General features: G+C 46.9%; 1 protein-coding gene across 4 annotated transcripts; it reads right to left on the bottom strand.

Annotated features, from left to right (window-relative positions):
• Nucleotides 1-11,732: 11,732 nt before the first annotated feature.
• On the bottom strand, nt 11,733-103,542 carry GNG2 (G protein subunit gamma 2). Of its 4 annotated transcripts, XM_054026670.1 has the most exons (5): nt 103,339-103,542; nt 41,623-41,667; nt 22,800-22,864; nt 19,872-19,987; nt 11,733-15,446 (listed from the first exon to the last, which is right to left on the bottom strand). In XM_054026670.1, exons 4-5 carry the CDS (start codon nt 19,956-19,958, stop codon nt 15,318-15,320), a joined length of 216 nt encoding a protein of 71 aa, XP_053882645.1. In that variant the 5' UTR covers nt 19,959-19,987; nt 22,800-22,864; nt 41,623-41,667; nt 103,339-103,542; the 3' UTR covers nt 11,733-15,317. The 4 variants fall into 4 exon arrangements, with proteins under 4 accessions (XP_053882645.1, XP_053882644.1, XP_053882646.1 ...); XM_054026669.1 differs by lacking the exon at nt 41,623-41,667; XM_054026671.1 differs by lacking the exons at nt 41,623-41,667; nt 103,339-103,542 and adding an exon at nt 102,889-103,043.
• Between the last annotated feature and the right edge of the window lie 18,910 nt (nt 103,543-122,452).

The following is a 122,452-nucleotide window of genomic DNA, read 5'->3' on the forward strand; positions in this document are numbered from 1 at the left end:
AGAGAGAATGGGGGGGCTGTGGGCGGGGCTTAGGGAGGGAGAAGGGCAATTAGGTCCTAGGGAGAGGCACAGATAGAGGGGGAGTAGGGTGACCAGACAGCAAGTGTGAAAAATCCGAATGGGGGTGTGGGGGGTAATAGGAGCCTATATAAGAAAAAGACCCAAAAAGCGGAACTGTCCCTATAAAATCGGGACATCTGGTCACCCTAAGGGGGAGGGAGAAGGAGGGTTGTGTGAGAGAAACAGATGGGGAGGGGCACAGATAGGGGAGGAAGTTGGGGGAGGGGCACAGAGGGGGAGGTGGCTGCGGGAGGGGCACAGATAGGGGAGGAAGTTGGGGGAGGGGCACAGATAGAGGAGGAGGGGAGGAAGTTGGGGGGGGTGTACAGATAGAGGGGGAGGAGAGGTGGCTGGGGAAGAGGTATAGAGTGGGGGCTGGCTGCTGTGGGAAGGATTTAGGGAGGGGAAGGAGGATGTGTGAGAGGCACAGAGCAGGGGGGTGGGGAAGGGGGAGCCCCAGGTTGTTCCCAGCACCAACAGCTTGAACACTCCCCAGCCGTCTCTCAGCTGGTCTCAGCTCCTGTTTTGGAATGGGGTGTCAGAGAAAATCTTAGCCATATGGACACACAAGGTCATGAAATCTTAGCATTCAGTCACAGGAGAGTCTGACCAATTTAGATTTGGACCATTTCAACTGGGAGGGAAGACAGAGGCAAAATATTTCTTTTAAACATATTAGCACAAGGGCTGGTTATCAAATGGGGCCTCCAAAGAGAGGATGGAAATGTCAAGGGGGCAGCCCCTTCTGGCTCATCAGGGCACAGCTGCCCCACTGCAGATCCCAACAGTTGGGTGTTACCCCCCACCAATCTAGTGCTATGGGGCCTTTGCCTTCCGCAGTGTTAGATTCCAAAACAAAAATGAAAACAGTGAACTAAAAATCAGGGTCGTCTGAGGATTTGTCAACAGGACCCGGCCTTTCTGCTCTGTGTTTGTCTCCATCTGGGTAGTCCCTTCTTCTCCATCTGCCTGGGCTTAGTCATCCCATCTACCAAATGACTCTACAGATCTTGTGTACACCCTATTACTCTCTTTTTCCATTCAATCAGCCAGCAACTTCTCTACACCCTGTCAGTGAGTATAGATGCTTCAAGCCAGCCCATCTGCTTTTTCTCCTGCCATAACTGGACCAAGTGCATTTGCTTCTAATGTGGTGGAAGGCCAGAAGACTGCTAGGCATGCATATGCAGTCAATGAAATATGAATGAAAAGTTAAAGAGGCAAAATTAAGACTCCTTTTAAAACAAAAGGAGAGGCAAGTCTCTGTTTTTTACATGGTTGTAGAAAAATCCATTTAATGAACTAGAAGGCAATGGCAGAGCTTTCCCATAGATGGCAACTGAGTAACCAAGCCCAATGTCACCTTAAGATGACAATTGTTATAAAGTCAGATTTCACTTCCTGTTTTAGGCTCGTTGGGATCACCTCTGTGCTACTGAAGATAATGGAACCTGGCACCGTGCAGGGTTTGTGGCAGCTTATTCCACTGCAATATTGAAGCTTTATTTAGCCCACTCTCTTTAAAACAAGACCGTATTCTAAATATTCATTTTAGGAGGACTGCTTCCATCAGACATTGATGGACTTCCTACTCAAATATGAAGTCTAACTTACAGTAATTTAACATTCAAGGCAGCAACTGTGTCGGAGTCAAATATCACTCATTTAATATTAAGAAAGTTACCTAGTCCGATATTTACACTCACACTTTGGATTTAAGCTAAAACTATAGTTCTTACCCACGAAAGCTTATGCTCCCAATACTTCTGTTAGTCTTAAAGGTGCCACAGGACCCTCTGTTACTTTTTGTATGAGTTTTGTTCTTATTGTTTCCTTGTGCTCCCTCATCACCGGTTGTCTATCATTTTGTACTTAGATTGTAAACTAGTTGGGGTAGGACCTGTGATGTTTTGGGGTTCATCCCAGACTAGTGAGGGGTTGTGTCACCACTTGCCCTGCAGTCCTAGGTGCTCACAGCCCAGACACCAACAGCTGGCATACATGCGTGCAGATCACACCCTGGCTTCCACCGTCTAGTTACTATTTCCAGAGTGACTCCAACACCACCCAGTCCTGAATTTCCCCAAAATTGTTTCCCTGCAGCATCCAGCCCTCGGACACTCACAGAAGTAATGAAATACCCTGCTCCTTTAAAGAGACCGAAAGAGCAACTTGTTATCTTGACTGGAGCTAAAAATCAATTCAATTGAAACCTTGGCTTGGTTCAGATAAAAAGTAAAACCGGTTTGAAGGGAGTTCAAGTGGATAGAGATAGAAAGGGTTACAGACTAACAAAAGTAAAACTACTCTTGCTAATGGCTATGACCTAACTTAAGCTGCTGTCTTTGTTCAAGGTGTCAAGTATCAGAGGGGTAGCCGTGTTAGTCTGAATCTGTAAAAAGCACTTCTGTTAGTCTTAAAGGTGCCACAGGACCCTCTGTTGCTTTGTTCAAGGTGGTTTCCTCACCAATTTTCCTTTTCCAGCAGTGGCTGACTAGCTCTTAGTCTCTCCACAGTGTTCAAGGTGCTGCTTTTCCTTGTCTCCTTAGGTGAAGGATAATGTAGGGGTTCGCTCCCCCTCTCTTTGAAATGTATTCTTCTGAAATGTATCCCCAGCTAAAGTTCCTTTCCCCTGCTGGGTGCGAACACCATGCTGTCTTCTTCCCACTGGTGAGTTTCACAATGAAATGATCTCTTCCTGCAACCTCCAATACAAAGGAATAGCCCACTGAATTTGGCCACACTTGGTTTCAGGTGTTGGCCTCTTTCCTTTGGAGAAAACCTGTTTATCAACTCCCCCTGACATGCCTGGTTTAAACATAATTTAATCACCTATTTCTGGCATATATCTATAGAGTCCGTTGTGGGTTTGCCATGCATACATCATGCAAGAATATTAATGATCGGTGAGTTATTAGTTTTCCAATGATACATTACATGCCACGTTTTGGTTAAAGATTATGACAACACTATGTTAGGTGTCGTGCATATGTCTGGCCTGACAAAAGTTACTGACTCAGCGTAGTGAACCGCCACTGGGCCTATGTCACAGGACCATCTTTTTGTTACATGATTCTGCAATGCCCAACATGGTGGGGCTGGAGTCTCTAGGCAACACCACAATACAAATAATAAATAGAATAGTTTTGCAATACTTCAATGGGCATCTACAATAAATCAATATGAATTTCATGTTAATGTTTATGAGCTCTCAAGAGTAAAACCAAAAAAGAACTTACGTGCATGTATCAGATGTTTGGCTGCATGTGTGTGTGTTCTCCCTGTGTGCCATCCCAGTTCTGCGCAGACAGCTGGCCCAGCAGACCTCGAGCGAACCGCCCAATGACCACAAGATCCATTAAGGTACGAAGGCACCTGGCCAGGTTTATTGTCGGCAAAGCACGGTCCTAGCTCCCCGGATCAATGTCTACATTTATACTAGCACATGTATGCCCCTGACAATGGACGCAGCTCAGTGAATGGCGGGACTTTCCATTCCCCCCTCGGCTGGCCAAAGACACTCCCTCTGAGATACGTCTTTATACTCCGATACAAACAAGTTACATATTGTCACTCTGACCTGGCTAAATGCCACCCATTATCTTGTACATGTTGGTTTAATCAAAACATTTTTATTCATTATGTTGTTATCCCGACCTTATCTTTAAGATGGTCAGCGTGTTCCTGTTCTCTTTGGGGAATGCGTTGGTATCGAGGTGTTCTGGTACCACCCTTCTGGAATGTGTTTGAGGGTGTATTCTGTGCCTAGCACTTCTTAGGAATGAGTATTTCTGCAATATTAGCCCCATTCTTGCCAGATTCTGTGAGCAGGGCCTACCTCTTGCTCACAACCTAACTTTGCTTTATACCACCAAAGCTTTGACCACTACTTTAGCTCAGGCCTCATACCAGGCCTCTGATACAAGGTCTTAGTTTCAGGCCCTCTTCCTACTACAGCGTGATGAGCAACAACTAACATTATCCTTGTTGAAAAATAAACAATATATGGAGAAAAAAACATGAATGGATCAACCCAGAAGTCTGCTGACAGCATTACATGTTGTTATGCACGGCCCCAAATTTAGTGAGGGAGGAAATGACCATCAGGGAAGGAAAAGCGGCAGAGACAAATGCACTCAGCCTTGTAAACACCTTGTTGTGCTCTGTATCACCCTTCCTGGGTCACTTCTAGAGAGGCCTCCAAATACTCACTGTTAGCAGCATGGTGGGTGAGCATCAGTGCCTCAAGCATGAGAAGGAGGAGAACTACAATGTGTGGTTGCTTAGGACTCAGAGGAGCTGTGAGGTGTGGAAGGCAAAATTCTAACGATCAATTGACAAGGTGGGAAATTAGTTAAAGAACTTCCCAGGCTCATCATAAAGATGAGTGCGGTCACTTCCCCTCCATTCCCAACTATGCCACCCTAGTAGTCTCTCAACTTGAACTCTATAACCTCCTTCTCGCTGGCCACCCTCATTCTCAGCCTTGACCTCTCTGTAATCCATCCAAATGCTGCTGCAAAACACAGCTTGCCCACGTCCCTGATTCATATCCAGCTTCTCTTTATCTTCCATTACGGATGTCCCCAAACCCTTGCATTGAAGGTCTTTCTCCCTGACTTCAAGGTCCCGCTTTACTTAGCTCCTTCCTACATTTCTGCTCTCATAGTTTTGCTTGTGCCCATTTTGCTCTGTCGAAACTGCATGTCTAACTGCCCCTCTTGTGCCCTTTCTTATTCTCTTTTCCCTGCTTTCTTCCAGGAGATCCTGTGGGTTTAGAGCAGTGGTTCTCAACCGGGGGGTACACGTACCCCTGGGGGTACGCAGGGGGTCTTCCAGGAAGTACATCAACTCCTCATGTAGATATTTGCCTAGTTTTACATCAGGCTCCATAAAAAGCACTAACCAAGTCAGTACAAACTAAAATGTCATACAGACAATGACTTGTTTATCCTGCTCTATAGACTATACCCTGAAATGTAAGTGCAGTATTTATATTCCAATTGATTGATTGAAGAATTATATGGTAAAAATGAGAAAGTCAGCAATTTTTCAGTAACAGTGTGCTGTGACACTTCTGTATTTTTATGTCTGATTTTGTAAGCAAGTAGTTTTTAAGTGAGGAGAAACTTGGGGTACGCAAGACAAAGACTCCCGAAAAGGGTAGAGTAGTCTAGAAAAGTTGAGAGAGACCTTTTTTGAGCCCTTTCCCAAGCTGATCTGACTGCACATTCTCCTTGCAAACACTTTCTTCTGAGACGTCTACATGCCCGAATTATCCTCTCAAAGTATTTACAAATTATAACTATTTTAATAAATCCTGGGAGAAAAAGATGCATGCTTAACACCACTATTCATTCGTCTGCTTTTGGTACATCCTATTTCTTGTCCCTTGTCTAGTCACGGGCTGTTTAGACTGTGAAACCTCCAGGGCGAGGACCATGTTAACTTAGTCATATGGACAGTGCCAAGCACAGTTTGGGTGGGTTTTTTATAAATAAGAAAATATATGTACATTCATGGAGCTCTGGCTTTCATCACCTATTGAATTTGAGTTCAAAGAAGAATAGAACAAGTGTTATCTTTCATATTTCAAAGGCTACAGCATTCTCCACCGAACTTGGTAAGTACTGCGTAAGTTAGGCTGTGTATGTAGGAGTCTCAGAGATAGACGGGTAATGAGGCTGTTGTGCCAGGGAACAAGAGAAAGAATTGAGTTTCCCTTACCTGCCCACTTTAGGGGGATGAAGAATTTGCCTGCAGAAGTCCAAACTGGCCAGCAGAGGGCTTATGAGAAATGTAATAATTCCTGATTCTTTACAGGTTTCAAGGTAGCAGCCGTGTTAGTCTGTATCCTCAAAAAGAACAGGAGTACTTGTGGCACCTTAGAGACTAACAAATTTATTAGAGCATAAGCTTTTGTGGGCTACAGCCCACTTCTTTGGATGCATATAGAGTGAAACATATATTGAGGAGATATACATACACACATACAGAGAGCATGAACAGGTGGGAGTTGTCTTACCAACTCTGAGAGGCCAATTAAGTAAGAGGGAAAAAAAAAAACCTTTTGAAGTGATAATCAAGATAGCTCAGTACAGACAGTTTGATAAGAAGCAAGTGTGAGAATACTTACACTTTCTTTACAGTGCATTTGTAAGAAAAGTGTGATACATTTATAGTAACATTTTTCATAGCATTTTAATTAGATAAGATCTGCATCTTTTAGGAGCTGAACTTAAACACTGCTTTCTGTCTAAATAAGGAGTTTTATGACCAAAATTAAAGAAGGGAGGATGAGGATGAAAGTTAGATTTCTACCTGGCATTTAAAAAATAAATATTAAAAGGGCTACACACAGTATGATTTTGCACACCTTTTTCTTCTCTTCATACCTTTCCTGTTATTGCTACAATCCACTTCCTACTGTCACTGTCTCTATCTTTTAGGAGAAATATGGCCATTGAGCAATTCTGTTAAGACACTCACCAATCCAGTCTTCTTCCTATAATAAACTCGCAAGGCCCACGGATATGAAATAAGAATTTTCCTTTTATTGGCTTTAGCCTTGACCATCTTTTCCTTTACATTTATTTTCCTAAATAGTTCAACTCCAGTTCAGCATCCACTGTTCAGGGAGGTCCTATTTTTCCAGCTGGGCAGATTAAGGTGCCTGGAAGCTAAGCTACCAGATAAGGAAAATGCCATGATAACACGGCTTCTAACCAAGTTTTCACTGTGAGCAAAAAATGCCTTTTTATTTGGCCATTGTTGCGCCAGAGTGAATTTAAAGTAACTTCATCTGAGTTAAAGTCTCTGCACCAAATTGTATTACAAAAATTGTTTAACTCATATCGCTCCTGACTTATAAGGTAGTCTCCAGGGCATAGAGTTCAGAAATGGCCCATACAGCTTTGGAAATGCCTATATTTTGCTGCCTGGTGACTACTGAAGATAACAGATCCTACTGTGTAGTTTACATCATACCATAAATATTATTGCTACGTTTGCACTCCATGCCACTCTGTTAGCAGAAGCACCAAATAACAGTGATGTCGTTCTCAGAATGGTGCCAGTACAATTTGTAAACAAGAGACTTGGAAACTGACACCTCCTTCTTAGAGCTCATCCATTCAGGAAACTGAACCATATTGTATATCCAAGCAAAATTAACCAACACAACTTGTATTTCAAATGCTGACTACACACTGCAGCCTAAAACCTTCCTGGGTCACTTCTAAGAGTTCTTTATAAAATCATTCACCAAGTAATTTCTAATAAATGCATTCAATAAAACAGTGAAAAATCATGACCCTTATAGAATTCAGTTGGAATTCTGGAGTCTTCTTGATCCTGTTAAGTTTTTCTAGAGGTTTTTGGTACTGGCATAGAATTTAAAAGAGAATTATATCCCTGCTATAGCATTCTATAGGAAGGTGCAAAGCACCAATGAAAGGGTATCCTTCTCTATAAAAGCCTACAGAATTCAAAAGTGTGACGGGATCCCCGGGGTGCAACCTGCAGCCGTGAGACCGCTGTGCCCCCTTAACTCTCCAGCCTGGGCTGTCTCTCCCAATGCTTTGCTAGTGACAAGCAGCAAACCCCTCCAGGCCCTGTTATCACTCAGCATGTGGAGCCCCACACCCAGCTAGATTGCATGAATGCTCCCAGAGCTACTCACAAATCATGCAGAGAAAGGCACCAGCCTAATCCCCCCAGCTCCCAGCCTTGTACCTCAGGAATATAACATCGTGCACTGCTCATCTTGAATTTATTAATTGGTTCACCACTTCATTGATGGAATGTGGATATACACTGGCCTTTGCAAACCTGAGCGAACACCCTTACCAAACAGTTCAGGCAAACTCACTGGTAAAGATAAGGAGTTAAACACATTTATTGACTACAAAAGATAGATTTTAAGTGATAGGCAAAATGTCAGAGTTACTTATCAAAAGAAAAATAAAATAGAAGCACTCAGTCTAAACCAGGGGTCGGCAACCTTTGAGAAGTGGTGGGCCAAGTCTTCATTTATTGACTGTAATTTCGCATGCCAGTAATACATTTTACATTTACAGGAGCTGGCGGACAGAACCTCAGACTGGCAGCGGACTGAGCGGGGCTGGCGGCCGGGACCCCAGCTGGCAGGGGTCAGCAGCTGGGACCCCAGACCGGCAGCGCGGGCAGCAGACGGAACCCCAGATCAGCAGCAGGCTGAGACACTCAGCCCGCTGCCGGTTTGGGGTTCCATCCACCAGCCCCGCTCAGCCTGCTGCCAGCCTAGGGTTCCGTCCATCCAGGCCAGCAGTGGGCTAAGCGGGGCCAGCGGCTGGGACCCCGGCTGGCAGCAGAGTGCCACTAACAATCAGCTCACGTGCTGCAGATTGCCGAACCCGGTCTAAATTCTCAACCCTATTAGACTGGGCAATATCTACATTAAGCAGTTTTTCTCGCCCCACTGTATATTGTAGTTCATAGTACACAGGTTTCACCCTTGAAACCTGGGCCAGTCCCCTCTGTTGGAGTCTTCAGTCTTCTCAGTGTCCTTGTTACTGGCAGAATAGGTGGGGGAAGGAGAAAGGCCAAGCATGGGGCCCCTGTGTTCTGTTTTATAACCTTAGTCCACGTGCTTGGAGAATACAAGTCCAGGGCCAGGCAAGTCTGGTGGGCATTGCTGAGTCCCCAGGCAAGATTGATCAACTCCCCTGGTGTAGCCTTATGCAGGTGAGTCATTGAATTGTAGCTCCTTTGCTGGACAATGGCTGTTGATGGTTGTTTGACACCTGCCCAGGTGTTGGTTACTTTCCTTGCTGTTGTCTCTGGGGCGATAATATCTGGCCGATTCCCCAATTTACAGCATGTGTTACTGACAAGCATACAACACAATCTCATAACTTCATGTGCACTAATGATATACATATTTAGATAGAACAGTGACTTTCAGCAGATCATAACCTTTCCCCTGATACCACACATGGCAGGCTTTATATGCACGATCACAGTTATATAGAAATGAGGAATATGGAGGTTACAGGGCGCTCCCCCAAGGTATAGAATGTCACATAGAGTTCCTTATATAGAACCCCGAATAGTTCTCTGAAAACATCCTCTCAATGTGCAGCAGCAGTCCAAAAAGGTAACAGAAACCATTAGGAAAGGGATAGATAATAAAACAGTGAATATCATAATGCCACTATATAAGTCCATAGGATGCCCACCCCTTGAATACTGTGTGCAGGTCTGGTCGCTCCATCTCAAAAAAGATATATTAGTATATATCTTGGAAAAGACAGAGAAGGGCAACAACATTGATTAGGGGTATGGAACAGCTTCCAGACAAGGAGAGGTTAAAAAGACTGGGGTTGCTCAGCTTAGAAAAGAGACGCCTAAAGGGGGGATCTGATCGCGCTCTATAAACTCATGAATGGTGTGGAGAAAATGATTATCTGCCCCTCCACATAGCCCAGGGACCAGGGGTCACCCAATGGAATTAATAAGCAGCAGATTTAAAACAAACAAAAGGAAGTACTTGTTCACACAACACAAAGTCAACCTGTAGAAGTCGTTGCCAGGGGATGTTGTGAAGGCCAAAATCATACCTGGGTTCAAAAAAGAATTAGATACCTTCATGGAGGACAGGTCCGTCAATGGCTATTAGCCAAGATTGTCAGGGACAGAACCCCATGCTCTGGCTGTCCCTAAACCTCTGATTCCAGAAGCTGGGACTGGACCACAGGGGATGGACCACTTGATATTTGTTCTGTTCTATTCATTCCCTCTGAAGTGTCTGGCACTGGCCACTGTCGGAAAACAGGATATTGGGCTAGATGGACCATTGGCCTGACCCAGTATGGTCGTTCTTACGTTCATTTCTGTGGAACTCTGTTGGTATCTTCCCAGTGAAATTCTACCGTTCTTTTCCATATGGGGAACAAAGACACTAAATTAACCGGAAACAAATCATTCACTACAAGTTAATTACTCAGCTTTTGTGAGGTGGACACATCCCCTAGGAACAACTGAGCTGAGACCAGCTAAATTTCTGTACATACATCTTCTGTATAGTAAAGACTGTTCGTTACTATTGTACTGTCCTAGATCTGAGCCTATGACCAAAAGGTGAAAGCTTCTGTATCCTGGGCCATTACTGATCCCCTGAGCAAACATTCCATTTCCAGTTTGTGCTTCAATAGAGAGAGCCCCAGGGGAATGCAGCACCCTTCAAGATAGATGTTGATTTAATTCCTCTTGCTATGGAGAGAGGCTAATAGTTATGTTAAATGCCAGCATGCTCGGCACTGTACAGGACGCAAAGACAGTACAAGGAGCTTACATTGACCTGCTGGAAGATCATTGCAACAGGGAGCAGGAGCCTTTCCTTTGGACTGGGAAAGAGTGCACGCATGTTGTCCACCCAGGGGAAGTAAAGCAGCCACTCACCCTGTGAAGATGTTAGGAGAAGAGGGTGGGAAAACAAAGTGCACCATCTTTCCCAGGAAGAAGGCAGCTGCACACACGGGGTGGCTGTCTGCTTGCATGGAAGGGGAGGCAGTTCATTGGTGAAAAAGAATGGAATCTGGACTATTTCCACAGGGGCATGGTCACATGCTGGGCCAGTTTAAGTGAGTGAAACTAAGCTGGTGTTTCACACAGAGCTCCCATGCAGCAGCTGGGAATTTGGAGTCTCGTCCTGGAAAGGTTGAACGTGTGCCCCCACAAGAGCAGAGATCTGCCTTTTTCTGGAAAACAAAAGCATTTGCCTGAGATGGGGAGGTGAACTTGGGACCCCCTTTGCTTCCCGGTATCTTTTACTTATGGCAGACTGGTCATTTCCTCCTGTGCGGGGCTTTCTACTTTAGTTCCATTACGGGTCCCAGGGATTTTGGAACGGGGGAAGGCAACTCATATAGCCAAGAATTTATCCTCCATTTCCAAAGCCTTCGACAGTGTCGAGTAGCTGAGTCAAGTCATCAGCTTCTTCCAGAGGCAGGTGCTAGGATCCGTCTGGCAATACCCTCTCACCCCCAGGATTAAGTAGCTGCTGCTTCTCGCATTTGACTTCATTTTTACTTTTAGGAGGGCTGGGGGAGAAACAAGGCAGGAATAAGGATGACAACTGGCCTTCCCTGCAGTGGGATAGAGTCACCATTCTCTATAGGAGGTAGGTTCTAAACATTTACCACCCACTGTGCCTTGCCTACCAGCAATTTGCACTACCTCTGGGTAGTCACACCTGTACAGATGTGCTGCACTGGCAAAAAGACAGGTTTACACCTGTGCCGCTTAAGCTGGTAACACCCCAAAGTAAACTGTGTCAGCGTAAGCTCTGGGGCAGCATGTCCACATCAGGGGGTTGCAGTAGCGTAATTACATCAGTGGAAATTTCCTTAAAGCAAACAGCGTCTTAGAGAGGGTCCTGGGAAAGCTGAGGTTCTGAAAGGCCTCTTTCCCTTTCACACCATCACAAAAGCGGCTATTGAAACCGAGGGAGCGGGGGGGGGGGGGGGGGGGGGGAGGAGGATGTGGTTTATGGTTAGTTTGGAAAGCTCCCTAAACCAACATCATATCCTAAACACATTTGGTTCGGTCATTTGGAGCAGGAGAGTTAACTTGTGAAAAAGAAGAAAAACCCACCAACCCTGACTGCTACTTTAAAAAGCAAACAGACAATATTTGAAACGAATCCAAAATTTTATTTCATACACATACATTGATCACATGGGATGAGCGTGTGCACTACATCACAACTTCAAGTTTCCCTGTTTGAAAAACAAAAAAGAAAACACCCACTGACATTTACGCTGATCCTCTTCCTGCAAACAGATAGCTTCTTGGGTAGGAAGATGCATCCACCTCTCTGGCTGATATGACATAATGTACATGTAGCAACTCACCACTGCTATGAACAAAGTTTGTAGCGGGGGGGGGGGGGGGGAGAGAGAAGAGAAATCACATTCCCGTACATAGGATATTTTTATTGAAAAGACCTTCAGTATATCAAACAAATTTATACCATGTTGAATATACAGAATCAATATATTTTCAATATTGAAATATTTTACTTTTTTCTAGGGGAAAATTTTCTTGGTAGGTAAAATTTCTACTTTGCTAGTGAAAGTGGGTCTGTGTAAATATAAATACTAGGGTGAGATTTTCTGGTTGCGTCCCCAATTAAAAAGAATTTTAAAAAATCCGAAATAGTAACTGTAACAAAAGAGATACTGAATGAATGTTTTGGTGTAATTTAAAATGTCATGGAGCATTCTTTTAAAGAACTTAAGTTGTAAAATATGTAAGTCATTAACAAGTTATGACAAAACTTCCTGCCAGGATTGGAGTACTGTTCCGGGATTAGTGAGATTTAGGGTCTTGACTAATTAAGCTATGCTTCATTGTCAGTTATAGTAGATCTTATTAAAAAAGTACAGTTGCAATATATTTACATTGTTTTTACCAACACAAGTGAAAACAGCTGTAGAGTTACTCATTGGTCAAATGAAACCCAAGCTAGTCAAACATAGAGTATAAAGATTGAAATACAGGATCTTGTATTTGAAAGCTAGCAAGGCAAGTAGTACACCATTGAGCTACTGGTTGTATTGTATAAACATTCCCAGATGCCAAGAATCAGCGAGAGAATATCCACTGTTACAATAAGTGGTTTTCGCTACAGAAACCCTTCTGCCTGTACACAAGGATGCAAGAGTAGAAAAGAGTTAGTCAAAAACAATTTCCACTTTGTTATGGGCTATAAAGATTTTCTGACAGGTACCTTAAGACTCGGTTGTCCTTTTAAATACAAAAATTTGAACTCATCCCTGATTTGGAACTTCATATTAACAGGGTTGCCATGGATCCGGAATTATCCTGAATGTATAGCTGCTGGGTTTTTGAGCCAAAAAATGGAAGTGTTCTAAGGGTTCAGAATAGCCTGGAAAGCTGGAGCCGTTCTCACTCCTGCACCAGTGGCATATGACAGCTCCTCTCTCAATGCTGTTTAGATGTGAGGCGTATGGGTGTCTTTGCAATCGCAGCAGTCCCGCTTCAGGCCAAAGGCCAGAACCCAATTTAAACATCAGTAGAATCTCCTCACGGTATGTTTGGAGTTGCATACTGTACCTGATACTGTAACCTGCCTCTCTGAGCTCTTTATGGGGCCATTTCAGACGGCCTCAGCCTCCACCTGAAATATTAGGTGTTTATGGTGTTCAAATTGATGTTTGTAGCCTCTGGGCTTATCTTCTCGCTCTACATCTGGTTAGGACAAGTTTCCTAAAGCGGATTAAACAAATTTGTCAATTTCAGGCTATAGGTAAGCAAAGCACTGGGTGCGTCCACCAGGACACCATTCTGATGGTTTGGCTTTGCCCTGATTAGCAGGGCTCAGCCGATCGATTAGAGAGCCACCTCGCCATCTTTCTTAATGCCTCATGATCCAGCTTGGAGGCTTTAATGGAGGCCCACCTGGAACAGCAACTCAAAGCATGATATTTACAAAGCGAGGAAGTTGCAAGCTTCCACCTTAAGCTGTTCGAGGTATGTCGTGTCAATATACCACCCTATAATTGGGTGCTCTATTTAAAGATGCACCCAATTTTCTTGACTCATTTTGTTTCGTGATGGGAGGTTAAAGCAGTAAGAAATACATGGTGAAAGCACACAAAGGGCTGGATGGTTAGTGACCGGCTAACGGGAGTCCAACACATTAACAAAAACGTCAGTGGTTGATAGATCACCCTTAGTCCTTCAGTATGGAGTCCTCTCGCTATTCTAACCATATGCACATTTGCGATCTGCATGTGGCCATTGTTTGGCTAGAGTGCTATGGCCCTTCTGTTAGTAAAAGCCTGTTCTGAATGAGTGGGGGAAGAGGGGATTGAAAATAGCAGTCAGATTCGATGGCAGAGGGAGTTTTGTAAACACTGTGGTTTAGAGCCAATAGATTTGGGAAAAGATACCCATTGAGGGCAATATAGTGGAAGCAGAGAATTGCACAGGGGTGGACAAATTTGCACTGCCTTCCATCTGAGGTCCCCTCTGAATCAAGCCATGCTTGGATCAGCCACTTAGCACAGTACAGCAGCAGGCCTGCTGTAGGCTGGCTCTGTCATGCTGCTTAAGGGACATGGTTCAGATAAGACGTGCTGCTGTGAAACATTAATATAGATCAGGTGATATTAAAATCGAGAAACATGGGTAAAGAGAAGAGGCACAGAAGGGTAGGGGAGGACCAGAGACAATTTAGTCAAAATAACCTATATCATTTTTCTTCTTGGTTTTACCCTATGACCTCCATGGATCTGAGTGACCCTAAACTCCCCATATAAACTGTTCTGATTTCAGGAATAGGCTTCTCAGTAGCTGGCAACCCTACAGAAGATGAGAGGTATTTCAGGCACATCTAAGGCATTAGAGTAATTTTCTCTCTGCTGTCAGAACATCTTTTGTTTTTTCTCTACAGCGTCTTCCACCAGCATGTGGCTCCAAACAATAGAAGTTTCTAAATGGATTGAACACAGGGATCTTTTCATGCACTATTACTTAAAAGTAGTCACAAAAATATGAAGCACCAATCACAACACCCGATTTACTTTTACAACTGAAGCTATCATATACAAGTGTTAGAAGTCGTGGTAAGAGGTTGCGAGAAACACACAGACAGACAGTGTTCACACTGCAGATGTGAAGTATACTGACTAAGCCCTTGCTAAACGGTTTAGTTTGTTATCTTTTGAGGAATCCCATCCATCTCTGTGCTACTCTAATGCAAAAACAAAACAAAACAAAAAAAGCACGAGACCAAACATTAAGTAATATAATAGTAATCTAGCCTGTTGTGATATTTGACAATTCAACTTAAATAAGTATTATTTGGAAAAACCCAACGATAATCATTCCAAGGAGGTTATACACAGCCTCAACCTTTACCTTGCTCAGCACAAGTGTCTTTTTTAAATATGGAACAATCAAACAAGGGTTTGTTTTTTGTTGGTTTTTTTTTGTGAGCAGAAAAGTGACACACATTTAATCTTTACATATTTTTCTATCTCGGTAACTCTGCAGACCTCAGATCTTCTGCCTCACGATGTAGATCTTATTCCCCAAAAAGGTGACCAGTTTCTTTAAACATGCACATCTCCGGATCTTCCAGGCCTTGTTATTTTTTAAATTCTGTGGACTAGAAAGTTGTCCACATTGCTAAAAATGCTACATCAGTGTTCAGAGCGGGCCGAGTGCATGTCAGGCTCATGGAGGGCTTACAGAATCGCACAGAAGAACTTCTTCTCTCTAAAGGGGTTTTCTGAAGCTGGCACCGGGGTCAGGAGAGGGTCTTCCTTGGCATGGGCTTCGCAGTACGCCATCAAGTCTGCCGCTGCTTTTGACACCTGAAAATAAATGCACACTCTGTATAAGCCTTGAACTACGTTGTCTGGAGCTCCTCCACTTCAGAGCACACAAAGGAGGGAGCACCTAAAGTAGGGTGACCAGATGTCCCGATTTTATAGGGACAGTCCTGATTTTTGGGTCTTTTTCTTATATAGGCTCCTATTACCCCCCACCCCAATTTTTCACATTTGCTGTCTGGTCCCCCTAAATTAAAGCATCTTATTTAGGTGAATGGAAGATAGAGAAGTTGCCTGAAGTTCCCACTTGCTCCTTCACTGTACTCACTACCAATCGATGGACTTTCTAACTCGGCATTACAACAATCACAGCCCTGTCCTTGTTCACTACTTGGCATTCATATCATCCCTTAGGTAAGAGTGACTGTAGAATGTAACTGGCTAGGAATCTGAAGTGCTCCTGAACTCTAAGATCCATTTTAAAGTGGTACACCAACAGGGGAAATTCCCCTTTAAACTGCACGACTCTTCTACTTTGAAAAGGGATTGTTCTCTAGCGGCTGTAATCACCGCCAAACTTTAGTGCCAAAGTGTTGTCCCAACTGCACCGGTCACTTAGGGCATGTCTACACGGCCATTAAACCACCTGCAGCTGGCCCACGCCTGCTGACTTGGACTCACGGGGCTCAGGGGCTGTTTAATTGCAGTGTAGACATTCCGGCTCAGGTTGCAGCCAAGCTCTGGGACCCTTCCACCCCCCAGGGCCCTAGAGCCGGGGCTCTAGCCCGAACTGGACGTCTACACTGCAATTAAACAGACCCAGCTCAAGTCAGCTGGCATGGGCCAGCTGTGGGTGTCTAAGTGCAGTGTAGAGGTACCCTTAGGACCAAAGTGGAGATCCTTGCTCGGGTTTTATTCAGTCCTTACTCATGCAAGTGGAATTTGCCTAACTAAAGACTGAGGGAAGACCTGCAAGCAGGAAATAGAAGGTAAACTGAACTTTCACCCTTCCTAGATAGCCTGTGGTGTAACAACTGGAACCTCCATTGTTTTTCTTCCTCATCTGGAGTATTTGCATTTACACTGTGTGTGCGCGCCCAGTGAATAGAAGGACATGGCTTCTTTCCAAGTGTAAAGAATGCCCTTACCAGGAAGGCAAGGAAGCAGGATTTGTTGCTTCAAATGCTCTCTATTTTCTAAATGCAGACCTCAGCTGGAGTGCCCCGCCCAGCTGAAGGCACATAATGACTTTACTCAACTTCTGCTATAAGGCAACAAGTCCACAAACCACTCTGAATGTGGAAGATCCTCTCTAGGGCTTATAAATGGGTTGGTTACCCCCTCATCACTGACACAGGTTCAGCGTCCCAAACTTTCATCCGCTCCCTGGAGATTTCCCAATTTAGTCTAAACTTAAGAACAATCGATGTAAATCTTTGCACAAGTCTCCTTGTGGACGGGTTGTTGCTATGGTTATTTTACCCTGCAAGACCTCCTGTCTCATCGCCTAGCTCTTAGATTCCACCTGTTATCTTCCAGAGTTGGAGGCTAGGGGACCCTCCACCTGATCTGATTGCCAGCTGAGTAGGCCTCCAACTCCGAGAACCTGAAAACCTACTCTCCACCCAACCCTCTACTGCTAGGAGCAGACAGATTTTTGCACATGTAATCAATTCTGAAGCCCAGTTTATTTTTTGGGGTTTCAGGAGCCTGATGATGTCAATAAGAGGGCAGGGCAGGCCAGGCCAGCTGGGAGATTGGACAGAGTAAAGAAGATCACCTGATCAAATGGTAACTTGCAGGTCTCTGTTTTATTCTTCAGCTTTATACTGAAAGTACATTTTTGCTGTAGCATCTTTGATGTCCCGTGTGTGCAAATCCCAAACAACTTCCACACAATAAAAGGCATTTATACATCAGCTATCCAAAACATGGTGTTCATTTCTTTTGATGCTAAAATGGTTTTCATTTGCATCTCTTTCAGGCAATCCAGCCTTCTAGTTCTTTTTCCCCCAACAAAGCAGCCTCTTTTCGAGGCATTTAACAGCTAACACAAATCTATTAGCAAAGACTTTTAAGAGAAAACCTATGCGGTCTGCAAATCTATTTTTATCTCCCTTTAGTTACAGGCAGGTTTTTGATCCATCAACACCTTTTACCTGATTTGATCTTACAAACACACTCAGTGCAGGACACACTCAACTGCAAATAGCTTGCAAGAATACATGCGACAATATTTATTCACGATTAAAGAAAGGAAAGTGGCATGTCATTTTTATACCATGTTGAACCCGTCCAGTGGAGGGCTGCGGTTGCTATGGTAACAAATATCAGTGGAGTCACTGACTGTATATGGTTATTCATAGATTCTAGGACTGGAAGGGACCTTGAGAGGTCATCGAGTCCAGTCCCCTAAATTAATGGAGATATCCTATCTCCTAGAGCTGGAAGGGACCTTGAAAGGTCATCAAGTCCAGCCCCCTGCCTTCACTAGCAGGACCAAGTACTGATTTTACCCCAGATCCTTAAGTGGCCCCCTCAAGGATTAAACTCACAACCCTGGGTTTAGCAGGCCAATGCTCAAACCACTGAGCTATCCCTCCCTCTTATCTATTAAGAACATGAACCTGGCTCAGTGGAAGCTCTTGAGCAGTGAGGGGACATTACCAAATGCTGAAGTTCAGATATTGGTATTTCACACTTTGGAATCAGCTACGTTTCCCTTTAACAAAACTGGAATGCTCCAAGACTCTGCTCCCAAAAGGTTCAGGTTACTGGAGGCAACTTTCTGAGCCAACACAGAACACAGTCTAAGCAGCAGAGATACATTACGCCTTTCAAAGCCTGCACATATTTGGGAGACAAGACTCTTAATATATACCTGAGCTGAGCATGAAAAACATGCAGTTGCATGCATCAGAATGGTGCTTAAGCAGCACACACACAAAAATAAAATAAAATAAAAAGGCCATAGCTGCATAATTACCCTTTTGTGCAGGCAGCTGTTTATTTGGCATGCACCATGACGTGTCTGTGCCCACACATTCAATACAGGCACCCAGTTTGGAATGTTGGCCTTTAAAAACGGAATCTGTCCATGATCACAATTGTAATTGTTGTTTATGGTAGCATTCATCATGTGCTAGGGGCTTTCTGGACAAATCAGGAAGGGACAGCCCAATCCCGGAGGAGCTCACAGTTTAAGGACAGAACTTAGTAAATATTGGAAGGGTAGAGGCAGAATTGTGCCCACACTACAACTCAGATGGACAATATAGGGGCTCATTATTCCAGCGTAACAACGTACTGACCAGCACCAAAAGACCTATATGCAGCCGACGCAGAGGAATCCCTCCCCAAAGGGATCACTCTTCTGTCCATTGAAAAAGAGAGACTTGAAAGGATAACTTTGCTTTTTGTTTTGTTGCGTTTCTCTAAGCAAGTCTGGGTACACCACTGAGCCCAATTTCATGCATTAACAATGTTATCCAAAGAACAAAAGTGTCTGAAATATATTAAATGAGACGCTCAACTGCAGTCATCTTCAAACAGAACCAATTCATCATGAAAGAGCATCTTCCTGTTTCCCAAAAGGCCATATAATTAGGACTAGTTTAACGGAGTTTCCCAAACCTTCTAGTTTTCCCATTGTACAGTTCATGGTCACACCAGCAAAGTATCCATCACCGAATAAGAAAGCTAGAGAACTTTGTTAACATCACAGACTTGAAGACAGAAGGACTTGATGATCATAATGATCTGTGCTCCTATAGAACACAGGCCCCAGATTTTATCCAGTGAGATTCCTGGATCTAACCTGACGGGGGGAGGGATAGCTCAGTGGTTTGAGCATTGGCCTGCTAAACCCAGGGTTGTGAGTTCAATCCTTGAGGGGGCCACTTGGGAATCTGGGGCAAAATCAGTACTTGGTCCTGCTAGTGAAGGCAGGGGGCTGGACTCGATGACCTTTCAAGGTCCCTTCCAGTTCTAGGAGATGGGATATCTCCATTTAGAAAAACCATTCAGTCTAGATTTAAAGACTCAGTGATGGAGGATTTACCACACCCCTGGCTACTCCATTCCAGTGGTTAATTACCCTCACTGTTAAAAATAAAAATTTCCAGTGTGAACTTGCCTACTTCAACTTCCAGCCATTGGATCATGCCTTTTGTCTGCCAGATTAAAGAGCTCTCCAATATCAGATCTCTTCTCCCCGTGTAGGTAATTGTAGGCCATGATCAATTCGACTCAATGTTTTGTTCAATAAGCTAAATACACAGAGCTCTAGGACTTGAGGGACACTAGATCTCGAGTCTATAGCTTGTGTTTTATAGGAAGTCTGACTACATGGCTCCAGTAGTCTTATCTGGCCTTAAAATCTACGACTTGGAGTCTTAGCTGCAGAAGACTCCTCATGGAACCACAAAGAACATGCTAATTACCCAGTTGCCTTCAATCACGCTTTACCTTTATTCTGTCAATGTTGGCCTCCATTTTCAGCTGTTCCACCAGCTTCCTGGCTTGTGCTATGCTGGCGGTGTTGTTGCTGGCCATCTGAGTGCCGGTTGCGCTTTTCAGATATGCTGTGGAAACAAAGTGAAGTAAGGCAATACATCAGAGAACTAAAACTGGATTTGCTGCAAGTACCATGGAATCTAATAAAGGGCATCTGTGATTAACAGAGATGTGGCTGTGTGTGTTAAGTTTAATGCGGTCCCAATCCATTTTTATATAGGTAAATGGCCTCAAAAGATGTAAATCCTGGCTGTAGTGACATTGCTAGAACCATGACAATGTTCCTCCTCTTTGCAGTGTCTACAGTGGTGAGGAGTCAAAAATTATAAGGGTCCCAGAGCTAGAAGCGCTATTCCAGCATCGGGCACTGTTCCCTCATCACATCAGGTATCTAAAAGGAGGAGGGAGAAAACTTGTTCATCTTAGCCTCTAAGGATAGAACAAGAAGCAATGAGCTTAAACTGCAGCAAGGCAGGTTTAGGTTGGACATTAGGAAAAAAGGTTCCTAACTGTCAGGGGGCTTAAAAACTGGAATAAATTGCCTAGGGAGGTTGTGGAATCTCCATCTCTGGAGATATTTAAGAGTAGGTTAAATAAATGTCTATCAGGAATGGTCTAGACAGTATTTGGTCCTGCCATGAGGGCAGGAGACTGGACTATGACCTCTCAAGGTCCCTTCCAGTCCCAGAATCTTGGAATCTATGAAAACCACTATGACACCAAATGAAGTTAAATCTGGATTTGCCAGTTGGCATTAAGTGAGAGAAGCAGGCCCATTGCTTATATCCTTACTTGGACAGTGACTGGAAAGGGAAGGAGATCTGGGGTTGGAGGCAGGCGGGAACATACTTTAGTTTTACAGCTCTGATGGGGCTGTCTCTTCAGTGCTGTAACCATCAATCACTTTGTTGTTCCCCAGGGTAGATTCTTAAACTGCACTGAGCAGTAAGTTGTGCTGTTAACCCTGCTCTTTTGGCTAGTGCTGTTGCGCTGATGCAGTGTTTTCACTGTTCGTGTATTGCAGCAAGCTTTCTAGAGAGCAGATCAGTATTAGGATTTTCACTTCCAGGTGGGTAGGAGAGAGAAGTATCATCACTAATGGAGAAACTTTTCCCCACTACCTTCCCAATCAAAACAACAACTCTATAATTATGTGCGGAATGCAAGCAAGCATTTCCTCCAGTCTTGGAACAAAATAGCACCTACTATAAAAGCCCCTCTCAGTTTCAACTTCACATGACAGCAAACGGATGTTTTCAACAAGTTCTCTAGTCGACAGCTTGAAGTGTCTTTCAAGTTGCCCGTAGCAGTAATATCAGTCATTATGGTTCATTATACTGTATTGAAATACCAAGCTTTACTATAAAATAATTAGGAAATATACATCCGTGCATTTAAGTAGCTTACTATAATATACTGATTTCTAGAGACCGACATGGTGCATTGGTCTAGCATTGCATTGTCCGCACAACAAGTGAGCATTTAGATGCAAAACAGGATATTGTCACTTCCTGTTTCTTTAGGGTTTCCTACAAAAGGATAACTGCAATCGTTCATTATGTTGCCAAGTCTACACGGTCTCTATAAAGCATGCTTTTCTAAGTTGGCTCTGCTTACACTGGGCAGAAAAACAGTGTCTGCGTCTTTCCAGCAAGGGCCCCATTTAAGCATGATTAGTATTTTTCAAGCACAAACATGATCAATGTAAGAGATGGGACACAGCTGAAGTGCATTGGGCTATCCCAGGCGGTGCTAGGAGAATAAACTGACTTTTCAGATTTCTGGCAGTTCCGGGAAAAGAAAAAAAAAACTCCACACAATCAGTTTGTCTCCAACTGAAACTTTTAGAGAATTGAAAGATTTCATTTCAGGTATTTTAGTAAAATGAAGGGCTCAATTCACAAAAGCTGAGGGAGGAGGAGGAAGAGGTAACGCCACCCTTATAGCCTTTAGTCCAGTGGTGAGAGCACCCACCTGGGATGTGAGAAAGCCAAGTTCAAATCTCTGCTTCTGCCCCTTCTGAGGGGCGTGCCCAAACCACCAGGCTATTGGCTATTCGGGTTTGTCTCTCTCAATCTCGCAGGCTGAAGATGTTCCACTTGGTCTAAACAAACAGTCACTGGAGCAGGGATTGGAACCCAGATGTCCCCCAGCTAGAGAGAGTGAGAATGTCTGACTTTCTCCCAGCCAATGACTATCCAGATATTTTATCCTCTCCATGGACACACTCACCAAGAGTCTAGGACAGCATTCTCTTTTATGAATTTCTGGGCTAGAAAGACCAACCTAGAGTCAGCTCTGTATTCTCTACGGGCCATATTTTTCTTCGGAGTGATAACGAGTAAGGGGTCAAAGAGGCATTTCTTCAAAACATCACCCCTCAAGGGGGTCTCCCGCTGGCTTTGAAAACTCTCGGCAGGTCTAGTTTTGGCCATTTAGCCTGAGCCAGCTTAAAGGGAAGGATTCAAGGGTGCTCACGCTACAGTGCTTGTGTTAAATCCTTCAACTCAGGAACTCATCTTCAGGCCTGCTCAGAGAAAACCAGAGCCTGACATGAAGCCACTGCAGTGCCGTTCCCGTTCAGGCCTGTCCGGCTAGGGGTATGCTGGGGGTAGCAACAAGGAGCAAGCAGCAAAGAACGCTCATACTGGGTTTGGGAACCGGGCGGGCACAAGCCTGCCCACGGCTAAATGACCCTCCCGCAACTTATGGGGAGGATCCACCGAGTCCAGGACTTGGGCTGGTAGGTAGGATGCATGTTTCAAGGAGACCTTGAACTGCGAGGAAGAGCTCTCGCCACAAACACACCTCATGATCCCCAGGCCTTCTCCACACCCAATCTACCCTTTTCACTTAGAATTAAGTAACAAAGTGTTTTACCAAAACGGTCTTTTCCGTGAGTTGCTTCTCTAGTGGAAGGTCTGCCAATCGTCAATAGTCAATACCTTTAAGGGGGACAAAGAGAGAGAAACAATTGATTAGACTGACACTTTACATTAGATCCATGTTATGGACTCACTGTTATGGTACAGACGTTACTTGGAAACCAAGACATGACAAAATATCATTCAGAGGATCAGCAAGCTTGAAAACTCAGTTCAGAAAGGCAGAATGTACTGGGGGGGGGGAGGTTATTCCAAGACACTTGGCGAGATGACATATTGATTTTTATCCTAGTCACTTTTCCATACTGCAACAGGGGTGAGCCTAGGAGGGCTGAGTTTCAGGATTTCTGACAGAAATTCCTTCCACTTGTCTCATTCCTCACATAAATATGCCCGGTCTAGTCATAAGCATCAGAGGATGACTGATAGGTACACTGACCAATCAAATACAGATTCCAATTCACTAGACTAGGAAGAAAGTTACACTACATTTACCTTATTTACAAGGCTTTTGAATTCACGTGGGTCAGGAACGGACTGAGAAACATTGCAAGAGGGGAAAAAAATATTTTAAAATGAAGGAGATCTATTACACGTACATTCAATTTCTATTACATTGAATACGTGAGTGTGGTCTGGTATAACCTGGTCAGTGGCCCTCAGTTGGCAAAGCCTGCATAGTTCAATTATGCAACCACTCCACACTCCTGCTATTAGAACTGTAAAATCATGCTACGGCACCCCAGCATGTATTCTATTTTATCTATAGTGTGTGATATGCACACAGATTATAGAGCCATACACACACACACACACACACACAGCTGTATAAGGAAATTATAAGACGACATTTTAAGACGCAAGCTAGCGTTCTGAGATTTAATAGAAGTTAAGCCCCTTTAGACAATACTTTATACAGAGCTACAACAGGAGTTGGACTCTTCCTCACTGAATTGCAGAGTGCATTCAATTCGATTAGATTTGTAGCTGAAGGATGGTTTGTTGGAGACCTGCTTGGAGAAGTGAGCCCTTTAAGGACCAGTGCACCCCCAGTTTCCCCATTTCACTGCGTCCTGCCACGCCCCGGAGCAAGCCCGGCTTACAGTTTACCTCCTCTGTTGATTTAGGAGCCTGGATGCTGGAAGGAGTTCGCTGGGTTACAGAGTCTGCCTTTCGTACAGCAGTCAGCGTTTACACTAGCTAATCTATGTGTAAACTGACAAACATTGTTGCTTTGCGGTTAGCAGTGAACCGCTGTGACAGAGAAATACAGACAAGAGATGGGAGGAAACAAGATCGCTTTCCTGTGGAGCTCTTTGCTGTTCAGAGTACAGGGCAAGTTCATTTAAACTTTAGACTTGCTCCTCCTTAGACACCTGGAGTTCTTTCAGAGAAGAAAAAGTTTGGCCAAGGTAGATAAATGGATGATAAAATGAACTCATTGGCTACCGATGCGTTCCTACGTGACATGCTACACAGTGCAGTAGACTGTACAGGGCAGGCTTTTTTAAGCCAATGAACATTGGCTGGGATCTATTTTGGGTAAGTTTGCCCCGTTTCATTGTGAAAAGCTTGTCATCAGCGGCTAACATTCCCTAGCGGAACCCGCAGTACAGTGGTGGGAGGAGCCATTCCTGTCTAGCCACAGGGAAGACCAAGTCATTTCTACTGCAGTTGCATCTAGAAGTCCCAACCAAGCTCAGGTTCCCCTTGTCCCCAAGGCCCCACTCGCACCTCTCCCCATGAACCCCTCCCCCCCAACTCCAGCGTGAGTAGCCCCAAGGGACGTGCGAACCCCAGCTCCAGCAGGCTGCCTGGGAGTAAAGGTCAGAAGAGCGCTGCAGCCCCATAGGAGTAGCCCAGCAGCCCCCTTCCCCGCCCCCCTCTGCGCTGTCTGCCCCAGAGCAGTCTGAGAGCACAACAGGAAAAAAAGCACTGGGCGGGGCAGGGCAGCTCACCTCCCTCCCTCCTGGGGAACGTTCCCAGCCCGCTGAGAGCTCCTTACCCCACTCGCCATTGGCCCCCGCACTCTGTCCTCCGCTGCAGTCCTGCAAACCGTGCTCCTCAAAGGGGCTGCCTGCGGCCCGAGCTGGTGCACGCATCCTGCCGTAGGAGCTGCCACTTCAGGACTGGGCAACAGACCGCCCCTATTCCCCCGCCCGCAGTAACCAGACTTAGTGTCCGGTCAATACAGCTGACCGGACACTGCTAGGTTCTCTTTTCAAGCGGACTTTCTGGTCAAAAACCGGACACCAGGCAACTCTAAGCAGGAGGCACTTCCTAGCCCAGTGAATTTACTATCTTAAGACACAAGGGTAGGAGCAAAAAACCACCAGAGGCACAGAGAAAGTGACTTGCCCAAGGTCATACAGCAGGTCAGGGCAGAGTTTAAGTCAGGTCTGACTCCCAGTCCCGTGATCTATCCACTACCTCCCAAGCACCCCGCACGCCTCAGATGAGGAGTGTTCCTGTATATACATGCAGAACATTATTACAGCATTTCCTTCACAGCGAAACAGGCCCGAGAGGGTTGCAAAACAGTTTCAGTTACAACCCAGCTGGCTCATAGACTCATAGCTCTGCTAAGAATTCACCGGACAGGGTGATGTTCTCTACAGACTCTTGGTTTTTCTAAGAGAATCCCTTTGAGCAAAGTCCTTTTTCACCGTTTTTGAGTTGGGAATATGAAATATTTACTTTCCACACCATGAAAGACTAGACACCCCACCCCTCCATTTAAAGAGGGGGGAAAGGAGATTTGGAACTTGGCATATAAATAGTCTTCTGAGACACAAGCCCACGGGCAGAGGTCACATCAGGTGGGCCATAAAAGGAAGGCAGGTTTGTTAAATCAGGCAAATAAAACAAGCAGCAAAGTGCCCTTGCCTGTGTTGTCTACAGGCTAGGGACAGAACTAGAGGGAAAAATACTTATGTCTACGCCATTCCCTAGGGAGACCTAGATAGTCTCCCCTACTCACAGGGTGATCACTCTGTGATGTCATCAATTCCCTCCCAAGCTGCAGCTTCCCCTCACTAGGGCAGCCTCCTCCCTTTATATCCAGGTCCCCTTTGATTATTTACTGCAGCTGGAGGACCCTCCATCCAGGGCTGATGCTTCTGGCAGGTGTTCCTGATTTAACTCCTTGTCTCCAGGCCAGATCATTAACCCTTTGCTGCCCTCACCCAAGGCAGAGCTTGTGCACCTCATCACAGTCCATAGCTAGGTCTGGGGTGGGGGAAGAAAGGAATGAACAGTTGCATGAACATTTAAAGACTGCAGAGCGTGCATAGACAGCAGAAAACATTAGCTTGCACTTTGAGATACACACCCTGGAAAGTGCAAACTGCTGAGAATGTGCAATAGCTACTGACTGGTGCCGGCTTGCTCTATCTTTGAAAGTCTTTTCTCCTTATTTTTTTCCTTTCCACTTTGGGGGTTGCTCCTGGCAGTAGAGTCCAGGGGGTGCAGAAGTGCATGATAGCAAAGTTAAAGTACCTTTGTAAGTGTTTGCAAGATTGACTTTGCAACAGCAGCCCCCAAGCAGAAAAAAATTAAGGGACCGTGTTAGTTCAAATTTCCACAGCCGTGCTCATTTAGCTGTCCTGCATTTTCATTCTTCCCTCCCCCCTTCTGAAATATGTAGGTGAGCATATTACTGTTTATGTTGGTAAAGTGAAGAGCCTGACTTTGCAATGCTACGACTGGTTTCCCTAAGAAAACAGCAATGTTAGAGGGCCCAACCTTGCTGGCCCTACTCCCTGAATAGCCCCATTGGATTCAGAGCGGTTACACATGCGAAGGTGAGTAGGATCTGCTGTAGAAGAAGGTTTTTAGCTCTGTTATCTGAAGAAGCTCATAGCTCAGTGATCAAGGAGGCATCAGAAGTAAAAAAGAGTGACGGAAAATCAATGCCTTTTGTACACTATTCAAGAGCCGTTCACCATGCGTGAATGCCATTTCTCATTTGATGGCACATAAAAAGGCTTTGCCGTTGAGCTAAAGCTCTCACCTGCGCCTTCATCATCCCACCCTGATCCTTCCATTTAAAATGCAGGCGGACCCCAGCTGCAGGGAGAGGCTGCGAGGAATCCCAGGAGATGATGGCCAACCAGAGAGTGGGGGCTCATGGGGAGAATGGGGGTAGGAAATGTCCAGAACTACAACCTGTATAAGGGATGGTGACATCTCAGGCAGAAACAGGGATTAACGTTGACTGGAAACTAAACAACACAGTTCATTAGGAGGGAGGGATAGCTCAGTGGTTTGCGCATTGGCCTACTGAACCCAGGGTTGTGAGTTCAATCCTTGAGGGGGCCATTTAGGGATTGGGGGCAAAAAAATCTGTCTGGGGATTAGCCCTGCTCTGAGCAGGGGGTTGGAGTAGATGACCTCCTGAGATTCCTTCCAACCCTGATGTTCTATGAATGTAACAATTTTGATTTTCCTGGCTGAAAATTCCAGACATCAAGTTTTTCCCATAGAAAACTTTTATTTCAACGAAACCTCATTTCCCAGTGAGAAACTGTTCAGTTTGACATTTTTCTTCCAGCCCCAATTGTAAATTGCAGGATTGGGGCTTCAGATAGGACACTACCATGAGCATTTTTTCTTTGAGACCATTACTGACATGCCTTTCAAAGTTTCAGAGTAACAGCCGTGTTAGTCTGTATCCGCAAAAAGAAGAACAGGAGTACTTGTGGCACCTTAGAGACTAACAAATTTATTAGAGCATAAGCTTTCGTGGACTACAGCCCACTTCTTCGGATGCATATAGAATGGAACATATAATGAGGAGATATATATACACACATGCAGAGCTAGAATTGATATGCAAACTAGACACAATCAACTCCGGTTTGAATAAGGACTGGGAATGGCTGAGCCATTACAAACGTTGACTATCTCCCCTTGTAAGTACTCTCACACTTCTTATCACACTGTCTGTACTCGGCTAGCTTGATTATCACTTCAAAAGTTTTTTTTTTTTTTTTTTTTTTTTTTTTTCCCTCTTAATTAATTGGCCTCTCAGAGTTGGTAAGACAACTCCCACCTGTTTATGCTCTCTGTATGTGTGTATATATATCTCCTCATTATATGTTCCATTCTATATGCATCCGAAGAAGTGGGCTGTAGTCCACGAAAGCTTATGCTCTAATGCCTTTCAAAGTGTATGACTAGAGATGAAATTAAAAATGTAGCAGTTGGTAGAAATGTACTTCTGCGCAGAGGCTATAAATCAGAGACTGGGGCGGAAAGGGAGAATTGCAAAGAAGTTATGTGAAAGAGCTCTTTGTAGCAGGGAGCAAAATTGTGATCTGAATTAAAAGCAAACAGAAAAACCCACTATCTACATTCCCGGGATCTCCCAAAGCTAGCAGTGACCCTATTCCTCAATAAGGAAAACTTACACATTTTGCAGTGAACGATGCTTTCATTCACTTTTTTCTTATCAAGTATGAGCGTGTGAAAGCAGGGTGTTCTATGCAATTCCCAGCTTTCGCTCTCATCAAAGCTTCCTTAATGCTTAGATAGAGATTTACAGTTTGAAACAACACCATCCGTGGTCATGGGGAGAGGGAGAGCTCAGTGGTTTGAGCGTTAGCCTGCTAAATCCAGGGTTGTGAGTTCAATCCTTGAGGGGACCATTTAGGGAATCTAGGAGCAAAATCTGTCAGGGATGGTACTTGGTCCTGCTGTGAAGGCAGGGGACTGGACTTGATGACCTTATCAAGGTCCCTTCCAGCTCTATGAGATAGGTATATCTCCATATACATGGAAGATTCTGAATGTAGCTGAAACGATGTTGCTCTGACCCTCAGGGAGGCACTCAGAAAGTCCACAGCCATCATGTGCTATGTAGCAGGGGCTGCTCCTGCTGGGGAGGTGCTGCCCAAAGCATTCTCCAAGGCTTTGTGGTATGTGGACTGCAGGCTAAGTAAGGAAGAGGTGTAAACTATTTCCTTGCAATATTGTCATTTGGCCACTAGATGTCTCTGTATGCTGTGCCAGGGTGCAGTCCCTGGTAAACAGAGGAGACAGAACTAGAGCTCAACCTGTGTGGAAGCCCGTGTGTGTGGCTGTAGTTTGCAGTTGCTTTGCTCAATAAATGCATCATGTTGAAGATGGACTATGACTCTGTGTATCTTGCCCAGAAGAATTTGGGATGGTGTAGCAGCTTAGAAAGATACCTCAGCACCAATTACTTCCCTCTGTGAAACTCCATCAAACACAGCACATTTACTGAAGTTGGGCACTGGGTCTGGGATTTTGCCCTCAGAAATTCATCTTCACAGCAAATTTTTGACATTACAAGTTTGTAAGTGCTAATCATATACGGCCCAACATGTTTAAATACCCATCTTTTCAACCACAATTTGAAATGTACAGTTTTCATTGTATACTACTTGGATTTAAAGTGCTATTTTGACAATACCAACTGTACTTTTGCAAAGCTTTTAATTCTTATCAGTTCAGGTTCACTTGGGAGCTTTTCCGAATGTAAGTTTGTACATTATTTTCAAACCAACCAACCACACAACTATGCACGAGCATAGACCTCCAGGAAACCGTGGACACTCCTTGGTCAATAATAGGTTCAGATGCAAGAGCGCTCAATGAAATTAAAAGGCAACAAAGTACAGCTGAAGAAAAGAAATACCTTTTTAAACAATGCTTAATTACCCGGTGGAATTCATTAGTGCTAGATACGGAGAGCAAGAACTTAGTTGATTAGAAAAGGATAGACATTTATACAGATAAGAGCCTGTACAGTCACATTAGACAAAGGAAAAGATGTAAGGGCTATAAACCCTCAGGTTCCAAAGAATTTCCAAACACTCGAGTGGTTGGCATGAAACTTCTCCTATTATCAGGTTATTTCATAATTATCCACTTAAGATTTTTGGCATCTTCCTCTGAAACATCTGGTGCTGGCCACTTTCAGAGACAGGATGTTGAACTACCTGGACTATTGGTTCGATCCAAAGATGGTCCAAATACAGTGGTATGTCAGCTGCCATTGGGTGGATTTGCAAGTAGATTTGTGCAGAAACAACAACACAGAGATTATTACTGCAGAATGTGTGTGCATGCGTGTGTAGTCAGGTATCCTATTTGTGTTACTGGGATTTGCCAATATCACGTCCCTGCTTGTTGTTAGACAATACACACAACCCATTATCTCTAATAAGATTCTCATAGCACAAATGGAGTAATTATGCAGGACAGCATTTTCCAGTGGTTAATTGGGACCAATTTAATCAGAGCCAAAGGGAAGACAAGAGAAAATCCAAGACCAATAGTCTACCTGAATCTCAAGAAAACATTAAGAAGCAACTTAACTTTACCGCAGTTCCTGCATCCCAATGTGGAATGAACTTTGTTACATCTAATATAAATAATAAAACCACATTAGAATATAGTAATATCTACTATAGAACAAAGAAAGGAATTTTTCTTCTTTGCAGGGAAAAGAAACCTTTTAGTGAAATTCACAATGGAATACAGACAGTCTCTCATAGTTGCAGTTTAATGATGCACACACATTTCGGATAATGGGGTTCTTGCCTTGGAGACCGCAGGCTAATGAGTGAGGATACTGTTTATTTCCATGATAATGATGTTTATAAAGTATAGTATATAGGTACTATGTCCCTGTGGTATTACGCTTTAATTACAGCTGTGTATTTCTCAGGATTGTTTTGTTCCTTTTTGTAATGGGCTGGATTCATCTGACAAGCAAAACACAAAAAACTCAGACACTTCTCCAGGCCCCAGAACTTTCCAGCTGGGTTAGTCTCCCCAGTGCCTCCACTCAGAAGAGCTAACCGCTTCATCGGAATTTTCCAGTTTTTAAAAAATGAATAAGAGAGCTTTGTATACTTGAGCAATCTTTTCCTCTTTGATGCTTTTTTGGCTCCAGAACTGCAGACTGGCCACTTGTGTTCAGGGGGAAAATACTTCCATTTGAACAGAAAAACTAAGACTTTCCCCCCCAAACTACAGTAGCTGGAGATCTTAGGCCAGGCTTTATTTATCTGAATCCCACGTTTCGGAATTTATTTCATGCCATACTTTAGAGTTCGAAAATACACGGTACTTAAAATGGAGCTGTCTACTCACACCTTTCACGTTGTTCATTATCCTCTGGGGAACACCCTTATTTGGCCATTTACATTTGTTGCCTTCAAATTTAAAAATTGCATTAACACTTTGTCATTGCCCTTTAAAGCCCCGATCCTGCAAATAAGCCATGTGGAGCCCTACAGGAGTCAGTGGGCCTTAGCCCAGGTGAAGGGGTCCACCCGCATGGATTCCATAGGCGCTGACTTCCTCTCTACCCGGGGGGGTGCTCAACCCCTCCCACCTTCGCCCCAGGCCCACCCCCACTTCACCCTTTCCTCCAAGTCCCACCCCTGCCTTGCCTCTTCCTGCCCTGCCCCAGACCCTGCCCCAGGCCCACCCTTGCCCCACCTCTTCTGTCCCCACTCTGCCCTCTCCCTGCCTCTTCCCCTGAGCACACCCCGTCCCTGTTCCAGTCCTCCCTCTCCCTCCCAGCAGGGCCGGCTTTAGCAGGTGCAGGGCCCCACGCCAGGACGTGAATTGTCTCACGCCCTCCCCCGCCCCCTCACTGCCCCATTGGATCCCTCCCCAAATCCCCGCCCTGGCCCCGCGTCTTCCCCAAGCACGCCGCATTCCTCCTCCTTCCCCCTCCCTCCCAGGCTTGCGCTGATCAGCTGTATGGTGGCGCAAGCGCTGGAGGGAGGGGGGAGAAGCAAGATGCGGCTTTTTTTTTTCCCCCCTCTGCCGGCAGCCCCGGACGTTGAGGGGCCCTCTTAGGCGCGGGGCCCCATTCCGGGGAATCGGCCGAATCGGCTTAAAGCTGGCCCTGCCTCCCAGCACCTCCTGCATGCCACAGAACAGCTGATCACAGCGGGTGGGAGGCGCTGGGAGGGAGGGAGAGAGAGGAGTTGACCAGCGGGGCGCCGGTGGGTGGGAGGCACTGGGAGGGAAGGGGAGGCGTTGACCAGCGGGGCGCCGGCTGGCAGGGAAGAGGGGAGCTTGCTGCTGGTGGGTGCTAAGCACCCACTAATTTTTTTCCATAGTCGGTGCCTATGATGGCTCCTATTTCAGGATCATGACCCAATGCTTCAATTCAGCAAGGCACTTAAGCCCATGATGTCATTGGCAATAGTCACATGTTTAGAGTTACGTACGTACTTAAACTTGGACTCTGATTCAGTAAGTTCTTAGAACTTGGATAGCATTTTACCTACGGGACATGAGGATTAGGGCAGCCCTCACAGTGAGCATTAAACACAGGGCCCATCACTTACTCTATTCATCCATCTTTGCTATGTAACCGTTCAGCAGATCAAGCTGTTGTCCTTTTGGAAGTGCCTTGGCTTGATTCTCCCTTCCTCAGAAGATATTTGTACTCAGTCCATCATTTTAGGACTAATGCAGAAAACCTATTTCCCCCCACAATTATTGTGAATGGTTTGTTTGCGCCTTTGTTTTGTAGTGCACTGACGCCCCGTATCTTCACTCAGCTGAATGGTGGTTGTAGCCTAATGTGTCTTTTCTGAATGTTAATCAACACTACATTCTGTCACGTACATGCGGCTTCTTTCCAGTCCTGCAGCAGTCATTTAACGTCTGCTAAATTTGGAAAATACCTTTTTCTAGAGTGGCCCACGATGGTACCAACTAATGGGAACATACTGCAGGCGCAGAACAGAAAGTCTAATTTCATTTTGATCCCAAACCACTGGAGACTTTTTAAAATCAATGGTAGATTAATTTACGAAGTTGCCTGCAACTCCCTATCCAATACAAGTCTGCAGAGTGTTAAGATTCACTGAGCTACTCTAGCTAATAAGAACCGTGCCTTTCCCTGTATCTTCCCCTCTAGAAGAACTCAGAGATGGCAAAGAGAAATATAAATGGGTCATGAAGTCAATGGTGCTATGCTCATTTACATCAGTTGAGGATCAGGCCCCTGTGAGTCCACTGAGTTTGTAATCCGGTTTCACCAACTCCCCCACCTCCAAGGGATGGTGCCAGAGATACTCCAGAGTGGGCAAGGCCACCACAGCCCACACTAGGCAGAGACTCAAGGGAATACATGCGGAAGGCAGTCCCACAAGTGCCAAGATGCCATCTGCTTCTGTGCACCCTCCAGTCCCCCTGTAGCAATGGGGCCATGGCTAACAGTGCCATTAACCTGCCTCCCGCTCAGCTCCCACCCATCACTCCTCTACAGGCTCAGAGTTGCAGCGAGGGGACTTCGTGGTGCATTTTACAGCGCAAACCCTGCTGTTCTGAGAGGTGAACGTGCTACGTAGACCAGCTATTCCTTTGACTCCTGCCCTCTTCCCCGGCCCTGTAGAGCAGATGTGCCCCAAAGGAGGTGGGGGAGAGGCAGTTACCAGATGAAATGCTATCACACAGCTCCTTTTCCCTCTCCTAACCCTTCTCCTCACAGTCTGGGAGAGCAGGCTCCCTTCCGCACAGTGTGAATGGGTGGGACAACATGGATCACGTGACTTTGAAGTGTCTTGGAACTGGTGGGGTTCGGACCGCGCCATATCCTGGGTACAGCCCAGAAAGGACAGGTGGCTTGGTCTCTCCCACCAAGGGACAGTCACTCCAGATTGCCCTTCCTGCTCAGAACTTGGAGGGTGGTGAAGCACTGGAATGGGTTACCTAGGGAGGTGGTGGAATCTCCTTCCTTGGAGGTTTTTAAGGCCCGGCTGGACAAAGCCCTGGCTGGGATGATTTAGTTGGGGATTGGTCCTGCTTTGAGCAGGGGGTTGGATTAGATGACCTCCTGAGGTTTCTTCCCACCCTCATATTCTATTATTCTATACTCCGGGAGGATCTGTAGCTTCCTTCCAGGCAAGGCCCAAGGCGGTTTCCTTTCTAGCTCATTGTTGGCCATGGGCTTAGGTTTGTGGCTGTGGATAGTTACAAAGAGTCTTATTCATTGTATGCAGCGGTGGGTCCTGGACAAATTTTGGCTTTATGAGTCAGCCTTGCCACCCAGTTACCCTCTGGACTGACATCTGTATTTCCACTGCAACAAGTAGATACATTCCAGATTTACACCTACATAAATGAATTCAATACCTGGCCCATACTGTACAGAGAGTCCAATGGTAACTATGTGTGGAAGGTTTTCTCCCAGAATTCCAGGTTCCAGCCCCCATCGTCTAAGGACTGGCTCAGATTACCCAGAAACCACCTTACCCGTTGTGATCAGGTCTAGAGAGGAAGGAGAGCCCAATGGTTAGGGTGCCAGCGGCGTTCAATTTCCTACTCCTGTGTGATCCTGGCAAAGTTAATTAGGACCAGACCGATTTCAATGGGAGCAAGGAGCCTAGATGCTTTTAAAAATCTCACTAGGTCCCTGCCTGCAGCTTTCATACCTTGGCAAACCTGGCCCTGAGACGTTTCTGCACACGGACGTTTTCCATACACTAGTATACAGGTTTATAGCAGCGTAGTTTTATTCCTGCAAGGAGGGATCTATACTACGGGTCGTATGGGGATAACGATTTCGGTAATGGGAAAAAAACTCTCTCTCCTCCCCGAAATAGTTACATGTGTATAACTGGGTATAGACCAGGCCCTGATCTCTCTGTGCCTCAGTTCCCCCATCTGTAAAATGGGGATGATGCAACGTATTTAGCCTCCAGACAGCATTGACCGTGAGCTGCCTTAGTCACCTAGACAGCCATCCCACGACAGCCACATTCCGCAGAAATAACGGCACGGTTATCCTCAAGAGAGAGCTGCGTGAGAGAGAGAGAGAGAGCGCTTTCTCAGATACTGCCCCCACACCCCACGGGATCAGGCGTGACCATGAAACTCAGGAACCTCAGAGCAAAAAGCAAATCCCAGTTTCCACTATGACCACAACCACTGCCCAAAGTCCAGTCCCTGCAGACCAGAGATGCGACAGGTAAAGCTTCCCAGAGTACCCAGCCTAATTGTACGGGGAGCTCGGAAACTGTGGTGATGAGTCTAGTGCAAGAACACAGACCGACAGATTTGATAGGGCAGCTATAAATATGTAACTACTTTTCCCCCCATCTACATAATTTCCCCCACTATTATCTCTCTCAGCCGTGGAAATCCCTCACGCTAAGCTGTGACAGCTGGTTGGTTTTTTTTCAGTAAGATTGTTGCTTCTGAAAAGGTTCCCCTCTAAAATAAGCCGCTCGTAGTTTGAAAACAATTTTTATTAACCCTCCTTCCCCCCCAAAAAACCTACATTGACCAAAAAAATAAAGCAAGGGGCCAAATCTCCAGCCGGAGTAATTCGATGCAGTTCTATTGACTTCAACACAGCTGCCGATCTGGCCCAAGGTATGAAAGAGATTTGATGATGTCCACATTGCACACATTTCATTCTTTTCTGAACAACGGAAAATAAAATGAAAAATTAAAATTGTGCCTAGGGGTTTTCTTAACCGGAACAAAGGTTTTGATTCATAAATCATGGTTAAGTGTTCCCACACTTCAGCCTGCTTTCTTTTTAATGCATACCGGATTTGTGTGTGATTTATGAAGCGGTCTTTCAATATTGAAAAGCCGTTCACAAATTGGAGGGGAACCAGCAGAAAGGAGTGGTCATGAGGGAGTTTCCATAGAAACGGGTTCATTAGCATGCTAGCATCGGATACCTTCCGAGAGCAGGAAAGCAGGGTCTGAGACACTGCAGTTCAGCTACTCCCAGGAAAAGTCAGCTTGTCAGCATATAGGTCTGTAAAAATAAGAATGTTGTTTTGTTGCTGAGCCTCGTTCCTGGACAAGTCTCCCACTTGGGCTGGATTTTGGGGCATGGTGAGCGTGCAAACAATTGCTTAAAGCAGGCCCAAGGGCACCAGAGGGGACATTTTGGCCCCCTGCGACCACGGACAAGCCGGGATTTGTGACAGTGCGGTGAGCAGTCCCGGCCTCTCACTGAATGTCGCCGAAAAGGCAAACGCTCAAAGCGAGTCCAGGTGGATTGTTTTTAAAGGGCACCGAAAGCATTTGGGGGTACATCCCATGGTAGGGTTAATAAAGAATACTGACTAAACCTTCGGCCTTTCGCTTGAAAGTGTAGTTAGTACACAGTACAAAGAGAGATTTGCTTGTCCAGGTTGGGACTGGTATCATCCAAGTTAGAAAATGACGATTTACTGGTTTGGAAGAGACACAAACTCAGACAGCTGGGTTAACTTCAGCAATGGTGGTGCAGCCGATGCAGCCCGCTGGACCCCAGGAGAAACGCATCCCTAAGGAAGGCAGATGGTGTTTCTGTCTCTGCTCTACCTCAGGGATAGGCTGTGGGACTGGGCAGGTGAAGCAGCTATTCCTTTACACTGCAGCCACCCAGGGGGGGTCAGTGGCAGAGGAACTCTTTCACGGGGACAGCAACAGAAGTTTCTTCCACCCTGGCCATGCCCCTTTTTGCATCAGCGACCCCCACTTAGGTTGCTATCCATAAAGGGAGAGAGAGACACTTCCCCCGGATGCCCATGTCCTCAGATGACGTTCCTATTTGCAAGACCTCCATGGACGCTGGGTACGGGGGCATAACTCCTTCCAGGGGCAGTGTTTGTCTACACACAAAGGTTGCACCACTTTGACTATTGCTAAAGCAGTACAATCCCCATAGCATAGACACAGTTATATTGGTATAAAAGGGCTCATTCCCATATGGGAAGGGGAATAAACTATGCCAGCATATGCCACTTTCACGCTGGTATAATTGCGCCCATACTAGGGAGTGTACGGGTAGAACTATTTTGGTAAAAAATAATCACACCCCTAATTGATAGTCATACTGGTACAGGCCATGGGGCGGTTAACAGATAGAAGCAGCAGGCAGAGTCCTCAAGGGGTATTACAGAAATGATGGGTGGCTGGGAGTGGAAATAACCAAGGACAGTTTGATACTTTGTTCCAGAGACTAGAGCTGGTGTTTTTAAGAGAGTCTAAAGGAGTTAAGCACCTAAATCCCATTGAAACTCAATGGAAGTTGGGCACGAAGGGTATGTCTACACTGAGATAAAAGACCCATAGCATGGGCGTGGCTGATAGGTGCCAATTCCGTGGGGCCTCTGGGGCTGGAGCACCCATGGGCAAAAAATAGTGGGTGCTCCACACCCACCGGCAGCCCCACCAATCAGCTCCTTCCCCCCCAGCACCTCCCAGCCACCAGTGATCAGCTGTTCAGTGGCGTGCAGGAGGTGCTGGGGGTCGAGGGAGGAGCAGGGGCAGGAAGAGGCGGCGGAGGGGGAAGGAAGAGGTGGAGTGGAGGAAGAGGAGGGGGCGGATTAGGGGTCGAGTAACCCCTGGGAACTCAGGAATTCAATGCCTCTGCTGGCTGGCCCGGGTCAGCTGACTCAGGGTTGCAGGTTTGGGCTACTGGTTTTAGTATCGCAATGCAGACATACCCATGCCCAAGCATTTATTTTTTCAATTTGATCAATTAACATTTTCAGAGTTACATAAAATGATGGGTTTTAATTTTTTTTACTGATTTTAATTTTAATAGTTATGGGAAATTATGGGGGGGAGGTGTCAGACAAATTATTTAATTACCACAGATATTAAGATTCAAAAAGTGAAAGTGTTCTAACTGTTAACACATACAACTGTCGACATCACATGTCGACATGGACAAAGTAAATATCATTAAATCAAGCTCTACGACGTTCTCAAGCTGCATTTTTCTGATGTTGCTTATCATCTATGGAAATTTTTTTTTGTGGTTTGGGTGTGTGTAGGGTGAAACTGACGTTCACCAACATTTACTGGTAAAAATCTAATCCTTCCAAGCCTAGTCATATGTAGGTAACCAGTGTTGGAACAAACTACCGCTGAAACAGAGTTATTTTTATTTTAAGGAGTTCACATATTTTCCCTCAAGATCTGGCAAGCAGTGAAGATTTCAGCAAACACATCAGTAAAACATCCTTCCTGTTGCCATACGAGCAAAGGCATAGAAATGGCAATGGTATTAAAATAATGAAGGTAACAATGCATTTTTATTATTTACACTCAAGTTGCACCGACTGGCACCAATCAGGGCCCCATTGCAAGGTGTTAAATAAAAGACAGTCCCAGACCTGAATTATCAATGAGCATCAATATACAAGTCTATAGAATACTCCACTATCTTTCTACCTTTGAAAGTACCTTCACCAGCAGAAGATATCTGATTTTAGGAGGTTCTTAATCTAGCAGGCAAAGGCAGGAAAAGGTCCAATGGTTAGAAGTTGACGTTAGAAATATTCTAACAGGAAATAAAGATATACGTTTCAAATGATGAAGCAAAATAAAAGGTGCATTTGGAGTCTTTAAATCCAGATGGGATGAATATGCTCCCAGCTCCAGACATGCTCCAATTCAACCACAAGTTATTGGGCTTAATATTGTTCCTTTAGGTCATGGGGAAGAACAAATAATTCCTTCCCCTATAGTGATTGCTGGGTGAAATTCTGTAACCTGGGTTATTGCAGGAGGTCAGGTTAGATGATCAGCGTCGTCCCTTCTGGCTGAAAATATCTATGAATCTATATGGCTCAGAGAGGCAGAGTGGAAAAATTCTGAGGAAATAAAGGAGTTCTGAGAGCTCTCTCGTATGGCAGAAAAGAATATATGGAACACGGCTCCAGGAGGAGACTCATGCCAGTATGAAATATATCAACAAATCAGGTCAGAGGAATCAACACTATAAAGACCTGAAAAAGAATGAAAGAAAACAAAGCCTACAGATAGAACAAAAACCCAACCATCATTCTACTGTAGTTATATGGGGCCATAGGTGTGCATGGGAATTTGGAGATGAAATAGAAAGACAAGGCCTCTGAGGTGGAGAGTTTACAAATCCATGGTGCAAATGTCACTATTTTATTTTCTTAAAGCCCCAGCTCCTGGAGTCAGATGAATGTGAGAGAAAAAGCTTGTGTGACCTGAATCCTTCTGAAGGCAAAAAGAACCCACCATTTCTTTACTTTTTAAAATCCCACAATTTCTCAGCCAGTCTCATGATCCTGGGGCAGGCCTAACACATGATTATTTTAAACACTTAAGGTGGGCAACAGTCCAATCTCAAGTTAGACCAAAGACAGAAAACAAACTGATGACACACACAGGAAAGTAAAAACCTTAGAATCAGAGGACACAGTTAAGCCTTTGGAGACATACAGACCCACAGTGACGGAGACAGCGGATTACAGCTTGAATTTCAGTTATACTCAAACTGCCTTGGACCTCAGATTAAATGATCAAAAATGCCTAAGTGATTTAGGATCCCATTTTCAAAACAGATTTAGGCCCCTACAAGTCTATGTCTCATTGACGACGAATGGGATTTATGCTCCTCCATGCCTTTGTCTGCACACCGAAGTTTCACCAGTTTAACTTAATTTGGTTAGTTTGCACATTCTTATTTCAGTTTAGCTTAAACTGGTTCCCAATTGCCATAAGCTAAATACATATAGATCAGGTTTATATCAATGTAAAGGTGTGTGTGCCTTTCAGCAGAGTGTTGAGTACATACCCATGTAGGTGTATAAATAACAGTAGAGAGGGCGAGGCATGGTTTTACTCATCCAAGCCGTGCCGCCCCATCTACAGTGCTACAAGGAGCAGTTGTAGTGTCTCACTTCCTCTCGGCCTTTTCCCTCCTTGGGAAAACACTCCCCCAGTGAGGAAAGGCTCTGGCAGGAGGAGGCAGTTTTCCCCACTGCTTCCCCTGCCAGAGCCTTTCCCTGACACGTGTAGCTACACAACGCAGTTTGGATGCAGTGGGCTTTTCACAGCGGCGTGTAGCGACATGTACCCCACTGGCGTGTAATGTGGACGTAAGCCAAGAGTGTCCACACTGCCTTTTGCACCAGTTTGACTAAATCGATTTTAACGCGCACCTTTAGTTAAACCAGTGCAACTTTACATCTAGACAAGTCGCTAGACTCGCACCTACCTGCTCAGCTCCTCCAGATTTGGTCCAGGGAGCCATGTGCAAATGGTCACAAGACGAGCATAGCAGGAAAAGCCACGAACGAAATGGGAAAGTAAAAGGTAACAAAGCAGGGAGTGGAGAGAAAGAGTGGCTAATGGCACTAGCTTGGGACTTGGGAGTTCAATTCCCAGTCCCTCCCCAAACTCCGTGTGTGTCCTTGGGCAAGCCACTTAGTCTCTCTGTGCCTCAGTTCCCCATCTGTAGGTGGGGTACTTCCAGGGGCTTTTGAGAGTAGAAATACATTAAAAGACTGGAAGGTTACTATGGAAACAGGCCATATAAGTATGGTAGATAGACTTGGACTGGCTATCGAATAACTACATACACCACCACCATTAGGCTAATGGACGTTTGGGTGGCTAAAAGAATTAACAGCACAGATGATACAATAATGTTCGTAGAATCTTTGTTTGCCTTCTCCAAACGCAAGGTTATAAAAATACAGACACGGACCCAGTGGAGCTGTCAACTGTGATTGCACTCAGATGGAGCGGGGCTGACACATCTGCCTGCAGTCTGACTCTCAACTACATCTGAACTCACAGATGAGAGGAGAGCTTTCAGAATAGGGCAGTGCAGCCACCATGCACAAACAGCACCTACCGGGGTTTGCTCCAAGTCTGAGGTCAGTAGAGACATCTTAACGGGCAGGCCACTGTCACCACCCTGACAACAAACTTTTCCAGCTGTTTAGGAGAGTTCTAGAAACCACTTTATTCTAATTTCTAAATGACCCCTTTACTAAATGTATGCTGAAAAGAAAACCACCCCACAGAGAGAAAATATATATAGTAAATAATACCATCCCTTCCCTTCCCAAATATCTCCCATGGGGAATAAACTGGGTTAGAAGAGAACACATGCAGAATAGGTTGGGTGAAACTTTATTTGTTCTCAGCATTTTTAGGAATCTCATTCGGCAAAATACTTAAGCACATGCGCAACTTTTTAAGCCTGTGCATCATCCCATTGACATTCACACGGGCAGCAGTGAAGAGCACCGCTAAATCATTACCCAAAATGTTTAAAAGCCTGAGTCAATTCTTTTTTAGTTTTTGGAAAGGCGGGATGGAGCTTGAGAGAGGCGGGTGTGAAAGCACATAGATGGGATACCTCAGCCCCAAGTGTTAATTTAATCTACTTGGTATTAAATGAGGGGTGCACGAGGCCCCTTTGAATTTTAGGGAAATACAGATGCACAGGCAGACATCATGGTTTAGCTCCATTTCTGCTCTGTATGCGCCATATTTTGGATGTGGTACGTCTTGATTACAAACAGCTGCACTGTCTACAGTGGGAAACCAATCATTTGAGTTATACATCGGATAGGATGCTGCACATTTTAACATGATGCAATAGTTGCGGATGGCTTATTCTCACGGATACACATGCGTAACTCCTAGTGCGGAACATGTACTGGGGCAGACTGGACCTCCCCGCAGTGGTGGTGTTTTAGGACATGGACACATTTGTGAAATTAACTGAACTAAGCCAAACCTGATTCTAGTCTCCATTTTGTTTGATGGGCTGGACAGAGAATAAAAATAACCAGAATTTCTTAATCTCACTCTCCCTTAGTGTCTTTGCCCTCTAGTCTAAAGCTTTGGGAGCAAAGGAAACCCCTCCCCCCAATATCTCCCTCCCCCCACCCAAACACAAGGTCTTTGTGACAATGTCATTGAGGACACCATTGATTTAGGGGAGGAAAAGAAGCCACCCCGATCCTTTCTTAATGGAAAATGAAAATAACTGAAGGGACTGGTTTAAACCTAAATCAAATGTTAAAACTTACCCAGAGGCAAACCAGTAACTGAAGTGCTGAAATACCCACTTCATTCTGCGAGAAACAAACAGTAGAAAGAATTAAGCCTCCTGCCCCAGAGGTTCCCAAAGGGGAACGATGGCTCTTGTATTTAAATCAAAAGCTACGAGTACTTCTGAAAGTTAGCTGGTTGCAAAAATGAAAAGAAAAGAAAAGGCAAATGAATACAAGACTCATGAATGTTATCTGCTTGCTGGAAGCTTTCCGTTGTTACTTGGCGCTCTTTAAACAGTTACTCTGTGTGCTACAGTGGAGTACATCAGTGATTATCTCAAGGGAACAGGTCTTGGGTAAAACAGTATCTAACTCTCTGGTGACGGAAAACTCCCACTAAGGGATATCTACAAAGCTTACAGGACTAAGATTAAACCTCCTCCTCTGGGTTTTGGGTTTGCTATTAAGTACTTCCATTCCTCTGTCAGACTGCTCCATTCTTGTATGAAATAAACAAGGATTCTGATTTTAGGACATACAGCTAAGAAACCCAGCTCCCAGGTTTGTTGGTGGGTCATGCAACAAAGAAGGCAGTTGTCAGAGTGTTGCAACCTTTGCTTTGGGGAGCTTGGAAGACATTTCAGGATCAGGATGGGGTTGGATTTCTTTTCATTATTTTTGAGGCTTATTAAATTGCAGTAAGCTTAGCAACACCCCTTTAAAAAAGGGAGAAATGTCTGGTTTTAGGTCTGGTACGTGATTGATACAGACGTACAGAGGACGGTGAGACTAGCAAACCCATGTTCTCAGAATGGGCTGTCCCGCTTCATGCCTGAGTGAGCACCCACGATTCTCATTAAGATCAGAGATTGGAGGGAACTTTACAGCTTCCCAAAATACTCTAGTACCTTGCAGAACTGAGCTCCTGTGCAGTCACAGAATGGGCTTAACTTGTTCGTCCCTCATTGGGAACCACATGCGCCCAGTGACAGCAGAACAACGCCCCTCAGTATTCAAGCAGAATTTTCTTTTTCATAACAACCAAAAACATTCCTCAAAAAGTCCCCAGATTTAGTATTTGCTCTTAAGAGGAGAATTTTTTGGAGCATCAAACATACACTTAGATATTAATTACTGCCATCCTCCTGAAGAATTACACAAAAGGTAGGAAACGGACAAGAACTTTAGAATAGACACCAGTGTTCTCATCGGCACTGAAAACACCCCCAGACTGTCCACACTGCAAAGCTGCGTACTCAGCCTCAAAATGCAGTGGGGCATGTACAAACAGCTCCAGGGTTGCCCTCCTGGTTGATATCGTCCTCAGAATACTTGATAACACCACAGCCTTATAACTAGAGCATACTTTTAAAAAAAAAAGTTAGCCACTATTTAGAACTTAAAGGGGCCACTAAAACTTTGCTCAGCTGAAGGCCACGCTAACAGCTAGCCAAGATCGTGTGCGTGAGAGATGCTACTTTTTTGTTGGCGTAAGAGTAAGCGTCTCCTTCCTCACTGGCTACCCAATGCAAAATTTTGGCAAATCATTAAATAGTAAACAATAGGGAAGGTCACGTGGATTAAGTCCAAATAAGTGCATTGAACGTTTTCCTAACCCAGGGATAGCGGACATGTTCATTTCCTGCTCTGTGCCCTTCTACTACTTTACTAAAAGACCACACGCATGATACTGGGTTTAGCTTTCTACATCGACAAAAAACAAGTCATTTTATAGACAAGTCACTTAGGCCCCGGTCCCGCAATGAGTGTCACATGGGCAGCCCGCTGCCCATTGTGGGCTCTGTCGGTGCCTGCACAGATCTCATCGCCGGATTGAGACCTTCCGTCTAAACTGTCAAAAAAGTAGCAATTGATTTTGGGTGCCTCTCTTCTATTCTATAGACATTTTTATACCATGCCCATCCCCATTGTATCTGAGCATCTGACTGAAGTCACCTATGTCTATGTGATGGAAACAATGAAGGAAAGCCAGAGATCCAGATAGACGGATGACAGGAGAGGAAAATTCCCCTCCCTCCCCCCAGGATTTATCACCTTTTTAAGCTGGTGCCTTTAGATTAGGTCAAGACTAAAGCCCGTGGAAACTTTTCCATCAAACATATTTTTGATAAAAGGCAGCTTTTCAACAGTAATGGAAATTTCCTGTGGAGATTTTCATTTTGGTCAAAATGTTCTGGTTTTTCAGTGAAAGAATGAAAAATGTTCAGTTTTGAGTTCTCTCGCTCTTCTTTTCTCAGGGGGGAAAACAGCTGAAAACAGATTTCCGTTCTTTCATATTGTTTTCATTTAGGCAAAAAAGCAAAACTTCACGCTAAACCAATTTTTTTTTTTGGATTCATTTGAAACATTTGCAGAAAATATACGTGACCAGCTCCGGTCCTGACCCTCTTCCACGTGGCTATTTTTTTTTATGGCCTTTGTGCTGTTAAGGTAGTTCAGAAGACTCACAACTGAAGTTGCAGCCACCCTGGGTTCTGAAGATATTACAAAGAAAATGCAATGCTGGGGGATCCGGTTTGTACGACGTCTTGATTTAAAAATAAATCAATTTTCTATATCCAACTGTTTTAAGAAGTTAAAGCCCACAATTTCGTTAGCCATGACAGGAACACTTGTGCAAATAACCATCAGAATACTGAAAGAATGGGAATGTACATGGTGCATTCAGCACCTCACACAAGGAGTCCCTTGACTCAGGGCCGGCTCCAGGGTTTTTGCTGCCCCAAGCGGCGGGGGGTGGGAAGGGCCGTGATTGCGATTGGCGGCAACTCCACCGCGCCGCTTTCTTTTTCGGTGGCACTTCGGTGGCAGGTCCTTCCCTCCGAGAGGGACCGAGGGACCCGCCACCGAATTGCCACCGAAGATCCGGACGTGCCGCCCCTTCCCCTTGGCCGCCCCAAGCACCTGCTTGCTGCGCTGGTGCCTGGAGCCGGCCCTGCCCTGACTGGGGACTAACACTTTTCCAGTACAAAGCCACAACAGCATCTGAACGCTCTCCAGATCTTCCAGATGCAAAATTACACATGGAAATAAACACAGCGCTCTGGAATGTCTCTGTCATTTTTACAGTCCTTGAGCAGCGTGTCTGCTGATGTAGAACTGTGCTAAACAGAGTGGATGGAACGTGTCGAGCTTGCAAATCTAGGCGGGCGCCTGTTTCTGATGAAGTAGTCATTTTCCTTGCCCTGCTGGCTCCATTTTCATACCCAAGGGTATCCCGGCCAATATTCGTTTCATTCAATGTTTTCGCTCGTTTTGCTACATAATATGCAGTAGATGGTCAGGGAGATAGTCACCCTATTTTATTAGCCCTTGATAGAAAAATAGGTCGGGAAGGTGCTAAGTCCAGGACAAGGTTAAGTGTTGTACAGGGAAGGCCGGGATCCAATGATCAACCCCCCATTTTATTGGGGTTGGAAAAGCCTTCCACGGAGATGGGGTACCCTGTACGTATTGTACTCACCTAATGTGATCACACCATGAAATACAGTAGGACCCTTACTTCGTAACATGTTATAATTGGGTGAATAAAAAGAGCGTGTTCTCTCTTGGGCCCACTGGTCGAGCTGGAATGCTGAACTGGGCTTCCCCGCTCCCTCCTTTTAAAACAAACATTGGTAGTCAACACCCAGAGCCGCTCTGCCAACAAAAGGTTAGGACTTAACATTGGAATGTGTTCTTGAACACTGCCCATCAAAAAAAAGTGTTTTTGAGGCATTGCTCCCCCCTCAGTCCCGTATTTCCCCTGACTTATGATCAAACAGCTGCTGTTTTCCTTATTGTCCTGACGACTTTTCCATCTTGCTATGCCTGGCGTTTGGTTAGGAAATAGTTGGGTGGGGTGTGAGGGGGAAAAGGGCGCTTTCCTTCACGAGAAAACAAAACAAACCAACCAGCTTTGCTGAACCTCTGCGTATTGGTGGTGAAGTGACCTTGTTTTCCAGGGCTGGAGCGCAAACAAAGCCTTCTTCACTGATCTTTAATATTCACACTCCAGGGGAAATGCTATTTCAGCACATACGCCAGTGACCTGCATTAACAGCACAGTTATCACAGCAAAACTTGCCAGCGCCACGTCTGACGAGACATGAGAAGACTCGACAGGCTCCAGTGCGGAAGTTGTACAAGACCCTCCAGTGAGTAGCTAGCCCGAGTGGGTCACCCCAGCACTGGTAGTACAAGGGAATTTCAGCCAAGTAGGCTATTTACTTATGATTGTTTATTATGCGTATTACGGTAGCACCCAGGAGCCCCAGTCATGGCTCAAGGCTCCATTGTGCCAGGTGCTGTACAAACCTATGACAGAGCTTCCAGTCTGTGTGGAAGATGAGAGACAACAGGTGAACTCAACCAATTTACCTTCCCTTTCTCTCCTGAGCTGTTGGGTGAGGTTCCCAAGTGTTGTTAAACAACTGCCACAGGAGAGGTGCTGGAGTGACTCCTCCATACACAGTTCAGAATGCACTTCGGAATCCTTCAGAATAAGAGACGCTACAAAAATGTCAAATAGCAACAAAACCTCAGTGAACTGGTCCTCTGAGTGACAACACGCTGCAGCAGGCGTGTTCCACACTAGCAATCGTTTCGCTGAGTTGCTTTCCTGGTTGCTCCCTAGCATTTCTTCTAGAACCCTTTCCCGGGGAATTTGTAGCCTGCATGAAAGGGGCTTGCCTCACAGAACTGGAGACTGAAGTCTATTTATCTACAGTAAAGGCAGATCATGGGCAGTGCTCTGCCTCCTGTCAACCATACTCACCTGTTGTCTTTTATCTTGTACTGTAAGCTCTTTGGGGCAGGGAGCATCTTTTTGTTAGGTGTATGTACAGCACCTAGCACAACGGGGGCTTGATCTATGATTGGATGCTACCATTGTGCAGATAAGTCATAATAAACAATAATAATAAACATGGCAGTGCCAACCTCCCCGCACTACCCAGCCAGTGTGGTTCAGCCCTGCCCTCTGATACTAATGCTATAGGTGAAATAACTATTCAGTTCTCACACTCATTCAGACCCTAGTATCCATGTTGGAACCAACAAGACGTGTCAACTGTGGCAGGGCTTTTCCAAAGTGCCCATTTTCCCTTCTCTGCCCTGGCAGGAGGCCACCAACACGTTTTTAATTGGTGACCAAAGAGTTACCAAGTGGTAACATTTTTGAATCACTTCCAATCTGGGATGGATCTGAACAGCCAGCCAAGCAGCGAGAGACTTGGAGTGCCAATGACCACTCCCCTGAAGACTCCAGCCTCGATTTTCTTTACTGTGGTATATTATAACTAGGGCTGTCAAGCGATTAAGAAAATTAATCGCACTGTAAAAGAATACCATTTATTTAAATATTTTTGGATGTTTTCTACAATTTTCAAATATATTGATTTCAGTTACAACACAGAATACAAAGTGTGCCGTGCTCACTCTAGATTTATTTTTGATTACAAGTATTTGCACTGTAAAAAGCAAAAGAAATAGTATTTTTCAATTCACCTAATACAAGTACTGTAGTGCAATCTCTTTATCATGAAAATTGAACTTACAAATGTAGAATTATGTACAAAAAATAACTGCATTCAAAAATAAAGCAATGTAAAACTTTAGAGCCTGCAAGTCCGCTCAGTCCTACTTCAGCCAATCGCTCAGACAAAAAACTCTGGTTACAATTTGCAGGAGATAATTCTGCCAATGTCTTGTTTACAATGTCACCTGAAAGTGAGAACAAGTGTTCGCATGGCACTCTAGTAGCCAGTGTCACAAGATATTTATGTGCCAGATGCACTAAAGATTCATATGTCCCTTCATGCTTCAACCACCATTCCAGAGGACATGCATCCATGCTGATGACGGGTTTTGCTCGATAACGATCCAAAACAGAGCAGACTGACGCATGTTCATTTTCATCATCTGAGTCAGATGCCACCAGCAGAAGGTTGATTTTCTTTTTTGGTGGTTCGGGTTCTGTAGTTTCCGCATCTGAGGGTTGTTCTTTTAAGACTTTAAGACTGGAAAGCATGCACCACACCTCGTCCCTCTCAGATTTTGGAAGGCACTTCAGATTCTTAAACCTTGGGCTGAGTGCTGTAGCAATTTTTAGAAATCTCACATTGGTACCTTCTTGGCATTATGTCAAATCTGCTGTGAAAATGTTCTTAAAACAAACATGTGCTGGGTCATCATCCGAGACTGCTATAACCTGAAATATATGGCAGAATGTGTGTAAAACAGAACAAGAGAGGTACAAGTCTCTCCCCAAGGAGTTCAGTCACAAATTTAAATTAACACATTTTTTTAAATGAGCATCATCAGCCTGGAAGCATGTCCTCTGGAATGGTGGCTGAAGCATGAAGGGGCATACGAATGTTTAGCATATCTGGCACATAAATACCTTGCAATGCCAGCTACAAAAGTCCCATGCGAACACCTGTTCTCATTTTCAGGTGACGTAAATAAGAAGCAGGCAGCAGTATCTCCCATAAATGTAAACAAACTTGTTCATCTGAGCGATTGGCTGATCAAGAAGTAGGACTGAGTGGACCTGTAGGCGCTAAAGTTTTACATTGTTTTATTTTTGAGTGCAGTTATGTAACAAACAAACAAACAAACAACATTTGTAAGTTGCACTTTCACAATAAGGAGATTGCACTACAGTACTTGTCTGAGGTGAACTGAAAAATACTATTTCTTTTGTTTATCATTTTTACGGTGCAAATATTTGTAATAAGAAATAATATAAAGGGAGCACTGTATGCTTTGTATTCTGTGTTGTAATAGAAATCAATATATTTGAAAAAGTAGAAAAACATCCAAAATATTTAATAAATTTCAATTGGTAATCTATTGTTTAAAAGTGCGATTAATCGCAATTAATTTTTTAAAATCGAGATACATTTTTTGAGTTAATTGCGTGAGTTAACTGCGACTAATCGACAGCCCTATAAAAAGCAATACAGTACAGTACTGTACAGTTAAACGAAAACTACTAAAATAATAAAGGGGAAGTTTAAAAAAAGACTTGACAAGGTAAAAAAAACTGTTTCTGTGCTTGCTTCATTTATATTAAGATGGTTAAAAGCAACATTTTTTCTGCATAGTGAAGTTTCAAAGCTGTATTAAGTCAACGTTCAGTTGTAAACTTTTGAAAGACCAACCAGAATATTTTGTTCAGAGTTACGAACATTTCATAGTTAAACAATCTCCATTCCCGAGGTGTTCATAACTCTCAGGTTCTACTGTATATAAATCCATGGTATGCCCACACATTGTATACTGTGTGCAGTTCTGGTCACCCCATCTCAAAAAAGATATACACCTCTACCCCGATGTAACGCTGTCTTCAGGAGCCAAAAAAAAAAAAAAAAAAAAAAAAAAAAAAAAATCTTACCACGTTATAGGTGAAACCGCGTTATATCGAACTTGCTTTGATCTGCCGGAGTGTGCAGCCCCCCCCCCGCCTGGAGTGCTGCTTTACCGCATTGTATCCGAATTCGTGTTATATTGGGTTGCGTTATATGGAGTAGAGGTGTATTAGAATTGGAAAACGTACAGGCAAGGGCAACAAGGCTGATTAGGGGTATGGAACAGCTTCCATATGAGGAGAGATTAAAAAGACGAGACTGTTTATCTTGGAAAAGAGACACCCAAGGGGTGATATGATAGACGTTTATAAAATCATGAATGGTGAGGAGTAGGTGATTAAGAAAAAGTTATCTACCCCTTCACAGAACACAAGAACCAATGAAATTAAAAGGCAGCAGGTTTAAAACAAACAAAAGGAAGTACTTTTTCACACCATGAACAGTCAACCTGTGGAACTTGTTGCCAAGAGATGTTGTAAAGGCCAAAACTATAACTGGAGGATCTGTCCATCAATGGTTATTAGGGATGATCAGGGATGCAATCTGTGCTCTGTCTGAGGGCTTGGCTACACTTGCGAATTAGAGCGCAATAAAGCAGCCCCGGGCGCCCTAGCTCACTACCCGTCCACACTGGCAAGGCACGTAGAGCGCTCTGACTCCACGGCTACAGCGCTGCTGGTACTCCACCTCAGCAAGTGGAATAACGTTTGCTGGGCCTTGGCTACAACGCCCGGGCATCAGTGTGAACGAGGTGTTGAGTTACTGCGGTCTGATTGGCCTCCAGAAACATCCCATAATCCCCTTAAGTCAAGTGGCCACTCTTGTCTTTGGTTTGGAATCACTGCAGGAATGCGGATATGCCCTTTCGAAGCTCCGTTTCTGACAGCCGGCCGCTTATCTGCTCCGAGACAAAGCAACCATTACTGTGGAATGCTGTGTGTGAGAGAGAGAGGGGTAAGGGGAGGTCTGCTGCTGTCTGAACTTACAAGACAGCATGCTGACATGCGCTCAGCCCCCCAAAAACCCACTCCCCCCCCCCACATACACACAACACACTCCCTGTCACACTCCACCCCACCCCACCCCTTTGAAAAGAACGTTGCAGTCACTTGCATGCTGGGATAACTGCCCATAATGCACCGCTCCCAATGCCGCAAATGTGGCCACGCCAATGCACTTGCAGCTGTCAGTGTGGACACTCGGCAGCGTTTTCCCTGCTGCGCTCTCCAAAGGCTGGTTTAACTCAAAGCACTCTACATTTGCAAGTGTAGCCATGCCCTAAGCCTCTGAGTGCCAGAAGCCGGGACTGGACAATAGGGGATGATCACTCAATAATTGCCCTGCACTGTTCATTCCCCCTGGGGCACCTGGCACTTGCCACTGTCGAAGACAGGATACTGGGCGAGATGGACCAGTGGTCTGACCCAGTGTGGCCACTCTCGCCTCAGTTTCCCCATCCGTAAAATGGGGATAATGATACCGACTGTCTTTGTAAATGCTTTAATGAAAAGCGCTATAGGACAAATTGCTGCTGCTATTAGTCCAATGTGCCAAATACAGGGCAGAGAGAGAAATTCCCTCTCACTACTGGGAATCATAAAAGACTTGGCATCAAAAAGCCATCAGGGAAAACTGTGCCTGACCTTGGGAGAAAGGTGAGAGATGGCACCATGCTACACTGCAAACCTTGCACTGGCTCAGGAGTGGACCCTGCTGACAAACGCACACAGAGTCTGACACCCCGAACATCATGTGGCCCTTACCTATCACACAAACTTGCAAGGTCTGTCTCGCTCTCATTCTCGGGCAACACTAGCAGAGCCTGCCATGCCAACAACATTGTATTGCACTGGAGGTAGCTCTAATCCTTTTGAAAAGCAGCGCCTGAAAGACTCCATGCAAAAGCTTATTGTGCATGAGTTTAACTGTATATGCAAATACAAGGGTCTGTCGGCCTGGTTTGTGCGCACGATCTTGGCGCGTACTATTTAGAAATCTGCCCCCTTGAATCTCCTGGTAGGAGTGGTAAAGGGCATGGACACTGCCTCCTCCACTTGGTCTGGACACTACCCAATTAAGCTAGAAGCACGAGCTGCTGTGTTATCACAGGGTTTCCCAGTGCCGCCTTTCAAGGTTTCAATTTCTCCTTTTGCAACAGTGGTTTTATTAAGGGGCGACCGGGCATTTCATGTTCCAATGACGTTTTGTCTTTGTGGTTAATTAGACACAAGGCCAAAGGCAGCACGATCATCAGACCAAAACACAGCCTGGAACATCTCGTGATTCTGAGAAATGAATGGCTAAAAAATACACATGACACGAGAAGCAATGTCTAGGAGACCGATTTGGAAAAAGTTAGGTGTAAGATCACGCTGGAAAATGGTCACCATTAAGCCATTAATATCTAAGACAATGTTTGTCAGAGTACAGAGCACAGATCCTAGGGAAAACATGGAGGGCTTGCGGGCAGTGTGTGGAAGATGTTTAACTACATGTGTTCATCGTTAGCACCACATAGCAAGGTCGATGTGGGGGCGGGAGCAGGGGAGGAGAATTGGACACAATTGGTTTCATTTTTCTGAAGAGGGTTTAGCTGTCAGGAGTTTGGGAAATGCTGATTGTACACATAGGAGAGACTCATTTTTAAAGAGGAGCTTTACTACCAGGGGAAGGTGTCCGAACCTGAGTTCCTGAAGCTGTTCCTGCCTCTCAGCCTCCTTTCTCACGGCTGCCAGGCAGCAAGGCAGACCAGGGGGAACACAGCCACTTCTGCATCCCAGCTCAAATGTAGCCCGATCCCGCCTGCCTTCTCCATCCACTGGGATGCTTTTGATAGTCAATGGATGCCGTATAGAATAAGGAAAATGCAACACACAGTAAAAACTGTAAGCTTGAAACTCAAGATCAGCTGAGTGCAGGAGAGTGAGGGAAGGGTCAGGGGCAAGTTATACCTCCCTGATTCTCATGGTGCATTTGTGCCTGCCAGGCCCTCTGTCTGTAAATTAGAGCAGTTATGGGGCTGCTCTAACTTATGCCAACTGGTGACCAAACATCATTCATGAATTGGCCTAGTGCAGGCCTCTTCCACCTGGTACACCAGAGTGTGTGCGGCGAGAGGGGTGGGGTGGAGGAGGGACAACTGACATAGGAGCCAACTATGCCACTTTATACCAGATGGGAACTCCCGGGCCCAGGGACCTCTCAGCTGGACAGTTAGTCTGAAATTCTGGAACAGGAGGGGGGAATCTGGGCCACCTTTGGAAGCCAATTATCTCACAATGAAAGTCAAACACTGGAATCTTTCAACAGAATTAATAACTGTTGGCATGGTAACAGAACAGGAACGCACAGGGAAAAATAGCTTGGGAACCTAGAGTTGAAGAGAACCTCGGATCCCTGCTCAGCTGACAGCTTTGGACACAGAAATCAAACCCAAACTGCAATGCTCCTCACTCTTGTCCCATCACACTGGGATCGGTTAAGTTATATTCACAGCAGCTGAGAAAATGGCGGTAAAAAGAAGCAGGCAAAATCTGGAGGATAAATGGTTATTTTTTAGTTGATAATTTTCTTTCACTAGTAAACGGACAGATCTGCAAGGAGATAAACGCAGGCACGGCACATTCATGTCCTGACAATGTGCAATAGCCTTTCAGAAAGAAGTGAACAGTTCCTGGTAACAGGAGCAATAGCACGGATGCTAAAATGTCTAAATCACACCATATCGCCGTGACAAAAGCTACTTCCATAGGACACAGTGCATGAGAAATAAATGCAAAAACCACAAAAGGGAACATTTCCCAGCATCTAAATAGTACTGGGGGGACTATTAAACCACACTGCAGATGGAATTTTTCAGTATACAAGTTCTGCATACTTGGACTTCCATGTCCTGGGTATCTGAATGATGGACGTAAGTCCCCTCCCCTGGGACAGGCAGTGTTTGTGCCCAGTAGCTCCAGGGTTTGGCCTATCTATCTTAGCTACGTATATGGCCCCAGCACCAGAGCAGCTTGCAGTCTTTATGTATTTAGCGTCAAAACCCCCCAGAAAGGCTCAGTGACTTGCCCAAGGTCACGCGGGAAGCCTGTGGCAGAGTAAGGACTTGAACCCTGCTCTTCCAAGTCCTAGAGGAGTGCCCTAAGCACTGGACCAGCCCGCTCTGATAACCACATTTTGCTGCATCACAGTAAAGGCAAGTGGTGTTTCCGGCAATCTACCATCACCTGAGGGTCAGTTGCAAATGAAGGTCCAGATTGCGTCTCCTAACTGCATGAGTGTGAGAGTTGCATCTTTTGCAGGGAGGCGAGAAAGAGGGTGCAAGGAGCCTTCCTTTCCCTTCCAAGCGGGTAGAGGGGCAACACAACCTGTCCTGGAGGCTAGTATGCACAGGAGGGAAAGGGACAAAAACAAGGTCATGGCCCCACCCAACACAGCTGACCCATGGGGGGGGGGGGGGGTTGAGGCCACTGTAGCTTTTGCTTCCTCAGAGCTGCTGCAGGAGCTGTTCCTACTTCATGCACAACAGGAAAATGTATCTGCGTTTACCTGAGAATGTCCTTTCTTTGAGTAAAGATGTCCGCAGATCCGTTACAATGGGAAAGTCACTCGGCTTGCAGCGGGGGAGTAGGAGCAGACCTGGCAGATCCCCTGAAATTCCCTCCAGCTGAGATCAACCCACAGTGAGATTCAGGCCAGTGCGCTTTCCTACATTACAGATTGTGTTACTCAGGCTTTGAGGACAAAGCACAACAATTAGTCCTGCTGCAGAGCATGGGAAATTCCCCTGCAGTGACAACAAACCCAAACCCTGGGATATCCATTTCTATCTGTATTCTGGCTCATGCATGTGTTTTCAGGATGGGCTGGACCGGTGGATCTTATTACCCATAGAATGGACATTTTCAGGCGAGCCCAGGTCATTTTCCTATTCTTCCTTGCGCCTATGGCCACAGATCTATTACAACGGATGTTTGTAGCCGTGTGCCTCTGGGCACCGCAATCCTTTAAATATGGACATCCAAACCCAGGTATATTATATAGCCTTCATCTTCCCCTGAGCACCAAGGTGTGGAGAAGACTTCTGCCAAAAAACCAGCATCGGCTACATAAAACATTGGATGAACAATATGCAGAGTCTGGTGAGCTTCTTATCAATGATGACCTAGGAGATCCAGATCTTGGACCTGAGATTGTCAACGCTCCTTATAGACTCAGAGACTTTAAGGTCAGAAGGGACCATTATGATCATCTAGTCTGACCTCCTGCATGATGCAGGCCACAAAGCCGTCCCAACCCTTTCCCTTGACTCTGCTGTTGAAGTCCCCAAATCCTTAGGGCCAGACAGAGCTGCTAGCCTGCTTAGCAGATCTTTGGGAATGATTGTATGACAGTTGTGAGGATCACCTGTCTGCATTAAAATCCCGGGTCTCGTTAGAGAAAGCTCCCAACTTCAAAATGTGTCTGATTGTAGATGGTAGCTATCAAGAGGCTAACTTTCGTGCATGAACGCCTAGCACCCAAATAGACCCCTTGAAAAATCAGATTTTGATGACCGCTTTCATCATATACCTAATATCTAGAGGCCTTCATAGAAAGAACAAATGTTTTACTGTACAATAAATTCACAAGTACACAGCTGGATCAACCATCCCATTTTCCCCTCCCCCAGCGTCCCTGTGGTATACGCAAAAGTCTTGGCTTGCTACATTGGAAGCAATGAGTTCCTAGAATAGCAAGATGATTACAGCATCTCTTTGTACAACTCTGAACCTCTGACCCTTAATTAATGGGAGCAGCCCAGAGCACTTATTTCACGTTAATTAGCTGATCCTTTCTTGGGTTTTGTTTACAACATCGTGCTCTTAAATACTTGCTAGGCTCAAAGGCTAGAAGTTTGGGGAAGGTGTTCATGAAGAAAAATTAAAATGAATACGTTTGATGAAAAGAGCCATTTTGTTAGGAGTTGAAACCTGCGAAAGGAAACGGGTGTTCTTGATTATGTAAAGAGCCAGAGCTAGTTCTGTGACACTGACACGCAAAGTTGCACTGTTTTTAACTAAATCGGTGCGACATCACACCTTCGGGCCAGCCCAACCCGTGCAAGGCTTTGCCGGTGTCGTTCTACCAGCACAGCAGTCCTTGTGCGGACGCAGCTCATACCAGCAAAACTGCACTGGCAGAACACTGTGCTTTTGCCGGTCTAGCTCATTCCTCACCCACCCCCACAGCAAAAATCAGCGATACCAGCAAAGGTACAGTTCTGCTGGCATAACCAAGTCTACACTAGGGGCTTTCGCTGGCCCAGCTATGTCGGTCACAAGCCACGGCCCATCACACCCCTGACCGACAAAGTATGCCAGCAAAAGTCTGTAGCGTAAACCTGGCCGGAATTAAAATGGTGCAACTCTGTATGGGAACTAAGCCTAAGGCTTGTGTATCATCTTGGGGCATGGGGGCCGGCGTTTCCCCTCTCACAAGGATACAAATCACAAGTGCCTGCAGTCAAATTCTCTCTCAAATTCATTTCTCTTTTTCTTCCATTTTCTGCCCTGGTAAGTGATGCTTCAAGCAAAATGGAACCCCCTAGTGTAAGTATCATGAATTGCGCTAAACCACTGGTTCCCAAACGGGGGGGGGGGGGGGGGGGCGTGAAGAAATTCCAAGGGGGGCACAAAGCTGCCCAGCCCTTGAGTTAGCCCCCGGCCCCTCCCCTCCTGTCTATCCTCCCCCGCAGCCACGCAGGCAGCACGGCTTGCACCTGCCCACCTCCCAGGCTTTCCAATAAGCCAGTCCTGCTGCTCTGAGTAGCCTGGTAAGGGGGCGGGGAGCGGGGGGAGAGGGAGTTGGATAAGGGGCAGGAGGTCCCAGGGGGTAGTCAGGGGACAGGGAGCAGTTGGATGGGGTGGAGGTTCTGGGGGTCGTGGTCGGGAGATAGGGAGCAGGGGGGGGTTGGATAGGCGTGGAGCCCCGGGAGGCCTGTCAGGGGGTGGGGGTGTGGATGGGGTCAGGGCAGTCAGGAGAGATTGGATAGGGGGTGGGGTCCTGGGGGGGGGTCCCGGGAGGGGGCAGTCAGGAGACAGGGAGCGGTTGGATGGGGCTGAGGTTCGGGGGGGCGCAGTCAGGAGACAAGGAGCAAGGGGGGTTGGATAGGGGGTGGGGTCCCAGGAGGAGGGGTCAGGGGACAAGGAGCAGGGAGGGTTGGATAGGGAGTGGGGTCCTGAGGGAGCGGTTAGGGGTGGGGGGTCCCGGGAGAGGGCGGTCAGGGGACAAGGATCAGGGGGGTTTGGATGATGATAAAGGAGAGGTAGGGGGCGTGAGGGTTTCTCGAAAAGTAAAAAGGGGGCGTGATGCCGAAAAGTTTGGGAACCACTGCGCTAAACGTACAACTGTTAAGCAGACAGACACTCTTATGCCACTCAGATACCTCAGATCCTTTCCCTAGTGAGCAAAGGTTATTTTCCATATCTAACCGAGAACTGGCCACTTGATCATTAACCCTGTTTATCAAAGGCACATGCTCTTTGAAAGGGCTGTAAACATTTCCCTCCACAATCACCCACTGCTGGACTAATTTCTTCTGCTTCTGTGAGCATCTTTTCTTTTTCCAGATCAATGAAAATGAAAAACGTTCTCTTTCTGCTCACAGGTGAGGCTTTTTGCCTTTCCCTTTTACAGCACGTCAATTACACATCGTATCACATCTTTCTTTTTCCCTAATGGAGTTTTGTCGTCTTTCAAATGATACCACCCACCTCACACCTTCACCGGTGTCTCATTTTAAGTAACGTTCAAACAAAGCCTAATAAACCGGCCCAGCCTGTGGGAATCAATCCAACAAGTTACATCAGCAAAGAAACAACCCCCTTCGCAGTCCCATTAGTTGAAGGCCTCAGAGGAGTTCTCTTAGACTGTTTTAATTAGGTATCCATCATACAAATGAATTAATTAATTAGTGATAAGCACCTGAAGTACATTACTCATAAGAATCTATTTTAAGCTTCAAATACACCAAACAGGTCACACCCCATTACTACATCAAAGCAGAACAAAGCTTCAGCGTCTCAGGCCTGGTTTACACTAGAAAATTAAGGCGGCTTAACTACATTGCTCAGGTGCGTGAAAAATCCACGCTGCAGTTTGGCCACCCCTGCTCTGTACTATTCTGGTGTCTACATTTTAAAAAGGATACTGGAAAATTAGAGGCGAAAGAAAAGAGCCAGAAAAACAATATGAGGGTGCTGGAGAAAATCCCCTATAACCTGATGCCAATGCACACATACCTTGGGGGAAGGGATAGCTCAGTGGTTTGAGCATTGGCCTGCTAAACCCAGGGTTGTGAGTTCAATCCTTGAGGGGGCCATTTGGGAATCTGGGGCAAAATCAGTACTTGGTCCTGCTAGTGAAGGCAGGGGGCTGGACTCGATGACCTTTCAAGGTCCCTTCCAGTTCTAGGAGCTGGGATATCTTCATTAATTTTTTTTTTTTCTTCTGGGGAGAAAATATCATTACTAAAAGGCTCTTTAATCTAGCAGAGAAAGGCAGAAAAAGAACAATGGGCGGGAAGCTGCAGCCAAATTCAAATCAGAAACAAGGCCCATATATTTAATGGCCAATCACCTTCACCGCTGGAACAAACTCCCAAGGGAAGTGATGGATTCTCCATCTCTCCATGTCTTCAGATCACCCCTGGATGCCAAACACAGGTCACCAGGCTCAATCCAGGGGTAACTGGATGAAATGTAAACGCCTGTGATACATAGGAGGGGCTGCAACCTCCGTCTTTTTTTTTTTAAATATATGGAGATATACCTATCTCCTAGAACTGGAAGGGACCCTGAAAGGTCATCGAGTCCAGCCCCCTGCCTTCACTAGCAGGACCAAGTACTGATTTTGCCCCAGATCCCTAGGTGGCCCCCTCCAGGATTGAACTCACAACCCTGGGTTTAGCAGGCCAATGCTCAAACCACTGAGCTATCCGTCCCCAAGTCCCTTTTGGCCTTAGAATCTATGCCTAGACAGTCATACTATTTTATTCTACACAGGTTCTTATTCAGCTCTCATCACTGGAGTATCCAAGCACCTGGCAGACGTGCCTTAAGCGACGTGACTAACATCTGTCATGTGCGGTTTGTTCGTTTTCTCATCCATTATCCGATGATCATAATGGTCCCAGAGTTGGCCATAAAAATCACTGAGTTTATGAAACCAAGGGACTTCTGGCCACATTAGTTAAAAGAACATGCTTCCTGGGAATTAATCAGTACATTGTTTAATCAATACCTTGAGGTTACAATGCTTGGTGCACTAACGGAGACAGAGTGTTCCATGTTTTAATCTGAGGACAGGCTCTGTTAGGAGTGTGAGTTATCATAGCACTGATGCATAATGCAGTCTCTGGTCAGTGAAGAGGCAGAACAAAGCACAAAACAAAGCTATGGTTTCTCCCCCCCCCCTCCAATTCCTAATACAAACAGAAAGTGGCACATTCTCGTAACCACTTTCTGGTCAGTGTCTGAAGGCCCTTCCTCAAATGAGTTAGTCACTGTTACAATTTGCAAGACTGAGTCATCTCCGTCCACACTGAACATGATCCCGGCCCTCTAATTCAGAATCAACGCTCCGGGAGCAGCACACATGTGCTAACTCCAATTCGGAGGACAGCACTGCTGTGAAGAATAAATGGGGGCAGAGGGAAAGCAGCTTTTCCCCGCTTCTCACGCTGGCCTTGGATACAGAAGGCACAGCAATACTGAAAAGGGCTGCACCAAAGGCAGAAGGGGCAATTCCCCATCTATTTTAACTCTCTTCCCAACTGCAATTTCTCCTATGCATCACACAGATGCCTTGTTCCTGCATGGAGAAAGATCATTAGGGGCCACAACGGGATTGACTGGGAACCCCTACTGCAGCCATCCTGGAAAATGGGAAGGCCACCAATATACATGTTTTTCTGGTGGCCCCTGTGGGTCAGCACCACAGGCACCGACTTTCTTCTTTCTGGGTGGATGATCCACCCCCATTCTGCCTTGAGGCTCTGTCCCTTCTCCTAAGGCCCCACCCTCGCTCCGCCTCTTCCCGACCCCACTCTGCTCCCTCTCCCCAGTGCTTCTTGCTTGCCGAACAGCTGATCAGCAGGACCTGCTATTTTTTTCCCGTGGGTGCTCCAGCCCCAGAGCACCCACAGAGGCAGTGCCTATGATCAGCATGTGATGTTGCACTCCATAATGTTTTATGGAAATATGTTTATAAGTGTGAATATGATGTAACTGGGATATGCTTTATGCAAAAGGTCTCTTCTAAGGTATCATAACAAAGGTTATAACCTACTGAATATATTCCTCTTATTTGTATGCATGTATGAAGTATAACTCTGAGGTCCTATTGTAATTATGCAAAGTGTGGGCCATTAATGGTGGTGTAGAATCTTGATGGCTCCCACTGACTAGGACAATTGGTTGTAAATTATTTGTTTACCTGCCAGCCTTCCTGTGTACGTGTGTGCCAGCCCCTGGGTAATGAAGAATGAGGTCTCATAGAACATGGGACCAGTCACATGATATTGGAATCCATCTTAAATCTGGTACTTTTCCATTTAGAAGGAGGGGTGGGGACCCAGAGAGACAAAAGATTCCTGCCTTGTGCCAAAGCTATAAAAGGGGGTGGAGCAGGACAAAGAGGGTCCCAATCATGAGAAAGTCCCTGCTTTTCACCTAAGGTGCCTGCTGGAACTAACAAGGACTGTACCAGGGGAAAGGATTGGGCCCAGACTAGGAAGGAGTCTAGTCTGTGAAAGAAGCTTATTGGAACATCTCTGAGGATGAGATTTAACTGTAATCCGTTTCTTAATGTATTAGGCTTAGGACTTTCGTGTTTTGTTTTATTTTGCTTGGTAACTTACTTTGTTCTGTCTGTTATTACTTGGAACCACTTAAATCCTACTTTTTATACTTAATAAAATTACTTTTGTTTAAGTGATTAATTTGGGGGGAGCAAACAGCTATGCATATCTATCAGTGTTATAAAGGGCAGACAATTTATGAGTTTACGTAAGCTTTATACCGAGTAAAATGGATTTATTTGGGGTTTGGATCCCATTGGGAACTGGGTGCTGGAGATAGGTGACCTGATGAGTGGTTTTCACTTAAGGCCTGCAGCTTTGGGGGGGTGGTCTAGACCCTGAGGCTAGGGTGCAGCAGGCTCGAGTGTCTGGCTCAACAAGACAGGGTTCTGGAGTCCCAAGCTGGCAGGGAAAACGGGCTCAGAGACAATCTCAGCACATCAGGTGACGGGGGGAGCCTCTGTGACCGAACCCATCACACAGCACCAATCAAGGCAGCCACCTGCTAGCAAAAAAATAAAATAAAAATCCTTGGCCGTTGAAACATAATCCAGTTTACTCATCGGTCTGGTGGTAAAGAAACAGCAGTAAGTATGAGGGGGTGTTTGTTAATGCCTCTGAGAATTAAGTGGCTTTGATCTGATGTCATTATCACTGGGAGCTAAAGACACATATCTACTGAACTGGATCATTTCAGGATACAGTGCCTCTGTCCACATCTAAACTACACAACCCACAGTCCAATGTAAACAGTAAATCTGCATCTTATGCAAGACGCCGGTAATATTACAATTAGAGCTACGCAGATAACTGATATTTCGGTTCAGTGGTCATACAATAAATAAATACAATTCATTTCCTGTTGAGCGGAAATTAAATGTTTTTGAAATTTTCGGCTAACTGGAAAACAAATTTTCGTTTTGAATCGAACTTTTTAAAAACTTTAAAAAATAAAACGGAAGTCAATTTCAAACCAAAAAGTCATTTAGAATCAAAAATGTCAAAACGTTTTGATTTTTTCTGATTATTTTTAAAGGTCGCCCCTTCCCCCACAACAGAAACAATTGGGTGAATTCGACAGAAGTTTGTGAAATGTTCCCATCGACTCCAGTCGGCATGTTTTGGTGAAAAAGGTTCAGTCAAATGTCTCCCAACTCTAGTCACAGTTCTAGGGAGAAGCAAAGCCCCTAGCTCACATTCCAACCTCATTCTGCTGGCCATGCCGAGAGCGGATGGGCGCTGCTCTTTCCCTCAATTGTCTAACCAATGATTTTCAAACATGAACCTTCTTACCCTGCATTTGTCTGGAAGGGCAGGGCTTACATGAGTAAAATGTTCTGTATATTTCATGGGACTGATTTTATAGCCAATTATTAGTGATTCAAGGGTCACGGACACAAAATGAACTCTATTATATGAAATGGGAAAGGTCTGCCTAGGAAGGAGTACATAGTGTAGTTGTAGCTGTGTCAGTCCCAGGATATTAGCGAGACAAGTTGGGTGGGGTCATATCTTCTGTGTAGCTTGAAAGCTTGTCCCCCTCACCAACAGAAGTTGGTCCAGTAAAAGATATTACTTCACCCACCTCGTCTCTCTAGGAAGGAGTATTGCAGCAAAGGATCTGGGCGTTACAGTGGATTACATTTGCGCCACAGCTCAGAGAGCAACTAAATACGAGTCAACAGTGTAACGCTGTTGCAAAAAAAGCGAACCTCATTCTGGGGTGTATTAGCAGGAGTGTTGTGATCAAGACACGAGAAGTAATTCTTCCGCTCTACTCCGTGCTGATAAGGCCTCAGCTAGAGTCCTGTGTTCGGTTGTGGGTGTCATGCTTTGGGCAAGATATGGACAAATTGGAGAAAGTCCAGAGGAGAGCAACAAAAATGATAACGTCTAGAAAACATGAACTACAAAGACAGACTGAAAATATTGGGTTTGTTTAGTCCGGAGAATAGAACACTGAGGGGGGACATGAAGACACACTTCAAGTACATAAAAGGTTGTTATAAAGAGGAGTGTGATAAATTATTCTTCTTATCCACGGCAAACAGCACAAGAAGCAATGGGCTTAAACAGCAGCAAGGGATGTTTAGGTTAGATGTCAGGAAAAACTTCCTAACAATAAAGGTGGTTAAGCACTGGAACAAATTGCCTAGGGAGGTTGTGGAATCTATATCATTGGAGATTTTTAAGAGCAAGTTAGACAGACACCTGTCAGGGATGGTCTAGATAATACCTTGTCCTGCCTCAGTGCAGGGGACTGGACTAAAATGACCTACTGAGGTCCCTTTTAGTCCTGAATGACCTACTGAGGATCCTTCTAGTCCTAAATGTCCATGCTTCTATGATGGATGGATGGGTTTTTTGGAGGAGGAGGGGGAAAAGATGAAAATAAAAATGCTAATCAAGATAGATTGTCAATGATCTAGACCAGGTAGAACTCATATTATCCTGACCTCCTGTTATTATTATGTATTCATATTAGAGAAATGCCTAGAACCCACCCAAAGATCAGGACCTCATTGTAGTAGGTGCTGTACAGACAAGTAGCAAAGACAACAGTCCCTGTCCCAGAAAGTTCTCAATCCAGGTGTCAGACAAGAAGATCCTGTACAGATGTCAAAAGACACTGCCCAGCATCCACACGGTCTAGCTCTTTGCAAGGACAGTTGTCCAGCCACCCCTCAGGGCCAGGAAGGTAAAAGCTATTTAACCCCATGCAGGCATGTGAGAAGTTAACGGAAAGCACAATGGCACCGAGTTAACGGTGGGAACCAAGTTAACTCGTTTCCGGTTGTACTTACCAGGAACAGTCACTGCTGGAGGGCAGCCAGCAGCAGGAGGTGAAGGTTTGCGGAGCAGAACGCAGTGGGGGACTTGGGGAGGAAGGGATGCAAGAGGAAGGGAGTAGGGGAAAGGAGTGGATCGGGAGCAGAACACACCTGACCCTCGGGAAAGGGTCCATGTCTGTGGCTGCCCCTAGAAGAGAAAGAAAGAAAGAAAGAAAGAAATGCAGCAGGAGAAAGGAGAGAGACAAAGGGTAGGTCTACACTTGCCTCCGGGTCCGGTGGTAAGCAATCGATCTTCTGGGATTGATTTATCGCGTCTTGTCTAGACGTGATAAATCGATCCCGGATCGATCCCGGAAGTGCTCGCCGTCGACGCCAGTACTCCAGCTCGCCGAGAGGAGTACGCGGCATCGACGGGGGAGCCTCCCTGCCGCATCTGGACCCGTGGTAAGTTCGAACTAAGGTACTTCGAATTCAGCTACGTTATTAACGTAGTTGAATTTGCGTACCTTAGTTCGAAGTGGGGGGTTAGTGTGGACCAGGCCTAAGGGGAGGTCTACACTGCAATGTAAGCCCAGGGTTAGTCAGACTCGAGTCAGCTCACTCGTGCTAAGGAACCCTGGACTCGAGCAGCCACACTGTATTTTAACCCTAGGTTAAGAACTTTCCGACCCATGCTCGAAACCGTGCTCTGGCATCCGCACTGCAGTGTGCACACCCGAGTCAAAGTAACCATATCTAGAGTCCCTAGGACCTCGCCCCCAACCAAAACGTGGATGCTCTAGCCCTAGGAATGGGTGGACTGTGGGAAAACTTTACTGCTCGCCCTGTACGTTACCAGGAAGCTGCTCGCTTTGCAAAAGGCTCCATCAGTTCGGTCTCCATTGCAAGCTCTCTGATCGTGTGCTTGCAGATCGGTGATCAGAAGAGAATGAGGAGTTAACGCTGACCTGAGCTGCGGCTGTTTGCCAAGAGGGTGCAGAATGGTTACCGTTTTCCATACAGTGGATTGCAGATTGTCGAGAAAGTGAGAGAGAGAAAGTGAGAGAGAGACTGACTAAGGAAGTTGTCCCACAGAATTGTGGAATACTCCCAGATGTCTCCCGGGACCTGAGTCAAGCCAGGCAGCGTCTACACTGGGAAGCAATAGGGCTCGGACCCAAAGTCCTGGCTTGACTCGAGCTCAGACCCTCCAGCTGTGCAGGGTCCTGGGACCCTGGGGGATATGATAGAGATATATAAAATCATGAGTGGTGTGGAGAAAGTGAATAAGGAAAAGTTATTTACTTGTTCCCATAATATAAGAACTAGGGGCCACCAAATGAAATTAATGGGCAGCAGGTTTAAAACAAATAAAAGGAAGTTCTTCTTCACACAGCGCACAGTCAACCTGTGGAACTCCTTGCCTGAGGAGGTTGTGAAGGCTAGGACTATAACAGGGTTTAAAACAGAAGTAGATACATTCATGGAGATTAAGTCCATTAATGGCTATTAGCCAGGATGGGTAAGGAATGGTGTCCCTAGCCTCTGTTTGTCAGAGGGTGGAGATGGATGGCAGGAGAGAGATCACTTGATCATTGCCTGTTCGGCTCACTCCCTCTGTGGCACCTGGCATTTGTCACGGTCGGTGGACAGGATACTGGGCTGGATGGACCTTTTGGTCTGACCCAGTATGGCCGTTCTTATGTTCTTATGACCCTGGGTCTGAGCCCTGGGTTAGCGCAGCTGCAGTGTAGACACAAAGGGGGTTAGCCTTGAGACCGGGCTCATGCTGCAATGTAGACGTACCCTAAGATTATACACTGCTGGGGTCACTGTAGTGTTCTAGGAGCCCCAAGAGGCACTGCTAATGCCAAGTAAAGATCACATTTAGGCTTTCATAAAACGTGGCTGCAAGGGGCACTGACTGTTGGATTTTCCTAATACCCTGCAGGTAACATGCTGGAAGAGTTGTAAGGCTAGAACAGGGGGCGTTTGCCTCAGGCTACTCCCCCAGATCTACCTTTTATATTTTCTTAAAAAGTTACCTCCCTTTGTAAACTCCGGGAGCAGCGGTGCAGCAAGCCGATTTTGGGAGGGCTAGGTAAAGAGAAGTAGGTTGCTCACACATGCCTCCCTGCTAATTCTCTGTAGGTGGGGTGACCCATATTATGGCAATTAAATTTCACTTCTGAGCCCCACGGCTGTGTTCTTTTTCAGCGAAAGCCTTTTAGTTTAACGAAGAAACAGGTTAAGTTGGCAGTTGGTGCACCTTGGGTCTTTCCTAATGCAATTAAAAGAACTGGGCGCTCACGTCTGCTGCAATTCTCACAGGCCTGGGTCACCAAATTGGGACAAGCAACTTTCAGCCGCATGAAGCGTCTAGAAGGGCTCAGGCCTGGTCCATACTTAGCATTAGCCCCGATTCAGCCGTCAGCGGCCAGCAATCAGCACCGCTGCACCAGTGCGGAGGCCAAGCATAGACAAGGAAAAGCGATGTGCATTGGTTGAGCGAATCCTGATTTCAAAACCGGGACCCGTTCAGATGGTGCACAACAACCACTTTCTTCGGCTAGGCCAGGGGCTTGCAGTAGTGCAGCTACACCAGTCGCTGGCCATCGAAGGAGGAAACACGGATCCAGACAAGGCCTAGGCTACTCTGTCAACCACCTTCCTATGCTGCACACCAAGCTCTTTGCCCATTCCGGCCTGGCAAGCCGTGCTCGTAACCCCCTCTCACCGTGGCTCGTTGGGTAACAACCCGGTGGTCAGCGGTGGTGGAGGGAGTCCTGTGGCACTCCCGCTCCTCCTGGCGACGGCGCTCTCATGGCAAAGCCACCTCTGCGGGGGTGACCGTTAAGCAGCAGGAGACAACCCAAGTGGGAAAGGGTGAAGATTTTCCCCGTGCCGGGCCCCGAGGAGCAGCTTACCAGGACCTACTTTCCAGTTCGTACATGGAGGCAGATCATGCATGCGTCTTAAATCAACACTTTATCTATCTACTTCCACTAGGCTAGGCAACCCCTAAACCAGGGCCTGCCGCTCCCCTCCGTCAGTTCCGTGTGCGCTATCTATAGCTCAGTGGTTTGAGCATTGGCCTGCTAAACCCAGGGTTGTGAGTTCAATCCTTGAGGGGGCCATTTAAGAATCTGGGGCAAAAATCTGTCTGGGGATTGGTCCTGCTTTGAGCAGGGGGTTGGACTAGATGTCCTCCTGAGGTCCCTTCCAACCCTGATGTTCTATGATCTAGAACGCACTCTACAGTGTATTGAACAGGTTGGCCCATTCGAATTAAACATCACAGGACAGCATTCTTGAAGTCCTTAATAACAGGACAGGATCACAAAGCACCGTAAGGCTGATATGGGGGAATTTCCATCCACCCTGCCCCCCATCTCAGCTTGGCCTCTCATGTTGCAGCCCCGGTATGGTCTCCTTTCATTTTCACGAATACTTTTCCCGCTCCATAGCAATGAATCCCTTTTCGGTGCCACGCTTGGAAAGCAGCCTCTGTGTTCTCAGCTCAGTTTTAAAACTTCCCCTGCTGCTGCCTTGGACAAACACGTAGGACTTGATTGATGGGGAGTGGAATGATTTAGGAGGCGGGCAAAATATAACCAGCGGGGGCACGCGGTTTGCAGGCTAGCGTGGCCCATTGATAGCAAGACGAACAGCAACTAAAGTAGTTCCTCGCCCACCGTTACGCTCGGTGCTTAATTTGTAACGAAAGAGGTGCCGGGGCTCAAGCAATTTTTTTTCCTTTAAAACAGTTGCAGCAAGTCCAGAGGGGCCGGGGCTCTGAACTGTCGGGCCCCAGAGGGGCCGGGGCTGTGAACTGCCGGGCCCAGAGGGGCCGGGCTCAGCCCTGGCCCAAATGAAGCACTGACTACGCTGTATGTTGCATTCTAGTTACAATGTGGAGCTCGTGCCATAGAGAAGCAGTCATGTGGGCCGTCTAGCCTTTGATTTAACTGCCCAGCACTGTCTCCGAGGCGAAACTGAATCTGCCCCCGGCTGAGACACCCAGATTCACAGCAGGCTCTCATGGGAGTCTCCTCTCTCAACAGCAAGCTCAGAGGCAGGTTTTGTTACAATATTCTTGCCAGCTGGCAGCTTGCCTGATCACACCCCATTTCCTTTTCCTGTTACTCATAGCTGTAACTCTGCCACAGGTACCACCTACCCTAGTGGTCACCGGTAAGCCCCTCCGGCATCCTTCATAAACTCCTTTTTTGCCCCATCATATGCCCACTAAGTGACATTGTTCTTACAGGGCTGCATCACAATCACTGGCTCCCCGGGAGGCATGGTCCTTGGGCAGTCTTGCGTTGTGTGGGTACGTTATGCACATCAGGTCCTGCCCAGCCTTGGACGCACCTGCCCTGCACTTAGCTTAGGTTGCATTGACCCAGGTTTTTGATGACCATTTCATTTACAGAGAGATGTGCACTTCAGTGCCAGTTTTATGCCAGCCACGGAATAGCACCCAAAACTCTATCCTTGTACGCAAAACCTCTTAAGGGAATATCTATTCATTTTTATTTAAAAATGGGATTTTTTTATTGTTATTTAAATTGCAACAATTGTTTCTTTTTAAAAATAAACTTGTTTAAAATGAAACCTGAATTTAATACAAAATATGTTAAGGCCCAACCATATTATAATCTTTTAAAAGATTTAAATAAAAACTAACTATGCTGAATCCATGAGGCTCTATCAAAAACATGGTGTTAGAGGCTGCTTTTCTATATAAAGAAAAAATCAGGGGGAAACACATTTAAGTTTTGAGGTCAAGCTTTATAAATATGGCAAAAAAAGTCATGTACTGTATTGAGGGCTTGATCCCGTGCGGGACTCAGAGCCCGTACTATGGGTACAGGATTGTTCAATAAACAAATTTTATCTGCTGTTTTGTGTGTTTAATTAAATTCCTTCTACCATGTCACTGCAGCTTGACACAAATCCTGACAAAAAGTGAATTATCTTGTTAATAAGAACATATTCGCTATTTTCTAACATTCTAAAAATGTACAATTAATAAGAAAATATCAAGCTATATAAATAATAATACAGTTATTATTGTACCTTCTTATGTAGCAAAAAGATGTACCAAATCTAATGTCAAGGCTCTACTTAGTTGTAAATCAATGTGTTTTAATGGTTATATCAACCAATGTGAATGCACCTTTCTTAGGGTACCCGGAACGGTGGGTAGCGATCGATTTATCCCGTGTAGTGTAGATGCGATAAATCGATCCCCGATCGCTCTCCCATCGACTGCTGAACTCCAGCTCGGCGAGAGGCGGAAGCAAAGTCAACGGGGGAGCCATGGCAATCGACCCCGCACCATGAGGACACGAGGTAAGTCGAACTAAGATATGCCGACTTCAGCTACGCTATTCTCGTAACTGAAGTTGCATATCTTAGGTCAATCCCCTCCCCCCCCCCCCAGTGTAGACCAGGCCTTAGAAAATAACTGAAGTACAAATGGAAAAAAAATCGAAGATTTAAATCGAGGCTTTCCACTTGGTGATTTAAATCAATCTACTCTGGGCAGTTCCTCCCCATAGTTCCTGCTGAGTTGATGACAATGAATTTAACTCAAAGTGTTGCTTAGAGTTAAAAATTGATCAAAGAAATGGAAGATGGTCTTAAGAGGAATAAAAAAATGGGTTAATGGCATTCACGATGCAGATGACACAGTGCTGTTGGCTGATTCAGAAGAAGGGTCTGATGAAGTTAGTGGAGATTATCTATAAATATGGCAAAGAATATGGCCTAGAGCTAAATGTGAATGAGACAAAAACTACTGTGGTGTTGTTAGCAAGGATCCTGGGAAAACATGGAAGGTTCCAGTGAATGATACAGCCATACAGCAAGTGAGAAAGAATTTCTAATTAGGAAGCATCATTACAGAAGACGCATGATCAGATACCGAAGTCAGCACCAGAACAACAAGAGAAAAGGAGACATTCTGGAAGAATAAACATCTGATGACAAGGGACATAAATCTAAATTTGGAGTCTTAAAAACTTAACATTTGGTCTGTGTGAAATTATGGCTGTGACACATGGGACATTCAAACAATCAATAACCCCCTCCTCCCCCCACGGTCCTTCAAATTATGGTGTTATAGAATAATTCTGAAAATACTATGGTAGACTGCATAATCCCAAAAAAAAAAAAAAAAAAGTATTGGAAATGATGGGATCTCTAGAAAAAGCTAGTCAGGGATCTTATGAAAAGGGCACATTTTAGGGGGTTCAGTGGGTGATACACTGGAAGGGACAGTTGATGGCAGAAGAATGAGAGGCAGGAAAAAAAAAAGATCTTGGATGGATGATCTTTTAGCCTGGGAGGATCGAAAGGATTATTCATCCACAAAGAGATTAGCAGATGACCATACAGAATAGGCTACCAAGGTTGCAAACCTCCAGTCATGGAGATGCCTCATCAGAATATTGCTTAGAAAAAACAAAGAGTGTAAAATGACCTGGACTTTGCAAACAGATGGGAAGAGGAAAATATTTGAACCTACCGGCCTCAACAATGTCTTTACGGTTGCCATACAAACCACAAGAGCAAAGAAATACATATGTAAGGACAACATTCCATACTTAAATCTCAATCCATAGTGCCTAATGACCAGCCTAGGATGACATTTCCAAATCCAATTTACCTTTCTCTACAGACTATGATGCCATTACTGTACTGTGTTTAAAAAGTTAGTTCATTCTAGGATCATGTCTTTCACGCAGCATTAAGGAACTGCAGACTGCAGTTCAATGGTCCATTAATACACAGCTCAGGTGCAGTGTGGGCGGCCCAGGAGTGCTTTCTGCCAGCTAAGATGGATATGAATGGACCACTAGAGCACAACCTCCAGCATCTCAATGCCACGAGACTTGTCAATTTAATCTATTCTCACTCTTCCCCCCCCCCCCATCTTTTTACACAACAATTTCTAACTCTAACTGTATTGAAATGGAACATTGTAAACGGATTTTCCTTTTGTAGACACAGTTCTTTACCTCTACAACTGCCAACATCAGAGGTGATTAAAAGCGAAAGCCTATTGATGCCATTTGTTAACTGCATTCCTCTGAGCTGCAACTATGAAAATCACTCAAGTCCGTTGTACTTCTGGGTGCAAGGGGTGGGTTTAAAAACCAAGGTGTATTGTGTTTTTTAAAAAAAATGAATGGAAACATTTCTATTGGACTTCGATTCTGTGGAATCCCTCCCCCATCCATAAAAAAAGACAAAACATATCTAAATTTATCATTAGCTATTTTTCGTTCTGTTCTAGGTTTCTGCTTTAAGAGCAGCTTTCTCTCTCTCTCCCATGATCTTGAGAAATTAGTCTTTTCATTGCGATCTGAGGCATCCACAACAACAGTCAGCACATCAACAAAGGAGAAGGATCCAAGAACGAAGGAAGGAGAGGGAGGAAAAAATCTTCCTTATAGGCATTTATCTCCAAGCACTAGCCACAAAGAGAGGGAAATACTGGACATAAATTAAAAATGGGATCCTCTAAGAATAATGTATGAGTGACAATTATATTAGTCTTCTAATAAATATTGCATTTTATTTTTTATGGTACCAGCATTTCACCCCCTTGTGTCTCTACAACAGTAAACCAGACAACAGATGAAACACGACATGATAAAAATCATTCAAATAATTGAAATGAAAGCCTGGCCGAAAACCGGCCAACAGGAAGATCTTTGCTCTTCTCTTAGAACGAGCGCAGCCCCCAGTTCTCCAGCTGGACCTCTGCAAGCAGAGCCCTGCACCAGTATGATGTCCAGCTGAAGTCAAACAGATCCAACAGCAGGGCCTAAATCTATAGTACTTCCCAACTCCAGTAAGAGGGGACGGCACAGACACTGGCTACTGAATCAGATGTGAGCTATGTCTATTCTTCGACCACCTCTCTCACCTCACACCTGCCTGAGAAGGCAGAAGGAATACAGGAGATTAGAACCTCAGCTGGATGCTTGGGCCTCAGCCTGTTTAAGGTTTTGTGAATTGTAACAAAAGCCTAACACTCAATCTGCTTCCCCAAAGGCAGCTGGCGCAGAACCCTCCGCACCCGATTCCCAGTGCCCTGCACTCAGGGCCAGCATTTGTGCAAATGAGCACGCAGGACGCAAGACAGCAGAGCGTCAGTTCCAGCTGTTTAAGGTTCTGCAGACTTGAGAACGGCGCCATTTCAGAAAAACATCAGCTCCTTTGTTCTGGAAAGTTTTATTTCAAACCACTGAGCTTGAGCCGATGGGAGTTTTGCTGATCCCACTGGGCACGGCCAATGCAGAAGCCACACATTGCCCCAGCAAGCTTTCTGCATTGGCCTGCTAAACCCAGGGTTGCGAGTTCAATCCTTGAGGGGGCCACTTAGGGATCTGGGGCAAAATCAGTACTTGGTCCTGCTAGTGAAGGCAGGAGGTTGGACTCGATGACCTTTCGGGGACCCTTCCAATTCTATGAGATAGGTATATCTCCATATAATCCAGTGCCTTTGTGTCCCCAATACTATGGATTTTGCCACTGCGTTTGCCTTTCCCAGCCCTCCCCTACCATCCTGGAGCCCACTTCCTATCCTGGCTCACCTGCCTCCGTGGTCTTCTCTTCCATGTCCTTTCTTAAAACACACCCTTCTCCCCAGAGACCCATAAACCTCCGCTTACCCTTCAAAGACACGGACTCTTTTCATGTCAATTTGCTCACGTCTGACAGCTCTGGAATTAACGAAGCACATGATAAAGTTCACTGGCCATGTTACTTCCTATTGCATCCCATCCTTCAATCTTCACCAATAAAGTATCTACTCGGGGCATCTCACGCAAAGACAGGAGATCATTTGGCGAGTACTCTGGGCAAGCTGCTTTCTGGTTTGTCTTGTCTTTTGGGGTAGTCTACACTGCAATCCGTGAGGTGACTGCAGCATGGGGAGACACTCCTGTGTTAGCTTTCCCGCACTAGCGCAGCTAAAAATAGCAGCATCGAAGCCAGTGCCACAGTGTCTACATTGCTATATGAATTCATGCCACAATCACACCTCAGACTGCAGTGTAGACATGCCCCTTCAATATGAAGCTCTTTGGAACAGGGACACAGTTTTCTGTGGAGTACCCTGCACAATGGGGCCCCAACCTGGTTGTTGTGCTAGTGGCATAGAAATAATAGAAAATCATTGGGAACCTGAGCATCAAGAAAGTTACACATGGGAGGGTTTGCAGGATCTGGCTCTGTGATAGCCAGCTTTTTGGGTGATGGACCTAGTCTGCAGACCTGTTAGCACAGCGCCTGCCATGCTGTGGGAATTATACAAATGATATATTTAAAAACACATATGTATTATGTTTGGGGAAATAAACTGACAGCAGACAAGCAAATTGGGAAATTAAGAATAAATTGATGCAGCTTAAATTGGGCTTTCAATGTCTCAGCAGGCAAAGTTCTCAAATTAGCATTACGTAGGTCATGACTTAAGTACAGCTTCACCCAGTTTGTCTCTTCTGTCCGTATCAGCCAGCAGGAGTATATCCCAGGTACGTAAGACCAGCAAAGGTGTCAGTAATTCAGATCGGCTGTAATGCAGTGAAGTGACCATCCTGCCTAAGTCCTACAGGGCTCTTCTTTGGGGGCGGGGGGGGGGGGAAATGTTTCAACACTTTCCCTCTTTTGGGTTCCCAGTTTTTAAGTATTAGAAGGTAGATTGGGCCCGATTCTTAGATATGATAAGGCCTGGCCCCAGTGCCCCCTTCTGATTGCTAAATTAAGGCCCTAAATGGGGTAGAAACTATCCCAATGCACTGCCCTACCTTTCTAATCTCCTTTTTCACCTTCTGCTGTGATGGGCCCAGTTCAGATTGGATATAAGCAGATGTAATTCCGATGGAAGTCTCTGGGACAAATGCAATGATACCACGTCCCAAGGGTTTCCAGGTTTTCCCTTTGCACTGAGTTGTTGAGGCAACCTTGATGGAACTCCATGGAAACGTATCCTGGACGTAACTCCATGGAAGAGACGCCACACTACTGTAAGAATTTGGCTCAGTGTTTTTGAGGAAATAAGGTGACGTTCAACAGCTAGCTTCTTCCAGCTCTGTTAGCCAGGGGTGGATTTCAGCTTGTGCTGTAGGAGGTTCGCTGCAGGATTTAAGTCTCCTGGCAAACCTAGTTGAGTGGGGAGTGGCAACAGTAGAGTAGCTGAGCAGTGCGGCTTGGTCCAGTGTGAAATTCATGGCCAGATTTACAATGCCTGGATCATAATCATTTAGCTGGACCTCCAGCATAATACAGGCCAAAGAACCTCACCTAGAAACTTCTGTATCAGGCTTATAACTCCTGTTTGAACTACGGTCCAGGATGCAGAGCCTAGTAACTGTGCTAAGTTTTTCCAGGGGCTATCACTGTATAATCACCTGTACCCACAATTGGAATGTTGTTTGTTTTCCAATAGGTTTCACCAGTAAAATTCAACCAAATGCCAGAAATCTTTGATACACTAAATGTGTCCTTAAATTACATACTGGGTCGGGATTATATAAAGGGCGATTTGAATAAATTATTCAATCACGATGGGAGGTAGATAATCAATAATTCTCTTATGAATTACTTCTGTGGATTCAGACAGGCCTGAAAGTTGAATTATGGACCAAAAAACGCACAGCCTGTTATTTACCACCAGGCACTACAGTCCACTCAACGCATGTCTACCAAATAGCGACATTTGTCTATTGAACCACTTGTCAGCCTCAGTTTACTTTACATTAACGCTCCTGCGGATAGCGCTAGATTATTTGACGGGTTAGTAAGTTACATTGTCCACACCACCACAATGAACAGTAATTGTGAAGGTGGTTTTTTCCCCCTCTTCTATAACCTCGACACCTGCCTGTTCCTTCAAAGAGCTAATCAAAAAGGGAATAAACTGGTTTAATTATAGGACTGAGCCAATAGAACGGCGAGTTTCAAGATAAATTGCTCATAAGGTGCAATTCCACATAATGGGCCCCAGTGTTACGCCAATGGGGAATTTGCCTCCCACCTCACCCCCCTTTGCTGTCTCTCGTACTTGGAGTCCAGCTCACTTGGCACTAAGGAGTCAGGACTCTGCGTTAATCACCCTCCAGTGAGTCCAGATTCCACAGGAAACCCACCCAGCGAGCCAGGAACATGCAGATACGTGCACTGCTCATCGGTACAATAGTCTACGAATATCCCATGCGCGCACAGCGTCTGGCACATCTCAGTAGAACGGTCTTTGAAGTTTCCCGGCTGCCAAGGTCTCCCATCTGTCAGACATCCTCCCTCGTAATCTAGCATTCCTGTTTTTGCATTTTGCCACCTATCAAAAGGGCTATGAAGAGTTTGAGAGTCAGAGGGCATCGCACCTTCTTCAGCCAGTGAGCTGTGTTCACAAATGCTAAGCCACAGCTGACATATTTGCGAAATGCCCTGCACCTGCAAAGAAAACATGCCATGAACATGCCTGGCTGGGGTAATTTAATCACAAACGATGATAATTGTCTTATTAAAACTCATACCACTGGATCAGAAAATGAAGCCCAGACTTTTCCTCCATCCATTCTCTTTCCTGGCCTGTTTGGCAATTCGGGTTCTGCTATTCCCAGACACACTCCGTTGGAGGAGTAATTCACAACGGAAGGTTTGAGACCCGGGCTTGTGTGCTGTGTTACGTGGGTGTGTTTCACGGACGTTTCGCTTGCTGACAATCAAGTTCTATATTTAGCGCCGAGAAAGTTATTAGCGTAGGCGGTTGCATCCCTTCTTTTTTAATCACGCCAGATCAAAGGGCAAATGTGAAGCTCTGTAAAGGAAACGACTTCAGATCGATAAGAAACAGTGCTGGGGGGGGCCGCCTAGCCGTTCGGAAAACGGATTATGGCAAGAATGGGGCTGTCTGGTTAAAAGTGATAAACATCAGTCTGAAATTTTCAGTTAGCTCTGCCTTGGTAGCATTAGGGTTTATTCCAGGAATATGCGGAGATTGCTCGGAAGGGTAATAGCAACTATATGGAGATTTAATTAACATAGTTACATCTTGCCAAACTATTACAGTACACGGCAACAAGGTCTGGGGGGGAGGGATAGCTCAGTGGTTTGAGCATTGGCCTGCTAAACCCAGGGTTGTGAGTTCAATCCTTAAGGGGGCCATTTAGGGATCTGGGGCAAAAATCTGTCCGGGGATTGGTCCTGCTTTGAGCAGGGGGTTGGACTATATGACCTCCTGAGGTCCCTTCCAACCCTGGTATTCTATGAAGAGCATTAGTTAACAGGATGCAGCAATGAGCAAATGTGAAGGTGATAAATATCCAATGCCACTTTGATAACATTGAATACACTCTGATGCCCCCATCCTATGCCCCCTCCAAAGTACGGGGCCTGAGTCACTCCTCTGGCAAGGATATGCCACCCATGAGCCAGGTTTATTATTTGCAATGCGCTAGCTCCCATAGGCTGCCTCTGCCCATCATGCCAGGTGCTGTACAAACATAGTAAAGAAACAGTCCCTGCCCCAAAGAGCTTACAGGCAAAGTAAACCAATGGGATTCCCCAAGCCTAGCCTCCCTGGAAGTAGAAGAAACAATCAAATCCCTTTCTTCAGTGTGAATGGGTTCTCTTCCTGTCCGCTGTAATTGTCTCTTGCTCCAAGTGTCCTTGAAAAGCCGACGTGCAACTCTTGATAAGACCACAGATCCCCAAGCCCGGTGCTTGGAGAAGCAAATGGCTTAAGTTAAGTTTAGTCAGGGGCCAGGATGACTACCTTAACCCACTTGCCTGGCTTTGAGCTGCATTTGAGTTTGCCACCTGTGGGCTTGTTTTCACTGCAGAGTTAATTCGGATGTTACCCTGACAGAAGTCCTGTCCACACACAAAAACCCCTACGTGCGGTGGTGCTTTTAATTCTCATTGTGTGCCCAAGAGGAGCTACAGGCTAAACCCTGAGATAACACAACTTGTCAGCTGCTAACATGACCACTCTGTAGTGTAGACACAAGTAGCACCACTCGAGTGCTGCTAGTGCTCCAATGCCTGCCCACAATTCCCCCCAGGTCTGTCCTTTTAGGGCACAAGTTCTCCCACAACTCTGTGGGAAAGAATTCCTATAAGGGCTCAGCGTACTGCAGTGCTAAGAACCGTGGGCTGTGCTCCCGGAAGACTTAGCACCAGGCACACACGAGCGAGGGCAGCGCTGGTGTGGACACAACCACTCAAGTGTCAGAGCGAGGCTTGGAAGGATTCGATTTTTACTGTTGTCAGTCAACGCCAATTTCACTGGGGGCAACTGCACCTGTATTTCCTCCGCTGCCCAGCAAGGGCACCCTCGCTGAGCTCCTCTCTTGGGTAGAGACATGTGTCTCCCTCCCTCCTAACTGGGGTTTTTCCAGGCTGCACAGTTCTCTGCCTAGACTGGGATATTCCCGGTAGGCCAGACTGGCTAAGCAGGCCTGTCTCTACGCTTTGCTTTCTCTTCAGAGACTATGCATAGCTGTGGTCGCCCATGGTTTTCAGTTATCACACACCTCTTTCTAAGCAAGCACATTTATTCTTAAGGTAAAAGCACTACAGAGAAAATATTAAGCACACTAAAAGAACCTACATACATGCTGATGAGTTTACCAGAGATCACCACCCACCCCCACTCTCCAAAAAGAGTTCTGGTCCTTCCCGCTTTTCCCCAACGATTGGGGCCTCCCATGGACAGAAGGTCCTGCCCACTTGCCGGATCAGACAGCAGGCCCTGAGTCACTTTAAACACAGGCTATTTATCCAGAAGTCCTTTCTTTGTCTTTGCCCCTGGAGAATCCAGTTTGAACCAGTCTATGCGAGTCTCTCCAGAGGGTGGTACCTTTCTGGAGGTGTTACATCCGGAGTGAATTTGCCTAATCACACCCCTTTGTTCTTAGTCCCTGGAGGGACTCTGGATACCCTCCCCCAAATAACATACAATCCCTGGTCCACAACGATACATAAACTCAGTACAAGAAGATCTCCCAAAGAGATTACAGGAAATTGCTAATCTGTCACACACACACACCAACTGATGAAAAAAATAATTTCCACCGATGATGATAAAAATTTACAGAGCGAGAAAGTAAGAAAAATGCTGCTTAAGAATGTATTGGGGTTTGATTTAAGGATATTTACTTTGTAAATTCTGACATGTGATGTTGACAATTCGTGGTTTTTTGAACCTCAATATCAGCTGTCATTAGATCATTACTGTTGCCCCCAACCCAGAATTTTCTGCAACTGTGAAACTTTAAATAGATAAAAATAGGGGGAAACAATGCTTAAAAATAAACATAGAAACTATAATAAAGTTAAAACTCAATTCTACCAAACCTAGTTATATCCCAGTGCGCGGCTCTGACTTGAGTTAAATCTACAGTGAAGACGCACACTGCCAGTCGGCGTATATTCACCTATTCTCCTTCAATACTCACCTATTCTCCTTCCTCCCTAAATGATGCACCTTGCTGAAGGGTCTTGGAGTAAGGAGCCAGTTTGCATCTGACTCGGGGAGGCTCGAATGGGGATTCTGGGAAGAGTCTTAAACTGAAAGCTAAATTCTGGGAAAGGGACACGAGGGCTCAGAGACAGTTCTGGGAAACGGAGCTGCTATAAAGGGCCTGGAGTTTTGCAATATTCCTTCAGTTCCAGCATGAAAGTTTCTGTAGTACTGGGCAGACTCACCATTGCCACACCGTGTTTTGTTTGTATTTCAGCTTCTCAAGCATTAGTCTTTTCATTGGCATGTTATCTTGGCTTTCAAAGGAAAACCTGAATTTATACCGACATATGAAAATACCATGTCTAGGCAATTCCCCCAGGAACTCCTTAGCGAGGGCGTTTTCAAAAATCATCTGAGCTTAGCTGAAGAGATCAGCTCCCTAATGCAGGCAATCAGAGGCAAGTGCATAAAACAGGACCACCGTTGACTTTGAAATTGGTATTTGCCCCTGGCTCTCGAGAGCTAGATCAGAGTTACCTCAGATGCAGGATTTCGACCCGGGAGCTGGTTCTACGTAAAAATTCAAGAAGCATTTTCTCTCTCTTGTATGCAAAGGCTGCACTGAAAATAGGTTAGCCCTTCAATCTATTGGCTAGCTGCCTCCCTCCAGCTAGCTTTTGCCAGCAGTTCCCCCCCCCCCCCCCCCATCTCTAAGACACACTATTTCTTTTTCCAAACTGTTGTAAAGCCAGGCTTCATTTGCAGTGAAGCCATTCCTCGCCGTGTCCAGAGTTCCAATCCAAAGGCAAATATTCACTCCCTTCACTGTGTCTGCAGTCTGCTGGCTCCAGCTGTATCATCCCACTGCCAAGTCTTCCAGTGGTTTCAAAATGTAAGTGAATTTCTGCTAATCAGGCTTCAATGTTGTTCTTAAACAGGGCTAGGCTAGTGGAAAAATCCATTTGGGCCCAGCCCTTGAAGGCCTTATTCTGGAAAAACTCCCACTGATTGCAATGAGATCGGACACCAGGATCACGCTCTTCATTTGGAAACAGTTGTCAGAGCCGGACGTAACGGGGTTGAGGAAAGAGCAGCTACGCCCAAATGCAGGGACTGAGTCCTTGGCTTCAAGCAGGAATTGGTTCCACTTCAGCCAGGCATCAGATTGGGGGAAAAAATAAGGGCTGGTAGTCCCCCAGGCTCCACCGCCCACTAAAGCCCCACCCACCAATGATGCCAAAAGATTTTGCCTCTCATAATAGACTATACAAATATTCATACTATGACCATCCCTTTTCTTTCTTGCATGCCTGGGTCAGCAGTGAAACAGACAAGGTTTAGATGTACACTGCAATCATTAGGCTTCAGAGTGATCCGCCCAATGCAATAAATGAAGCAGTCATCTCTTAAAGTTAGTCTTTCAGGCTTCCTGAAGACTCATGCAGACATTACTGCCTGGGTCCATATTCAGTAGATTATTTCTGCAACTATAAGGGCTAGACATTTGTATTTTTAAAACTAAACAAATACACAGATTCTGGAGCACAAGAGCTCTTTTACCAGGGAAAAGTACAGGATCACCGGAGGGGGGGCCCGAATCTGACCCCCTGATGTGACCTAAACCTGGGCATTGCAGTCTTGCATTTAGCGCTTTACATCACACAGAGAGTTCACTTCAGGAAAAGACTGCATGGCAACCTCCCGATATTATGAATCTGAAAACATGTTTCTTTTGGCCTCTGCCACATGTACAATCTGTTCTGTGCCGAAAATCGAATACATTTCATTATTGCACTCCTCTTCCCTTATCTTTGATTAATTCAAGGTAAAGTCAAAGAATCTGGACCAAAAAGGAATTAAATGAATACTGAATATCGTACACTGGGTTATGACTGACACATTTAACTAGAACAAGGCAAGCAGCATAACCCAAAACACTTAGGGCTGGCAAAATGCATCAGACTGACAGCCCGTGCAAACTAACGCCTAGATCCATAGATCCTAAGGCCAGAAGGGATGTCTAGGATCAACTTGTCTGCTCTCTATAGAGCACAGGCCCTAAAATTTCACCATGTGGTTCATGTACAAAGCCCATAACTCCTGTTGAAGCTAGAGCCTGCTTTTGAGAAATACACCCAGTCCGGATTTAAAGATTTCCTACAACACAGAATCCACCACATCCCTAGGTAAGTTGTTCCAATGATTAATTACCCTCACTGTTAAAACTTGCCTCTTGTTTCTAGCCTCAGTTTGTATGGTGATCACATAGAAACACAGGAGGATTATACAAAAGACAGACAAAGTAGATTTTTTACAGGGAAAGCAACCCAGAACGTTTAATGCGTGACACCAAATCACTCCTTGGAATCAGCATGTGTGAATCTTAGTACGATTGCTCCTGAAATACCATTGATGCACCGGACAATGGCCATCCCTTCAAACAAGGCACGCAGTGTCAGCGTTAAGGGAACAGCTGTAGGGGTGGTATGGTGAGCTAGCTTCCATGCCCATCTAACCCTTGCCTTCTCGGCGATTTCCAGCAAGACTCATGTACAAGGAGGCCCCTACTCCAAGAAGAACCGGAGCAAAGCTCATTTCACAGCAGTCACATAGCAGTGGTTGCTATTTTATTCAGCCTCTTACATTTTTCACGTCATCCCCATGGTACCTGAGCGGCTTCCAGGGTTATGAATAAACAAGTGAAATCAGTCTAGTGACTTCCGGCCTGGGCCAGAATAAGCCAATAACCTGGAGGTGAAAGGTTCTATCTCATTACAAATCCCCCCACATCCACACCCCCTTCGCCCCCAAGCAATCTAGCCCCTGAGATTCAAGAGAACCTGGATGGGTCAGTCCTTACGGTTTTTAATAGCTACCCCTACGTTTAGATAAGAACGTGGCAAATCCCGGCTCCGTTATTCACCCCTGTTTTCTCCCAAATTGTCACAGTAAGTACGATGGATACTGCCCCTTCCACATGTCGGGCCTCTTGTCCCTTGCTACTCTTTTCTTAGTACAATCCACGGTTGCCTTGCCCGAGCCAGGCACTTAACCCACATAATATCAAGCTGCAACAATGCTGGTCCAAAAACATAACAGCAGCTGCTTTGCAAACGTGAGTAGCTGCTCATTCTTATTCAGCCCTGGCTAGGGAGCCAAGAAACACACATTGGATGGCCCAACAGTTGGAGTTAGCATCCAGGACACAAGTCTCACATTGCAGTGATGAAATTGGAGCGACTGGAGGAGAGGCACCAGCTGAACAAGCAACGCCTCTGCAACTTCATGTTACGCTTCACGGAAGAGCCAAACGAAATGGGCAGAAGTTGTGTTCAAGCCCCTTACTAAGAGGGTGAGAGAAGCGGCCAAATTCTATCCCCACTATGACCTCAAATCAGGTTCCTGCAACGGCACCAGGCATAGGCGCCGCCTTTTAGTATTCCCGGGGTGGGGGGCTCCACCCTGGGGCCCTGCCCCCCGAAGGCCCTGCACTCGCTCTGCCTGTTCCTGTCCCTGCTCTCCCCCTTCCCCCAAAGCTTCGCTCTGCCCCCTCCCTCTCCTGAGGCTCCACCCTGGCTCCGCCTCCTTCAGCCCCCCCCCAAGGCCCCTGCCCACCGCTGCTCTCCTCCTTCCCTCAAGCCCCTCCCCGAGCCACCAAACAGCTGTGGCTGGTGGCTGCCACCAAACAGCTGTGGCTGGTGGCTGCCACCAAACAGCTGTGGCTGGTGGCTGCCACCAAACAGCTGTGGCTGGTGGCTGCCACCAAACAGCTGTGGCTGGTGGCTGCCACCAAACAGCTGTGGCTGGTGGCTGCTGAGAACCCACTATTTTTTTCCCCCGTTGGTGCTCCTGCCCCAGAGCACCCATGGAATCAGTGCTTACGTCAGGCTTTGATGCCTCTTCCATTTGCTTCAGCGCATCAATAACTCAACCTAGTGAAACAGACGATGGACCTCTCTGTTGACTACTTATTTCCACAAGGGTGCGAGATAATTGAATGCTTCACCACAGCTTGGTTTTGGAGCACAAACTCATCTTCCTCCACTCGTTTCACTTGAATAAAAAAAACATCTCATCTGTGTCTCTCATCCCTGGTCAGTTGCCATTTTTTCCCCCACTATAAACTCTGTTTTTCAGGAGGTTTAGGCCTTTTGCCTTGTGCAGGTGTAACACTGACAGACCCCTCTTGGCAGCAGGCAGGATCGAACCTGGGACCTCTGAAGCTTAATGTATCACTCTCTACTGCATGAGCTAAAAGCTACATGACTATTAGCCATGGCTGTAGCAGACTCATTAATCTGTAGCTGGGGCAGGTGCCACTAGAGGGGGACAGAGCACCACACCAAGCAAGCCTGGGTTACACAGGGTTTACTCCGTAGTGCATTCTGCGCCAAAAAAGTAAAAATTCTGCACATGACATCTTAAAATTCTGCAAATGTTATTTGTCAAATAAATGTGGAGGCTCCATCATGGCATTGGGGAACACAGGCCACTGGCTGCACAGAGATGGGAGATCGCTCTACAGCTCCCCTCTGCACCCCAGGGACATGGACTCAGCAGTGAGGCTGCCCCCAACCCTGACAGCGCAAGGACCGGGCCTGCCCTAGAAACACCCCAGGCTCAGCCCAGCAGGATCCAAGTGTGGAGGGGCTCAGTGTGGGGGGATCCAGGTGTGGGTTGAGAGGGTTCTGCGTGGGGCAGCTCAGTTGGGGTATCCGGATGCGGGGGGGGATCTGGATGCAACTGGGCGCAATGGTAATGGGACTCTGCAGTGGGGGTCCAGATGAAGGTGGTTGGGGCTCAGCCGGGGGGGTGGGGAGGGATAAAGCTCAACAGGGGGGTCTGGGTATGGGGGGGTCCAGATGCTAGGAGAATGGGGCTTGGTGGGTCGGGGATCTGGGTGCAGGTGGCTCATCGGGCTGGTCCAGATGCAGAGGGAGTGGGGCTCATCAGGGGGGTTCAGAGTGCAAGAGGGGATGAGGCTCAGCGGGAGGGTCTGGGTATGAGGGGGTCTGGATGCACAGGGGTTGGGCGGATGGGGGAGCAGCTCCCCATACAGTGATCCCTCCCCCTGCAACTGAGGAGCAATGGGTGCAGGAAGTGGGGGGTAGTTTGCAGAGCTTCCTGCAGCCTGGGGAGAAATCTGGGGGTGAGTCTGACCAGGCTCTGGATGCCTTGCAGGGGAAGAGGAAGTCCTGTCTTCCCCAGCCCAGCTGGAAATAGCAGCTGAGGCCAGCACAGGGTAGGAGCCACCAGTTGGGTCTGCCCCAGTCCCGCCACTTGCCCCACAGTGATTTACCTCTCCACTGCCTGCCCGGTGAGGGGTCCATGGCCACTCTTGTGGCTTCCCTTTGCTTCCCCATCAGAAAGTCATTTTTCTGCAGTGAAGCAAAGAAATCTGCAGGGGACATGAATTCTGCACATGTGCAGAAGTCCCCCACGAGTAAGGGTTGAAATACAGTGTAGAAATGTAACTTTTTTTTATTATTTAAATCACTGTGGGCTTTACTTTTAAAGCAGTAAGACCCAGCTTTGATAGAGGACATTGGGCACTTAGAATTTGAAATCCTTTTTTGACCCTTGGAATCTGTCAACAAATCTATCCCCAGACAGGGCATTCTTAAGGGCTAGATAAATGTGCACCTGCAGTTTTTTAAAATGCTAGAATATAACATACATAGTAGAGAGAAGGTTAAAAAAACCCCAACAAATTGATGACATTTTAAATTTTGAAATTTGGGGTGCGGTTGGGGAGAAAAAAAACAAACAACAACATTTTTGGTAAATTTTCCCCCTCAACCAGCACTGCCTAATTGTTAATAATATATGGAGATATACCTATCTCACAGGGCTGGAAGGGAACCCGAAAGGTCATTGAGTCCAGCCCCCTCCCTTCACTAGCAGGACCAAGTACTGATTTTATCCCAGATCCCTAAGTGACCCCCTCAAGGATTGAACTCACAACCCTGGGTTTAGCAAGCCAATGCTCAACCCACTGAGCTCTCCCTCCCCCTGAAAAACAAAGTCATAGACTCATAGACTTTAAGGTCAGAAGGGACCATTATGATCATCTGGTCTGACCCCCTGCATGCTGCAGGCCATAAAACCGTCCCTACCCCTTCCCTGGACTCTGCTGTTGAAGTCCCCAATCCTGTTTTTAGTGACTTCAATCGGCAGAGACCCTCCTGCTAGAGATCCCTGCCCCATGCTGCGGAGGAAGGCGAAAAACCTCCAGAGGCTCAGCCAATCTGCCCTGGAGGAAAATTCCTTCCCGACCCCAAATGTGGCGATCAGTAAGACCCCGAGCATATAGGCAAGAGTCTCCAGCCTGACCCCGTTAGCCATTATACTATTTACCCACCATTGCTTGGCTTTCCTTGACTACTATGTTTTACCATTAAACCATTCCCTCCATAAACTTATCTAACTTTATCTTAAAACCAGACAGGTCCGTCGCCCCCACCGTTTCCCTCGGTAGGCCGTTCCAATATTTCACCCCTCTGACGGTCAGAAACCTTCGTCTAATTTCAAGTCTGAACTTCCCCACGGCCAGTTTGTATCCATTCGTTCTGGTATCCACGTTAGTACTAAGCTGGAATAATTCTTCTCCCTCCCTTGTATTAATCCCTCTAATATATTTAAAGATAGCAATCATATCCCCTCTCAGCCTTCGCTTTGTCAGACTAAACAACCCAAGCTCCTCTAGTCTCCTTTCGTACGACAGCTTTTCCATTCCTCTGATCATCCTAGTGGCCCTTCTCTGCACCCGTTCCAGTTTGAGTTCATCTTTTTTAAACATGGGAGACCAGAACTGCACACAGTACTCCAAATGAGGTCTCACCAGCGCCTTGTACAACGGAAGCAGGACCTCCTTATCCCTACTAGATATACCTCGCCTAATGCATCCCAAGACAGCATTGGCTTTTTTCACCGCCACGTCACATTGTCGACTCATAGTCATCCTGCGGTCTACAAGAACCCCTAGGTCCTTCTCCTCTTCCGTAACTTCTAACCAATGCGTCCCCATCTTGTAACTAAAATTGTTATTAGTCATCCCCAAATGCATCACCTTACACTTTTCACTATTAAATTTCATCTTATTTCTGATACTCCAATTCACAAGCTCATTCAAGTCTCCCTGCAGGATATCCCTGTCCTCCTCCGAATTTACAACGCCTCCCACCTTCGTATCATCCGCAAATTTTATCAGCCCACTCCTGCAATCGGTTCCGAGGTCAGTTATAAATAGATTAAATAAAATGGGTCCCAAAACCGAACCTTGAGGCACTCCACTAGTAACCTCCCTCCAACCTGACAGTTCACCCTTTAATACAACCCGCTGCATTCTCACCAGTAACCAATTCCTTATCCACTTCTGGATTTTCATATCGATCCCCATGTTTTTCAGTCATAGAATGTCTCCCTTCTCTTCTATGTATAAGCATAGTTCCCACTAGTCCCAATGCATAAGGCCTATGCCTCACTAAATGCCATTTAAACCTTCCAAACATGCTTTGGGGAGATAGTAACCATTTATATTCGTATATAATATAGTTTGCAATGAGTTACAGTCAAGCCAGAAGGGCGTATCGAGAGGGGCTCCGCAGGGATCTGCCTTGGGTCTGGTGCTATTCAATATCTCCATAAAACGATTTGGATAAGAGCAGAGAGTTCATTTATAAAGTTTGCGGACAATACCAAGCTGGGAGGGGTTGCAAGCACTTTGGAGGACAGGATTACAATTCAAAAATGATCGTGACAAACCAGGGAAATGGTCTGACATAAAGAGGATGAAATTCAACAAGGACAATTGCAAAATACCGTATTTAGGACGGAACAATCAGTTGCACAAACACAAAATGGGAAATGACTGCCTAGGAAGGAGTACTGCAGAACAGAATCTGGAGGTTATAGTAGATCACAAACTAAATAGGAGTCAACAATGTAACACTGTCACAAGAAAGAGAAGATCATTCTAGAATGTATTAGGAGGATTGTTGTAAGAAAGACATGAAGTAATTCTTCTACTCTACTCAGCACTGATATGGGCTCAACTGGAGTATTGTGTCCAGTTCTGGGCATCACATTTCAGGAAAGATGTGGACAAATTGGAGAAAGTCCAGAGGAGAGCAACAAAAATGATTAAATGTCTAAAAAACATGACCTCTGAGGAAATACTGAAAAAATGGGGTTGGTTTAGTCTGAAGAACAGAAGACTGAGGGGGGACATGAAGACGGTCTTCAAGTATGTAAAAGGTTGTTATAAAGAGGAGGGTGATAAATTGTTCTCCTTAACCACTGAGGATAGGACAATAAGCAATGAGCTTAAATTGCAGGAAGGGAGGTTTAGATTGGACAATAAGAAAAACTTTTGTCAGGGCTGTTAAGCACGGGAACAAATTGCCCAGGGAGGTTGTGGACTCTCATCATTGAAGGTTTTCAAGAACAGGTTAGACAAACACCTGTCAGGGATGGTCTAGAGATAACACTCAGCCCTGCCTCAGTGCAGAGGACTGGACTAGATGATTTATCATGTTCCTTTCCAGTCCCTACATTCCTACGAATTCTATGATATTGTATCTACACACCTCAACCAGATCAGGACCCCAACGTACTAGACACTGGACACTCATACAGTAAATGACCAGTCGACTCAGAATTGCCACCCACAAGTGTTCAAAAATCGTGAGTCAGGCGTCCTCAAAAAAATCACAAGATTGGCTTAAAAATCTGAGTGATTTGGGGGTTATTTTATTTGCCTCTGTTTTTGAGCATTTGGGGTGCAGCAGGGTCACGTTTTCAAGCTTTATTCCCCAACCATGGTGGATAAAAACTTACTTAAAAAAAACCCGGAAGCTTAGATTCTTCCCTAATCACGTGCCTCCAGGAGTTGGGGCTTTAAGAAAGCCCCCAAGTATCACAAGACGTGCGATAAAATCCCAAGCATTGGCATCACTAGGGACTTAGCCTGCAAAATCATATGCACCACTTTCTGCGGAAGGGTAGAGAATGGGAGTTACATACATAATTGCCTGCAATAGGAAAAGAGGAAAATATGCCCTCGTCAGTCCCAAATTTAAAATTCTCTGTTCTTTATCACTGTCCTCCTTATAAGAATGCCCCCCCCTTTTTTTTTTTAAACACAGACGAAGCTAGATTCCCCAAAACAGTGCTATGCTACTGCCAGAGGATTGTATATTTTGCAAGAAGCTAATGATTACATGGAAATGTATGACAGAGCTGGAAGGACCTTGCTATAATTAGCGCAAACATTACTCTTACCCACTCCACTCTTTCTCCAGGAGTCAGTCATCAGAAAAATGCGATGTGTCGCCTAGCTCCATCTGTGTAGGGAGGTTAAGAAGAGGAGCTCTTGTCTCTTGCTGATCTCTAGAAGTGTTGTAAACACCAGAGATTCCATAATTAAACGTCTGTGTCTATTTGCAGAGGCCCTTTGTGCTAACAGCTGCTCCTGCAGTGAGCACTAACCGCTCCCTGCACATGGGGATGATATCCATGGGTAATAAATTGTGGTTTACAATGAACCTTAGATTTCTCTAACCTGCACTCTGCCCACTAAGGGTCTGTCTACACTGCAATTAGACACCTGCGGCCGGCCTATGCCAGCTCCCGCGGTCTCAGGCTAAGGGGCTGTTTAACTGCAATGTAGACATTCAGGCTCGGGCTTCAGCCCAAGCTCTGGGACCCTCCCACCTCGCAGGGTCCTAGAGCCCAGGCTCTGGTCTGAGCTGGTTGAGAACATGTACCCCTGGGGTACAAAATGGTCTTCCAGGGGGTACATCAACGCTTCTAGATATTTGCCTGGTTTTACAGCAGGCTCCATAAAAAGCACTAGCAAAATCAGTACAAACTAAAATTTCAGACAATGACTTGTTTATACTATACACTGAAATGTAAGTACAATATTTATATTCCAATTAATTTATTTTATAATTATATGGTAAAAATGAGAAAGTCAGCCATTGTTCAGGAATAGTGGGCTGTGACCCTTCTGTATGTTTATGCTTGATTATTGTAAGCAGGTAGTTTTTCAGGGAGGTGAAACTTGGGGGTACACAAGACAAATCAGACTCCTGTCTGGAAAGGTTGAGAACCACTGGTCTACGTCGCAGCTAACCAGCCCCATAGCCCGAGTCAGCTGCACATAGACATATCCTAAAGACTTCCTTTAACATACCAAACCTCTGAGCAGCTTCATACAGCACCATTCAGAAAAATACAAGCAGCCGGGCACAAAAATAGTCCTCCCTCCCTCAGTGTGGAACTTCCCCTCCCCCAGTATCACACCCCTTCTGAAGATCTGCGCTAGTGATTGGTTGAAGGTCTGGTATCTAGCACTGCAGCAGAGCTAGAAACAGGAACTTAAACCATTTTAAGGGGAGGCTCCCCGCAAACCCCTGAGCCACTGGGTTTCTTCAAGCTCTGATGTTTTAATGTGCAGAAAAGCTATTTCAAGGGACATTTAGAGAGATCTTCAATGTAGTCATTTAAATTTCCCTCCCCCTCCCCTTTGGTTTCACAGGTGGAAGGACACAAGAAATAGCCCCAATAAGAGTTTTTAGAACTCTAACATTTCGAAAGTGGGTTTTCTGTAATATCCTGGGGTATACACAGACGACCTGGCAGTGTGGTACGAAGGGTTTATCAGCATGCATTCGGAATAACCTGCATAACCTCACTCATGGCTTTGCCACACCCAGCTAACACCAATATCGCTATTTCATGCTGCTAAAAGTTTTATGCCACACCACCTCATCGTGCATTCCGTATTGTACAGAATACTGCGTTAAAGGACCATTGCAAAGCCAAGCTCTGAACATGTAGGAAATGCTGCAATGAAGGATGCCTGCACAGCTTAATTTGGCCCCTTAATTTGACAGTCTTTAATTACATGATCACATATTATTTTATTCATAGGGCCGCTGCCTCATTCAGTGCACCGGATGGACAGTGCTCGGTAACGAGCATCTAGCCAGTGTTTTGTTTTCTCCTCGTTGTACAATGCGTCCCAAGGCCTTGTTCACCGCACGCTACTCAAACCCTGCTCTGAAATCAGAATTATTGGTTTCCCTCTGGGCTTGTCTGTGGTCCTCATCACGACAGTATCTGAGCGCTTCACAAATACAGAACGGATTGATTTTCACAGCACCCCTATGAGATGAGAAGGTATTTGCCCCATTTTACAGATGGGGAACTGAGGTACAAAGTTACAAGCCACTGAAAACAGGGTCTTATAATTGGAAGCGTTGGACAACCTTAATAGCAGTGCTACCAGCTGTCATTATTACAGTGAGCTGTCATGGGATGTGAAACAGTTAACCTTTAGCTCAGGTGGTAGAGAGGTACATGCTGGGGATCTGAAGGTCCAATGTTTGAACCTTGCTGATAACCGATAATCCTTAAACTCGCACATGACAGAACTCCTGTTTGCAGCAACATAGTCTATGGGATAAGGCAGTAGGCTGGGAATCAGGAGGCTTGGGTTCAAATCCCAGTGCTACCCTTCGCCTGCTGCATGATCTTGACAATCTATTTCTGTACCTGTTTCCCACCCCACCCTTTATCTGTTTACACTGTAAGATCTTAGGGATGGGGACTGCCTCTTACTGGGTGTTTGTACACAGCCTACCATTTTTCAAGCTAAATTCTATGGTGAGTGCATCCATTTCCTCTCAGGGGATACATTCCAAACTGGAGGCTCACGAGTCAGCTTTTTAACAGATTCTCAATGAATCAGAAAACAGGGGAGCTCGGGGTTTCAGCCCCATGCTGCTCCTGGCTTAAGGGGGGAGGGGAACTTGGGGCTTCAGCCCCACACCGTTCCCAGCTTCAGCCCCATGGGGGGCACCGGGGTTCGGGGCTTCAGCCCCGCTCCCAGTTTCATCTCTATGGGGAGGCACCAGGGCTCAGGGTTTCAGCAGGGGGGCCCCAGGGCTCCCCTGAAAGGACTCACGGACCGCACCTCCCAGTTGAGAACTGCTGGTCTAGTGGATAGAGCACTGGACTGGGACTCCGAAGACCTGGGTTCTCTTCCTAGCTCCTCCATTGGCCTGCTGGGTGACAAGTCGCTCCACCGCTCAGTTTCCCCGTGTGTAAAACGGAGAGGATACGGACCTCCCTTGTAAAGCGCTTTGAGATGTCCTGATGAACAGGGGTTACATAAAAGCTAGGTATTATTACTACTACTAGTAACTGCAGGAATTCTCCCTTAGCTCAACTGGCAGACACCTATATTAATGGGGCTTAAAGACAAGGGCTCTAGTCCTGTTTAGCCACGTGTGCAGTGGGTGAAATTCTAGGCCTATTTAAGACAATGGGTATTTTTCCATGGACTTCAATGAGGAACAGGATTTCATCTTCTCTGTTGCTTGCAATATACAGATCCTCTACCACAGGAAGGAAGATTTTTGTGGGGCATAAGATGAGCAGCTTCAAAGAGAAACAAGAATCCCAAACATTTTAGTGGCCTTATATTTCTCAGTCTCCCCTAGGGCCCAGAAACGATCAGAGACCATTAGGGTGACATCATGGAGCACCTCAGAGGGAACTCAAAGTGGGACAAGACGTGCAGAGAAGCAATGCAAACTGTTTCCTGGTTAGCTTTGAGCAGTCAACTGGTTGAATCCGTTTGTTTTTTCGGTCTTAATGTTAGTTTACTTCCTCACAGTGAATGAGCCTCTTTGATGCTAGAAGCACAGGTCTGAGGACGGGGTTTGATTGTTAACAGCTCCTGCAGAGGTGGGAATGGTGAACGCAGGAGTGCACAGACACAGGGTGAGAACCGTGAAAACCTGTCCTCGTTGAAGTCCATGGCAAAACTCCCACTGACTTCAAAGGGGCCACAATTTCATCCCCTCTTCCTTGATAAATCACACACACAAGTCACCACTGGCTATTACATCTTCTTGAATTCCTCTCGGACACAGTGGTATTTTTTGACCAAGAACAGAATTCAGGACCCAGAGGAAACCCTTTTAAAGCACAAATTCTGGCCTTGATTCAGGAAAGCAGTCAACTGTATGCTTAAATCCATCTCTATTCAGAAAAGCCCTTCAGCACATGCTTAACTTTAAGCTTGTCTCTAAGTCCCATTGACTTCTATGGGACTTAAGCATGTGCTTTCCTGCATTTCCTGCATAGGGACATTATCTTGAATTGGGGCCCAAACGTTAATCAGAAAAAGACCCCAAAAGAGACATGCTGCATTAGCCACCTGAAACTTAAGGGACACCGACAAGCTAAGAACTCCTCCTTCTCTCCAGACGTTTTTAACACCGGAGATGGCTATACCGGAAAGAAATGAGAAAACACCACATTTTCCTTCCCCCTCCCCAGTTTATTCATTCGGCATTTGACAGCACTTTCGGCGTAGACAGTTGATTCTGGAGGGGAAGTAGGGAATCCGTTGGCTCTGCGCAGATCTTGCACAAAGCAACAGACGAAACAAAAGCACTTTAAAAAAATAGGAAAATGTGATTGTAAGGCACAAGCCCTGGGAGAGGAGGAGTATCTGACACCACTGCTTACTACTATTTTTTTTTTTTAAATCTGACTAAATTTCCAGTTGAGGACTGTAATGGAGTCAACCGCCTCCTGAGACCTGCCCTTATGGCCAGGGGTGGCTCTGTGTCAGCTGCCTTCTGCTCAGTTCCCAGGAAGAATCCACCACGGCTTTCTGTCCAGTGACACCCCTCCTGGGGGTCCGGGTTTTCGAACAGAACAGTTTAAAACAATCCTGAAAGTCAAGTCTCAAAACAAGCTACACCCAGCCCTATTTCGGCGGAATTCTCCCCAGGCCTCCCCCTGCCTTTTCCAGCCATCTGGCTCCACATGGTAGCAAGCCAGCTGCCTCTGCTGCTCTCCCCCTGGTTTTTCAGGGTTCCTGCAGGAGCCTGGCTACTCCCCGCTTTTCCCATCAGCTGCTCCCAGGCTTCCGTCCTGCCTGGTGGGAGAGTTAAACCCCCTGTCCCAAGGACTAGTTCAGGAGTCTGTCCCTTCCTCCCTTCTCTCTCCAGGCCTGGCCTGAGTTAATCACATGATCTCATTCATTATTACCCACCTGGGGAGGTGAGCACATCTAGTCACAGGTGGGGCGGAGGCCCCATTTCTCCTTAAAGGGCCAGCCACCCTGTGACGGTGACCCCTAAAACTACTTTGATTCCCATCTCTTTGCACCCAACCCCTCCTAGATCCCACAGCTGACAGACCAAGGCAGTGATTAAAACTCACATTCCTTAGGTGCTACTGAATAATCTTGGCATTTTAAAGCGACTGAAGCACACTTTCCGGGACTGGCTTCGCGCCAGCAGCACAGCAGTTTCCAGAGAGTACTGAGAGGGCACCGGTTAATTTCAACGGTATAGCAATAAGCCTCTTTGTCGAAATGCGCTGCACACAGGGAAAACGTGGGAGAGGGAGACTCTCTGCTACTTCTGAGCAAAACCGAAATTACCTACAAATTACCATTTAAAAAAACCTCATCCTCTTTGACTTCAGAGTCACACTAGGGGGATTGGATGTCCAATTTCCATTCATTTTAACCTTGTGTGGGAGGTCTTTATGGGAACTGGATTCCAGATCCCATTGATGGCTGTGAAAATCTTACATGCCTATGTGACATGGACTTTGTGGGTATCTCCTTCCTTTTACTTACCCATTGGATTTCATGCAGTGGGTGTTTTATCACAGTGGGTAATGCACAGCAACGCTCTGCTAGTCCATTCTCTTCTCGGCTTGGAAATCTCCCCCAAAATCTTCCTGGTGCCTGGCCCTGCATGACCTCGCCCTGCACCTTTGGTGAGCAACACTGACTTCTCCAGGACTCAGCGTGGACACACAGGTGCATCCACACCCATCACATTGAAGGACTGGGGCTTGAGTGTGCCTAACTACCTAGGAAATCAAGTGAGTTTCTGCTGCAGGGGACAGGAGGACCCACCTATTGGCGTACCATAACACTTCCTTAACTGATGTTCAGACATCTTACTTGAATTTGGTGGTTGGCTTATATCCTCCTATTATCTCTTGTACTAGGTTTACTCTATCAGAACCTAGCTGTGGCCAGCAATTTTTCCGGCAAGAAAAACTGCTTTTAGTAACAATTCCAGTAGATTTCCTTCCCTAAGGCTGTGGTGGTAGGACTGCAGGACTGTTTGATAAACCTATTTTATCAAGACCCCCCCAATCAGCTAGAAGAGCTTATCTAACAAGTGTGAAAAGTTAGTACAGTATCTATCTCATGTCTGCTTCCCAGTCCTGCAACACCCATTCCTGTTACTGTCACACCGAATAAGTGGATCACAATAACCCATTTAAAGCTATACACTTAAATCAATTAAGGTGACTAGTGTAGCTGGATTGCTGTAACTTCAGCCAGGATGGCAAAGGACGTCTTTCACCATGACCTGCTCCAGGACTCGTTTCACTTTCAACTTCTCTGAGTCATCTAATCACTGGATAGTCAGTTGTTTGCTCCTGGCACCAGGAAGATATTGACATTTATGTACAAGCCTGATGCTAGTTATGACCAAGAGGACACTTCATTATAAGGCACTGGGGGGGGGGGGGGGAGGAGAATCGCTCAGGCTTATACTCGTCTCAGTCTATTATTAATTATAATTATTTATTTGTATTGCTATAGCACCTAAAAGCCTCAATCAGGGATCTGGGTCCCATTGTGCAGAGTGCTGTACCTGTGTCATAAAGAGACAGACACTCCTTCAAAAGAGCTGAACACCTTCCCAGAGGATTTATGGATTTTAAGGCCAGAAGGGATCGTCGAGTCCGATCTCCTGCATCACACAGGCCTCAGAACCTCAGCCAGGAACATCTGCATCAAGCCCATGACTTCAGTTTGAGCTAGAGCATCTCTTTTAGAAAGACATCCAGCCTTGATTTAAAGACTGCAAGAGCTGGACAATCCACCACCTCCCTAGATAAATTGTTCCAGTGGTTAATTACCCACCACACCGTTAAAAATCTGCACCTTATTTGTACTCTGAACTTGTCTCTCTTCAGTTTCCAGCTGCTGGATTTTGTTACACCTTTTCCTGCTAGATTAAAGAGACATCTTCTATCAGAAATCTCCTCCCCATGTAGGTACTTGTAGACCATGGTCAAGTCACCTCTTGATCCTCTCTCGGACAAACTACATAGACTGAGCGACAGTGATGGTGAGAGATAACAAGTGAAGAAAATTAATGAGTGAGGAGCAAGGGGAGGACAAGATAAGGGTGAAAACTAATTTGATTTGGCTTAATAAGCAGCATTCACAGTACATCCATTGCCCAGTCACCGTGGAGTGTTCTGCAGGCAGATGATTCATTTATTTGTAAAGCTTGGAACAATTCCATTTGCTCATTTCTTCACTGGGGGGGTGGGAGGAATGTATTTTTTCATGGCTAAAGTCAATCTTGAGAGAGATTCTTTGAATTCGGATCTCTCCAAATATATATCTGTTTGAAATTTGCCATGGGACGACCCAGGAACCTGGACATGTCTGAAGAAGTATGGTTAATAAAACAAAAGTGAGGGGCTGTCCAAGGCTCGGACAGCCCTGCACTCCGTTGGACACTAACTGCTTTACAGCGCAGCACGCTGGGGAGCTCTGGATGGAGCAGTGAACAAAACCAAAGTGGTTTGGGGTTTTTCAGACTTCATCTATTAGGCTTTGGCCTTGTAACCCAAACCCAGGAGTGGTTTGCCTCTGGCTCCTACTCTCTCCAAACCCTCAAAGCTTTGGAGAGAGCTCCACTTTCAAACAACCTTAATCTACTAATTATGGGCTTCGACCAAAGCCCATCAAAGTCCATGGAAACGCTCCCAAGGACTTCAGTGGATCAGACCCTCTATGCAGCTGGAGCCAGACCCTAGCTGCAGTCAATTAAGAGTTGCAATAAAGTGTTTGGTGCTTACATTTGAAGCTCACTTCACCCATCATAGATTAGCCTTCAGAAAAGGTAAGCGCCATAAACTGTTAATGCAATATGATGAGTGAGGTTTTGTGCACACCAGTCAGGAAATTCAAAGTCTTGGTTCCCACAGCAACCGTCACCTGGTTCCCTTGGGTATATATAGTATTTGCATTAATAGTCATATTTTATATAAAGCCAGGCAAGTTAACAGCATATGAAGCAACACAAGGCCCAGGTTATGGCTGGCGTGGGAACCTTAACATTGTATTTACTGATGCTTTGCTCACCACAATGTTGCACAAATGTAACTCTCCTCCCACACTGAGTATTACGTTTCTCGGTCTTAACTAAAAGCACATTTTTGCTGGCAGAGTGCGGATTCTGGCTGGAGCGGTCTTGGCCAACATGAACCCCAATAGCTGTTGCTTTAGCACAGCCACAGAGCACTTGCTTGCGAAGCAGCAGTTCCACCTCTGACTTCTGCCAATGAATTAGATTTGTACGAACAGCTGCTGCTGCAGGACGCCCAATTTAAGGGGCATCCCCTGCCCTGTGCGTTAAACCACTGAGCTATCCCTCCCCGAGTGCGAGTACTGGCCTGCTAAACCCAGGGTTGTGAGTTCAATCCTTGAGGGGGCCATTTACGGATCGGGGCTAAAATCTGTCTGGGGATTGGTCCTGCTTTGAGCAGGGGGTTGGACTAGATGACCTCCTGAGGTCCCTTCCTGATATTCTAGGATTCTATTAAAGTAATTGTGCGTTTAAGCTGTCAGGCCTGGCTCTCAGCAGAGGTGACAGGGCTAGATTTCAAACATCCAGATTCTCATGGGCCACCCTCCGTCACAGGCTCCTTTTCCTAACAAAGCGCTGCATGCTCATTAGATCCAGCCTCAGCATTCACCGGGGACATCTCACCATTTCCCTAGGACTCCTCCCGCTGTTGTGATTGGAGATGGTGACCAGAAGAAACAGACGTGAATAAGGAACCAAAAAGAAGAAACGGCAGCAGCTAGAAAAGAGGAAAGGGTCTGAACAACATCTTCCAGGCGCCTATTTGCTGCTTGTGTGAGTTTAAACTTTTAGCCTAATTTATAGCTGGAAGCAGGAAGTCAGGTCAGAGCTGAAAGCTGGCCGGCTGTTTGCAAGTGCTGGAATGTTTCCTTAGGTGAGTGGTGCTCCATCTGCAAAAGTCTAGCTGAAGGCAGGGTGCAAGATGCGACTGAAATGGAACTGTTCCCCGCTGCATTGTAATGCACCCCCTCCTTGCCAGTGCATCATATTTGTAATAGTTTGAAACAGACACATTTACATGAGTGGTGTCAAACTCATTCAGGGGAGAGGGCCAAATCCCATGTTTAACTATGGCCCATGGGCAGGGGTATCACTTCAGTGGGAGATCTGCTGGGGGTTTAGGATATAGCCCTGATGTCAATGAGGGGCTTGCCCAGAGATCACGGCCTTCCTGGGGCAAATGAAATTTTAGTCTTCATCACCTGGAATTAATTTTCGAGTTTCAGGCTCTCTTCCAAATCTGGCAGAGAGTACCATACCAGTCACATTCAAACAGGAACTTTCTTCACAATGCTGATGATTAAAAATAGTGGGGGTTTTAAATGGAAGCTTAGATTCCCCAGAATTTGATGCAATGCAAGTCACATACAGATATCAAAGAGGTCGGGGATCCAGCCCAGGGACTAGGTGTACAAGACTTCTAGCCTACACAGATCCACTCTGTGAAGGAGCCATTCTTTGCTGACATTCAGCATTTAAAGCATTAAAGCACGTCTCCCTCCATCGCCCCAACGGAAGATCTTGTCCATCTTAGGAGAGCTAGTAGAGGGAGGAGAACTTCAAAATCCTATTTGCTCACAGTTCAACGAAGCAACAGACTGAAGCAGAAGCGAGTAATGAGAAAACATCCGATGAGGTTTTAGGAAGTGGTGGTGGTGGTGGGGGGGAAAATGCATCGAAGCAAGCTTCACCGAACTGATGAGCCAATCAGCAAAAAGATGAGACAAGTGGAAGCAAGGAAGTGAAACGGACCCCATAAGGATGTAGCAAAAGAAGCAGAAGTAAGAATGAGCATTAGCCACGGCGGGAGAATCGCAGTTGGGCCCGAGGCAGCGTGTCCGCGCATTGTTTTGGCTTTTTAACCAAGCTCAGGGAATAGCCCTGAAAAACGTTCCAGCAAGCAGCAGTATTGGAGGGAAAAGCCCTCTGACATGAGGTTGTCTCTCTGGGGTGGGTGGATACAGGCAGGGTAGCCCCCACCCCCTTCCAATCCTCTGGACATTCGTGGCCGTGTCCAATAGGCATCCAGGCATCGCACTTCCAGATTTCCCAGCTTTGTGGCTTAGCAGCAAAGGGGTGGGGGTAGGGCATCAGCCTCACCCGCTGACCAAAATGCCAACATGTTGCTCTGTAACGGGGAGGGAAGAGCCAGAACACAGCACACAGGACCTGCCCCTCTGCACAGATGACTTGAGAGCCAGAAGGGTCCTGAGACACCACCTCCCACTTGCCCTCTGAAGAAGAGGAACCCGCTTCCCCCAGCCTGTCTCCTTGTTTCAGCGTTTCAACTCCCTGAGTAACTGACGCTCTCCCGAGAGGCGGGGGATGAAAGGGGGCCTGTCTTCTTGAAAATCTTGGACAACCAGCTCCAGGGCCCTGTGTGCTAGGAGACCTCAGATAACGGTGGTTTTTGCAGCTGTGGAGTCGAGGGCAAAATTTACAACCATTCAGGTCTAGTTTCACGCTCTTCACAAAGGCAAAATTCCCACTACCTTCCTTGGGGACTTTCACCTGGGTAGGGCGTACAGGATCGGGCCCCAAAACTCTTGAGGGTCTCTCCTAGAGTCCACAGGACATATCTCCCTGCCAGAGATTTCAACAGGGATTTAACATCGCACAATCAGCCATCATGCCAGGCCTAATTACTATGGTAACCACATGTACTGGAGGTTGTTTCTCTCTTAAAATGACTCACAGATTTTTAAAAAGAAGAAGTGGTGCCTCTGCCACACTGTTTTTAGACTGACAACAGAACACACACACACACACCCCTCTCTCTCTCTCTCTCTCTCTCTCTCTCTCTCTCTCTCGCAGGAATACTCTCCCTTCAGTTATCATCCTTACACGCATCAAGCACAGCTGCTGTGCTCTTTGGAGACAGAATCTGGGTCTGCCTTCCTCTTGGTGTGAATAGAGAAAAACAGTTCCTTGTATGATTCAGCCATCTAGGATAAATCTACATAAAACCCAGCACTATAATCCAATTAATGTGACTTTGTCAATTGTTTAGAGAGGACATATCTGCTTCGGTTGCAAATAGTTTGCAATTTCATGGCCCTATTTTAAAGGTAGAATCAAGAGAAGCAGGAACATTATGTTTGCTAGTAGATTAGAGAATACAATGGAAGGAATTCTAACCTGACGGGGCAGATTCTCCGCCCCACCCAAACTCAGCTAAGTAGTGGGGGAACCCAGAAAGAACCTGGTTACAGTTTTCTAATCCTGAACACAAATGGCGCAGGCACAAGTTAAAGTTGCAGGGCAGCAGAGTTCCCCTCCCTGCTCCTCAAACAATCCCCTTGTGTCGTCCCCCCCAGTATGAGGAGTGAAGGGGGTGCAAAAAAAAAAAACAACCAGCTTTTGGCAAGCAGAGTTCCCCTGCACAGAGCAAATTCTCCATAGGCCATCTCTGGTTGCTGTAAGGCCACTTTCCACTGCTTAGGGCCTCAGCAGCCCTGAGAACCCAGCCCGCAGCACGCAAGAGGCATCCTCCAGGCCACTTGGCTCGGCTTATGTCCACACTGGCTCTCACTAGCCTCTTTTCAGCACTGTTCGGTGGACGCTCACAGCTCTGTTCACCCGGCACTCAGTCCATTTTACTCACTTCTAATACTATCTTCCCCAGGGCTAGAGTCAGCTGTTCTCCAATGCACCTGCAATTACTGTCCTCCGCTAACAAGAACCAAGGCCCATTGTCAGCGGTCATCTATGGAAAGCAGATTTCATTGGCAAATTAGGAAATAGAGACGAAATCATGAATCTTTCACCTAGATGCACACTATGGAAAGCTCTGCTGAACTTAAGTTACTGCAGGACCAAGTATGATTCAGAGCTCGCCAGAACCAACCAACCTTTTTCTTCTCTCACACCCTAACCTCATCATCTTCCAAAACGAGACCAGAACGTCACCCTGGCCTGAATCCAGCCGGAACGGCTGATGCTTCTTGCTACCCACCCTCTGCATTACGTCTTCCACATCTTTGAAATCGGCCTTGTCGTGGCCGCTAACTGGCTGGGTCCGTCTAGGCAAACAATTCGCAAACAAACACAAATCCCTGCGGATTCTGCTCACTCTTCTTGGTAAACCAGCTCACGGGCCAGAAGCCAAGCAGATAAAAGGTACCGAGCTAGATCTAAGCTCCGGCCAAGGAGTTCTTGGTGCAGCTGAGGAGGGGGTGTGCAGAAGCATGAGCTTGCTCTTCACCAGGCCAGTCCCTGGCTATGGGTTAGGCTATTATAACCTGTACCAGTGGGAAGGGACCTCAAGGAGCTGTTATGATGGCCGGGGATCACTGGAGTGAAGGGGAGGCCTGGCCGCCCCCCTATCTTCCGGCCACACATCCTAGGCTGGCAGCTGAGTAGGTGGAGTGGTTGGCCTAAGAGCAGCTACAGTGACACTGCTGTACCCCAGGCTCCCCCTCCAGGGGAGAGATTTGCCAGATTTTGGCCGCATTGCGGTGGCATGGGCGCGTAAGCGAGGGCAGAATCAGACTCATCCTCCAGAAGATGTTCAGATTGTACTGTCTCCTCGCATCGTCACTCACCCCCCCAGCGGTAGCGCCCTGCCACCAGGAAACGCACACACCGAAGTATTTAACAATGGGGAGGAAACTAGATTTAGACCTTTCCCTGAAATTGAAATCCAATTACGAGCCACTTTCTCAAAGGCCAGCAGGAGAAATGGATGGGGAACCTGTCTGAGGAGAAGGCACCGAGATGGATACTTGGGCACAGGCCGAGCCTGTCTGAGGTTAGTTACTTCGGTTGAATGGGCAGCCAAGGGAACTCCCAAGGTTTCCTTTAATGTACGTCTCTGCAGACTGCCGGAGACAGAGCGGCACTTTAAGTGCAACCCTGTCTGGTCTGCCCCGGGTTTTACAATCGCTTTCTAACGTGACAGAGGTTTTCATTAAACAGGACTGACCCCTCCCCGGAGCTTCCAGCTGGCATGGGGCGGAGGCTCCCAGAACTTGGAATGTGCACACGGCAGCAGCAGCCCACTAGGGCAACGCTTGCTCATGCCAAGCTCTCCAGTGAGCCGATTTCTGCCGCGCGCTCTGCGTCTGGAGAGCTAGTCTCAATATGTTCCGAACAAATTGCCGGCCCCAGTGAGATTGAGGAGTAAGAGCTGTGCCAGCGGGATTCCCTGGAGGTACCAAGCCAGACTCTCACTAGGTCTGGAAACAACCTCACTGCTACACCTGTTCTCCCACGTTTCAAGATTAGCTCCCAAGCTGCAGGCAGCAAAATCCAAGGCTTTCCCCCCCCCCCCATACTGTTTATAATCCCAGACATCATCTGGTTGAATTCGCTCTGTTCATCACTCCTGCTCAAGAGATATACCATACCACCTTTCATATGATTGCCATATACCCCTGGGTGTGCTATAGCACCTACAATACCCCCAAAGGAGTAGGGAAAAGACTTCTCCTCAAACACAGAGACATGACCACAAATGTTTCTCACTTCCTGTGCATTGCCTGAAGACACATCCCCATCATATATGGGGGGGCTGAGTTGGCAGATGTGGGATATTAAATACACCATTGGCTTTTATTCGCCTTTCGTTGGTGAACACAAGCAGAAGGTACACACGGCAACTTCCGCAAGTAAAGTGGCCACTCCCATTAACACTCAGTCACCGGGATAACTGGGATGGAAAAGCACAGCGGCACGAGGCATGCCTTGAAGAGAAGCAGTCCAGCAAGAAACTCTCAGTGCCAGCCAAGTCGTTCCTGAATGCTGCTTAGAAACCTTCCTAATGCAGCATTTAAAAGCAATTAGCAGCCCCAGTAAAGAAAACGGATCATTCTGTATCCAGTTCAAACTCTTCTCCAACGCTCTGCACAGCCTGGCTTCTCCCTCGCGAGCTCTCCAGCCCGGTTTCCCACTATCCCCCCACCCATGCGCTATACTTGCCAACTCCTCCTGCATTCTGGATGCTCTCCTTCCACGCCCACACAATGTGGAAGCACCATATTCCAAGATGCTCCTTATACCCAGAATGCCCTCCCTAAATCAGGGCACCCTGCCTGCTCTTTCTTCCATCCCCTCCTTGCCTAAAGCACAACAGAAAATGCAACTGTGCAAGAGGAAAAAATATATTAAAGAACCAACAGGACATGGGGTCACATGACCTGATCCCCCATTCTGGAAATACTCATTGGGTCCACACTTGTTTCTGATAGGCTCCTGGTACAGTAACTAACACTGTAATGAGCAGAAAAAATATGTTTCTTATGTAGACACGACTCCTTATATAGTTTGCAGTGTTGTCGTTGCCGCGTTTGGCCTAGGAGATTAGAGCGACAAAGTGGGTGAGGTAATATCGTTTATTGGACCAACTTCTGTTGGTGAAAGAGACAAGCTTTCGAGCTGACACAGAGCTCTTCTTAAGGCCCGCTTTAAAACGGGGGGAGGGGAAGTTTATTTTCTGGGGAAAACATAACAAAAGCAAACAAAAACACTAATGTATTTTGGTCCCTTCTTGATTCCGGGCGGGGTGGTGGGGAAGAATCTCATCCAAACAGTACCATGACTAAGGCATTTACAAAACTGATCAGCAGCCTAGTGGTACGGATTTACGTCGATATTCATGGTGAACAATGGAGTAGGGCACGGACAGTACCAACCGCAACACTGTGCTGACTTGAGTAATGCTATAATCAAAAGATTTGTGGTGTATTAGAAAAGACCTATTATAATCCTCTGAATAAGTGCTCCAACAGCCTGCATTCGGAGCACTGCCTTAAATTAAACTGATCAAGAATCTCCGCGTGGTTCTTTTACAGCATTAGAGACAGGCTTTTGCACCGAGTGCTTCTAACACACCCCATCTACTCAGGAGATGCAGGCAATTTAAAAAAACACAAGAGCTTCACCCTAGTGCTTTCTATGGGATAATTAATTGAGTCATATTTCAGTTCATCCACTGGCCATATGGCAGAAAAGAGGATTAAAAATTTCAGTCTCAAAATGTATTCAGTGAAATCCAGTTAATACAGTCAAACTATAAGCAACCCCCTCCCCCAAACAACAAAAAATAAAACCCCATTATTGTACTGGACACATCATGCTGCCAGTATACATGGAAACCTTTTTCCTTGTACAGCACAGAAATACAGGTTAATCTTTTAGTCCAAGCTATCTGACAATTCAGAGGTTTGTTTACTGGGCAGAACTACAAGCTCTACTTCTGTGTTGTCTTAGGGAGAGCAGTGGGAGGATCCCGATTGGGAGTTGGCCAGAAAATCAGTTTTATGCCAGTCTCCGGCTCCTTAAATAAAATATGGGAGCAATAAACCTAATTTTAAATGACTACAGTGAGCTAGATACAACAGGTACCACAGTATGAAAGTTACTTCTGTCCTATAAGTTAAGGATCATTACCTTTTAGTTGATTATACTCTAACTTTAATATCATCTTGGGGGTGGGGAGAGAGAGAGAGAGATGGGGATTTTTGTTTATATATAAAATCCGTTTTCAATTAAGGTAGCAAGAAAGACTTGTATTCAAGGAATTCTCCTCTATCGATTCCATTATTTGAAAAATAAACCCAAGGAATTAAGTTTCCCAAGTTAATTTTTCCCACCTGCATCTGTATATCATTTCTATAGTTTTGCACATATTTCTAACAGCAATGTAGACAAAATTCTCCTTTGCCATGGTTACTCCTCATTAAACAGTTACCGATCACCAGTATTTCCTGTTAAAACCCAGTAATAAAAAAATGGGTTTTGAAAAATAATATTCTGAACTCGAATCCTTTGTACAGATGCTCCTTTGTGCTTTGTCCAACTGCTTCTGTCTGAAGAGGTGGAGTAAGGGTGTGGCTAATACTTTGGTATTCCATCTTTGAGATAAAATGATAACTTTAAGGGGTGGAAAGATTCTAATCCAAAGAGATAGGGAATTAGATATTTATGTATCATTGAAATTTTCAAGTTTGATTTTATACTGACTATTTCGGGGAGGAAGGTTAATTTCAGTTAAATGAAAATCCCTCCCCTTCCCTTCCCCAAATAAATAAATAAATGGAACACTAGACCTCATTCATCCATGAAAAAGCTTTTCCTACAACAGCAAATCAGTTGATTAACTGAGGATCAAAATTTCTAAATTAAATCTTTGTTGAGGAGACGGGACCTTTTACAAAGAGTCTAATTTTTATTGACAGTCTTTAACCCCCGATCTATGTTTCCATGCAAAATGTTCACAATCCGAATTCCCAAAACAACCCCTTTCCTGTGTTCCGATTTGTGAATGGCACTGGGAAGGGGCGTACAAGACACTGGTATTTTTAAATTAAAACGGACCTGCTATCATGCCCTCCTACGATCTCTCCAGGAATTAGGGGAAAGCACTCTGCACCTTGTTTATTTGGCCACCATTCTGCTAAGAGACCAGCCATCCGCACTTCTGCTTCGGGTGCTCCCTCTCACCTCCATCTGGTTGAATGCCACGGCCCATTTCGTCTAGAAAGCTAAAATGAACACTCTGGAAGGGCTTGCCAAAGCTTGAAACCAACGCACGGTGACTGTTTCTAACGAATCCGTTTCTTCCTTTGCTTTAGAGTAAACAACTTCAACTATACATCAAACCTACCAGCGAAGAGTGGGGTGGTTTCCGCGGTTATCTGAGCAGGGGATGCATATCTAGCGGCCACTTGCCTGGGATCCCGAGTCCCTATTACCAGACCGTTTGTAAATGGCAGACACACCAGAAGCAATTTCCGCGCACGCTTTTAACAGCGATAATTGCAATTAACATCCTCCAGCGCCAGCCTCGCTCCACAACCGTGTAGCGTGTGTGAGCAAGAGCGGCTGGACCAAGCCCCAGCGCTGGCTCCGGGTGGGCGATGCACACGCCCCGCCTGGCTCCTGCGGGTGGGGAACTGGGTGGAAACAGCGTCACGCCGCTTACTTACCCCCGTGTAAATGGGTCTGTTTAACAAAAAGCCCCGGTGGCTGAGACTTGCCCAGCCGGCCCCCCTAGCTAGCCAGCAGCGCCCGGGGCTGGAGCGGAACCGGACTCCCCGGAGATTGGGGCTTTTACCTTCTAGCTCCGGTCGCGGCTCGCCCGGGGGGAACAGCTGGAGCTCGCCTTCTCCGGGAGGGGCGGCGGGCTCAGCGGCAGCCCTGGGAGCGGCGTCCCCACCCAGCTTTGTCTGCGATCATCATCCTGGGGACAGGAAGCGGCGCGGCTCCGACTTCCTCCTCCCCGGCTCGGCGGCGCTAGCTCCGAGCTCGCCCGGCGCAGGCTGCGTCCCCCGCCCCGGCCCCGGCCCGCCCTTCCCTGCCTGCCGCCCGCCCCCGCGCGGCCACCGCCCACGGGCCGCTCCCCGTCCGCCCGCCCGCGGGCCCCCGGGCGGCCAGGCAGGAACCGCGGCCGGGGGCCTGCAGCTTCGCCCCCCCACGTGCAGGCGCGCCCCGGGCCCCGCTGTCCCCCCACGGCCCCTACACACCCCGCCCCGCTGTCCCCCCCCCACAGCCCCTACACACACCGCTGTCCCCCGACAGCCCCTACACACCCCGCCCCCTGCCCTCCCCCCACAGCCCCTACACACACCGCGCCCCGCTGTCCCCCTACATTCCCTACACACGCTGCGCCCCCTGCCTCCCCTCCACAGCCCCTACTCACCCCGCCCCGCTGTCCCCCCACAACCCCTACACACACTGCGCCCCCCTGCCCTCCCGACAGCCCCTACACACACCCTGCCCCGCTGTCCCCCCGTCACCCCATAGCCCCTACACACACTGTGCCCTGCTGTCCCCCCACGGCCCCTACACACACTGTGCCCTGCTGTCCCCCCACAACCCCTACACACACTGTGCCCCTCTGCAACCTAACAGCCCCTACACTCACCGCCCCCCTGTATCCCTACACACACTGTGCCCTTCTGTCCCCCCACAGCCCCTACACGCCCTGCTGTCCCCCCACGGCCCCTACACTCACTGCCCACCCCCTGTCCCCCCATATCCCTACACACACTGCGCCCCCGTCCCCCCATAGCCCCTACACACACCGCCCCGCTGTCCCCCCATACCACTACACTCACTGCCCTGCTGTCCTCCCATAGCCCCTACACACACTGCGCCCCTCTGCCCCACCGCTATCCCCCCGGCCTCACCCCCTACGCACACTGTGCCCCTCTGCCCCACTAATATCCCCCCGGCTGCCCCTACTTACACAATGCCCCCCCCCGCTGTCTCCCCATATCCCCCGGCCTGACCCCTTCCACACACTGCCCCCCCGCTGCCCTCCATATCCCCCAGCTGCCCCTACACACACTGCACCCCTGCTGACCCCCTACACAAACTGCCCCACAGATATACCCCGGGCCGGCCTGACCCCTACAGACAATGTGCCCCTCTGTCCCACTGATATACCCCTGGCCTCACCCCCTGTACACACTGCCCCGCATATCGCCCCAGCTGCCCCTCGACACACTGCCCCACTGATATCCCCCCAGCCTCCCTCCCTACACACACTGCCCCGCTGATATCCCCCCGGCCTCCCTCCCTACACACACTGCCCCACTGATATCCCCCCCAGTCTCACCCCCTACACACACTGCCCCTCATATTGCCCCGGCTGACCCACCACCATGCTGCCTGTAGGAGCAAATCAAAGGGTTTTGCTTCTAGGCAAACCTTTCCAAACCAAGCAGTAAATCCTCTGTGGTGAGGTAACTGCAGGCCCGGCAGGTTTGTCCCCATCTCCCTCTCCCCTAGCAGACCAGTTGCTGAGTTGGGAATAGAATCCAGATCTTCTCAGTCCCAGTCCAGTGCTCCATCCACTTGGCTACACTGCCTTGTGTGCTGACAACTACATCTATAAGGAGGCCACTTGAATATTTGGTCCCTGGTATCTTCTTTGATGTTATAAGAACAAATATAACTTTATTTCTAATAATTTAATCTAAAATGTCCTGTCACAAGTCTGCAAGCTTTAAAGGGGGCCATTTGGGAAGAAAACGACCATAGGGAAGCACGGAGACAGTTTTTGTTGCTGGTGTTTTTTTTTTTTAAGATGGCTTCTGTTTTTGCACCCAGTATTTGCACCCAAAAATAACCAGAGACACAATTTAGCTCATTTAGCTGTCATCACCTGATTAGACTTTTAAATATCTGATTTGTAGGTGTAAGTAGCCTAAATTGTACACCAGGATAATTATTTGCACCTGCAAAATTACAGGCACAGAGAGAGCAAAAGAAGTCTACAGTTGTTCTTTGCAGAAAACTCTATATGCTGAAGATGGAATGAAATGCTTTATATACACAAAAGGTTTTGATTTTTGCTGGATTTTGGCAGGTTTGGCTAGTTCAAAATGCTAATCTGAGCTGCTAAATACTGGCTCACCCAGGGGGGCGGGTGGGTGGCCAACCTGAGCCTCTGCAAGGGCCGCATTGCTGTTTTTATTGAGTTAGCTTGAGCCCCGTTAGTGCGAGTCTGACTACCCAGCTGGGCAGCTCCCTGCTGCAGTGTAGACATGCCCCTGGGCGCTGGGAAGCAAGAATCTCCGCGGAATCAGGTGGCATTTTACATGTTGCTGCTTTATTAAAATTCTTAATGAAAGCTATTATATTTTAATGGACTCACTGTCTGGCTTGGCTCAAGCAGCTTACGAGCTGCTTGTGTTTCTGACTAGCAGAAAAGATTGTAAAGAGAAGGAATTATACGAGGGATTTGAAATCTTCAATCGTGAATCCTCTCTAAACCAGGGGTACTGGCCCCGAAGACTGTGGGAGACCACAGAGCTTTTGGCAAGCACCGGAGCTCTGTGAGTCAGAGACTCCTTCTTTTATATGAATGTAAGAACGGCCAGACTGGGTCAAACCAATTGTCCATCTAGCCCAATATCCTGTCTTCCGACAGTGGCCGATGCCAGGTGCCCCAGAGGGAATGAACAGAACATGGCAATTATCAAGTGATCCATCCCCTGTCGTCCAGTCCCAACTTCTGGCAATCAGAGGTTATGGGGCACCCAGAGCATGGGGGTTGCATCCTTGACAGTCTTGGCTAATTGATGAATCTATCCCAGTTATAACTTTGGCTTTCACAACGTCCCCTGGCAAGGAGTTCCACAGGTTGACTGTGCGTTGTGTGAAAAAATACTTCCTTGTGTTTGTTTTAAACCTGCTGCCTGTTCATTTCAGTGGCTGACCCCTGGTTCTTGTGTTAATTGAAGGGGTAAATAATACCTCCTTATTCCCTTTCTCCACTCTATTCACAATTTTATAGACCTCTGTCATATCCCTCCTTAGTCATCTCTTTTCTAAGCTGAACGGTTCCAGCCTTTTTAATCTCTCCTCATGTGGAAGCTCAAGTGCGTAGTGCTTGTGGAGTCCTGATCGGGACCCCTAGGTGCTCTGGCAATACCCATCAATAATGATAATATGCATTTTACAAGAGACACACTTTATTAACAGGATAAAAAGACAGCAATGTTCAGAAGTGGTCACTGGTTTGGGGGGCCTCATATGAGACACATTGAGCCTGATTTTCAGAGGCACTCTGAGTCCCATGGGGACTGTGGGGTGTTTACCAATAAGGGGACTTTCTAAGCCTGGATGCATAGGTGGACCCATGACCAGTATCACCAAGAGTTGACCCTTAAGCTTGAGCCTGGGTCTCTGAGGACAGTCAGCAACGTCTCCCACCGGGGTCAGCGCCTACCTCTGTAACCAAGCTAATGGCTTCAGTTTATACACACTCAAGATAGCCGGGTGTAATGCACCGGTTTAGTGCATGTCTCTCACTAGTGGCGACATCAACCTGCTGCTTACTCACAGCTAGCAGTCGCTCCTTTATCATAAGCCGTAGGGCCCTGGGCCGTTTGGTACGGCAGATCACAAATGTCATCCTTGTTGACAACCGTGATGCATGTACGCACGCCTGCAGCCCCGGCTTGCTACACAGGATCACCCGCAGAGACCGAGCTCAATGAGATGCCGTTCTAGGTAGCGTCTTTTAGTGGAGTTTTCACGCATCATTTTGTAATTGTTCGTACAACTAACAGCTACCGAAAGCAGCCTTATCAGACCGATGCCACAGAACGGCCGGACGACGTCTCTCCACCTTTTGGACAATCTTAATGAAATAATGACAGCACAGCTTTTCGGAGAGAGCTTTTCACTGACGGAACTCAAAGCACTTTACAAGCTGAATGGAAGAAGGCTCAGACAGCCTCACGGAAGTGGGGGAGCTTTGTCATCCCCCTCCGACAGATGGGGACGTGGGGGTCGAGGGAAGTTAAATAGTGCGCACAAAGGAATAAAAGGGGCAGAGACAGGAACTGAACCCTGGTCTACTCCCACTCCATCTCCTTAACCACGAGACTCTCCTTTCCTTCCGTGATTTCTGGAAATTCTCACATACCTGCAAACAGACATCTCATATTAGCACAGATCTGAATAAAGAATGAGTAGCAGTGTGGTAGGTGACTGATTTTTTAGTTGGTCTAATACAGGGGTGGGCAAACTTTGTGGCCCGAGGGCCACATCTGGGTATGGAAATCATATGGCGGGCCATGAATGTTCACGAAATTGGGGGTTGGGGTGTGGGAGAGGGTGAGGGCTCTGGGGTGGGCCAGAAATGATGAGTTTAGGGTGCAGGAGGGGACTCTGGGCTGGAGCAGGAGGTTGGGGGGTGGGGTGCCGCTCCGGCAGGCCAGGGTCGGCTCCAGGCACCAGCTTGCCAAGCAGGTGCTTGGGGGGGCCACTCCGGAGAGGGGCGGCACGTCCAGTTGTTCAGCGGCAATTCGGCGGACGGTCCCTCACTCCTGCTCGGAGCAAAGGACCTCCCGCCGAATTGCTGCCGCAGATGGCGATCGCGGCTTTTTTTTTTTTTTTTTTGCGCCACTTGGGGCAGCAAAAACCCTGGAGCAGGCCCTGGTGCAGGCTCTGGGGTGGGGTTGGGGGTGCAGGAGGGTTCTCCGGACTGGAATGGAGGGGTTCGGGGGCGGGAGGGGGATCAGGGCTGGGACAGGGGGTTGGGGCATCGGAGGGGGTCAGGGGTGTAGGCTCCAGGGGGTGCATACCTCAAGCAGCTCCCAGAAGCAGCAGCACATTCCCTCTCCGGCTCCTACACAGAGGAGTGGCCGGGCAGCTCTGCACGCTGCCCCGTCCACAGGTGCCGCCCCTGCAGCTCCCATTGGCCCCAGTTCCCAGCCAATGGGAGCTGTGGAGGCGGCACTTGGGGTGGGGGCAGCATGCGGAGCCCTGTGGCTGCCCCTACATGTAGGAGCCAGAGGGGGGACATGCTGCTACTTCCAGGAGCCGCACAGAGCCACAGCATGCGCAGAGCAGGGCAAGCTCTGACCCCGCTCCCTGGCTGGAGCTCGAGGGCCGGATTAAAACATCTGAAGGGCCGGATGCGGCCCCCAAGCCATAGTTTGCCCACCCCGTGTCTAATAGAAAAGTTCTGGCCTTTTTTAACACTTACAGGACCATATCCTCAACTTGTGGGGTAAATCGTTGTAGTGCCAGTGAAGTCAATGGTGCTATGACAATTTACACCATCGCTTTTATTCGATATCTGCTGCACTGCCAGGGTGACACACTAGTGCGGTGACTTTTGCATCCTGTGACTGCCTGAGCATGGACCGGAAACAGGCCACTTTTCAATTCCGTTAGAAACATTGTGACTGTGTATTCTAAATTAGACCACATGGGCCCGATATTGCATCATGGCTTTAGGAGAAAAACCTTCGATGGAGAGCTATCATTTGCAATACCGTTGATTAGCTCTTGCATAAACACATGCTACAATCAGCTTGTCTTGCTAGGGCATTTCATAAGAATCTTTGAGCTTTTTTTTTCTTTTCTTCCCCTTTTGCTTCTTGCATTCATCTAGAATTTCTGTAGATTTCCTGGAAAGGATGCAATGGACTGTGATAACATGGGTTTCCCCTCTAGTTACCATGGCAACACTGAATGACTGATTTCCTATGTTGCCATGCAAATGCAGAGGATGATGCCAGCCTTTGTGCAACACAGGGCAGGCAGTAATTAAAAAAAAAAAAAAATCCACAAACAAACAAACAAAACCCCTCGCCAACAACCTGTAATCCTATTTCCTCACACCCAAGAGAGGGAAAAAAACACACTCCCATTGTAAATCTTTGTCTGTCCCAGATGGGGGGTGGGGATCCTTTTCAAGGGTGATGAGCCTGGATAGGAGAGGTGGGGGGAAATACCTTTTGCCAGGCATATTGGGCAGATGACAGAAGAATTACACGGATGCCTTTTTTTTGGTGACTGTGATTCCACCAGACTGGAAGCCTTGACCATCCACTTTATTTATAGCCACAGTGTCTCTCTCGTGATTTTTCCTTTTATCCGATTCACAAGTTTTCGTTTTTATTCAGTTCACACTCACACAGCTCATCTGTGTCACAGATCCTCTACTGCCAACAACCAATGGATACTCTCCATTAGCTCAGGAGGGAAGGAGCTGTGCGCCATCCCCAATGTTGCGACGAGGCCCGGTACTAACTGAGAATTTGTTACATTTAATGGCCCGACCGTGACTACCATTGCCAGCCATCGGGATGTCAGAGGATGGCTATATATAACGGCTGCACATCTGACTTTCAGAAACGCTTTCTCAGAACCCTACTCAACAGCATTAGCGCATGCCAATAATCTAACCAAAGCCAATGGCGGAACAGCACGTCCGATGCCAGCATCCCAGCCAATCATGAGAGCTGCTTTGAAATCAAACTCGGAATTGTCAAATGATCTAAACTTGGGTTTCTTTCCCCCCAGTTTTCCTTTGTGCCTCTCCAACTGACTGTATAACAAACAAACACGCAGCAGGAAAGAGGGACGTGTGACTAAAGTCCCACGGACACATGTCCTTTAACACGGCACTTCCCTTCCCCCCTGCGGTGGTGCCCCACTCATGGTGGTTGTCCTTGATCAGCGGAGACCCAGAGTTCGGAGGTGCTGCGGCGGCCTCAGCTCCGCCACTGGCTCACTGCTGTTGCTCCCCACTGTTGTCTCTGCCACCGCCAGCCGCCACCTCGGCTGCTGCTTGCCACTCACTGCCACTTGGGCAATGCCACGCTCCGAGGTTCCACCCTTCCGCCCAGTTCTTAGTGATGCCACTTCGGCTGCCGCTGCTTCTTCGTTGCCTTTTGCGGCAACGCTGTCCCCACACCCCTAAACCGGCTCGCGTGTGATTTCAGCTCTAGTCATCACGGATCAGAAACAAGGACTCTCAACGGAGTCCAATCGGTTCAGTCTTTAAACACTGGGGAGGGTCAAATGGCACCCAGGGACTTGGCTGCGCTTCAACTGCAGTAGCGCATCTGTAGCGCTTCAGCGTAGACGCTACCTGTACTGAGAGGAGGGGTTCTCCCATTAGCACAGGTAATCCCCCTCCCTGACAGGCAGCAGCTAGATAAACAGAATTCTTCCAGAAACCTAGGGCTGTCTACAGTCAGGCTGGCTTCACTGAGACTGACAGGGGTGGTTGCATTCAGGACTGTTTATTAGTTTCCATAGATCAGCGACGCTCTTATGCTCTGAGAGTAAAGTGTCTGTGGCTAAGAAATTCCTTTGCTAAGCCCATGTTGCTTGCTTTACCACCACATTGTTCCCTGAAGGGGTTAACTGGCAAACCAGAGCTCCCACAGCCAGGTGGGCTCTGGGAAAATGTATCTGAGCAACTGGAAGCCAGGGAGGGCCCTGGTTCTGGTTCCAGGTTCTAGGTGACTGGACTGCAGGGTCCCACTCCCCAAGGAGGGTGTTGGACACAGGGTCCATACCTGGGAGTGTGTCTGAGCGATCCGGAGCTATGACCAGTGTTCAACCACTACCCATTGTGACACCCTGGTACCCCTTTATTCATATTTCCCTATGCTAAATACGAGACACCTGGTAAAATTACTCGTATTCAAGCGAGTTCAATGGCAATCAGTCAGAACTAGGCAGTACAAACATTCAAATTAACATCCAGTTGGCCAAGCCCCTGTTAAAAAGAAATACTGCGTAGTTGGATTCTTCTTATTTACCTTCTTATCTTTAAGGCTTTAGGGTTCACAGGGGGAGGGGTGACAAACACCCTAACCCCCCACACACACATACACTGGGAGATGTGACACACACACACACACACTCTCCCATACACCTCTCTTACACGGGGGGGAGGGGGAGAGTGTCACCAAGTAACGTGACCCTCCCTTGCCGGTGCTCTCTGCCCTCCATGCTTGGCTGGGCTGCCAGAATGGACCCACCTATCCTGGTACCTGGTGCCACATCTTCCTGAGGCAACATGTGGGGGGGAGGTGCAGGGTCACATAGAATCATAGGACTAGAAGGGACCTCGAGAGGTCATCTAGTCCAGTTCCCTGCATGCATGGCAGGGCTAAGTATTATCTAGACCATCCCTAACCGGTGTTTGTCCAACCTGCTCTTAAAAATCCCCAATGATGGGGATTCCACAACCTTCCTAGGCAATTTATTCCAGTGCTTAACCACCCTGACAATTAGGAAGTTTTTCTTAATGTCCAACCTAAACCGCCCTTGGTGCAATTTAAGCCCATTGCTTCTCGTCCTATCCTCAGAGGTTAAGAAGAACAATTTCTCCCTCCTCCTTGTAAAAACTTTTTACGTATTTGAAAACTTATCATGTCCCTTCTCAGTCTTCTCTTCCCCAGACTAAACAAACCCAATTTTTTCCAATCTTCCCTCATAAGTCATGTTTTCTAGACCTTTAATTATTTTTGTTGCTCTTCTCTGGATTTTCTCCAATTTGTCCACATTTCTTCCTGAAATGTGGTGCCCAGAACTGGACACAATACTCCAGTTGAGGCCTAATCAGCGCAGAGTAGAGCGGAAGAATTACTTCTCGTGTCTTGCTTACAGTACTCCTGCTAATACATCCCAGAATGATGTTTGCTTTTTTTGCAACAGTGTTACACTGTTGACTCGTATTTAGCTTGTGATCCACTATGACCCCCAGATCCCTTTCTGCAGTACTCCCTCCTAGGCAGTCATTTCCCATTTTGTATGTGTGCAACTGGTTGTTCCTTCCTAACTAGAGTACTTTGCATTTGCCCTTATTGAATTTTATCCTATTTACTTCAGACCATTTCTCCAGATCGTTTTGAATTTTAATCCTGCCCTCCAAAGCACTTGCAACCCCTCCCAGCTTGGTATCGTCCGCAAACTTTATAAGTGTACTCTCTATGCCATTATCTAAATCATTGATGAAGATATTGAACAGAACCAGAACAGATCCCTGCAGGACCCAACTTATTATGCCCTTCCAGCATGACTGTGAACCACTGATAGCTACTCTGTGGGAATGATTTTCCAACCAGTTCTGCACCCACCTTATAGTATCTCCATCTAGGTTGTATTTCCCTAGTTTGTTTATGAGAAGGTCATGCGAGACAGTATCAAAAGCCTTACTAAAGTCAAGATATATCACATATACCGCTTCCCCCCATCCACAAGGTTTGGTACCCTGTCAAAGAAAGCTATCAGGTTGGTTTGACACGATTTGTTCTTGACAAATCCATGCTGACTGTTACTTATCACCTTATTATCTTCTAGGTGATTACAAATTGACTTCTTAATTATTTGCTTCATTATCTTTCCAAGTACAGAAGTTAAAATGACTGGTCTGTAATTCCCCGGGTTGTCCTTATTTCCATTTTTATAGATGGGCACTATATTTGCCCTTTTCCAGTCTTCCATGACTTTCAAAGATAATTGCTAATGGCTCAGAGATTTCCTCAGTCAGCTCCTTGAGTATCTAGGATGTATTACATCAGGCCCTGGTGATTTGAAGACATCTAACTTGTCTAAGTAATTTTTGACTTGTTCTTTCCCTATTTTAGACTCTGATCCTACCTCATTTTCACTGGCATTCATTATGTTAGACATCCAATCGCCACCAACCTTCTTGAGGGCTGCTTGTTGTTACATTAGAAAAAGCCAGTCCAATTTACTGTGATTTTACTAAGAGTCTCTATGGAATTATGACATCACACATACAAGAGACTGAAGCTTGAACAACTGAGAGTGGGAAGGTGTTTGGGGTAACAAAAACCAAAGAGTTTCTGTTTAACTTCTATATACTTCAAACTCCTGACAGCTAGTTGGGAGAAAAGCTCTCTTTGCTAAAGATTCAAGCACAAGCAAAGGCTGACACAAGTCTTGCTTCAGTTCTCTAGTCCTCCTAGGAGTTCTCCAGTAAAAAACAGGGAATACAACTGTTAATATTCCTGCTATTCCTAAAGTATAAAACAAACAAAATGAATTTTTTTCAGGCTTTCTTCTCAATCATAAAACAGCAAAAGCAGAAACTCAGCAGAAACAGACTTCTCCTTTTCCATATCACTTGTAGAACATTAATATTTGTATCAGCCAGCTCCAAGACCACTTCTGCAGTTGCTCTGTGGTTTCCTTACTCCAATGCCATTTTTACATTTATCTTCAGAGAACTTTTGTTCTTAACTGAGTATGCCCACATGCTTTCAGTTTATACTTTACTGGCCTGAAGTGGCAAGCAGCATCTTCTGCTTTATAGGGGCGAGTCTTTTACCATGGTGCCACCAGCAGCTAATATTAGCAAAGCAGCAAGGGAAGAACTATGCAGCAGTCTGGAGAAATCAAGAATACTTTGACACCTTTAACTTACGAGAAAATGTACTGGTAGTGGAAGGAGTCACAGGGGACTTGCTCTACCAAATGATACCAGTTCTAACTGCAGTTTCGGTGTTTCAGTTTCCAACAGGTGTCAGTGTCAGCTGTCTGTTGCAGAACCTGGAAAGGGGTCTGCAAGGTATTTGAAGGAACAGTTATACAAATCTTTTCCTGTTGGGTTAATTGCTTCCCACCCCTGTGTTACCAGATGTGCCCATTACTTTGGGGTATGCTCATTTATTCGGGTTACTCCTCTGGGGAAGGGGTTTCTGTAATCCTGTCAATGTACTGCTTGTGTCACTTGTATTTACATGTGGAGCTCTACGTCTCTTTTCTGCAAGTCCCCTCCCAATGGAGCTATCCTGCAGGACCTAGGGTCCCTAGGGCTGGGTTACTCCCACCCCAGAACCAGATAAACACCCACCCCCCCACACGTACATTAACAGAGCAAGTCTGAGCGGACCGGGTCAATCAACACTGTCAAGCTGACCTTTTATATGTCTCTGGACTCACTGGGCTGGAGGAAGCAGCACTTTCAAGCTGTCTCTCCTTATATGCCCCTGGGCTCCATGGACTGGGTCAAGCAGCACTTTCAAGCTGTTACCCTTATGCGTCCCAGCTTCAGCACGTCCCTATCCCCACTCTCACATCACAATTGCACTGGCAGTAACCTACTTGATGAGCAAACCCCACAGTATTTTGGGCGCTGCAGGGATCTTTAGCTTAGGACAAAGAAGCGTTGCTGTAGAGTGAATGGGGAAAGCTAAAAACACAAATGAGTGAAGTTCAGCAAGAGAGAGAGAAGCAACCAACTTAACCATAGAAGTTATTTATTGAATAATAGTGATAACTACACAAGGAGGACTAAACCAACATAACATACATGATTAAAGGCTAATACCTAAGGTAGACAGGAAAACAGAGAGAGAGAGAGAGAGAGAGAGAGAAGGGGGTCTCACCGCTCCCTGAAGCTTGAACTGGTCGGGGTTCCCAGATGATGGTGGTAGCTGAAGGTCCTGAGGGCAAGAGGCAGGCAGAGTCCCCAGCACGATCAGTGAGGAGAAGATGGAGTTCCAGTGGAACTGATGCTTAGTTTGGATCTAAGCATCAGAACTCTGACTAGAGGGTGAGTAGGGATTTTTGTAGAGAAAATACAATGGTTCAAGGGAGAACACTAGATTTGTTTATAGGTAAACTGATGACTCAAGGGTTTTCTTTAGACTAGACAATAGGAGCTGATCACTCTTGGCTATGGGTGGTGTTTTCTTCCAGGGAGCTCACAATACAACTAGGCTGCTTCAGTATTTGGATATCAATTAAGGATTCATTACTAGAATTGGTCTGATAACTGCTGAGCTGTGTGTGTGTGCCGGCGTAGGTTCATTAGCATCTGGAGCAGAGATTCCCATGATGCAGTGCTTCCCTGCTTTTTCTGGTCCCAGAATTCAGTGTGGTTCTCTGTTCTCCATTCTGTATGTAAATTCAGATGTCTTCCTGTCCCATCTTTTATGCAGATAAGGCTAGGGGAGTTGTCTCTGCTCTCCATTCTGTATGCTAATGGAGATGTCTTAATCTTGTCACCCTTGTCAGGAGGGGTCTAGGTGTGTCTCCCAATGCCCTTCACTGCTCTCTGCAAGTTTTCTTCCTCTGATGGGTTTTGATTTAAGCAGAGGCTCGGGTGTGTGTGTGTCTTTCATGAGTCAGGCTGGATACTGCACCCCGGTTCCCCAAGAACACAGAGGTGTCTGGTATCACCTGCCAAATCAGTTCGGAGCTAGAACTCTTTTCTATGTCTAAGAATAAAGTAATACATTCTACGTTCACCATGCTCTGTGTTTGTAATAGCAAAGCCAGGTCAAAGAAGAGCTCCTAGCCAGTTCTGGTTGTATAGGGCATAGGTCCCACCCCAAACAAACATACGCTGAGATATTAGCCCAAACAACAGAAACCACAGCTCATACCAAGAGTAGGGCCTGGTTCTGATCTTACTCTGATCTTACCAGTAGACCTTCACTGAGTTCAACAGCTTTACTGCTGATTCCCACCAGGTGTGACCCAGGTCCTAGGCAATCGTCTCACAGTGCCCAGAGTGTCTCTTCAATGCAGACCAGGAAGCGGGGCGGGGAGTGTCACTGCCTGCTCTGCAACTCAGCCTTCAATGCTAGGCTGCTGAGGCTCACAGCCTGGGCACCGACTGCCAGCATACACATTTGCAGGTCCCATCCTAGCTTCCACTGCCCAGTGACTCTTTGCAGGGTGATCCCAATCCCCTTCCAGTCCCGAATTTTCCCAACACTGTCTGCCAATGTGACAGTCTGCTGAAGCGCTCAGAACTGAGTTACTGTGTTATCCCTCTCCTGCTTGTTAGCTTTGTTTACCTTACATGTAAATGTACCTTCCTTGCCTCTGCCTGCCAGCCAGCCTGGCCAGACAAGCAAATACACATTCCTTTGTCCAGGGCAGACTGGGCTTAGGTCTTGCTTGCCAAACACACTTTATCCATAACTCTTTGTATGCACCCTGTACATACACCATCCAAGAATATTAATGGTCAGTGAGTTATTAGCTTTCCAGTGAGATCTTACGTGTCACCTTTTGGGTCTGCCCACTTCGTCAGACCCATGCGTCTGACGCAGTGGGCATTCACCCACGAAAGCTTATGCTCCAATACATCTGTTAGTCTTTAAGGTGTCACAGGACTCTTTGTTGCTTTTTACAGATCCAGACTAAAACGGCTACCCCTCTGATACTTTTGGGTATATATCATGACAGCAGTGTGTTAGGTGTAGTGAGTTTGTCAGACCTGACAAGAGTTGCTAACACAGAGTAGTGAACCAGCAATGTGCCTCTGTGTCACAGGGTTCGGAGCTGGCATTTGTTCCATGGAGTGCCTCCCTGTAGCACAGCCTGATCAAGCAGTCATGCAGAAGTCCACTCACTCATTTGCTGCCCCAGAGGAGGTGGGCGGGGGGGGGGGAGATCATTGAGAGTAAAGTAACAGTTTTCTCATTACAGTGAAGGGTGACCGAATAGATTTTGTGGCTGAGCTGGCAAGTTTTCCACGATGGTTTGGTCAGGCTGGGCCAAGGAGATATTACAAATGGTCACCGAGCTAAAGCAAAGAGCTAAAGTGGCTATGTGGGATGAAGAGGAACTGGGAGGGTGTCTGGCTCATGGTGTCTGTAATGGGGTTGGCATGCATCTCTCACAAGTATCTTCCCCCGCCCCCGCCCCGGTTGGGTGTGTCTGCAGTCTTTAAACCAGTCCCAACCCTGCCATTGGGTTGTACCCCCAGAGCTTCCTTCCTGGAGGCAACGGTTTTGCCCTTTTAGTCTGTTTTGGCCCCAGTCTTCAGCTGGGCCTCCTGACAGTTCAGTCCCCTTCTGGAGGTTTACTGATCATAGAATCATAGAATCATAGAATATCAGGGTTGGAAGGGACCTCAGGAAGTCATCTAGTCCAACCCCCTGCTCAAAGCAGGACCAACCCCAACTAAATCCCAGCCCGGGTTTTGTCAAGCCTGACCTTAAAAACCTCTAAGGAAGGAGATTCCACCACCTCCCTAGGTAACCCATTCCAGTGCTTCACCACCCTCCTAGTGAAAAAGTTTTTCCTAATATCCAACCTAAACCTCCCCCACTGCAACTTGAGACCATTACTCCTTATTCTGTCATCTGGTATCACTGAAAACAGTCTAGATCCATCCTCTTTGGAACCCCCTTTCAGGTAGTTGAAAGCAGCTTTCAAATCCCCCCTCATTCTTCTCTTCTGCAGACTAAACAATCCCAGTTCCCTCAGCTTCTCCTCATAAGTCATGTGCTCCAGCCCCCTAATCATTTTTGTTGCCCTCCGCTGGACTCTTTCCAATTTTTCCACATCCTTCTTGCAGTGTGGGGCCCAAAACTGGACACAGTACTCCAGATGAGGCCTCACCAATGTCGAATAGAGGGGAATGATCACGTCCCTCAATCTGCTGGCAATGCTTCTACTTATACAGTCCAAAATTTTGTTAGCCTTCTTGGCAACAAGGGCACACTGTTGACTCATATCCAGCTTCTTGTCCACTGTAACCCCTAGGTTCTTTTCTGCAGAACTGCTGCCTAGCCACTCAGTCCCTAGTTTGTAGCAGTGCATGGGATTCTTCCGTCCTAAGTGCAGGACTCTGCACTTGTCCTTGTTGAACCTCATCAGATTTCTTTTGGCCCAATCCTCTAATTTGTGTAGGTCCCTCTTTATCCTATCCCTACCCTCCAGCGTATCTACCACTCCTCCCAGTTTAGTGTCATCTGCAATCTTGCTGAGGATGCAATCCACGCCATCCTCAGATCATTAATGAAGATGTCCAACTGTAGGCCCTTCCCCAATGACCTATGGCGGGGGGGTGGAAGGGGAAAACAGGCCCACCCACTACTCCAGGTCCCAGCCCAGGAACCCTAAGAATAGTAGCCACTCACTGCTGTGTCCCTTTAGTAAAACTGTCTTCAGTTCCCTAGGCCACTTTCCAGTGGCCCCAGCCTTCATCAGCGTCTTACCCTTAGCTCAGGGCTCTTCTAAGCTCAGGCCCAGTAGCTAGCCAGGAGCTCTTCCTTGCTCCCCTGGTCCCTACTAGTACTGGGCTGTCCATTGTGCTGCAGTTCCATCAGCCAGCCACACCATCCACACTCCTCCAGCTCTAGCGAGGAACTGCACTCTCTCTCCACTCTGTAGATCCTTTATATAGGTCCCTCCTGGGTCCTGATTGGCTGTTTCCCCTGCAGCCCCTCTAGCCTGCTTGGAGGACCTCTCCACTGCTGCTTACCTGGGATGAGTGTGGCAGGACCCTGAGGCCTCCAGCAGGGGGCCTCTGGGCCTAGCCCACCCTGTCACAGTGTCCATGCAAGGAGCGCTTGCGTTAAACAAATATATTTATTGTCATTTGTAACTTTGTCACCTCATAACAGCACACAAGCGAAAGCCTGCCCCTGGCTGCAGCCAGCTCTCTGCTCTGGGCAGCGTTCACAGAGCCCTGCTGTGAGCCAGGTGACCCTTAGAATTGCCCACACCCTTACGTAGCAGTAGCAGCTGCAACCAGAGGTGTGACTGCAGCATGTGGCGGGATACCTGTGCCAGCTTTGATCTAGCTCGCTCACTAAATATAGCGGTGAAGATACAGCAACATGGGCTTCAGCATGGGCTAGTGATGGGAGTTCGAACCCAGGTGGGCGAATACAGTCCAAGCTGTTGCGTCTTCACTGCTATTTTTAGCCAGGCTAGCTGGATCAAAGGTAGCATGGTTTGCGTCTACACAAGCTGCAAATCACACCTCTGCATACCCAGAGGGGGTTTTAAAAGACTCTCCAACAGACACTGCAGAGCATGCAGTGCTACTCATGACAGCACAATCAGGGATCATTAAATACTGACTGTGTAGTGTGCAGGACAAGCCTACGATTCTATCCTAGGGCATGCCTGTCCAGCACGCCCCCTTGTGGCCTGCTGTGGCCCTGCAGGCATATTGTGTACAGTGCCCGTTGGGGACTCGTTTATTCACTCATTCTACAGAGGGAAACTCCAATTCACACCCACTCTCGGTCCCTATAAGAATCTTGGTGAGTTTCCCTCCCCACCCCCCATTCAGGAGGTCCCAGCCCTTCTCCTGGAGCTGGGCTGCATTTCACATAGTCCTTTTGCCCCTCTCCTTAAGATAAGGGCCTCCAAACTCTCCTTCCACAGCTGGAGTTGTACTTTAAGCCAGCCATAGAGGCACGGGCAGCTGGCCCTTTTCCCAATCCGTCCTTCTACCCTCAGGTTGGGTGGGTTCAGTAACCAGACCTGCCCTGTCTTCTCCCAGCTAATGCAGGGCCCTGCAGCTGTCCTCTTACTCCCATGAGTGTCTCCAGGCATCTGCCCTGATACGATGGAGGGTGAGAGGGGAGCCCTGCCTTACCCTCTCTGCAAGGTCCAAGGTACAGTAACAGGAGTCCATCTAAATGCTACATCTGCCCAGGACCTCTATGCCCATATCTCCTCAGGCCTTGCGTATCAGACCACCTCCACCTCTTAAAGAGCCATGTCATGTGATCAGGGCCGGCTCTGGCTTTTTTGCCGCCCTAGGCAAAAAAGCCACCCACCGCCCTGCCCCCCCCAGCGCGGCGGGGAGGGCACCGAGCCCGGCCGCGGGCCCGCAATCCCCGACCGGCCAGAGTGCCGGGGGGAGGGCAGCAAGCCCACCACGGCTCCGCTCTCCCCGGCGGCCAGAGCGCCGGGAGCAGGGCGGCGAGCCCGGCCGGGGCTCTTCGCTCTCCCCGGCGGCCAGAGCGCTGGGGACAGGGCGGCGAGCCTGGCCAGGGCTCTCCGCTTTCCCCGGCGGCCAGAGTGCCGGGAGCAGGGCTGAGAGCCCCCGGCAGCCAGAGAGCTGTGGCGAGGGCAGCGAGCCCGCCGCGGCTCTCCACTCTCCCTGACCGGCCGGAGCGCCGGGGGGAGGACGGCGAGCCCGGCCGGGGCCCCGCTCTCCCCGACCGGCCAGAGCACCTGGGGGAGGGCAGCGAGCCCTGCCGGGGCCCTGCTCTCCCCGACCGGCCGGAGCGCCACGGGGAGGGCGGCGAGCCCAGTCGTGGCCCCGCTCTTGGGCCGGAGCGCCCCATAGCGCTGCCCCCCTACAGGCGTCGCCCCAAGCACATGCTTGGTGGGCTGGTGCCTGGAGCCGGCCCTGCATGTGATGGAGAGGACTGACCTTAAGGGCCAGATGACTTGGTCACAGACCTCAAAGCACATTTTCAAAGAGTCGCTCTATCACCATCATATGTCTCTTGGCCCAGCGGGGTAGAGGGAACTATAGGCTGGACCCACAGCATCCACTGAAGTCAATAGAAAGATTCCCGTTGACTTCAGCTGGCAGGGGATTGAGCTCTTGGGCACCATGGCGGTGAACAATAGACCATTTTCCTAGGGATGCAGAGCCCAAGGGAAGGTCCTTGAACACTGACACTCCCAGTGCTTCACACGAGGGCCGTGTCAGGGCACTTCTGAGCCAGGATGCTGTGCAATGCCCCTCTTTGGTTGGGCAGCAGCGTGTGGTGCTGGGGAGCGCAGGACTGCCTGGGCTAGTGCCATTCCTTGCACGGTGGGGATTTTCAGAAGCATCCAGCACTGGCCTACCTACCTCTGCCACCACTGACGTCAATGGGAGGCAGGGCCGGCTCCAGGCACCAGCTGAGCAAGCTGGTGCTTGGGGCGGCAGATTGTTGGAGGCGGCATTCTGCCCAATCCTAGGGCGGCACGGCCGCTTTTTGTTGTTGTTGTTGTTCCGCTCCGGCCACCCTGTAGGGGGCGGCAGCGCAGAGAACCAGAGCGCCCTGCAGGGCAGTCCTCTTCCTTCCCTCCCCGCCGACCGGAGCAGAGCCTTCGCGGCAGACGGCAGGAGGCGGCGCAGCGGGAGGGGCCACGTGATAGCGCCCCTGCTGTAGCCCTGGCCCCCCCCTTCTCTCTCTCTCCCGCCCGCTCCCTCCCCCGCCCCCCCCTAGCCGCGCCGCAGGTGTTTGTTTGTTTGTTTTTTTTCTGCTTGGGGCGGCCAAAAAGCCAGAGCCGGCCCTGATGGGAGGGTTACCGCCATTTTCAATGGGAGCAGAATTGGGTCATTGCTGAGCTCTTTGAAACACCCTAACCTACCTTTCTTTTCCCCAGACCTCAGAGGTGGCTCCCGGGAGTTGGGAAAAGGAGGCAAAGCAGGGCCGAAGGTTTCTGCGCAGGGAACTATCAGATCATAATTTGAAACCATCTAAGTTTTCATTCGACTATAATAAAATCTGGAGGATATTCTTAGTAACAAACAACAATAAAAAACCCCTCCGAGTCTGTTTCTCTCTCTCTCCTCCTGCCTCTGCCTCCCAAGTGATGCAATTAGCTATACTCGATATTTCCTGTTGTACTGGCAAATAGCAGGGAACGACTGTGAGCCGTTTGCCAACCCCTGAAGCCCACCTGTCATGGCTAGTGCCTCAATTGTCCGTCTTCGGGCACATCTCTTCTTGGGGCCAGTTCTAGGCTTGGGGCACAGAAGGAAAGCTCGTCAGCGGCAATTGTTGTTTTAGGAAATCATAAATGAGGTGCACACTGTTCTATGAAGCACAGCATGGAGGGCCGGGGGGAGATCGCGCTTAACACCATTGGGTTACAGAATTCCCAGGGGGTCAATTGTACAGCCAGAGGGGCGGGGGGCGGAGGGGGAGGTTTCTAGTCAGCCTCTGTTTTGCAGAGTGGGTTTGTTTGTATTCTTAGAATTGCACAAATGTAGATGAAGCAATAGAAAGCTCCTCTTGCGGAACGCGCCAGCCTACACTCAACCCCATTAAAGGGCAGGGTAGGAAAGTCAACTGTTGTAGGGTTTGCATCCTGGTAACTAGAGTTCCTAAACTGCACATGCCCTCCACTGCACTGTGTGATTGTCTTACGAGAGGGCGCCAGGATCCCAAACAAGAGTCAAGCCCGCTTTGTGCTTGGCGCTGTTCTGACACGGAACAAAGCCAACA

This window comes from Malaclemys terrapin, chromosome 4 (genome assembly GCF_027887155.1).
Source record: "Malaclemys terrapin pileata isolate rMalTer1 chromosome 4, rMalTer1.hap1, whole genome shotgun sequence".
Taxonomy (NCBI): Eukaryota; Metazoa; Chordata; order Testudines; family Emydidae; genus Malaclemys; species Malaclemys terrapin.

Bases quoted from the DNA above. Each gene is read 5' to 3' on its own strand.
- GNG2 (XM_054026669.1), bottom strand. From the start codon at position 19,958: ATGGCCAGCAACAACACCGCCAGCATAGCACAAGCCAGGAAGCTGGTG. The intron at 15,447-19,871 runs GTAAAGCGTGAT...ATTTATTTTCAG, and splicing joins CCAACATTGACAGAATAAAG to GTGTCAAAAGCAGCGGCAGA.